Raw genomic sequence first — 144,179 nt, 5'->3', positions numbered from 1 at the left:
GGTACTACTAAATAGGTTCATTCTGGGGGGAGGGGGGGGGTGGGTTGCACTACAAGGTGAACGCCATGCTGGGATTTGTGTAGCGCACGTATCCACTTTGCTAGCTAGGTGCTCAAGGCGCTCCAATATTACCCCGGCTAAGCTAGTCTACCGATTCCGGTGCGCACAGCTTTTTGAGGAATTACTTCCTGCCGGTACCCATTTACCTCACCTGGGTTGAGTGCAGCACACTGTGGTAAATTTCTTGCTGAAGGAAAACACACCATGGCTTGGAATCGAACGCACGTCCTTCAGATTGAAAGACGAGAGTCTTTACCACTAGACCACGACGCCCCCATATAAGAGCACATGCATGAAAACTCGCTTTCACGACCTAACCATGGAACTAACGAAGTGGGTATCCAAATTATCCAAATTCTCCAAAGGCCGACTTTCAATAAATTTAATCGTGTAAAGATAGGCGTGGGGTAGGACATGGGGCATTTCTCCCTATGCAGTTAGAACAGTTGCCCCCCCCCCTTCTGTCGAAAAAATGAAGATATATCCGCCTTGCCCCAAACATTTCTTTTTCCTTACACTTGCCCCCCCCCCTCCTACACACACACACACACACACCCTCACACGTACACACACATTAAAAATCCTGGTGCCGCCACTTTATATTTCGCCTTTGAATATTCAAGGCATTGAGGGTGGGAAAACATTATAAAATTCTTGCCAAGGATACTCTGAGATATCTATGCTTATTTAGGGTCCATTTTAAAGTCTATGTACGAGTAGGGCTATGTGCCCAACTTGGCACCCCCATCCTCTCTCTCCCCTCCGATTCATGCCTTTAATTCAAATTGTGCTGTTGTATTCATCACTACACTGACATTGTGATCGCAGACGGTGGTACAGTGGTATAGAGCGCACGCCTCACGAACGGAAGGTCGTTGGTTCGATCCCTAGCTGGCCTATAGTCACACCGGAGACTTTGAAAATGAGACCTTCTGTCTTCTAATATGCCTATTTATATGCTATGTGCATGTACTGCGCTTGATACTTGGTTATCATAATATTCCCCCGCCATTTCGGCGCTAAAGCTTCAAGGAATGAATCCTACTGGACCGGCCGGTACCCATGCATTCATCTCCCCTGGGTCGAGTGCAGCACAATGTGGGTGAATTTCTTGCTGAAGGAAAACACGCCATGGCTGGGATACGAACCTATACGTCCCTCTAACCGAGAGATGAAAGTCGTAACCACTACATTAAAAAAAATGAAGTGCTAATTTAGTAGGCCTTCTTAATGTCCTTGTATATATAGTGACTGCACTTTGAGTGCGGATTTTCTAGTTCAAATTTGAATGACTAAATCAGCACTCAAAGTGCAGTCACTATAATACAAGGACATTAGGTGCTGCAGCTAAATTAGCACTTCATTTTTTAGAGTGTAGAGCACGACATCCCCACTTTAAACATACGATTATCATTATGAGATAATGTAGGTCACTCCGATATGGCATTTTAAGCACTTATAAGGGCTATTAAAGAGGGTGGATAGTTTTGGTAATTCCTCGAAATCGGCCTGTCACCATTCTAATTAATTAATAATTCAATTATAATGTCAAGGAGTAAATCGCCGGAAATTTAAATCCTTGTCCACCTTAAAGGAAGGACATCCAGGTGTGAAGTTGATTGTTATGAAACCAGACAATGGATCAAGGAAAGCAAGCAATTAATGATAGAGGCAGAGGGGGGGGGGGGTCGTTGCACAGAATATTGATTCGTTTTGTTTTGACTAGCACATTTTTAGACAAGAAAAAGATCACAGGAAGGGGACCTATCTTTATAAGATGTAAAATTATTCTCAATTTTAAGAGAAAATTACACTTTATAGAACTCATGGTGGCCTGAATAAGGGAGAGCTTCTCGCATGCTATTAACTACCCCCACCTTCCCCATTCCCACCACATCTAGTTCAGTGAACACCACCCCCCGGGAATTAAACCTTTTTTTGTCAAAATGACGTCTCATACACATGACCATACTCTATTTATTCTGATACACTGTCGAATTTTAAGGAGGCCAATGTACTCGCTATATACAATGTGTATACAATGTGTATTTCGAGAAGCATTGGAATTATTTTTAAGTTAAAATTTATTTTGCCTCTTAAAACTTTATTCCTATTGTACAATTCCTTAGTACTCCCGTATATTACTTATTGTAACGTTGTTTGGGCTAATTGTGGCTCAACAAAGCTGACTTCTATTTTCAAATTACAAAAGAGAGTTATTCGCATTTATACAGGATCGCATTACTTGGCTCTCACTGATCCATTATTTTTCAAACAGAAAACACTAAAGTTGCCGACTTGTATACTCTTCAAGTAGCTATCATTATGTTTAAGTATATTAATAACCTACTCCCTTCATCTTTTGATGACATGTTTAAGTTCAATAGTTCTGTCCATACCTTCCCAACTCGTACATCTGGAAACTTTCATCTCACAAACACCAGACTGTTAATTACCTCTAAATCAATTCGACATCATGGTCCAGATATTTGGAATAATCTTGCAGAAAATATTAAATCTTGTTCCACTTTATACTCTTTAAAATCAACTGTTGAAAGAAAAATCATTCGATCTTATTCATCCCAACCTTCAAATTAATCCTCATTTACCACTATAAATTAAATAAAAAATATAAATTCTACAGCTATCTTCTGCACCCGCACCTGCACCTGCATTGCACCCACTTGTTCAGTAATTACCAATCATAGTCACGAACCCTTTTTATGAGGCCGCCATCAATTACAATCTTAACCGCTCACGATGGCGGTCTCCTGCGTTCATTAAATTTTGTTAATGTTCCTTTTTTATTATCAAAATGTGAAGTATATGCCCACACCATTTTTTCCCTTCAAATTATGTATTATGTTTATATTGTATGAATTATGAATTATTTTGTATATTACAAACAATGTAAATATTTGTGATAATGTATTGTGAACGCAGAAATAAAAATAAAACAAACAAACAAATATATACCTCCATCATGTCCATGGTCAACCGATTATGTCGACGAGAACCAAGATTTTGACAGAGTGATTACACCCCCCCCCCCCCCCCTCCAAAAACAATCCAATTTGGGCTTACGCACAAAAAAAATATATATTAAAAAATGAAGGGGTCAGATATGACGAATCGAGTAAAAATTATTTACAAATCCGAGCTTACGAAGTGAGCGAGCTAAAAATTTGGCCTTTATTGTACAAAAATATATTTGGATAGACTTTGACATAATATTCTGAAAGCATTTCATCCCTTTTTCTTTACTTTCCTTTCTTTTTTTCTCAGTCGTGAAACTTTTAGGGGCCATGACCCCGACCCCCCCCCCCTCCATCTTTACATCGATCAGTGCTTGTGCATTAGTCTTATCACCTTCGTATTGATTTAATTGATTCTATAGGTTTGTACAAGTACGTGAACTATGTCGGTTTCAGCAACGGAGACTTCCATGTGTTTCAAGGAGGGCGACCCTCAGCAGACTTTATCAAGGTCAGCACAGAAGGTCTCGGAGGACCTGAGCTACGAGTTTGTTACCCAGGTATGGAGATCTTCCCCCTCCCCAACCTCCTCATCCCCCCCCCCCCTCATCCCCCTCTATACCTCTCAGAGTCACTACCAGCCCCCCCCCCCCCCCCCCAAAAAAAAAAAATAAAAAAAAAAAAAAAAAATAACGGAAAAGAAATAAACGAAGACAAATGAATAGATTAGATAAATAGATAAATACATAGATAGATAGATAGATAGATAGATGGATAGAGAGAGAGATAGATAGATAGAAAGAAAAATAGATGGATAGCTAGATAGAAAGAAAGATAGACAGATAGATAGATAGATATATAGATAGATAGATAGATAGATAGATAGATAGATAGATAGATAGATAGATAGATAGATAGATAGATAGATAGATAGATAGATAGATAGATAGAAAGAAAGATAGCTAGCTAGATAGATGGATGGATGAAAGATATCTAGCTAGATAGATGTATGGATGAATGGAGATAGATAGATAGATAGATAGGTATAGATAGATAGATAGATAAATAGATTAATAAATAAGATAAATAAATCAGTAAGTATACAGCATCGATATCTTGGCGGAGAGGTATATTACAAAGTCATTATCATAATTTGATTTGTTGATATTCAAAAGTAATGATTGTGTACGGTTTTATTTGTTCATAAAAGGTGTTGTACTTAGTTTATGACTACTGATAACTTATCAGCACGTTCACATTTAATGATTACAGGTGGTTACGCGGAATTAGCGACTTCGGCTGGACAGCCAATGTGTACGACCCGTGCTAAAGATGAACAAAACTCTTACTATCTTCTCGTCACTTTTAAGGTTGGTTTTCTTTGTCAGTTTTCATGGGGGATCCAGTATTGGCCTATAGGGGGCAGGAAAACTAGCCCCTTTCCCCGGTCGGCGGGCTAGTCTGCTATGCAGACTCTGAATGGCTCGTGAAATGGGATCTACAGCTGGTTTGCGAAGCAAACCAGCCTGAAAGGGCGAGCGTAGCGAGCCATTTCAGAGTCTGCATAGCAGTCTAGCCCGCCGACCGGGGAAAGGGGCTAGTTTTCCTGCCCCCTATAGGCCAATACTGGATCCCCCATGAAAACTGACAGATCTGCAGCTAGTAGTAGACCTAGTCTGCTATGCAGACTCCTTGAATCAGCTATGATACACACACTGCAGATTGTGGGTCTACAGTTGTAGACTATCGGCGGGCTGCTCGAATAACTCAAAACCGGGTTAAGGGGAGTTAGGGATTGACATCATATAGCTGAATTATAAACACTTTAATTCAGCTTTATTTTTGCAAAGTTGAGTAGGTATTTCATGAATGAATAATTTAGCGCGAAGCGTTCACTGAAAAATGTTATCAGTTAGAGATCTGTTATTGCAATTAAGCATGATAATGATACATAACAAAAAATGCGTGCGCGAAGCGCAAAACTTACGTGAAGTGTACTGACCATTCACCACTGGATTTTTAAAAGACTGTATTTGTAGAAATTAGTGAACACATTACGTAGCTGTAACTTGATAATTTGGATTTAAAATTTGTATATCTTAGGTACGTCTTTGTAATCATGATCAGGATGTTTGTATTACCCAGCTTTACCAAAGAAGCGAAGCAATCTTGAGCATTATGTATTTTTTGTGTGATTGACTTGAATTTGAAAACGAGACACATTAAAGTGATTGGTTAACATTGGTTTGACTTTAAAAAAATCTGAGCTAGAAGGTCACACTTGTCACCTGTGTCTGTGATATGTTACAAAAATGAAGCCCAGAAAAAATTGCGTTCGAAAATAATTATTTAGTGCTTCAAAAATTGAAATATAAAGTGATCGAAAACACCATCTTAATTTCATCCCATACACTTATGTGTACTATTTGGCGTCTATAAGACGCCTATTTACAAAATCGGGGTTTGCCTTGTAGTTTTAGCTTTTCATTCTCAATAATGGTTGTTTTCAGGGTTTATTAGTTCTAATACATGCACTTGTACACATGTTTCATCTTGGTTTGAGAATTATTTAAATCGGCTGCTCACAAAGTTAAACAATACTTTTAAGCGCTGTGAAGGCCCTGATCATCCCTTAATCATCCTGAATATAATGTGTCTCATTAAACAGGCAAGATAATTGATACTTATTGTTTATTCACGTTTCTGTTTTGTTAAGTCTATAAGTTACCTTCATTTTTTCTGATAGGATTCTGACATCGACGAGGCAAGTTACAGTGCTTTTGAGGCGAACTGGAAGTCAAAGACCGGAGCGGATATCATCCGTGACGCATTCCCTGCCGGCATCGTTGGCGGCGACGTCGGCTTCTACAAGAGACTTCGACCCGGACACACTCCGTTGAACTATGTTCTCCGCTATGAAATACTTCCGGGGGCGTCCCGGGAGTCCGTTCTCCAGTTCCTGCCCACCCTTCGGGAGAAACTAACTGCGGGAGGGATCCCGTTCAGCAACGTTGGTGCCTACAGTATCTGTTACATCTGCGACCCAGTCAAAGCCTGAAATAGAATGAACCCCTCACGTTCAGACTGTTTTAACCAGCCTCTAAGTTGATTCAACTATTAACCTATTGGTCAATACCAAATGTTGGTTAAAAAGAAATTCCATGCAAAGTGAATGGGGATAATTTAACCAACAATAATTGGTCGGTTCAACCAACTTTGGGCATTGGTTAACCAAATTTCTGAAAGATCTTGGCCTTTATCTTCAACAATCACTATATGAATTTTAGATTGTTGGTACTTATTTGATTTTGCATAATCATCTTGTAAAAAAACATTTGATATTTCAATACTTTCTGAAATGTTTTTGTTGGTGTAATAATCATTGTAGCACTTTGTTCCCAGATGAGTCAAGCGCCAAGAGGGGTGGGGCATGGTCACGGTCAACCCAGATGATTTTTTAAGTATTCAATTGATAATGATAATGATGATAATAGGCATTTATATAGCGCCATCTATCTAGAAATATTCTATTCCGAGGCGCGTTGTTATTATTATTACCCCGGCTTTAGCTCGAGCTGCCTTTCAGCGCTCATGCATTCAAGGAATCAATCCTGCCGGGTACCCATTCACCTCACCTGGGTCGAGTGCAGCACAATGTGGATAAATTTCTTGCTGAAGGAAATTACGCCATGGCTGGGATTCGAACCCACGACCCTCTGTTTTAAAGTCAGAAGACTTATCCACTGGGCCACAACGCTCCACAATTTCAGAAAAAATATTTTAAAAAGAGGAAAGAAAAGGGGAAATTATTTTTTAAAAATAGCATGGATATAAGAAACCATAGCTTAGTGGATCTAGTAATATTTCATGACACAGGCAACTTTATGTCGTCATGCCCCCTCCTCCCCCGGCACCCCCCCCCCCCCCCCCCAATGGAGTCGCTATTATGTTTGTGCGCATTCCTATCTGCGCATATTTTCCTCTATGCGCGTTGACGTCACAATTAAGTAATCGGCTACAGGTACTGTACTAGGTATCAGCTGATTTTTGTTTCCATTCATGGGCATTCTTAAGGCAAATACTGTGTTATTTTTACGAAGCTATCAGCTGAAAATAATCTATGGACCAAATTTGTAAACGCCTCTTCCTCTTCAGAATAGTATACCCTGCTGTGCTGCGAAGTATGACGAACACGACCTCGAGATTGATAAAATGGGATAGTGGCGTAAAATTCTCCTTTTTGTATAGATTCAAGCCTTTCGACGAGTTTTATGTGTTTTTAAAAGCACATTTGCTCCGATAAGTGCTAATAGTTTGAAAATAGGCACATGAACCCCCAATGTTTAATGCTCACATCTCTTTCGTATAACTTTCGCTACAACTAAGCAAAATTTGGTGAAAATGACATGGGTTTGAATAGAGTGCAGCATTTACTTCTTAAATTTGTTAAATATAAATTTCGAAAAAAAAATATAGATAGGCCTATGTATTTGTCGTCTACATTCCTTATTTTCAAAATTGATGGTTCTGCTATTCTTTAAAGAGCAAACGAATAGCAATATGAGTGGATTCTTTATCTTCATTTAGAATCCACTCACATGTAATTCTGAACTATAATGGAAAATTTGATGAAATTTAGATGGATTTTGAGTGAGGTATAGATCAACGTTGTGATCTCGTGGGGTGTAGAAATGCAAAATTATTTTTAATACGTATTTCTCGAGACTTTTCAAATGGGTGAAATTCAACGCTCGATAGCAAAAAATCAAGCACATGAACCCATGTTAATTTGTGCATATTTTGAATATTTAAGTGCAAAAGTTTGTGAAAATGAAATGGATTTCGTTTTAAATGTGAAATGTCCTTTAGTAATGCAATAAATAGTCATGTACTTTGTTTAAAAAAAAATGAGTAACCTGGACTCCTTGGCTCCGTAACACAAAGATAGCGATCGATCGCTAAATGAATTGACCAATCAACATTAACGTTACACGCGCATTTGGTTTAAAATACTGACCAGGGACCAATCAGTGCGGTTGTTTCATATTTGCAATCCATCACAAACCTTTGTGTTACGGAGCCCTGGACTTATTTTTAATGTACTTCCCTTTGAATTGATACTGAATAAAGGTGATAATGATATTACAAAGATGGCATAACTTGTATTTTGTTCACTTTTAAATCACTTTCCTAATGTATCATAAATCTGAGCGATGAATATACGGACATGTTTTCGCGTAAAAGATTCAGGTCAGCAACACTTTTTTATGATCTCATGATTATTCATGTAGGCTTAAAACAATAAATCATAGACATTATTCATATTTTGACAGAAATACATATTCTACTGTAAAGATATATTCCTTTTGAAAATGCAATAAACCCCCCCCAAAAAAAAAAAAAAAAAAAAAAAAAAAAACACCCCCCACCAAAAAAAAAAACTTAAGTATCATACGATCTGAGCGGTATTTCATTGATTTATATCACTTCATAATGATATAACAAATGCAAAATCTTTGAACTCTTTTAAGACTAAATTCAAATTATCTCTATTAAAACCTTATGATATACTCCCAAATTAATTTTAATTCATCATTTCTGTCAAGTCATCATCATTATTATGTCAAGTCATCATCATTATTACTTTAAACTAAAATTAAAACATAAAATTATTATCCTTTTTTTATTAAAAAAATCTGACACAAGTCCTTCTCAGATGTGCTCATTATTGTGTCTATCCTCTCCTCTATTTTCTCCTCTCCAGTCCGCTTATCCGCCTTCCTACCGGTTATTTGTTTAAAGGACAAGTCCACTCCAACAAAAACTTGATTTGAATAAAAAGAGAAAAATTCAACAAGCATAACACTGAAAATTTCATCAAAATCGGATGTAAAATAAGAAAGTTATGACATTTTAAAGTTTTGCTTCATTTCACAAAACAGTTATATGCACATCTCAGTCAGTATGCAAATGAGGGAACTGATGACATCACTCACTCACTATTTCTTTTGTATTTTATTGTATGAAATATGAAATATTTTGATTTTCTCGTCATTGTCATGTGAAATGACGTTTCATTCCTCCCTGAACACGTGGAATTCCATTATTTGAACATTTTGTGCTTCAGGCAAGGAGGTCCTAATCATCAAATTCGTAAAAATTGAAATATTATATAATTCAAACAATAAAAAACAAAAGAAATAGTGAGTGAGTGACATCATCGACTTTCTCATTTGGATGTAACTGGCTCGTTCTTATAACTGTTTGTTAAAAATAAGCGAAACTTTGAAATGTCATAACTTTCTTATTTTACCTCCGATTTTGATGAAATTTTCAGCATTGTGCTTGTCTGATTTTTCTCTATTGATTCAAATCAACATTTTTCTGAGGTGGACTTGACCTTTAACGGCATCAATCACATTTTTCGTGCATTATATTCTTTCCAGGTTATTTTATATATTTTTTCTCCTCTTATACACATCATTGAATCCAGTTTGCTTGAGTCCACGACGGCATGTGTTCTATCTACGTACAGCAGCACCCATCCATCTTCTCAGGGCATTCTCCCCCTTTTCCCTTTTTTTTTTCTTCTCAAGTTTTTCTGGGGGGGGGGGTGGGAAGGGTAGATATTTTTAGGACGGGTTGTTTTGTCCTTCACCAAACTGTATATTTTTTATTACTTTGTATTTATTTTGTGAGTATTTCCCTCTCATTTATTCATTCTTTTTTCATTTGATTATCTGTATTTATACTTTGTTATTTTGTTATTTGTTGTGTTATCTATTTCTTGAGGGGCCCACATTGTACAAGCATTGCTTTTTAGTGGGTCCCTCCATTTCCATCTAAATTTAATTTCTATTGAAAAATAGTATATATATTTAAAACCTACAATGTGTTGCCCAAATCGTCTAAGTGTTTTTTTTTTCACTACATATGTATAATTAATTTTGTTTGCAACGGATACAAATATTTATGTTTTATATATGGTATACAATTTGTTTTTGTTTGATGGAAGTGAAATAAATGAATTTGAATTTGAATTTGAATTTATATTTAAAATGAATAAAATAGATTCTGTTAAAAAAAAGCACACACTAAGATTCTGGTCAACATAGCGGCAATTTGGAATAGCTATAGGCCTATAATTATTAAGTGCCCCATCTGGTAAGATCTATACAGATTTGTGTGCAGTGGATCGTTTTTAGAAGAAAAAAAATTGGAGGTGCTTTTTCCACCTCTCATTCTGTCGCAAAATATATAGAATTTCTAAGGATATGAGTAAACATTGGAATGACTCATAATGTCAAGACAAATAGAATACGTAGATATTTTTGTAGGAGCACGTACGCAGGCCTTCATATTGACTCAAATTTGAATAGATTCCTAATCGAAGGTGCACTTTAAAGAACTTGTTTTGGTGGCTCAAGATATGCGGTCTACGCCACTGGATGAACAAGCATCTCTATAAAACATGGATTGCCCGCTAATTTGAATAAAAGTATATTAAATAGATTTTCGGTGACTATACAACTCACAGAAAACGAGTGCTTTGTTTGCCATTTGCTTTATCTTAAAAAGTGGTAAAACTGCTAAAATCAAATTATTCATGTTTGCATGTATGACGTCAGAGTGTGCACTTCACTGAGCGATTCTGTTTCTAAGGTCTCCCACCCAATCACTTCCTCCTCTATTACAAAATTTCCTCTCTTTTTTATTTTAGTAGATGAGGTATGAAATATTTTCATTTTATACTACTTATCACGTAAAGCAATTCTTCCCTAAATTGACATGTAAAATTTCCATTGCTGTAACCTATTGTGATTCGATGAAGAGCTTTTTCATAGTAAAATCTGCAAAAAATGGAAAATGATATAAGTAAGATTCATACAATGAATACTCAAGAAATGGTGCATGACAGCATCGACTCGCTCAATTGCATATTTCTGTGTTGTATTATGAAAAATAAGCAGTTTCAAAATGTCACAACTTTCCTATTTAATATCGGATTCGAATAACCTACTGTTAAAGGGAACTTCCCCTTCATTCATACACATGTATACACCACTCTTGGCAGCGCATGGCCCTATCTATCTACCATTATGTATATAAACACAGAATAATGACACCATTCCATTTTTTTTTTCTTTTTACAAAGAGTCATATCTTTATTTCAATCTACAATTTTCTATGTCCCTTCATGCATGTATACGTGTGTTATACAATAGTCCTGTAGTTCTTACTATATTATTTACAACCTTTCAAATGAAGGTTAAACAGATGCAAACATAATATCATGATTACATTAATTACACAATGCATAACATTAATTTCTTTTGTCCTGTGTAAACATTATCATTCACTTTCTATCTCCTTGCATTTAACATACATCGAGTGGAAATAGGTAATCCATGTACCCGAAACTATCAAATACATGAAATAAACAAGAATATGAATAAACAAATAAAACAAAATCATAGAATAATTGCATTGATTAACAATACAAGATATTACTAAAATATCATATTACAAACATATTTCAGACTGCCTAATAATTAAGAGCCATTTGAAAGGATTTTGCAATGGGCCCGTGACAACTAGACTCAATTTGTCAAATATAGTAATCCCCACCTCATGTATAAGAAACTATATCCCATTTGGGCCAAGAGATGGACTTTGGTCATTCTTAAATTCATATACTATACTCAAGTAAATGTTTGAATAGATGCCGTGAACATACATCCAGTATGAATTCCATGGAAATACTTCAACAGCTAGTAGGCATGACGATTGAGTTGGACAGGAAGAGGGAAAAACTGATAGAGAATTACAGTTAAAGACAATATGTTACATTAGTATTACATGTTGACAGGAGGTCCACAAAACCTTAAGTGTAAATTCCAAATGTAGGAACGATCTCAATATGAGGTCGAACAAAATCCAGTAAAATGACCAGACAAGTGTTAGTGTGTATAAATATATAAATCATGTGGCAAAAGATTCTGGGAGGAAATGTGGTAATTGCTGAGAAAAGAGCAAAATAAGAAAAGCATTCCTGCCAGGACTGGGACTTTTTTCCAAGCAATACTATTGTTACATGTTCCCATATGTGCTTATCTGTGTTGGTGATCTTCTAAAGGCGGTGCTGCACCATCCCGAGTTTGCTCAATCTCAAGATTTTAGCCCGATCGGCCCTCTTCGCGATTAATCTCGAGATTCAAGAAACCCCGTCTCCACCATCGCAAGAAGAGCGATTCCTGCTTGAGCGAGGCATCGACGCATTATGGTCTGACGACGTGAATAAATAATCCCGAGTGCGTCTGCACCTACGAATTAGCGCGATAATTCCTAAAATAGCGCGCTATTTTGCAAATAATCCCAAGTTGACTTGGGATTGCAATCTCGAGATTAATCCTACGAACTATTGCGAAAATTGCGTCTCCATTGCAAATAATATCGAGATGGTTCAAATCGGGATAATTTGTCGGATCAGAAATAGCGCGCTAATTTGAAAACTCGGGATGGTGCAGACGGCCCTTAAGTGATCAATTTTCAGTTGTCAGATTTTATTATTTCATTACGTTTAGCTTGTTCAAACTTACAAGATAGAGATCTACAATGATATGGTAAAAATTCACCTTGAAGTACAATAAGAAGTTGCTGTTTGCTGCAACTAACAGAGCTTAGCTATCATGTTTTGACAACTACATTTCAAAGACCTAGTAATCATGCTTCTTCAAAATTCCTTTATATCTTTTACCAACAACAACTACAACAACAAATGGGGGAAACAGAAGAGCAAAAATCTATACACATCCAAATGTCCCTGAGTAATTATAGACTTCTTAGACGCAATAGACATACATACACACACCCCAAATAAAATTCCAAAAATCAAACTGAACTGTATCGGGAATTTCAGGTCAAACAGAGAACAATATACAGAGGTTAAAAAGGATAAATAAATAGGCGATACGAACATGTAACATACAATACAAAATCATTTAAGAGTGGTCGTACACTCCTTCATCAAACTTCGATAAAGTGATATTAATACAATTGAAGAATCTATTATCATTAAATAAAAGACAATACAACACGAGACAATTCAGCAAAAGGAGAAAGTACATTTGAAATCATACACTGCACAGACAAGTAATGTGAAAGTTGTATTAAGCGAGTTTGTATCATTTCACTAAATATGTGGTTGAAATGGGTAAATAAAGATATAGAAATACTAAATATTAATATTAATTAAGTCTGTGAAGACAAGTCCAGGGATAGGCAAATTACTTTAAAATATCTATTGAATTATCTTCCACTGGGTACCCATTCACCTCTCCTGGGGGCTGTTTCATAAAGCCGTTCGTAAGTTAAGAGCGACTTTAAGAACGACTGGTGATCCTTTCTTGCGCGCAAAACCATCGCTAATGAATACACCATTTGCCAGCAGTCGTTCTTAAAGTCGCTCTTAACTTACGAACAGCTTTATGAAACACCCACCTGGGTCAAGTACATCACAATGTGGATAAATTTCTTGCTGAAGGAAATTACGCCATGGCTGGGAGTCAAACCCACGATCCTCTGTTTCAAAGTCCGGAGACTAATCCACTGGGCCAAAACTCTCCATGAAATGAATATAAAAAAACGCTACAAAATTACTTTTATTTTGTAGTGAATCTATTTTTTCTCAAAAAAAGGACAAAAATGCCAATTAAGCAAGTTTTATTTGACATAGGATTATTTTGTCTTCTAATTTCCTAATCTCAGTCTGTTCAGGTATTTCGAAATTCAGTTTCTTTTCAGAATCTCTGACACTAAGAACAAGAATTATGGTTAAGAATGTGTACCTTCCTCTAAAAATTTTTTTACTCCCAACTCTCGCATTTTTTGTGGGGGCATCTTCAATCTGAGGGATGTGGGTTCGATTCCCAGCCATGGCGTGTTTTCCATCAGCAATCAATTTATCGAAACTGTGCTCCACTCAACCCAGGTTAGGTAAATGGGTACCCGGTAGGAAGAAATACCTTGTATTCTTCAGCGCCTTTATAGCAGCGCTTTCTATCCTCAGGCAAAAAGGGATAATTAATCCAGCTGTTATTGCTCCAATTATTATTATTTTTCAAGGAATCGGAATCAAAAGATATGAGGCAAGTCATAAAATGTTGTTTTGAAAGGGGTAGGGAAAAAGAACATCTTTCTCTTTCAATACCTGGCCCCATATTACAAAGCTTAATGATTGATGTCACGACTTACTTTTACAACTAATTGCCCATAATCACTTACACAATCTAGAGGGATATTGGTACTAAAAGCAATTGTATGTCTTTGTACTATAGGGTTCTGGTCCTATTTAGATCAATTTTTTCAGCACAAATAAAAATAAGATATCAATAAAAAACCTCCCCTACAAAAAACCCAAAACAAAACAAAGATATATCCCTACAAACACACATAGCTTAGCTGTAGACAAGTAAATGAAGGAAGGGGGGATAGAAAGTAACACAAAAGTAACAAAATTAAATTAATTCCACATAAAGCTAAGGCAAGATTTATAAGTCTGCTATCTCCATTTAAAAAAAATCTGAATTATGTACAAATTAATACATGACTAACCCACGTATATCAGACAATACTAAATCATATAAAACTAATGTAGAGTGTTTGAGCTGATGTTTATGTTTACTTTTTGAATATCAGCTCCAATAATGGATGTTGACAAACATTAGTGCCTATATGTCATTAATTTTTCTTCTTAATTGGTATATATTCATCTCTTCTAAAACCCTTGGAACAAGTAAGCTTTTGTCGAAATAGACAAATCAAAGAATAAGATCAATGACATTAAGAGAACACTTTGAAAATGAGAAGAACGTTATAAACGTTTGAATATATAAAAAAAACGTTAATGCTATGGAGATCCTCTTATTGGCAATGTGCCCAAGATATGTGATGTCACACATGAACAACTCTCCCCGTGGGACAATGAAATTATGACCCAAAACATCTGTTTTTGCTAATTTTAGTGATAGCAAAAGCTATATTCATTTGTCGTTCCACCTTTCATAATGTTCAGGTTAATCAAAGAGAAGGTAGAAATTCCCATGAGATAATCAAAATTGTAATCTTTTCTTTGTAAGCCAAAAACAATTAAACATAGCATTTCCTGATTGCAAAATAATTTTCTTGTCATGACAAAAATGTAATCTGTTTTTCGTATTTCTACATATTTTCAATTTCAGAGATAATTCTATTGTCACTAAGAAAGCTCCCTATATGAAAATAATGGAACACTCCAGATGTGCTTCATCAATCTTAAAATTGAGTTTGGAGATCAATTTTAAGGCCTCAAAATGAATTTCAGTGCCTTATAGAACATTTTGTGACATTAAAATAGTCTAATTTCCCACGCAGATAAAATTATAAGAATCGTTATGAATCTTAAACTGATTTGTTGTTCAAATTAATTTTTGTTACCCATTTTAAGATTGATGACAAACTCCAGCTACTGCTACCATGCTATGACTACTAATTTGATTCTTGGCACATTCCACTTTCAAGATGGGGAGGGACAGCATATCCAAGCAAGACCAACCACCAACAAAAATTTCATAAAATAAAAGCAAAATATACAGAACGATAATTCATATCAGAAATATATAAAATCATATCATATACATAAGGTCACATAAAGATGAAGACAAAATGTAAGTAGGTTAAGATATTGGAGAAATACAGGGAAGGAGTTTTAACCTACAAAATGCAGCCCTCTTTCGTTAGAGGCATGATGACCCAGCAAAGGAAATGTAACATAGTATTATCTATAATTTCAGCCATTCAAGTCTCCTCCCTGAAAAGTTTGTTGACCTATCTCTGCTATGTATGTAACATCAAAACATGTGTCAGCTGCTTTTCTGATTTTTCTTTTTAACAGACTACATACAAAATGAACAAATTCACTTAAAATCATGAGGGGGACAGGGGGCATGTCTGAATATTAACATATCATGTTATCATGGCCGCTAGTTTGTACCAAAACATTCATCGACGCAAGGGCAATTTTTCAGAAAAACATCCTTTTTTTTAATGTTGCAAAAATGATGCATGGGCAACTATTCTTTTCAAAATCTAAATGCACCTCTGACATTTGTATAAATGGTTATCATGGCCATGAAGACATTACGTGGCAAACTTCATTGCTTTGTTGTCACATAATCATGTTTGAATATTAATCTATTCCAAATGGATGACAGAACCATGGACCCTGTACCATCAGGGCCCCATCTTACAAAGAGTTGCGATTGATCCGATCGATCGCAACTATGGACGGCCAGCAATGTCGACATCTATTATGCACGTTTGTTCAAAATATTTTCTAGCTATGATGTATATTCAGGCATTCATTGTTGTTTTGAAAATTCACCGTGCTTCTCTTTGTTTACAAAGGACATTGTGCACATTTCCTGTAGAAAAAATTATGACACCGATGGATTTCCATAGAGTTACGATTGATTGGATCAATCGTAACTCTTGGTAAGACGGGGCCCAGGAGAGATACAATATTTACAATCAATTGGAATTGTTTGTAAATGGTTTGCCCATAGACTTAGCCTTACAATCAATTGTATTATTTTCTGTAACAGAGCCCTGTACTCTATGTGAATGTAATCTATCCTTTCTTGGACAAGAAGAATCGGGGTATTACACTCTGATGATTGCTAAAAGTTATGTTCCATATTTTCAGGCTTAAAATGGGTAGACGTGCATGACAGACGCAACTTGATTGTAATTTTCAAAGATTAGGAAATTGAGGACACTTTCAATAACTTTCCAGGAAAGTGTAAGGGACACTAAACAGCAATTTGGCATCTCTGTTTTAACTCAAAATTGTACAAACATCGTGGTTGAGAGGTTCAGCACAAATATGTTAGTTAGCTCCAAGCATCCACTTCCACCCAGTCCAGGTCCTTATCCGTATTGACCTGGTCCCCATGACCAGATCTACAAAGATCTGTTCCGAACGTGGCAGTTCCAAGTCTCCAACTCCTTGAGGACCCATACTACCCACAGGACTAAGTGTGAAGGACCTGGTCTAAATGCAGCCTCTCTGATGTCTAAAACCTTTAGAGGCACCTTCATGGTCTGCAAGACCCGGTCCAAATGACCTGGTCCTTATTGTAGCCCCTCAAGTGTTTCAAGGTCTTTAAGGCACCCGAAGAAACCTCAAGACTCGGTCTACTAACAGGACTTGGTCTAAACCCAGTCCCCTGTGGTGTTTTGAACTCCTTGAGGAACTCACAGGGCCCTAGTTCAGTTCTTCTGGTCTCCTCAAATTCTTTTGGTAAAGATGGAGACGATGATGTCTTCTTTATAGCAAAGGCACTTGTAGCACTTGCTCAGTGGCACATTTAACAATGCAATCTTTCACAGTCGTAACTCAACTCAAACAGTGTCCAGTTCTTACACACCGACACAATTACAGGAAACCGTGGTTGTGCAGCACAGCCCTTTGGCGAAATGTTTTGTCATATAAAAATGTTCAATCATTTGTGAGTTTGGCGCCCTAAGCCAGCTGCACGTTCAGCCATCGCTATAATGTCTTGAGGTAGCCTTGTTGCTGTGACCCGTACTGACTGTTTCCGATGTTTCCCTCTAGCTGAGAGAGTCCGCCAGGGTTGATGCCGCGCCCGGTGATGATTCCTAGGTCGTTCAGCTGTCCTGGTACACCTACAAAATAGAAAAGACGACAGAGATCGATTGCAAATCAAGAATGGTGTTTGATGGAGCTTGTCTTCAATAAGAAATGCTAGAGATCTATGACACACAGCAGCAGCAAAGCTACCTCACTATGACCAATGTGCTCTTGGCCAATCAAATGGCAGGATTTCAGTAGCTTGTAACTTGGTATTGATAATGAACTTTATGAAACATTGCCCAGGATCCTCAAGATAAACCACCATTCTGTACTACTATTATAGAGATTAGTGATGTAATCAATTTCATGAAGGTATTGAAGTAATTTTGAGTATTTATGAGCAAGGGGTCATGATTTTGTGACAAGATTAAATAACACATAGTTTTCGCATGTTCAGATTTTAACTCATTGATCTTGAGCATCTACCATGGGCCGTCAAAGCTAACTTTGGGATCAATGTCATACACTGTGACAACATTATTCAGTAAGCAATTAAAAATCAGAGTTTCCTATCTTTTTATCACTTTTCAATGAGAATACATGTATTTGGTGACATTAATTTAATATTCTTGTAAATAAAATATATCATTTATCTGGATGTATCATTATCAGGGGATGACAATTCATCATTCTGTTCTACTCTGAGAGAGAAGGGGAAGGAGTAATAGAAAGAGACTGAGAGAGAGAAAAGGAGATATGGGGTAGAAGACAGAGAAGGGGAGGGAGCGTTGGATAGATATATAGGGGAGAGGAAGAGAGAAGTGAGAGAGAAATATACAATACCTTGCATGGTTCCTGACGCAGCTTTTAAGATGTTCGTTATACTCTGAGGGGTCGACGACCGTCTTGCTAGCATCATGTCGGACTGCAAACAAAGAAAGATAATAATAATTTATTTTTTTCTGAGGGTATCCACTTAAGCTGATCTACCAGCGGGCCCTACAAACCAAATGTTAATACCGCTCCTGTGCCTTTCAATCTAGGATCCTTGATGATATAACAATTCACCTTGTTTTCATAGACTTTGTTTTGACCTTAATGCTAACTGCGAAGAGTTGAGCTAGGCTAAAACTACCATGGCAACAGGGCTCATCAGCCAATCAGAATCAAGATTGCCATGGTAGTTGCCATAATGGCAAAGTTACAACAGTTGTAACTCTTATGAAACGGGTCCCTGGTCAGTGATTTTTCACTGATAAATTTTCTCGTGGCTAGTCAGATGCAAACACTTCAGTAACTCATACCTGGAGTCAGTGAAAATCACTCAATATTTGTTCCATGTTTATGTTGTTGCAAGATGCGCAGAAGCTTTTATTACGACTACCATTATCATTAACCATACTACCTACCCTGAAAGAATGTGTTGTATTCGGCCTGGAGTCGTTGTAAGGAAACGGCTGTAGGTTCTTGTTCAGTCTCTGTCCCCTATCGTCGATGACGGCACTTGATATCCGATGCCTTGAGAAGTCTCGTTTTCCTGACGATGTCTATGGAGAGTTAAACAAAACAAAAATAACTCAATTTAATTTGATCCAATTCAAATTCAGTTTATTGCAAATAAAACTATTACATTGCTGCAATCTAAAGACTAATAACATACAATACGATTTACATTTGGAAATTGTACATACATTTGAAATTATGAAAAGCCTGACACAATCAAAATATCACTTATAATGTTGCCAATTTAATGACCAAGACCTCAAGGAATTTCACTGCTCAGAGATGTCTGCTACATGTATGATTCATCTAACAATGTTGCCAACATAGAGATGTATACTAATTACGCTAGAGTGCGGAGTCGCCATAGGCGCGCGTACTTAACGTCTGTGATTGCACGGAGCGTGGTCGGTCATTGCTCGATAGGTCTCGATTTGCTTAAGTACCCGGATGTATACATAGCTCGTACGTGTAACGCTGTGAAAAAGGGTGCTGTCTCCAGCTTTTATCTTGCATCTAAATAAACTATTAGTGTGATTACATGGGGATCAGTTATTGATTTGTCTTTTTACCTGAATTCTCGGGATGAAATTCTCAAATAATTTGCATCTACAAATACCTGTCCCCCCTGTCCATAGGCCTATTATAATAATAGACAACATATTGATAACACATAAATAAATAGATAAATAAATAAAATAAAACATTGATAGTAAATTTTGACATTTAATTCAAAAGACAGTTAATCAGCCCATCTTCTATGGATTTCCCTACCTTTGGCTTTAACTGTCATCGTCCGTTGGTAATTCCTTCATCCACATGATTGTTCTCATCGACCAATTTATGTCGGATATCTGATTTTGTAATTTCAATTCACTTCACTTCAATTCATTTAAAAAAATTTCATTTCCATTCAAACATAATACAAAGTTACATAAATTTTACAGATGCACATTCTTATCTCGGAAAAAAAAAGAAAACAGTAGGCCTATAAAATTGAGCATACATGGCCTACTATTATGTAACTTGCCTTAATTTGTATGAAATATATTCTAGAAGTAGTTTTTTTTTAATGTACAATAATTTGTATAAGTTAGTGTTTTTATCTTATACTAACTATATATGAGCTATTTTAGTTTTAGTAGCAAGTAGTATTTCAGGGCATCTCATTATTTTTTCTTGGTGAGCCTCCCGTTACACCATCAAGTGGTGAAACTATATTGGGTCTTCAGTGGTTTTATTAATTTTTTTTTCTCATAGGAATATGATAAAAATCTGCAAGCCTATACGGCACCGAAAATGAGATATTGATTTAAAAAATATCTAGAATGACTTTTCATTGTTCCAAAATTGTTGCTTTTCATACCCTTCTCTTTGAGTTAGAATCGGTTTATTTTATTCGCTTTTTAGGGGGTGGGGTGAAGTGACATACGCATCCAAGCAAATTCACAATCAAAATAAAAGTATTCAAGTACAGGGGGCGCGACCGGACCCCTCCCTGAAGTGAAAATGAACAGAACATAATCAAATTTGATTGTGATTTTATGCATCCCCCCGACCACCACTTTCAAAATCATTCCGCGGCCCCGTAATAAACTGACATAATAATTTTGTTCATCCATGGAAATCGTATCATTAAAAAAAATGAGAAAATCAAATTCAGTATATACTTTTAATATGACCCAAAAAAGGGGGAAAAAAGAATCTGTAAAACACATGTTTATATCTGTTTATACACAGAGCCGAGAGATTAAGTTAGTATTCAAGCAACACAGTCACATTCATTTGATTAACACAATTTCAAGACAGGTATTATATTTGAGGTTAAATTAGGATGATCACTCAACAGCCGACAATTTGTAATATCTTATTCCAAGGATTCGTCAGTTTTACAATAGGCCTATAATTATTGTTTAATATGTTTGGTTTTCGTACTCACAATTTTACAAAAGTTTTTATGATAAGTTTAAGTGTGCATGTATCTCTTTCAGGATATTGTTATCAATTGGTTTTATACACTCAGATGCAGTAATAATGTACTTCGTAGTATAATAAAAAAAATTATTATATCCCCCTCCGCTCTGTTTATTCTCCTCTCCCCTTCTTCTTCCTCCTCTTCTTATTATTCGATCCTTGATTGTTCACATAATATTGGTTCAATATAGGATCACAAACACAATATCTCAACCGGTTTGTCGATCAGCATGGTATTTCAGCCGGGGTGAATCAAGTCTAGATTTTTCAGAAAATCAAAGTGAAAATCTTTTATGTTGCATTAAACACGCATCGTAATTTGTTTATCATGTTTACAAGGCAATACTGTAAACACAATTACCCTCAATATTAGGCCTCCTGTATACATTGCAAAATATTTTATTGTACGACTGCATGCATGCGCGCATTCGATATGCAAATTTTGCTGTCAACAAACTTTTCTACATTGATTTGCAAGTAAGAAAGTATATGATCGGATGGTTGCCAACATTGGAAATATAAATCATAAACTTATAGATTCATCAATTAACTGGACCAATGTGTAAATCATTTTCAAATATTATCAATAAAAAGTCATAGTATGACTCACGAGTTATTGTGATGACGATTACATCGACAATTAAATCCATGGGGGAAAAGGAGTTATGCCCATATGATTTCTATGTGTAGATCTATACATGTATATATGGAAAATAAATTATAACAATTATTCTAAAAAATGAAGAAATAAATTATCAGCATCATGGTTATTATGAAACTACTTGAAAATAATGCAATTGTGTTTTCTATCAATACATTGCGTTTCAGATCAGGCGCGATTCCAGGATTTTCCATAAGGGGGAGCCGGGGGGGGATAATTCAAAGGGGGGGGTACACTAATGTGTTTTAACGGCATTTAACATTACAAATTTTAACTGTGCCTCTCAAAATTGGGGTGGGGGGGGGGTGGGGTCACGAGCCGGCTCTGCCCCCCCTCCCACTTAGATCCGCCAGTGTCTCATATGCATTAGACACTGTGATATGGCCTGTATAGGCCAAGTTTACTTTCTTGACTAAATTTCTGAGGTCAACTTGAACATAAATTTGTTAATCAGGACTCCCTAGAACAATATGCCCAGGCCTACATGTTATTTTTAATATTCATCCCTTCCAAATCTTTAGAAAATAACAGTCATATTAGTGTATCGAAATTTTATGACCAAAGCAAAAACAATTGGGGATGTATCATTGGCCTGTATATTATGCGCTATATTGATATTCCCATATATATATATGGGCATTTTTGTTCTCAGTTTCGTTAGATTTTTTGTTAAAGGAGAATGAAACCCTTGAAACCAGCTGAATCCACATCAAAGAGAAAAATCAAAGAAACATATTGTTGAAAATTTGAGGAAGATTGAATGAATAATAAGAAAATTATGAGCATTTGAATATTGAGATCACTAATGCCATGTAGATCCTCCCGTTGGCAATGCGACCAAGATCTGTGATGTCACACACGTACAACTCCCTCATTACTTTAGTACTTATTTCACTTATATTCTCACTTTTATAGAGTCTATCACAAGGTGAGGTGTTCTCTTTATGAGAGGACAAGTACAGAGGTTCCACAACATTATATCATTGATGAATCATTTTGTCATATGATTAGAATGAGCAAAAAGAGATGTTTTGGGGTATATTTTCAGTGTCCAAAAGGGGAGAGTTGTTCATCTGTGACATCATAGATCTTGGTCGCATTGCCAAAAGGAGGATCTCCATAGCATTAGTGATCTCGACATTCAAATGCTCATAACTCTTCTATTGCTAGTCCTATTTTACTCAAACTTTTGTTGATCTTATTCTTTGATTTTTCTGCTTTCACAAAAGCTAACTTGCTCCAAGAGTTTCATTCTCCTTTAATTTAAACTGTAATTTTGTACATTCAATACTATTTAACTTTTCCATTTGCTTTCGCGCTCTACGTCATCATTTTGTTCAGTTTCTGTGCTATCACAGTACATGCCCCATATAGGTACTGTATGCGCATGGCAGGCTGCGAAGACCTATCGAGTAATGGCGGCCGGTCTCCGCGTAATCACAGCGATTTGACGAAGTACGCCCTCTAGCGTTATTAGTATACATCTCTATGGTTGCCAATCTGAAGCTCATACTATTAAACAAAGTCAATGACTTTTGAGTTTGCGAAATGCTATTATCTTAGTCGACTGTTACAATCAAGATTACCAATAGCAATGTTGCCAATTTAATTACCACTGAATTTGAGAAATTAAATTGCGTCTTGGCAAATGGGTTAAGATTCCAATGTTGTCAATTTGAAGTTCATACTCACAGGGGGTCTTTGGTTTTCTCTATAGAGACCATTCTCTTGAACCGACTCGATGGGAGGAAGCATGGTATTCCGACTCCATTGATGAGGGGGTGACGCAGCCATGGGGTGGGGTGGGGAATTCAGCCTGTCGTTAGCAGTCATCCTAGAAAGAAAAGAACGTCGGTATTCCAATTCTCAGTAGTCTAATTACTTTTCCCAAGATAAAATATCTGTGATATAATGACTAGTAAGTATCTGTAGACATTTGGTTAACCTGTTGATTATGCAATTCTCTTAACTTCCATAGACTCTCTTCAGAGACAACTCAGTTCGAGAAGGTAACAGGTTAATTCAAAGTCATGCAGCTGTCTTGGGTTTTCAAGGAGAGGAGTTGATGATATTGATATCAGACTCTAAGAAAAGCAACGGAAACACATCCTTTGCCTGATTCTAGAAATGACAGGGTTCCCAGCTTTTCAAGAAAACAAAATTCCCTGATTTTTCCCTTATTTTTCCCTGATGAAGTTTAAAAATTCCCTGATAATTATTTCATTCCATTCCCAATTTCCCATGTTTTCTAAGTTATTACAGTGAATTACATGTATTTTCAGTGTAAAAACAATAATGTCAAACTAATTAGTACCACCATAACCAGTCATTCAATGGATGTTATTTTGATACGCAACAAAAATGTAACAAAGTCTGACTGACTACCGTGCTTTCGACTTTTGGGCCGATCAAAATTCCCTGATTTCTCCCTCATTTGAGGCATTTTTCCCTGATTTGAGGGTTTTTTTTAAATCAAATTCCCTGATTTTTCCCTGACTGGAAAAAAGTTCAATAATTTTCCCTGATTTCCCTGATGGGCTGGGAACCCTGTAAATCAGACCTCAAATTGACCCTACTTTGCTTGAAATGACAGGTTTTGACCAGAACTCCCAACACGTCTGGTATACAATGCTTTACATTTCGCACTCCTTTGAGAAAACAAACTTTGGAAAATTATTGGTCATGAGCCAACGGGGAATAAACTCAAAATGCAAGAACATCACGCTCACATTCTCTTTCCCGTGATCAGGGCGTCCATGCCCTGAACGTTCGGTGTCTTGACCCTCTCGATGGGTCGCAGACGGCTCCTTCCGCCTCTCGCCGACGATAGCCGATGACCGTGGACGTCGGACATCCTGGTACTGTTGGGCCTGTTGTTGATACCCTTGATGGCAAGGCTACTGCTGTTGGGTCGTGTCAGGGTCGCCGGAAGTGCAGGGGATTCCTCACTGGAAGAAGAAAAATTATATTAGCACTCGGAAACAGATGGATAGGGTACAACTGTGAATATTGTAATTACCTTGGAAATGGTTGTACAATTGGCTGGGATTGTTCATGAATGATACTTACTAAACTCTGCAATTCTAAATACCTGTTCCACTCAAACCACATTGGTTTTCATGGTTTTCATCACTAGAGTCATAAGACCTCACATCTAAAATTATGGGAAAAACAACTTATCTGCCTAAAAACAAAATAATCAATTTATTTCCTGTCTAAACCTCAGCCTGAAAAGCAAAGCCTCTACAACATTATGGAAGAGCATTTACATTGGATACAGAACCATCACTGCTCTGCTTCTTCTCCTTTTAAAAAAACTGTATTGAACATTATCTTCTTGTGATTTATTTTTTCTCCCTATTGTGTAAATTGATTCATTGGTTTAAGGAAAGAATAGTTCAGTTTTCCTTCAATTGATGTGTTATTGAATGGTAGAAAACAGCAGGATTCCCACAGAATTTCGAAAACAGAATTCCATGACTTTTCCATGGCCAAGTTGCTGCTTTCCATGACTTCCCGTGACGTCCCGGGAGTTAGGTAGAATTTGGGATGTCACAAAACTGGGAAAAATGGAAATCATGAACACCAATTATAATAGCAGAGTACGATCACAAAGTATGAGTTGCGAGACACGATAAACTGGAAAGCTGCCATAGCCAAGAGGTAAATGCAATTCCATGACTTTTCACAAATTTTCCAACTTCCCTGACTTTTCCATGACCACAAATTTTTCCAGGATTTTCCTTGACTGTGGGAACCCTGAAACAGGAGATTTAACCATGGAATACATTTGAATACAAGTTTAAGGACTTACATCATAGCAGAGGGTACCCTCTCCTTCTCCCCTTGTCGAGTATGGAGTGCCTTTGACGAGATGGTCATCACGCCGGTCAATGAGTTGGACTTGGGTGCCTGCCAGTTGAAGGGAGCAGACGGTCCCACGCGGAACTACAGAGGTCAAATACAAAACAAAATACAACGAGTGAGGTCAATGAACTTCATTTCTTTTTAAATATGAAACTTACAGCTGCATAATTATGTTACTTTGCCAAATATGAATAACATATGAAATATGGAAACTGTCAATTCCACAGCCCATTACTGAAATATACCAAGGGGAGCATTTCATAAATGTTCTTGTCTTTGATTTTTACCAACAGATGTTATAAGCTACTGGAAATCCTTGTATCTGATTGGCCGAGAATAAATTAGTCAGTCCAAAAAAAATCACTGTCAAAACTCTTCATGAAATGCTCTCTTGATGGAGAGGAGAACTTCCAGATATTGTATGCAAGGCAAGATATATCATTTGACCTTGAAAATAATATCTATATATCAGATGTATGTTAAATTCATACAAGTGTAAAAAAAAAAACTTACAGAACCCATAAGGGCAAGCTTGCCAAGTGGGTCCATGAGCCTCCAGCAGTTACCCCCAAAGGACTATGGGATAGGACATCCATAGGATACTTACAGAGCCAGCTTGCTTGGGTCCATGAGTCTCCCAGTCATTACCCCTAAAGGACTAGGACTATGGGATAGGACACACAGGGGATACTTACAGAGCCAGCTTGCCAAGTAGGTCCATGAGTTTCTCAGTCGTAACTCTTTATAGAATATGACTAAGAGATAGGACTTAGGATACCTACAGAACCAATAGGGGCTAGCTTGCCAGGTGGGTCCAAGAGTCTCCCAGCCGCTACCCCTACAGGACTGGAACTAAGAGATAGAACTAACTAGGATACTTACAGAACCCATAGGGGCTAGCTTGCCAGGTGGGTCCATGAGTCTTCCAGCAGTTACTCCTAAAGGACTGGGACTAAGAGATAGAACTTAAGAAGGATACTTACAGAACCCATAGGGGCTAGCTTGCCGGGTGGGTCCAAGAGTCTCCCAGCCGCTACCCCTAAAGGACTGGGACTAAGAGATAGAACTTAAGAAGGATACTTACAGAACCCATAGGGGCTAGCTTGCTGGGTGGGTCCAAGAGTCTCCCAGCCATTATCCCTAAAGGACTGGGACCAGGGGTGTGAGTGGTCACAAATAAAAAGATCTGAAAAAAGCTGAAGATTGTTGAAAAAGTCTGAAATAGAAAGAGCTCCCATACTTTTTGTACAGAGGAAGGCCAAAAATGAGCTGAAATTAAGCTGAAAATCAAAACAAAAAAAAATCTGAAATCAGATAAAAATCTGAACTCTCACACCCCTGACTAGGACTAAGAGATAGAACTTAAGAAGGATACTTACAGAACCCATAGGGGCTAGCTTGCCGGGTGGGTCCAAGAGTCTCCCAGCCGCTACCCCTAAAAAACTGGGACTAAGAGATAGAACTTAAGAAGGATACTTACAGAACCCATAGGGGCTAGCTTGCCAGGTGGGTCCATGAGTCTTCCAGCAGTTACCCCTAAAGGACTGGGACTTAGAGATAGAACTTAAGAAGGATACTTACAGAACCCATAGGGGCTAGCTTGCCAGGTGGGTCCATGAGTCTTCCAACAGTTACTCCTAAAGGACTGGGACTAAGAGATAGAACTTAAGAAGGATACTTACAGAACCCATAGGGGCTAGCTTGCCAGGTGGGTCCATGAGTCTCCCAGCAGTTACTCCTAAAGGACTGGGACTAAGAGGTAGGACGTAGGTAGGAGCCATGATAGGCGTCATGTTGGTGTCCGGATGATCCGGCTCCACAGCTGGTCGACTAACAAGGTTCTTCTCTTTATCTGGAAAGGAAACAATGAAATATTGACTTGACTAACTCCTACAAAGCCAGCAGCTTTCGCCTGTTCAATATATGATTGTACAGATATTGAATAAACATGAAATACTTTCACTTCTTTAAAAGAACCTTTTGAACAGATATATTGTATACATGATTTATTTTTTAATCATTATCTTTTTGAATAATAGCAAATATTCCGAGTTTATTCATTTTCATGCGCACAATTATTTGAGATGGAAATGAGATTCTCTAGCGACCTTCATGACCTTCGCACATATACTGCGGAACAGAGAAATTTGAATTTCATTATTTCACTGGCTTATATTTTGACAAGAAATGGCTGATATTTAATAATTGACATTTGACAACTTATGATTATTGAGATTTAAATAATCATTATATGTTACATAGTTATCAAACTTTATTAAGCAATACCTAATCTTTAATATTTGAAGACTGGGGCAGGGAAATAAATTGGATATTTTAGAGGATATCCCCCCCCCCCCACCCACATCGATTTGGGTGATTGCTGAATTCGTGGAGCTAGTTATTTCATTTCGAAGACAAGCAATTACGCTGTAAAATCCAATCTCATTATTCTACAGTAGGCAGGAGATATTGCTTTTCTTAAATATTCCTGGACATCGTTTGTGGCAGATCTTGGGGCCACTTTATGAAAGATTATCGCCACAAATATTCCAGTTTACATATTTTTCTTACGGGCGATTCGGGCTGTCATGAGGGGGAAATCGCCCGTCGCCCTCATGTATGTCCAATGCTGGCTTCATTAGAGAAGTCTGCCTGGAAATGCTTAAAGGGGAAGTTCACCCTGACAAAAAGTTTATTGTAAAAATAGCAGAAAAAATAATTAAAAAATATTGCCGAAGGTTTGAGAAAAATTCATCAAATAATCAAAAAGTTATTAGAATTTCAATTATTTGATTTGTGACGTCATGTGCGAGCAGCATTCCTACATAGCGAATGGTAAAAAATCAATGAAATGTCATTTTCTCAGAAAATTGAAAATGATTTTCACTGTACCTTTTGTATATCAATAGACAAATCATTTCACACCCGATCATGAATAGAAAAAAAATGAAGTCATCAGGAACCATACAAAATTTGAAATTCATGCATTTTATGTTACATAACACATGGGGCAGCTGCTCGTTTATGACGTCACAAATCCAAAACTTTGAACTCTAATAACTTTCTTACTCTTTAACGGATTTTCATCAAACCTTCACCAATATTTTTTACTATTTTTTCTGCTATTTTTACAACAAAGTTTTCTTCAGGGTGAACTTCCCCTTTAAGAGCACAGGCACTATCTCCATTACATAGTTTGTTTGCTTGGTGGTTTTTTTTTTGGAGGGTCCAATCTAGGATATCTAAGGCCCTGTCTTACAAAGAGTTACGATGATGGAATCAATCTCAACTGTATGGAAATCTATCCTTACCATAATTTTTTCTACATGAAATTAGCTCAATCTCCTTAGTAAACAAAGAGAATCACACTGAATCTTCAAGAGGATGATGAATGTATGAATGTAGATCATATCTAGAAAACATTTTGAACAAATTTGCATTTTACTTTAGATGATGACGTTGCTGGCCATCCACAGTTGTGATTGATCGGATCAATCGCAACTCTTTGTAGGAAGGGACCCTGATCTTTACACTCCTCACCTTCTTGGTGTCTCTTGATGAGCGACCTCATCCAGGTGACGACTTCAGCCCATAGGACATCGAAGGTTTGACTGAGCACCGTATTCTGGACACACGCGTTGGGCGTGAGCGGGGGGAAGCCTTCTCGCCTCGTGACCGTGTGGTACACTTTCCTCTCGTGGTCATCTCTGCAAGGGAGAACGATCGCAACAAAATTTACAATTCGATTGAAAATTCTGAAAATTCATGGTTATTATTTTTTATATTATTATTTCTTCATGGAACTGACAATCTAGACCACCTAAACTTACTAAAGTCTCACGTACTCCCCCCCCCCCCCCACATGTGCATTATAATACTGATTTTATGGGAGGATTCTGCAAATATTAGTATATTTGGTGAGATAAATGGTGCCATACAAATGCTATGATCATAATCATCCTCAACTTCAATCATCTTCAATCTTCTTTGGAATCTTCAAGGGCAACCTGAAAACATACCTGTATAAGAGTGCTTTTTGATATACATTGACTTATTGTTCAGACATGTATTATATGTAAATAGTTTTTTTTTGTCCTGCTCTGAAGCGCTTTGAGCATCTAATCAAGATGGAAAGTGCGCTATACAAATCTCATGTATTATTATTATTATTATTATTAACTACAGCTATTTTTTAGCAATCTTCTAAATAATACAATGTACCTTGTAAACTTGACTATCAAAATCGTCATACAATATTTCTTACAATAGATGGTACCATATTGTGCTTTAAAATGAAGCTTACACCTACTGACAACAGACAGTGCCATATACATGTACATGTACAACTGTACTAATATAAGCCCGACACTCTCTTAACACTGTATGGCGTCATATGCCAAACTATGAAAATCTTCAGCAACATTTATAGGTAATGTCATACTATACTTCAAATGAAGCTAACAGTCAACAGACAATAGTTAGTATCATATACTGTACTTAAAAATGAAATCTAACATCTTTATACCCATTGTTTTTTTTTCTTCTCTCCTTTCTCATTTTATCTTAAAGGAGAATGAAACCCTTGAAACCAGCTGAATCCATATCAAAGAGAAAAATCAAAGAAACATATGGTTGAAAGTTTGAGGAAGATTGAATGAATAATAAGAAAGTTATGAGCATTTGAATATTGAGATCACTAATGCCATGTAGTTCCTCCCATTGGCAATGCGACCAAGATCTGTGATGTCACACACGTACAACTCCCTCATTACTTTAGTACTTATTTCACTTATATTCTCACTTTTATAGAGTCTATCACAAGGTGAGGTGTTCTCTTTATGAGAGGACAAGTACAGAGGTTTCACAACATTATATCATTGATGAATCGTTTGTCATATGATTAGAATGACCAAAAAGAGATGTTTTGGGGTATATTTTCATTGTCCAAAAGGGGAGAGTTGTTCATCTGTGACATCATAGATCTTGGTCGCATTGCCAATGGGAGGATCTCCATAGCATTAGTGATCTCGATATTCAAATGCTCATAACTCTTCTATTGCTAGTCCTATTTTACTCAAACTTTTGTTGATCTTATTCTTTGATTTTTCTGCTTTCACTAAAGCTAACTTGCTCCAAAAGTTTCATTCTCCTTTAATATTATTCATCTTGCCTTCTTTGAAAGTTTTAGACTGGTATTAAATGCTTGTTACTTTCAGATATCTTTTAAGCAAGAAATAAAGGAACCACACTTGGGTGAATTCAAGAGTGAGATTTAAAAAAAAAAGGGAGAGTAACATGTTTCATAGGATAGCGATGTAGATGCTTGTTATTTGATCAACCATCTCATCTCAAGACCATGACCGGTCATTATACTTTACTAATAACTCATCACTGGTCATTATAATTTGCCAATAACCACTCCTCACTGGGCGATAGGTCAAATAAATAACTGGTCATGTGTGTGCAGCAACCAAACATATCATTAGGATCCCCTTTGTCATCTTAATTTTCAATTCAATTTATTTCATTTTTATTTTCAGATAATAAACATAACAACAAACATACATGTATACATACATGATATACAAAGCTGAATAAACGTCATATTAATAGATACTTCAGTTACAAATAATATTCAAAAGTGATCGGGAAATAAATAAGTTGTAGTTTCAAACACATTTTGATAATCACATGTAAATAATTGAAAAATTACAGGTCATAGTTTACATATGAAAGTGAAAATGAGGGACTGCTTAAAAAGCAAAGTTTGTATTGGTAAACCACTCTGGAAATAAATTGTGATTTTAACCATAGGCATTTAAAAGTAAGGTAGGGTAAAAATGATCAACAAAGAGGGAGAGAGAGAGAGAGAGAGAGAGAGAACAAAAATAAAAAAGGTCAAGATAAAAACAGTAACATCACAAATTAAAAATAAAGGAAGAAAGAGGTAAAACTAAGGGAAGCAAGTATCTTATATAACTATCAATGAAAGCTCAACTTACGCTTGCCTTGCATTATCATACGCAAAGAATTCTTCCACCGTTCCGTCCGATTCAATGATCTCTTCTTCTAACGTGTTCACACTATCCACCACTGTCATCTCAGGGTAGGAGGGCGTGTCCACACTCGGGATAGGGTATATGTGATGACCTGATAACGTCAGGCTGAACGTGTAGAGGTCGAAGAGAGAAATGAAAGATAATATTTGCTTCAATTAATCATCAAAATGAAATGATGCCTTTAATAATGATGTAACCTTACATAATTTGAATGAATTCTTTCAACGGATCTAATTTGGATCAGAGTATACAGTACTTTTCGTCTATTATGATTTCAATTCTCTATGGAACATGCCTTGAAGATAAAACTGCAAAGTAATGAGCTGTTCTAATTAATCCGTTTAATGACTCTATTTGGATAACGGTACGTCTGGCTTTTGCAGAGTGTCATTGCACTGAAACCTTTTCTTGCTATCTTGATACAGTACTGAGGTATTAAATCTCTTGTAACACTAAATATTTGTCTGTATGAAGTTAATTCAATAAAAAAAAAACATTTTAAATAGCATAAGTCTACTCGTCAATTTTTTTTTTCTTAATTCAACCAAGGCTTTATTTTTATTAATCATTCTTTTTATTTCATCTCTTTATTCTATTCATTTATTTCATTTATTTATTTATTTTTATTTATATTTTTTTTGGGGGGGGATTTTTAAACATGATTTTAAGAGTTTCATTTCAATACACCAACAAATCTACTTGTCAAGTGTGAATATTAAAATGTAGATACATAGAAAACTAACTAGCATTGATACATCATAAAATTTCCATACATTTATCACTTTAATATTACCAGACTAATCAAATACATGTTATTTTTTTAGCTGCTCATATTTTTCAACTGTTAATATGTGAAAATTGAAGTTCATGGTAAATACGGAATGCCGGTCACATTTCGAACAATTAAGACGATAATTCAACTGGCCTTGTTTTATTTTGATCACTCTTTTACATTAATACGTCACCTTCAACTACCCACATATGAAAGAATTTACTACAATGAATTACCAGGCCAGTCAAAACTGATGCATCAATGATGAGATACTGATTGTATATTTGAAAATCAATTTCATTTCAATTTCATCTGTTCCCAGGCGTTGACCTTTCAAAGGTGCTTAGTGTTTCAATCAAGTCAAACAAGAAGTTTCTCTGCTCGTGGTATGGACAATGTCATTCGGCAGTTTTTATTAACTTCTTTTGTAAAAAAAAATAAATTGGGGTTTAGTTAGTACATATTATTTTTTTTTTTTTTGGGGGGGGGGCAAATTTAAATTGAAAAATAAAAATTGGCATGGTCATGTTTTGACAAGCCTCCATCATGATATATACAAGATTCCCTTACCCATGTCTATTTTGAGTTGATCTACCAGGTACTTCGTGGTCAGCGATGTCGAGTAAGACACCGGTGGTCATCGACGAGGGCTCATCTTGAGGAAAGAGCTGAAAGCCTTCATCACTTGGCACTATGAGTTGACTTCCGAGGATTCTGCGGGAACGGAGAAAATGAATTTTGTTTCTTTGCTTGAATTCAAATCAGATCTGTTGTGGCAATCTTTATATCAGTTTATCATTTTTTTGGCGCTACATGAACCTGCGTCTGAGAGGCAAAAAGCCTCTGAATCATAACCCATGATATCTGATTGGGGAGGGTGCTGGCCGATCGCCACAAAGAAATAGTGATCAAAGAAGGAAAATCCTAGCACTTGATAGAAGCAGTGTTGACTATTAAAATAAAAATACTGGTCATGTGTTGGTACTCTTGCCTCAATGTATACCACTCAGGCAGAACCCTGAAAATTTTCTGATCTGGGTTGAATTCCTGATCAGAAAATACCTGGCAGTTTTTGCTATCGAGTAGGTATGAATACGAGCTAGGGATTGTTCCATACCTTAGATGCGGAAAGCGAGCCTTCCAGACTTTACACTCGTTATGGAGCTGGGAGCTCGACGAAGAGTTCTTCTGCCCCTCGTACAGCATGCTGTCAATTTCATCGAACATACGCTGCACCCGCTTGGCCGAGAGCTTGTCAAACTCCTGTAAAAATAAACAATGAAACGTTAGTTTTCATCATTAGGCACAGAACGATATATTCATTAAAATCGACAACATACATGTAGAGCTTACATTAATCCAAGGTCATTGATGGGCATGGGCCACTTCCATTGTCAAGTAAATACCATGCGTGAACCAAAAAACATGTGAAAAGGATCTCTTTTTCAAGATAGGGCACGTTACGTACGTAACGTAATAAGGGTGTCAAACACACTAAAATAATGAAAAAGGGTATATGTGTCGCTAGGAAACTACGTGTTTACTGTCCAATTTGCGAGGGTAAAAAAAGACTAAAATACTTTATAAAGGATGTACTTTTTCGCCAACAATACGTTTGGGGTATGAGTTTAGCAAGGTGTGTGCCATGGTACTAAACCCAATGAAAGTAATTGTAAAGCCGACGTCTGTGATCACGTCCGTGACATAACAATTAAGATATCATTGTACTGGTTTAGGGGTCAATTCAGGGAACTTGTCAAGGTTACCGTTTTGTGTCCAATACTTGTTAAGGGGTGCATTTTCAGAACAGGGAAAATACTTGTTTAGGGTGCTTTTCAAAACCCCATGGTCAAGCATGGTATCCACTCATCGATGGAAATGGCCACTACAGTTAAGAAAATAAATTATCAGTACATGTATATCAATTCAAATCAACTAAAAAACTAGATGAGTATGCATTAGAGATATATATCTGCTACACTGCACTCTTAATATATAAAATCATCACATCATTTTTTGTACAAAGGCAAGAAGTGCATGTTCAATATAGCACCGATACTACTGAGAAATGAGATGAACACACAATGACAAAAGAAAGGCTCATTAAATATATGCATGGATGTACTGCAGCATCAAATTTGGCAGACAAATATGATGAAGCATTACTCATTATCATACTGTAACAATTTTGTGTGGAAATATTATTTTCATGCAATATGCATACATGCATGTAGAAATCTGTTTGAGCCTACATGAATACAGTGCGAAGATGATTTAAATGAGAAGTGCTGCTTTTACTTCCACTAAGAATGATACTATGCATTATTTGGTTTATTTCCAATTCGTCCAATTGCCAACTCGTCTACTTTCATTTGGTCTACCATCAGTCCGTCCAATCACCACATGGTCTACTTTCATTTAGTCTAATGCCATTCCGTCTAATAACCAGTTGGTCCAATAGCCATTTAGTCCACATACCATTTGGTCTAATTAAACTTAAGTGTTCATTGTGCAAAATGAATGAAAAGAAAATGGGTATTAGACCAACTGGTTATTAGACGAAATGGTAATAGACGAACTGGTGATTAGACAAAGTGATGAAAGTGATGATTAGACCAAATGGTTATTGGACCAAATGGTTGTTAGACGAAATGTTGATGGACGGAATGGCATTAGACTAAATGAAGGTAGACCATGTGGTGAGTGGATGAGTTGGCAATGGACGAATTGGCAATATACCCATTATTTGTGGTTGAAAATTGAAAATTAATGATATCTTTCTCATTTTCATTTTAAAGGTGGTATATGACTGCCAAATCAAATCATTCCTTTCTTTACTTATATCAGGTTTTGGTATCGCATTTAAATCTATCTCAATTCAAGATGGGGCCAAAAGCGCTCCAACATTTCTGCTACATGTAGTTGGTGCTTATAAGATACGTACATCGTCACCCCACGAAAAGAGACTGCTCCTCTCCGTCGAGTTGCCCGTGGTCCAGCCATTGTTGATGGACATGACGAGCACGTTCTGTTGCTCCTCCTCCGTCGACGCGGACTCGCCACCGATGGAGGAGGTCAGGTAGGAGTCCAGGGCGCGGCTAACGCTCTGGATGAACGGGAAGGGAAGGACCTCCTCCGGTCTCTCGGGAAGCGGGATGGACGTGTGGCTGTCATTGCGAGATGAGATCCCCCTCCTGTTAAATGGAAGCAAGAAGAAAAGGACATTTTTTATTGCTTTATAGTCAATTGCATAATGGTCTTAGTACAATACTATGGTCATAACGATTCAGTTAAAAAGGGTTTAAAACCACTTTTCTGCTTTGAAGGACATTCTCCTTCTATAACACACTTTAAAGCAATACTGAAAAAAGCAAAATATACATCGGTAAATTTGTAAAAATATTTTAGAACAACATTGATTGAATAACAACGATGATAATGGTACTCAGCATCAGAAGTCATTGACATCATAACATCACTCAAAACAAAATAACCATTATAGAAAATAAAGGAAGATTTAAAAAAAGAAGTGAATTCACTTGATTCATAAACAAATCCACTGTCCCTTTTATGAAAACTATAGGGACACAATTACACTGAAATAAATATTCATTTTTCTGCTTTTCATAAGTTCTTTTCAAACAAATAAAAAATGAAGTAAAAATAAAGGAGCCATGACGATATCAGCCCCACCCCCAAAAAATAAATAAATAAATAAAAATAAAACACGGAAACAGAGAACCACAAAAAATACCCACTATATTTTACATGAACTAGATTACTGGTATTCTTGTCTTTGTGGAGGACAAATATATATTGGAAATATTCTAGCCCATATTTTTCTTGTTAAACTCATATCACTCCACATCCTATTCAATCAATATATCCTTGTGTATCTTTAATGAAAGGGGTTACAATAAAATGGCAATGGGAAGAGGTGGGACAGGAATTCAATCATTTAATAATGTAATACTTTAATGTGGCCTTTTCCTCTAATGTTGTTCAGACTTTCAGAATACAGAATACTTAATCCATGTTGGGTATATGATCAAAATACAGAAATAAATGTAGTGTGAATTGCCCAGATGAATTGATCTGCAAGAAAGGGATCTGTGGGTGAGAGCATGTGTATGAGGCTGTTCTCACTCAGTTCCTTAAACTAGTTTAGTGGAAACTAGTTTAACGCTAAGTGAGAACGGTCGAAGCGCTCTTGGAAGCGCTCTTCCAAACCAGTTTGGAAGACCACCTCGCGATGTAGTTTTCAAGATCGCTTCGCATCGGAAAAGTGGTTTTAGCGTAAGTGAGGACACAACCGTTCTTCGGGAAGCGATCTTCGCACATTTTGAGCGCGCTACTCCACACGACAGGTGTAGAATGCCTATGCTGCGGTTTCGAATTTCGCGCGAAACGTGTCACCCCACTGAGAGCGTTTCCATAGCAACAAGAGCGCTTTACGTGAAGTGATTTTGAAAACCACTTTCGTGTGATCAAGTGAGAACGCTAGCAAAGCGATCTTCCAAACTGGCTTTCTGAACCGGTTCCCAGTAAACTAGTTTTAGGAACGTAGTGAGAACAGCCTCTATGATACTCCATGAACTGTTTGGATAACACCAGTATAACTCTTCGGTTGCTGCGCAGTTTAGTTCTTCACTTTGTGTCGCTGTTAAAGGATAAAATGAAAAAGCAACCTGAACTCATTTTCCTTTGTTTGCCAACCTTACGCGGGCCATTCCTGTAAATTACATCTGACAAAAGAACAGAAAAAGTCTTGTAATTCTAGACTTGAAATGTACAAACGATGCCGTTTTGGTTTCCATGGAAATATAAAACATTGCATAGTGGCAGTAGACTCCAATTAATTAGTATCCCCTGAATCAGAATTATATTGCATCCACATTCTCTCTCTCTCTCTATCTGTCTCTCTCTCTCTTGGGGTAATGACTTCATATCATACAAATTATAAAAGGAAGGATGAATAGCTTTTCGCTTTCCGCAACCATGAATGGTCACATTTGATGAGATAAAAATGGATTATATTAAATTAATACAAACGAACATTATCTTGTAAAGCACTACTTTAGAAGGACAGCGTGGGCAATTTGGCATTTCATTCAAAATAACTCTTTCAAACTTCTTAACTATTTACTGTAACACAAACTCAAATTAACAGATATTGCTGTATCCACTAATTTGTTTGTTAGCGTTTTGTTTCATTAACGAATCAAAGTAATTAATACAAAAAGGTACTTCCCCTTTTTCAGCTATGCAGCACACGAATGGGCCAATAGAATATGTACATGTAGGCCTACACTTATTATTCATTGTTATATTTAGCTACATATCGTTGAACCACAGATTTCAACCATTATTTCGGTTTGCCATATTTTCAAGCATTGTTTTGCTTACAATGGCAATCCATCTTCTGCTACTGATTTTATGCTAAATGATATACGCCTGATTTATTGTCAATATATATTTGTCATATTTATGTTATATTATATTGTTATGTAGAAGAAAAATAAATCAAATCAAATCAAAAAATTATCTTGATGTATCATATTTTTTTATATCAGCCAATATAGATGAAATTAGCATGCAGAATTATAACACTAAATCATTAAGTGATTACCCAACGATCATCAATCCACAGGTCTTTCCTCTCTGGCCCATCTTTTTCTTGGAGTAGGCACTGAGCTTAAACCGGGTGCCTCCTTCGGCGTAAAGATCAAGCCACAGCATGGTGGCTTGATCCCTCGTTATTCTGGGCCCCTTAGGGACCCCAACCAACTGTCTCGACTGGCTCATCTATTGCCTGACATAGCACAATGCTCCATATTGCTTCATTGCTTTTAGTATGTGATGAGCGACTGTTCATTTTGAGGTAATATTAAGGCAAGTGTTATTAAGGCAAATTGCACTTGAGTTTGATGCACGGCAATCATCATTCATTACATTGCACCGATTTTAGATGACATCCGATTAAAGCTCCATCGATGCAACCCGTGGCACGACTACCAGGGAATAATCCTTCATGTCGATATGCAAGGCCTCGCATCTAATAGTAAGCAAATACAGAAATATTACATCCCAGGAGAAGTGAACAGGTATCAATAATTATCTACTACAGCAAAGAATACACTTGATTCCTGCTTCTAATACAGTCAGTTATCCAGGTTTTCAATCTGGTTTAGTCCCGGACTACAGGGGTAGCCGGATCCACCTCGCGCTCACAGGGTTCACCCTCACCCGCTAGGAAAAACTTGAAAAAGACAGCCTGATTACTTTCCTGCTTCCAAAGATATCAAACCCTGAAAAAGCCAGCTTGCTTTTTTGAATTACTGATACTTGCGCAAGGTGTGCCGATCGAAATGGGCCGATTCCAATTACAGGCCCACCAACGCAAATACGCCTTTTCGCCCGTCGCTGAATGAATGGAAAGTAAAAACCCGATCAAACCGTCGACAACTGCTGCCTCCCCCACCCGACAAATTTGACAGAGTAATTAAAGCGATCTGAGTGAACAACATCTGGAAAAATAACAGACAAAAATATCATGTATTGATTAGCTGGGATGGAGGTAGGGACCGATCCATACAAGTTGGCGTATTGACGCAAGGAAAATCGTGTTTCCCCCGACGTTGCCAATGACAATGGAATTGAAAATTAATCCTGGGTTTGCTGGCTGCGTGGCTTCGGTGGAAAGCTAATGACCTTGCTCGTTACCCAAGACACAGGAGGCGTGAAATAAGCCGGAGAAAATTAATTCTTTGTTCATATTGGGGAAATAGCTGCTCCATGTTGTGTTTGAGAAACTCTTCAGAGAATGAAAATGTTCTGTGATTATTATATGAGGATCATCGTCGTTATTGACGTTGAAGCAAGATAGTGAGAATTGAAAAAAATAATTAAAAAGCAAACATTCCTTTTACAAAAACAAAAAAAATTATCCCCTTTCTCTTCCCCCCCCCCCCCCCCCCTTACCCCCTCTCACTCTTTTTCTCTGTGTCTGTACCAAAAAAGAGACAAATAATTTTGAAAATGACCAAGAAAATGTAAAAACTAAAATATGGAAAGAAAATACATGACCTGTATACTAAATCACTGACACCATGGACCTACTACTCTCCATGCTGACATGTATCATTATTAACAGAGGAGTGGAAATGTACAGTAAATTGGTGTCAACGTTTGCTTTTTTTAAAATTTCAGATTAGATTTCTCGTCTGTTAATGATTTCCAATGGAGGTTATTAATAGAGCGGAAATATCAATAGGCTGTCTGCAATTTGAGCATTATGGTAGATTCATATTTCTCTTTTATACATTATCATAAGAATTGGTTTGAATATCTTGGTCAATAGTACAGTAGAAAGCTGAGATACCAGCGGATAAATTCATTTTCAGTACTGGTTTTACATTTATCATGAATTTCTCCTCTTTGATATCTCATGAATGCGACTCATTCATCTTGAAGAAATTTGATTCCTCGGATCTTTGCACTCTCTCTCTCTCTCTCTTTCTCTTCTTTTTTTTTCTTCTCACCTTGCCCACACATATGATTCCTTGCTACTATTTCCTCTTCAACATACCTGTAGTTGCAATTTACATCGTTCTCATGAAATCTAAGTTGAATTTCTCTGACCTAGCAATTCCTTTTTATGTATTTTTTTGTGCTTCATCAATACCAATTACAGTGTCCCTGTATTCATTGCATCAAAATATGATGATAGAAGTGAGTAAAAAAAAAATCATAATTCTAAATTATGGGGCCTTGGAAAATTTTCTTCAACAACATCAAAGGGCTACATTATTCCTCCGCACGAGCAGAAATTAGAAAACTTGCAAATGAAAAAAAAAAATCTATGCAACTATAAACCTCTTGTAAATCAACAGAGAACTATAAAGTCAACACAAGCCTGGCTTGATAAATCATTCTAATTAGGGAATCCATAAAATTAGGTTTAATAGAGTAAGCAGACCAAGGGGATTATTGTGCAAACACCGGACAAAGCAAACGGTCAATTTGGTATAAATTTGCTAATTGATCCAAGTGAAAAGTACTCAAGTCCCACAGCCAATTAAATTGAAAAACCCATTAGAGTTTATGGAATATACAGAGTTAACTCTTTAAAATTGAATTATTACATTAAATGTATTTATATGATGGGATGAATGAGCAAAATGTAAAAGCTCATTTAAAAATGTATTTTCTATTTCCTTGTAAATTACATCCTCATACAGTATGATTCATCATATTATTGAACAGCATAGTTGGGAAAATCAATCAACATTATATTCTATATTTTAATCTAGTTTTCATTACGAATTTTGCTAATAATGTACTTATGGCCGCAAAATGGCTTTTCAAAGATTTTGAAATTTGAATATAAAGTACAATGTATATTTTGGTTTGCCCACCCCCCCCCCCCCCCTTGCTATAAAAGCCTGGCAATAAAATTATTTCAGAATATAATTTTCAAAAAATTTGAAAAAATTAAAAAAAAAAAAAAAAAAAAAAATGACAATTACTGGTAGGCCCTTTAATCTTCCAAAATCGTGTTTTTCTGTATTAATGCTGATGTATTTTCATCATTAGTGCAGGCATGAGAACAATTAAATGTATCAGAACCAAAAATTCAACATCTTTTCCATACAATATGTTGGCATGCACAAGATAAGGGGTTAATGGTAAAGGGGTATAATTATTAAAATTAATTTAAAGTAGTACATGCAGGGCCTACATACATTATTTAAGACTTTGGGCAAAATTATAACTTGTTCGTGTTATACTGTAGGCTACAATGGAAATGTGGAGAAACGAGATTCTATAACCATAGGCATATGGAGCAAGCTACTTCTAACTTTCAAACTAATAGAGAACATAGACACCGTTCTCACCACGTTCCTAAAAATAGTTTAGTGGAAACTAGTTTAACGCGTAGTGAAAACAGTCGAAGCAGTCTTGGAAGCGACCTTCCAAACCAGTTCGGAAAACCACCTCGCAATGTAGTTTTCAAGATCGCTTCGCCTCGGTAAACTGGTTTTAGCACAAGTGAGGACACAACCGTTCTTCGTGAAGCGATCTTCGCACATTTTGAGCGCGCTACTCCACACGACAGGTGTAGAATGCCTACGCTGCGGTTTGGAATTTCGCGCGAAACGTGTCATCCCATTAAGAGTGTTACCATAGCAACAAGATCGCTTTAAATGAAGTGATTTTGAAAACCATTTTCATGTGATCAAGCGAAACGCTAGCAAAGCGATCTTCCAAACTGGTTTCCTGAATCGGTTTCCAGTAAACTAGTTTTAGAAAGCGTAATGAGAACGGCCTCATACATGTAGTGCTCACTGCTCAGCACATACATGACATTCATCCAAACACGCTGCAAATAGTATCATGTATCAAAAGATATTTCCCCAGAGGCTTTTGGTAAGAATGGCAACGAGTGATAGATATTAACCTGGTATATACATGTAGGTTGGCATTTTGAAACCAGTGTACATGTATAAAATATGAAGGTTTTGGAGGATATTTGACTATAACTTTATTGTTCTAAAAAGTTTAATCTATTGAAGTGTATCATCATCATAACATGCACTTGTAATTTCAAAGAATGGACAGAGAAATTGGAAATGGAGGGTACCTTTTAGTCACAGATGTGCATTTTGTAGAAAAACACATCACTGATAAAGCTCAGTTTTAAGCTCCACATTTGTTCTCACTAATGAAAATAAAATAAACACCTCTATCCATAAAGCGAAATCAAGTTCATAATAAGACATGAAGGCATAACTGTATGTGCATGTGAAGGTACATGTTGAACAGCTACAATTGTATGTTAAAATATAACTGCTTTCTGTTTTTATTTTGTATCCTATATTTGTTCATTAATCGATAATACATCAACTCATTCACTCAGTCATTCCTACATTCTCCCTTTTATACATCCATCAATCACTCAATATCATAATTTTCTCAATCATTGCTTTAAAAACCACAACAAAGCTTTATTCCTAGAGAAATCCTTCCAAAGTTTAACATTACTAGTATAATCAACCGAATATAATTGTGAGAAAGTTATATCATAAATTTTTCCATTACAAAGTGGCCCTGGTTCAACAGATCTACATTATTATGAAAGATCATTCTGTTTTTGAAGCTTTTCTATACAACCCCTCTTTTAAAATACATATGATATATAAGCAATCAAGAATTTTATCCTCTTCTTGATGCCCTTTAAAGCAATATCATATCAATGTCGATCTCCTGAAGAACATTGCTAGCAGATCAACAGAAGATGCTGCCATTCCATATGGATAAACATGAACCATGCGATTCCTTACACTTGCATCAACTTCATCAATGACGAATCATGTGCACAGCTATCAAAACAATCAGCTTTCTTCGAGCCCTTCAGCTGCTTCCAGCTATACTGAGCTAAAACTTTCTAACAAGAAAACAGCGTTACGTCCTAATACTATATATAGCAAGAATCCACCGAGGCATGTTAAGAATCCTCCAGATGAACATTCTACCAATGAAAACATGGTTGCGAAAGCGATGCTACCCAATGCATCAGCAATGTGATTACATGCTATACCGGGCGACTCTCAAGCAAGGCATCACAACACAAATACACCCTGCATGAGTAGTGATATTACTCCTCTGATCATAATCCTTGATTGCCTGGATGATATATTATAAGGATGCCCTCCCAATATCTGAAACTGGCTTCAAGTTCAAAGACAAGCCACAGCCCTGGCCTTAGGCCTCGCTACAAACAGATCAGCTCTCAGATGCTACATACATCTGGTTAACCTCAAGCAAGCAGTTCCATCCATCAATACATCTTTCACAATTACAATGTAGCGATATTTTACTCCACTGATTTCCGATCAGGTGTACTGAAAGCAAACTGGTTGAATGAGCCGTGTCGAGCACCTATCGCTCTTCACAATCTGGCAGGCATCCTTCTACTGACTGGTATCACATCACACAGCCCATCCTCTTTGCCCATCTACAACTCGGAGTGATGCTCGGTCACATTGGGGGGATGAAAGGAAAGAGAACCTCCTCCTCGGCTTTGCTCCATGTACATGTACACACAGAAAGGTACTGGTAGGATATACACTTACAGTGTACCCTCTGGAAAGAGTATACGCTAGGATCAGGTGGACAGTTTATTTGCCAATTCCATCGATAGTCTTGCGATTCATACTGGATTCTGTTATAACTCACATATCGGGTGAATGCATGCAGCACTTATCATCAAACAAACATACACTGTACACACTGTAATTTAGGTATGGTACAGTATGTAAGCTGCTGGGACTGCACACAGTGTGCACATTTTTTCCACATAGTTATGAGGATGTGAGCAGCATAAAATTTGCATTAAAATTATAACAATATTTGCAGCAGCAAAATTTGCAGTAAGATTTTAATCATCCTACGGCCACAAACATGAAAATACCCAAATAAATTGACCAAGTTAATAATTTTGCTTTTGTCGTAATGTAAATCACTCCATCAAATTTTCATAGGTGTGCCTATTTGAATGGAACAAATATGCCTCAAATTTAATTTCATAAACTGACAGATTTTTTTGTTTGAATTTTTTCCCACATCTTTTACTTCTCAAAGTTCAGATCACAGAGGTGCATTATTACAGTATATGTAGGCCTTCAAACAATTGTAATATGTCAAAATGAAGGAATATTAGCAGGAGCAGCAGAAGTAGAAGCAGCAGTAGGAGAAACATAACAGGTTTGTTTTACTTTCTGTGGAAGTAGCAGCAGCAGTAAATTTGTTGATATTTTGCAATGCAACTAATACCTTGGTCACATTTGTTCTACGGTGGCCGTACGGCGAGTCGAAAACAGCCGTTTTGACATTTTTGTACCAGCTATATATAGGTGGTTTGAATAAAAATGATTAAAACGGCTGTTTTCGACTCGCCGTACGGCCGCCGTAGAGCAAATGTGACCAAGGTATTAGACTAAAAAACAAGACTAGATGTATTAGACCCTCAACCCCTAGAGAGCCTTGACCTTATGAGGGCAAAGGGTCTCTAACCCTTGGACAGTTGATCATTACCCTCCTAATAAAATCCTTGAGGGTCACTATAATCAGACACTTTTAGGCCCAATCATAACAAAGCTACACCCAGAAATGTTGATAGCGCTGTAAACAGAGAACTGACAGTCAGTCAGATCTTTTGGATTGTAAGGTCAAACATTGGTACAAGATGTACATGATGGCCTGTATTCTGAAGTCGGTTTAACTTAACTGGGGTTTAAAGTTTAACTGGGGTTTAAGTATGGATAGCCAATTGTTACATAAATCACTAACAGTAGAGATATCAATTTTTAGCTTATTTGGCTCTCAAAGCATTCATAATTGTCTTGGAATTATAAATAGATGATTGTCTTCACCATCGATGAATCAGGAAAGAGCACAGTAAACATAACGAAACATACAACTTAATAACAATTTTGACACTTTTGGCTTCCCATAATTTTGGCACAGAGTCAGACCATGGTCTAAGTTAAACCTGACTTCAGAATACGGGCCGATAAGTTGTTGTGACATGAAAAAAATTATAGTTACCAGAGTGAATGTAACTACTAGAAGTGGTAGGGTGGTTAAACAACCAGTGTGTTTTACAATGTAAGTGTGCTAAACACAACAATATATTAGTTTATAGTGGGTTTTGTTTTTGTTGTTGTTGTATTAGCCTTCTGCAACATAAACTTTTATAATGCAAACATTTGTATTCATCATTGTGAATATGTTCACTTTCATACACATATTCATTTTGTTAATATGTTCCTTCTTATACACATTCAATATTGTAAATATGTTCACTTTTATATGCATATTCATCATTGTAAATATGTTCATTTTTATACGCAAATTCATTATTGTAAATATGTTCTTTTTTTTAAGACTCTCATACTCCTGATTGGGGATCAATAGAGTTTCATAAAATCTTATCTTATCTTATATTAGGCATAGTAAGCGCAATATCATTAGGCTAACGTTTCTGTGCGACCGGTACTGGTCTTTTCTGATTGGAAATCATACCCAGATCAGAAAATATATGAATACATGTATGCCTCTCAGGTATTTTGCAAGAGTGACAAAAAAACAAAATACTTGTAATATCTCGAAAGAAATAAAAACGGGAAGCTAGCGAATCACAACAGATCACAGCAATGTTCTTAATGAGCAATGCTGCATGGGGAACCATAATTTTGCAATCAAGGTCATCATAATCAAAGAAAGATCAACAAAATTTGACAACAGAGATGTAGGTCTATTCGCTATTCTTCGCTGCACTGCATCATTCAAAATTATATTGGTTATAGGCCTCCATCGTTAGTGTGGCTGATGACCTTCCGAATGCACTTTCTTTTCTTCTTAGAATTGGCAACATGTCCATGTATGTTGAAAAATTTCTGAATTCAAAGAATTGTTGTGCATGTGGACAATTACCAACACTCAATTCATCATCTTCAATAGTCTGCAGACACAGACCCTGATTGGAACTTTGATCAACAAGTGTGCCTCCACGCAAAGACTAGCACATACAAAACTTGCTGTTCCAATACAGCGGGAGAGCCTTCAGTACACAAGGCATGAGTAGGCTGCACATTCAGACCCTTATCTCGAGTGAAGGGTTTGCCCAGCAGACTACATCTTCGACTGCATTGATGACTGAGCCGAGTCAGCAGATGTTATCAATTGTCTAATAACATACCTTTGCCCATGTCTATATGGGGCACGTTGCACGTTGCATGAAAGTTACTATTATACTGTAACTTTGCCTTCCAATGGTACATGTAACTTCCAGGGAATCCTTGATTTTGATTGGCTGCTGAGAATCATTACCATGGTAGTTATATTAAATAGCACAGTTTCTACAATAGTAACTTTTATGCAACGGAGCACTGGTCTCATCAAGTAGGTCAAGTGGAAACTCCTTGGTTTCATCCAATATGGTCCAATTCCATTTTATGATTAACCGGTTAAGCCAATAACCAAATTGCCCTGAGCTCATTCATAACTTTAATAACCAATCAACCAAATGAGTCGAACTTAGTAAACCAAGTGATGATTTGGCCATGTGATCATCTAAAGAACATGACAATTAGACACCATTCTCATTATACTTTCTAAAAGTAAATACATGTACTGGAATTTGGTTCAGGAAACCAGTTGGAAGATCGCTTTGCAAGCGTTCCCATTTGATCACCCGAAAGTGGTTTTCAAAACCACTCCATGTGAAGCGGTCTTGTTGCTGTGGGAACACTCTCAGTGGGATGACATGTTTCACACGAAATTTGAAACCGCAGCGTAGGCATTCCACATACAGCGTGTGGAGTAGCGTGCTCGAAATGTGGGAAGATCGCTTCCTGAAGAACGGTTGTGTCCTCACTTACGCTAAAACCAGTTAAACGAGGCAAAGCGATCTTCAAAACTACATTGCGATGTGGTTTTCTGAACCAGTTTGGAAGATTGCTTCCGAGACCGCTTTGACCGTTCTCACTACACGTAAAAACTAGTTTCCAGTATAGTTTTAAAATGGTAGTGAGAACGGTATCTTAGCCCAAATGAGTATTACTATAAAATAGACCAAGTCATGATTGAACTAAGAGTGATGCATTAAACTGATAGTGATAGTACAGGTAAGAGCATTGAGTGATAGTACTTGCTTAATAACATCGAGATAATACATCGCTAGTATAAAGGCGAAAATTGAATAAAAGATACTTTCCGGAGCTACTTTTTTAGTTCAACAGCCAAAATTTGTAGCATTGTATTTCCTATGGGAATTACAGGGGCTAATTTTGTCTATTTCTAGGACTCTTGGGGGAATTTTGGGGCAAATTAGCCCCGAGCCCCCATGCAATTTTTTTTATATTCCAGTATTGTGCAAAGTCGAATGACAGATGTAAGCTCACATCGTACGTGACCGCCGAACCCACATTAGTTCATATCCCCGGACTGGATGTGGTCAGGCGACTTAACTCTCACAATTCACAAACCATTTGAAAGTCTGTCTGACATATCTATCATTTTGGAAATATCAATTCTATCAAGGTCATTGAATATTTGTGCGAGGTGGAACTGACAGGAGACCTATTCACAATAGGATAAGGATACCTGTAGTGACACTTTTTTGTAGTTGTTTTATAATTCTGCTCATATTGTTGTTATTGTTAACCATAATTTTTATCTTCATTGTTGTTTTCAAGATTGATTCATTGAATATTATGTATGCTAAAAAAACAGAAGCAATGATAATATTCACTTATAAAAACATGAGCTCCAGCAAGAGTTTGAGACCTAATAATTGTGTGCAAAAAACTTACAAATATATTTCTACATATACATACATATTTCATACACTGTGACTCTAGGCCTGTATCATATATTCAAATGTCTATAGATACTACTTCTTTCCTTTGTATTTGTTTGTTCAATTTACAATCAAGCTTTTCAGTACATTTGGTACAATGGCTTATTTTTACTGGTGAGAAAAGGGCAATGGCTCGGGTGATGGACATCCTCATGAATATTCTAATTAGGCATTCAGAGCAATACAACTTGGGCCAGACAAAAGGATGGATTTTAATCATAACACAAGTACAAGGCCATTGATTGTGATCCGTGAATAGACGGTCATCTATCAATATTACATCAGATCCATCAGTCAACAACCCTGGAACTGGCGAAAACAAACGATAATATAAACGTTGAAGTATTTCTAATGTATATTGATAATTGTGAATATTATTTTTGGTTTTCTTGCTTGTTTGTTTGTTTGATGGTGGGCTGGTTGATTTCGTGGCAAAATCTTGGTGTTGTCAGAAGATAACCCTAGAAATGACAATAAAACAAATAATACTAACAGCATTGGAGTATATCCAGATTGCACGAAATTTTATACTTCTTTCATTTTGTTTTTTTGAATGTTGCTTTATTGGTGAAAAGTTGGGTGTTCACAGCAGATAACATGGCTGAAACATTAAATTCATATACAGTAACCTGCAATTGCATATACTGTAGGCCTACTGTATTGGGGTTCCCGTTTTTTCGACACAAACTCAGTGTTGTTCCAGAACTAAAAATTGAAAGAAGATCTGCCCTTTTTTCCATCAACAAATGGACATTCTTCTAATAACACTTAGATCATAAAATAGAGACGATAAATATAATTGACTGATTCCATTATTCAACACAACTGTAAATATCTTATTTTTAAACTTGTCCATACATTAAAATCTGAAATGTTAAAAAGAGTATAGAAAAGTTTGACAAGTGACAAATTTTTTCCAAATATTATTTAACCTTGCATAAAGCTGAATCCAACAATGTAATATGCTTTTCACACTGCACTTTTTCCCCTTAACCCCGGGAAATTGGTGGGGCTAAGGGGGGGTCTTAGCCACACCAATTTCCCGAGGTTAAGCTTAGCCCACTTCGTTTTCACACTACGTTTTAGCAAAGTGGGCTAGCACGGTAAATAGTACGGTACTATCTGGCCCTGCAAAAAAGCAGGGTTAGCCGGCTTATTGTGGTGCTAGCACCACAATTGCGGTGCTCAGAGAATGCAGTGTGAAAACGAACAGGGCTAAGGAAAGTGGGGCTAAGCATTTAGCCAATCACGGAAGTCGAATTGCACGTTAATCACGCTCTGTATGGTAAAATCATCAATATTCATGAGCTGAGGGATAGTCCGGGGTTAACGCATTATCCCCGGCTGAGCAGATAGTATGGGGTTAAGAAAGACAGTGTGAATCGAAAAAAAGATAGTATGGGGTTAAGGATAGTCCGGGGTTAAGGATAGTATGGGGTTAAGGAAATGCAGTGTGAAAAGCATATTAGTGTTGGATCAATTTTCAAACCACAAAAGTGGTACACCCCTCCAACCTTTCAATTGCTCAGTCATTTCAATTTTCTGCTAGATCGCATTAAATATCAAAACAAATTTTGTGGCTCAGCAGTATAATCATGAATAAACAAATTAACATGTACGTGAACACTATGAATATTTGCACGATATTCAAATTTAAAGGGATGCTCCAGGCTGAAGATATTTATATCTCGATAAATAGAGTAGAATTCACAGAGCAAAATGCTGAAATTTGATCAAAATCGGATAACAAATGACAAAGTTATTGAATTTTAAAGATTTGCCTTATTCCAGTGAAACGGTTCTAGGTATGTCTTTATGAATATTCATAAGGTGGGCTGATGATGTCATATCCCCACTTATCCTTTTGTATTTCATTATATGAAAATAGGTTTATTAAAAAAATGTTCTACCAAGAACTATTAAAAACAATTGGATTGACAACTGGTTAAGTGCATTAGTTTATTGCTGCAACTTATTTCATCATAATGGAGACACATCATTTACACATTTATGAAAAAAGAAACAATAAAGATTTCATATAACAACATAAGAAAAAGGAAAGTGGGGATGTGACATCATCAGCCCATCTAATATGAATATTAATGATACCTGCCGAGAACTCTTTCACCGGAATAATGCAAATCTTTAAAATGCAATAACTTCGTTATTTGTTATCCGATTTTGATGAAATTTTTAGCATTTTGCTCTGTGAATTTTATTATATAAATTTAAATATAAATATCTTCAGCCTGGTGTATCCCTTTAATCATTCAGAAAAAAAATAATTACATTACCATAGCAACCAAAGCGTATATGTATTCTAATCACAATTATCTGTTCTACTTGTCCGGGCTGCAGTTTGCTCACATTTCATCTATTATCATCAATTCATCTCACTCGCCATAGAACAAAGAGAATGAAAGGCCATGTTATTTTCCCTAGCAACCCCGAAGAGGGCATGAGTGCGTAAATGTAGTTTCATGCAATAATGGAAACTACAAAATGTGATTACTAAATTGGCAACCCCAATGTTGAGTTTGGGGTTGTTATGGCAGCATTCATCATATAAAGAGAGAGAGAGAGCCCAATACCTCATTCCAATTAATGCAGTAGAGTAATCGTTATAATATAATTTATGATACTAAAGAATATACATGTATCACATTCATTATGTTCAACCATCAATAAAGCCGTCTGTGCCATGCTGTTCAGGGGATGTAGAAAAATGAGAAACAAATGAAGCATGTTTGCCCCTCAAGGACAAAACTGATTTGCTTTTTTTGTTTTTAAAGGTATTTTTGTTCTTTCAATTGCTTTTTGGAGATGTTGAAATCCCATCTAATTTTCAGCTTTTACAAATTATAAAATGCATTGTTTTTCAAAACCAGACAAGTATAATTAAAGACAATATGCCTCCTCATATCAACACAATCTTACTTGCATGTTCGCGCTATTTTGAAGTTTCATAATAAAATATATCCTGAATTCAATACTTGATTTCCATTTTCATATTAAAGGAAAAGTATTGAAAATACCATTTATATGATACTTGGAAAAAATACTACATGTACATGCAGTTCCATTCAGAGAAACTTAAGTCCTACTTCTAACTTAATAAAAAATAATAATTTTGAGCTATTATATATTTCAAAAAGATTTTACAAAGTATTTTCAACTATTCAAAAGCAGACAAAATTTTGCAACAAATAACTGTATAAATGATATATGGTAACGAAGATTCTTGGTATTCTCAATTTTTTAACACACCCAGAAATTGGTTAAAATATGATCTGACAAACTGTTGGTTACAAAAAAAAAATCCCAATTCACTCGCATTCAATTTATTGTGACAAACAGTTGGTCTTTTCATATGGTTAAAGAATTTGAGAGTGCATACTTGTTTATAAGTTTCTATTAAAAACGGCAACATACATTCATGTTTTGTTATTTTTACCATAAAGTATGACTGAAGGAATCTAGGAAACGATAAATTGAGAAACCTGACAAAAAGGGAGAGCAAAAGAGAGAGAGAGAGCATGCCTTTTTATAATTAATCCTGTTTAAAATGAAGAAACACGTTTCATCAAAATTACTAAAAATTATTACCTCAATGTACATTTATACACAGTAAAAACATTGTTCAAATTTTTCTTTTACAATGCTTTTTACTATATGAATCTTACAGTAGCTATTTCAGTTTTAACAACCATGCTTAATTTTATTGAGAATTACATATCAAAAATTACACTTTGTTGTTTATGATGTACACTGTTTGAACGACTACGATAAGGTTCATTCTGTATAGTAAATTCATGTATTACGTTTATGCGAATTTCATTGAGTGCCTTGAGCACCCTTAATAGGATGGATATGTTTTGCGAATTACAAATGTCTTTATTGTTATCATTATAATCATTAACAGAAAAACAGCGTTGCATAAAAAAAATTAACAGCGTTTTTACTGTGTTCAGCAATTTTGGCCTTCTAGACTCCTATAGATGTCACTTGACTTTCCACAGCAACTCAACTACCTCTCTTAAAAAAAAATGATTACAAGTAATAATATTGGGATATTCAAGAGCGGCATCATTACCCGAACAACTCTTTAGTGCTATCAAGGCATAAAAAAAGGTATCTCGCACAAGGAAAGTATCTAAGCGATTAGATCAATTACTTCTGCGTGACCAACGTGCGAATTCCCACCAACGGTTGCCACGGATTTTAATTGAACGTTCACGCTGAAAGGCTCTCCCTAGTCTCCCCATCTCGAAGAGTTGTTTTGATTTGTTGTTGCCAGGCAACCAGTGAGCAAGCTAAGAGTGCCGGTTATACCATTAGTGATGATGAAACAAATTCACCGAAGCTCAGCCTCACTTCATATATACATAATAGGTCCATGATATCATCAAGGATATTAGAGTGACAAAAACCTACATTGTACAATCTAGTTTCCATGCTTGTGCCATCAGTAATACAGAAATACAAGTGACAACATAAATAATGATAACAATGTACATTGGTAACGTACATGTTTATAAAAGCAATGGGGATGGTGACGAAGATGATGACAACGATGATGATGATGATGATGACAACGATGATGATGATGATGACAAAATGCAGTACGTTGATGATTATGATCACGCTAATGATGTGAATGATGAATATAATATGGTAACATTGATTGTTACAATGATGATGTTAATGATGATGATGACGTTGATGATGGTGATGGTGATGATGATATGGTGACAATGACGCTCAGTGACAATCAGGGTTGTGAGTGGTCACAAATAAAAAGATCTGAAAAAAGCTGAAGAGTGTTGAAAAAGTATGAAATAGAAAGAGCTGCCTTACTTTTTGTACAGAGGAAAGCCAAAAATAAGCTGAAATTAAGCTGAAAATCAAAACAACAAAAAATCTGAACTCTCACACCCCTGGATAATGATGAATATATGATATGGTTATTATGGTGATTGTGATAATAATGGGGACGATAATGACGAAATATCGATAAACATCATACAATAACGTGCAATTCATCTGAAAAAAGGTTGAAGTATTATGCCAGGTCAGATGAATTGACACGCCAGAGAGAGAAAAAAATGACCTTGCCAATTTCGCCACATAATTTAAAGAATCAAGAACTCATATTTTGCACTGTACAAGTATACATGTACGATATCACACGATGATAATATCAATATATTGTGCCCTGGTGATTCAAATTGCATCTTCCCAATGGATTAATTTTTCCAAGGTTATACAAGCATATCAATTATGTATCATTATTTTTCTTAACTATATTTCGATAATCATACTCAAGGTTCTGTCAGTAAAAGGTTAACTGCCAGGCTCTTAAAGAGTGGAGTGATTCCAGTTGATTTTAACTCTGGAATCCTCTGATCATAGCAATGATCTATATTACAATTACATACAATGTACAGTATTTGTGTATCTTGAAAGACGTCGCATGCAGGGGTACTCCGGGCTGAAAATATTTATATCTAAATAAATAGAGTAAAATTCACAGAGCAAAATGCTGAAAATTTCATCAAAATCGGGTAACAAATAACAAAGTTATTTTCAAGTTTAGCAATATTTTGTGAAAAAAATTATATGCACGTCATCATGAATATTCATTAGGTGGGCTGATGATGTCACATCCCCACTTTCCTTTTTCTTATGTTATTACATGAAATCATAATTGTTTAATTTGTTCATACGTGTGTGAATAATGTGTCTCCTTTATAATGAAATAAGTTGCAGCAATGAATATCTAATGCACTAAATCAGTTGTCAATTCAATTTTTTAAGTTCTTGGTAGAAAAAATGTGAATAAACTTAATTTCATATAATAAAATACAAAAGAACAAGTGGGGATATGACATCATCTATTTGCTCATTGAATATTCATGATGACATGCCTGGAACTGTTTCACCGGAATAATGCAAATCTTTAAAATGCCATAACTTTATTATTCCTTGTCCGATTTTGATCAATTTTTTTGGTCTGATTTTCCTGTTTAAATCATGTTATTTTCAACCTGGAGCATCCCTCTAAACCAAAAAAAGAATCACTGATAAAAATCAAGTAAAATAAGTAACCCACATATATTGCATGATCAGATATTAGACGTAATTTACAGATTTTCATTAGTAAAGTTGACAGTTGAATTATTGATCGTCATGAGAAATTCATGAACCTCCAGAGAACTGTCAGTCTTCCCAAACAAGGGCCTATTGATTATTGGCCAACAGATGGCGGCATACAGAAATTACAATACAGAAACTTGTAGTGACTAGTGAGTGTTCAGTCACAATTTGCATTTAAGCTTGGGGAGTATTTCACTAATTCATCAGTGAAAAAAAATGCTCTACTAAACCAATCAGATGCAAGCATTTAGGTAGCTTATTACAGTTGTCAGTGAAAAAATATTTCATGAAATACTTCTTTTGTTCACTTCCTACATGTACATGTAGTTAAACCATTTGATGGGAATTATTGTGAAGTGTATTGCCATTTTTCGAACTGGCAATATATTCCTTTCACTTTAGAAGCACTCTTTTTCACAAATTCTGCTTCTTTGAGATCTATATCAACCTATTGTTGTATTTCTTCCTTTTTTCAAGATTCAAATTATTGTAAAATATTGTTTGTTTGATTACTCTGAATAAAATTGAACTTGAATGTGAAATATCAGTATCTTTTGGTCATCACTATATGTTAGTTTAAAGTTAATGTACATACATGTACATGTATATCTAAAACGAAAATGAACTAATTTCTTCGAAATGAGCTTTGAAAATCTGCACTAAAACAGTGATATTAATCTCTCCATTTCAGTGTACATCTAATAAAGTGATTACATGTATTTCCTTTCAATATATTTAGTTAGCACCCAAAATAGCATACTGACGTACATGTACATGTAATCACAATGGTGTAATGTAAAGAAATATTGTGCTCTTTCTTTGTATTTAAAAATATTCAAAAGGCCTTCTTTCAATCAAAGTGGACCAAAACACAAAATGTACAATAACAAGTAGACATACATGTATTGTCATAAACTACAAAGGAAATAATGAATAAAAAACACACAACCAAAGCAGAACCATGATACCAGTCGGTCACACAAACATGCTACAAAGAAGTTCTCGCAAATTCAGCGTTTAGAAAACTGATATGTATCAATAAATGTCACCACTGATCTTCCCTCCAAAGAAGTGCCAATTAGGAAGACCTATATCTTAGTGCGGTAGAGCAGCAAATGGAGCTGGCAAACGAAACCTTAGAATTAAACTTTGAAGCCATACTAAGTCATGTAGAAGGATGATATAGAAAGAAAACACATTCACAAGGCAGTGTAGGTATGTACATAATGTACTGTACCTGTATACTATCAATTCATTTTTTTGTGTCGGGGGAGGGGGGCCTCAGCCCCTCCCCCACTTTTTTCCAAAACCATGAACAAAAACGTAAAAATTACCATATGATTGTGATTTTTTGCATGGTCAGCCCCCCCCCCCCCCCACTTTGAAAACCGTTCCACTGCCCCTGTATGTTACAAATTTTACAAATTGATACTGCCACTTGGCAGTGAAACTTTTCTTTTTAATGGTGAAAAACTTTAACAACATTGGATAAAAACCCTTCAGATTTTTCTGATGTTGTATTTCTAATTTTAGATATTATCAATTTGAAAAAAAAATATTGATATCATTTCAAAGTGCAATATAACATGTACATTTTTATATTCATCATATTAACTTGGTAGAGTTTGTCCATCTTCTGGATGTTCAAAGGTTAATAATGGGCACCCCCCCCCCTCCCTTTTCAGTGATACTTTTGTGTGTGTCTTCATTTTCAGATGATAGTGTAGGGGAAATTGCATCCTTTTTTTAGAGTGAGAACTTGTTTTGTGAATTGAATTTTATTATAATTATAATTTATCTATACAGTAGACAAAGGAGCCCTGGAAATCCCCATTCATTGTACAGTACATTGCAGATTTAGGCAGTAAGTTGAGGAAAGTAGCCCCTGCCCCCCCCAAAAAAAAATTGTTGCCAGGTTTTTATGTGTACATGAATATTAAAATTTATGTACGTGTACTCTACAAAGATGGTAATGACCTTTGACATACATGTACATGTACATGTATATATATACATGTTTGTCTACATGTAAATTATCATTTGAACAGAAGATGGCGACTATTCATCCGTATGAAATGGGTCCAAATCCCCTCAGGTGGTCACATTAAGCATTTAAAACGTAAGCTCAAACAATGTCCCTGCTCAAACATTCAATCCATTCAGACTCATTTTGACAGTTGGATGTTAGGGAGAGCGCTGGGATCACGTAATACATCACCCCAGATTAGAAGCCCCCCAATTCATCCGCGGATAATGCCCTCATCAAATTCTCCCTTTGGGGTGAGACTCCACAGTCTGGTGACGAAATACAAATGAGCTCCCTCCGAAAGATTCATCTTTATTCCTTTCTTTGTATTTTGCATCCGTTACAAGTGACGTGCAGAGCTTTTATACCATCTGCAATTTACAGTTTTATGGCAATAAATAAAAATTGCTCCCCACAAAGCATGCATTATGAAAAAATACATATATTGCGCAAAACAGTACTATTCCTTTTTCACAACATTGAACTTTATCCATACCACATACAATCATTAATAAACCTTCATGTAAACCAGTATACACAAAACTACTCCTTATAAAAAGAGCTCTAACTGCAATCTTCTTGATGTATTCTTAATGTGTAAAAAAAAATGAATACAAACAGACAGAAATTTATCACAAAATTACATACATGATTAAATACACCCAAACATGTACACTAAATGTATGTAGGGACAGTGACCGGTAAACCAAAACAGAAATCTGTGTTTTGTACTTTTCATGTGAAAATTCATCCACTTTATCTTTGCAAACTGTAATTCATGCTTTTGCTGTGTACAGTACATTTTCTACAACAACATGGAATTTCCTACAACAAATTGGAATTTCCTTTGTTTTTGTTGTTTTTAAAACTACACTGGATGCCAAAGACAAAATAGTCATCTAAAATCTCAAACTCAACTTTGCCATTTCAACAAAATAATAAAAAAGTATAAAGAGATCATGCACTGTACTTGGAGATTCTGTGAGGCCATTTTTATTGAGTTATAAATGCCAACTAAAGAAACAAATCTCGTGTATCATGTACAGGCCATGAAAACCTAACAAATGGGTACTATTTATAAACTGTGCATCATTCAAGATTCAGCTCACCTTTAAAAGTAAAAGACAAATGTACCTGCAACTTGAAAAGAAATTATGTTGGCATTGCACACTCGTGCACGAACATTTCTCTAAAGACATCCATCTAAATATATCCATAACATAGTCTGCAGGCACAGACCCTGATTGGAACTTTGATCAACAAGTGTGCCTCTATACAAAGACTAGCACATACAAAACTTGCTGTTCCAATACAAGGAGAGAGCCTTCAGTACACAAGGCATGAGTAGGCTGCACAATCAGACCCTAACTCAAGTGAAGGGTTTGCCCAGCAGACTATCCATAACATGGCAAGAGTGTCACAATTAAAGTGCAGTGAGATGAAAAGTATGAATATGAGTTATGTTTTTGTCTTTTACAATCTACCTTACTCCTATACAGAGCGGATGATACGCATTGGTTCACACTACCATTATGTGATTTCTTGCTTCATCAATTTCTTACCAAGGAAAAAAAGTTGCACAGATTTCATCAGCTTTCATGGTTCGTGCCACTCACTTGGTTTCCTGGGAAATATTATAAAACTACCATACATTAATTTATTACATGCTAGGAAATTTCCGAGGAAGTACTAAACGCTACAATAAAGTGCATGTTATAGAACATGATTTCAGAAACTACCATCATGCCCCCGGGGGGGCCACTTACATTGACGAGTGGATACCATGCGCGACCAAAAAAACACGTAAAAAGGATGTCCTTTTCACGATAGGGCACGTTACGTACGTAACGTGATAAGGGTGTCAAAAACACAAAAATAATGAAAAAAGGGTGTCTATTTCGGTAGGAAAATTACGTGTTTAGGGTCGAATTTGCGGGAATGATAAAACAAAATTAAAATGTTTTATAAAGGATGTCCATTTTGCCCCAACACTTCGTGTTTAGAGTCCGATTTGCGCGAGGTGTAGAAGGTGGGGTCGTACTAAACCAAATAAGGTAAAACCGACGACCGAAGGACCCGTAACAATAAAACATTCCTGTACTTGTTTAGGGGTTCATTTCAGGGAATATTTGCCAAGAGTATCGTTTTGTTTCCAATACTTGTTAAGGGTAGGGTTTCACACGCCAATACTTGTTAAGGGGTGCATTTTCAGAATATGGAAATAACGTGTTTAGGGTGCTTTTCGAGACCCCATGGTCGCGCATGGTATCCACTCGTGAATGGAAGTGCCCCCCCCCCCCCCCCCCCGGGATCATGCCATTCATTTGGTTCCCATGGAAATTGAAAAAAATAGGTGCAGCAACAGCAAGACCTGCTTGAAGTGAAAGGGCAATTCCCCCCCCCCCCCCAATGGCCGAAAATACTTCATAAAAAGTCTGAAAGAAGTTATAAAAAGGCACCATGAAGTGGGTTTAATCCTATTTGGATTGGGGTTGAGCTAAACAAAGTAGTCACCTTTCTTAAGTTAAAGGTTTGGTTAAAAAACTCATCTTGATATTCATTGAGTGTCTATTGATAGGGGATATGGTGGGGGCTTTGGGAGGGGGGTCTTGCATTTTCTTTCAGCCATGACAAGACTAAAGTATAGTGTCCTTTTCAATATTTCGAATATGTCTTCCTAAGACTTTACTTCATTGACAACATTCCTCATGGGATTTTCTAATGTATCCTCTTAGCTTGATAAAAAAAAGTTCACCAAACCCTAATATGAGCTTCTTACATGTTGTAAAAAAAAGGCACCTTGAAGTGCTTCATGGAATCGTGGTTCCTACAAGAAAGGAGTCATGGACACCTTTCTCATTAAAAACCTAAAAACCAGTTTACTGGAAACCGGTTCAGGAATCCATTTTGGAAGATCGCTTTGCTAGCATTCCCACTTGATCACCTGAAAGTGGTTTTCAAAACCATTTTACGGAAAGCGATCTTGTTGATATGGGTTAGCTCTCAGTTTCGCCCGAAATTCAAAACCGCAGCGTAGGCATTCTCCACATAACAAGTGCGAAGATCGCTTCCTGAAGAACGGTTGTGTCCTCACTTACGCTAACGCTTAAAACCAGCGATCTTGAAAACTACATCGCCAGGTAGTTTTCTGAACCGGTTTGGAAGATTTCTTCCAAGACTGCTTCAACCGTTCTCATTACATGTTAAACTAGTTTCCAGTAAACTAGTTTTAGGACGGTAATGAGAACGGGGTGATGAATCCACAATAGAATTATTAAATGTACATTGCTCTGCTACATGTAAGCCTACATGTAGTGTGGAGAAAGATAGATCAATCAGGAAAAATAAAGAAAGAAAGAAAGAAAGAAAGAAAGAAAGAAAGAAAGAAAGAAAGAAAGAAAGAAAGAAAGAAAGAAAGAAAGAAAGAAAGAAAGAAAGAAAGAAAGAAAGAAAGAAAGAAAGAAAGAAAGAAAGAAAGAAAGAAAGAAAGAAAGAAAGAAAGAAAGAAAGAAAGAAAGAAAGAAAGAAAGAAAGAAAGAAAGACAGACAGACAGACAGACAGACAGACAGACAGACAGACAGACAGACAGACAGACAGACAGAAAGAAAGAAAGAAAGAAAGGATGGACGGATATGAAAAGAAAAAAAAAGAATGATTTAAAAGAAGTATGAAGGAATTATAACAAACAGCCTATCCAACCAGAATCGGCATCAAATGAAGAGAATAAAACGATTCCTTAACAACACTGTACAGTACACTGGATATAGGCCTATAATATTGTCTGTGAATTATTCGTCATAACTTATGAAAAGCATATCAATTAATCTTGTCTCTTGCTTTACAATGCATATCATTTTCCACAAAATGAAAATATATCTGATATCTTTCAAATCTAAATCATCTATTTTTCTTATATACATGTATTTCCATAAACACAGGTATTCAAAAGTTACATCTTTCAAACTTCTGAGGCAACATACACCGGTCTATCGACCCCCTCAGGGGAAAATGCCTCATAATTGGCATGCATATAGCAAGTATAAAATACTAGAGATCTCTATCCTACTCTGGGCTATCCATGAAAATCAATAATCACTTTAGCTTCTCAACAGAATTCAATTACGGCCATTATCAATAAACAATATTCATAATACAGTAGACCCCAGAGAGTTCCCAGACTGGATTAATGTCCCGTTATGTGCTCTCTCTATAAGTGGGGAGATAATTAGCCATTTTCCCCTTTTATTAATCTGGACCTTCCAGGAGTCCCTAACAACATAACAATAGATACATATTGAGCACCCAGGCCACCTCACTCAGCTCATTTTGAATAGAATCTTCACAGGCTTTAACATGAGAAATGCATGAAAGAAGGCCCCTTTGTGATTAGAGACTGAATTGGTTTTCTTTTGGTGACCTTAAATAGGCAACAAAACCTGAAGCTTGTATCAATGTATGTGAAAGATTCTTATTTTATTGGCAAAAATTCAATGAAATTTGTATCTTGTTTTAAAGCAACAACACTTTTAAGGGCTGCTAAAATCTGGAGGCCATACAGGTGTAGTATAGTAAATCAATTCCGCAAAAATTAATAAATTTTCATATTATTTTGTACACTGAAATTATATTATAAAAAAAAAGGATAGCTAATCAACTTGACAATTAGCCAGGCACATTTTTTTTTTCGGGAGCTACTTTTCACAACTTACCTCCTAAATCTGCTTTATCATTGAGATGAATGTGGATTTCCAGGGCTCGTGTGAGCATTTGGGGGGGGGGGGCTAAATTGCCTCCAGCCCCTGTTTAAACTTTTTTCTGCAATAGGCCAATTTCAGATTTGGAAAGGTTTATGATTTCACATACATGTTCATTACAAACATTACGAACTTGACACGTTTTTGAAGTCATCTGCTTTCTGAATTAATTAGGTGATTGCAATACAAATTTATTTTACTTTTATTCATGGCTTGCAAACATCCAGACATTGAACTCAAGCAAACTAAAGCAAGCCTTCTGTACATGCACATTTGTATGTGGGAATTTATAATATGCATTTCATCATTTCAATGGATATAGGCTATTGCTGTATATGGGAAAACTTTAATAAAAACAAAGACATGACAAATTTCAATGTAGTATATTGATATTGATTTTTTTTGGGGGGTTGCAATTTTGATTTTCAACTTACAAACAGGAAATCAATGATGTTGTGTATATAAGAGGTAAATCATCTTCTATCTCATATTCAATCACATCTCTTGCACAAGAATATCAATATTCAAAGATTAATATCAATACTCCAAGATCAATATCAAGTTTTAAGATCAAAATCAATACAGAAATTGTGGGAACAATTGTATGTATCCTGCATTCTAGATCATTTGGGGATAAAAATGTATCAACGTTTCTTTGTATCCAAAATTGAGATCTTTAATGATTTTGATGTTCCTACTCTCATTAGGCTGTGCTAATGTATAAATCACTTCAATTAAACAAATAATAACATACTTGTACACATGTACATGTAATCTATAGATTTGTAAAGTAAATGATACAAAATAATCATTATTACAATATACAGTGCAGGGAATAATTTTCCTTGTATCGCATTGCATATTGCACCACATTTTTGAAAGACTGCTATGCATAAGGTCTTTGGTATAGCCGTATAGCATATTTTAACACAGGACTGTTATGTAATAATTGAGAGTTTTTCTCTTGTGACCAAAAATGCTATTTGTAAAGCAAAATTATTCCCTGCAGTGTAAAATCTGTATCAAGTTGTAAAAAGGGAAGTTCATGTGATTCGTTGGTTTCATCAAAAGCTGGAATTTCTGGAAAATAAGTAAAAATATCAGTGAAGTTTTGATGAAAAGCAATACAAGAAGAGAGGTACACATATACATGTATGTATGAAGTTTTGATGACATCATCCAATCCTTCATTATTATGTTTCTGTTATATCTTTATTACATAAATTTTTTTATTAAAACCAACATTATGTCAGGGTGAACTATCCTTATTCCTATTTTAATAGATTTCCATTTTTTTAAATACAATAAAAGGTGGGAACATAGTCGACATCCTATTCTAACAAACTATTTCTCTTTTTATAGTTGAATGCAGTGATAACACACATGGGGTTGAATAAACAGATATAATGCAAAGATCTTCATATACTTAAGGGTGTCAGCAAACAGAGAAACTTAGTAACAAGGTATACTGTCCTTTGTGTACACACAATAAGTGCTATCTACTAAAGACAACACGGATAGTCATCTTGGAGACCACTATCTTTCAACAAGAATGATAGGGTATCTCAGAAAAAAAATTATAGCAAACTTGCCCAGAATTTCTTTCTTTGATAGTCAAGATATTGGGGACACGTTCATACATGTATGTCTTTCAACAAAAAGGATAAGGTATGATCTAAGAAAATAATGTATCAAAATGTCTGATGGTCAATATATGAATCTTGGAGACATACATGTATTGTCATATTCAGCAAGAAAAGACAGGGTATCTACACATAATTACAAGAAATACAATCTTACAAACGTGTCCAAATGATAGTCATCTTGGGCACACCTAACTTTCAACAAGGATAGGGTATCTAAAAAAAATGATAGCAGACATATCCAAGTCTTTGATGGTCAACATTTATCTAATATCATTTAAAAAATCCTTTGCCATAAATTTTGCAAACTTCAAATTAAAAAAAAAAGTTGCAAGTCTCTATAATTGGTACAATTACACTTCTTAAATATCCCTTATTTACATGTATGCAAAGCTAATTACAAAAAAAATAAAATGAACAAATATGGAAGAGAAAATAAAATCAACATCATAGACAAGTAGACCCTACATTACATACAGTGTATTATGTCAAAATATGTGAGGAAATCATAACATAAACTGATTCCAATAAAATGTAAGGTGTTTTGCATCTATGTATAGATTTAATAGCTTTCCTCCTTTTTACACCTGTACGGGTGACCTGATTTACAGACTTAAAAATAAAATAGCACAAACACTTGTAAATCCAGTCTTTGGTTTTCCAGAATTGATTGGGAAAACTACTACGCAAACCCTCACTATGGTGTTTAATAGCTTGACAAACATCTCGCAGGACGGTACGAAATTTAACAAGCCTATATTTCTATTTAGGCCTACCGAAGGTGTCACTACCCATTCAGGGCTAATAACACAGATTACAAAGGGAGAAGTCGGAAAATCATTACAGTGGTCAATCGTTCAGACCCCGGGCCCTATTCAACGCTCATCTTAACGTTCCTCTTGCAGAGACACCCCACAAAGAGGTACAGAGGAGGCGCGAGATCGATAAACCTGATTAAAAATGCATGAGACTTTTCAGATAGTGTGAATGAGTCGTAAAGCAAAGAACTCTCGTGGTGGTAGCATGTTGTCCAGTTTTGCCAATGTGCTGTTGGTAGGAATGTGAGAGGGTATGTTTATTGGAGATGACATGAATGTATTGTTAGGGTGACATGTGCGGAATTCAGGCAAGTGTGAATGATCTAAAAACAAAGATACATGTAGTTATTGAGTACTAGTATGAACAGCCCGTGGCAAAATAAAATTATCTTTACAATCATACAGCGTAGGACTTCCTTCTGATGTACAGTAAATATCAATTTCAAAAGAATACATTGATCATAATCATGAATGTTACCAAGGATTTAACTTAATGTTCGAACCAAAAAGGGGGGTCACACTGGACAGTGCAAATGTACTCTACATTGTGTACTCAATTTCCAAACAACTTTGAAGAGTTTATTGATTTCAACATAAATATTATCTCCAAAAGATTTTAGGTTGGTAAGTTTATTGTACAGTACATACAATGTACATGTACAAACAGGTCAAACAACATCTTCTTCCCCCCCCCCCCCTAAAAAGGCTTCTGAACATGTTTTCTGGGATTTACAACATTATTATGAACATATATGTAGCTTCCAAGCCTGTACTGTACAGTATGCAAGCCTACATCTTTTAAAATGTCCTTTGTATGTTGACTTTTTCATTTAATTCATTGTTGGGTTTCTTTGATTTTTTTCTCTACTCAATAACTTGTAACTAGTGTGGGCAGGATTGGACTTTTAACACATTTGATTTCTCTAGAACTGTATGATAGTCTATTTCAGCAGTGCAGGCCTACATACACATGTAAAAACTCCACACCACGGAAGATGATTTGGGGTTTTTACTTCCTTTCATAAGATTTTGAAGTCCAGTGCCCCGTGTTTCAAAGAGTTACGACTGATCCAATCAATCACTCACAACTATGGAAAGCCAGCAACGTCAACATCTAAATAACACATTCATCATTTTCTTCAAAATTCATAGGGTGCTTCTCTTTGTTTTCGAAGGACATCATGCAAATTCCCTCGATAAAACATTATGACATTGTTGGATTCCCATATAATTTAAGATGATCATATCACTCGTAATTCTTTGTAAGACGAGGCCCAGAAAGACTTGAAATAGAATAGGACATTCATGATTGTATACATTGTCCTCACAAAGGTGGTTTAGATTAATAGAATCATGTTTACAACACAAACCATGCCACAGCTCCAGTAATAATGGTTGCCATGGGAGCATGTAAACTTTACTTAAACTCTCCAGGATCTTATATCCACTACTCCCTGATTGATAGTCTGTGTGGTCAGACCCATGCAAGGTCAATGGCACTTTAGTTCTATAACACTTTACATGTACATGTAAGCCAAAGGGCTCCCAACGACCCTAACTAATAGAAATTATTTGAAAATAGGCAAAAATAAGACCTTGTATATTGTTAGAATTACATGTACATGTGCATGTCAATAGTGTACCAGTCATCCTTCGTAATCACACAGACAACTAAATAGAGTTGTGCACCGCAGGGTGGGGGGGGGCACTCACATATATTGGTGGTATGGGGACGTGCCACTTTGATGACCCCCTTTTTCAGACCTAATTTTCAGATCTCTATACACTCCGAATGACAAAAGTTCCAATCAGAAGCCGCCCCGCTCGCAAGACCCCCGTTACGAAACATCCCAGTACCCTAGACCTGCCAAAATTTCCAGCGCGGGCACCGCATGCAAAAACTACACGCTTGGCTTCACAACTCCCTCCGCTAGCAGCTTTATGCACCGCTGGCGCCCACATTTACATGCACAGCGCTAGCGTGCACCATAATTACTGTTCCGTAGACCCTGTTTTTCACATCGCCCAGTATATATTTAGTTCTCAAGACCCGTATTTTACTCTTGTGTTCAGTTCCTTAGACCCCCATTTCAGGGTTTTGTTAGGCACACCCCCATCAAAATATAATTTGAGTGCCCCCCCCCCCCCTGGGTTGTGCATTTGAGTTCCATGAAATAGGAGAAGGCCAACTAGATTATCTGTAGGCCCTACATGTATGTTGAACCATGCAACATGCGATTTTCTCTAAGTTACATTTCATGATTATGGAACCCCATAATTTTGTTTTTTTAAGGTATAATACTGTTTCTCATTTCTCGAGTCATCCAAAAAAGGAAAGGGATCAACGATTTGAGGAAATCACCCAAATCACAAAAATCAAACATTTTGATGTCAAAGCTTGTTCTCGAGCAAAACAAGTCTGGTTTGAAAGACTACGATGGGAGAAAATTGAGCCCACCCATGCACCCTTGGACAATAATAGGAGTTGAACTTCAAACATATCTGGATTCAAATTGCCTCAAGGTAAACTACGTAAGTTGTACAAAGCCAAAGAATAAACTCTTGTGCACACCTCTTAGAAGAATGTTTGCATGAGAAATGTACATAACAACAAAAACATCACTGTGACAGCTTGAAAGGAGGAAGGAGAGGAAGAAAAACAAGCAGGGGGGTACATGAAAGTACAGTAAAAGGGAATGTGACAAACATAGTCAAGCATAAAAAAGAAAGTTACAGAAATAGATGAAATATTCAATGAAATACATGAACGAATTAAAAGGTGAATATTTTTGTGAAAAGTGAGTCACATTTTCATCCTTGCGTTGTTTGAGTTTATGCATTGCTTGAGTGTTGTTGTTTGCATGTTTCTAAATCAATATTAAATTGGATGGTCACTTCTACGTACAGGGACCAACAGGAAAGAGTCTGTTTCTGACCCCGCTCAATCTAGAATGTAAACAAGCTTGCAAAAAGTGCATCATTGTTTATCATAAAATACCATTTAATACCTGTACATGTATATTCATTACTTAAAAAGTGAATGCAATATACATGTACAGGTAATTGTCAAATTTCAGTATGTTGTGATAAAACAAGGAATTTCTTGATTGTTTTCTTGTCTTTAATAGCTTTTAATAGCTTTATACCCAAGCAGAAGCTCACATACAAGTACATTTACAGGTCAGAGCGAGCAATTCATTGTCAAAAAGGTTTACAACTTGACAATAGAGAGCCCTGACCACAAACCTCTAGATGGGAAGAAGGTTTTCCCTGGAAAAACAAGCCAGCCAAATAATTAGACAATGGCAAAGCTATGCTATCAATACTTCTTCCCTAACTTCCCATTCTTCAGAAAAGACACTGAATTTTCCTCTTGAGGACACAAATCAATAAAGGTCCTACTGTCCTTAACCCCTTTACAAGAAATGGACAAAAACTTGACTGGCTTAAACTGTTTGATTGTCTGTTCGAAGTGGGCCAATACACTCTTGAGGAAGGTGTTGTTTTTGTACTTCAAGTGGCAACCCCTAGGCCGAGTTCTATAGCAACGATTACAACTGTTGTTATGCGCACGCCCTGGGAGGGATGATACAGGTGGATAACATCCTGCAAACTGAAGGATTAAGAAACATTTCTCTTTTTTTTCCTACTTGATACTAAAGGTTCATAAACTTACAGCAAACCAAAATGCCATCCCTCCATGTTGTCAGAGCTTTTTTGAGAGGGGATTAGACAAAAACATTATTTATTCAAATATCCCTAATATTTTTGTCACAAAAATCAAAACAAATTTAATTGATAAAAATAAAAAGGTATTTATTACTCATTGAATGCCTAAGGAATCTGTTGTATTTAAAAAAATCAATGATTTTTTTTTAAATATCATATAAAATCACTGATTAATGTTCTAAAAAAAATAACAAACAGCTTCATTGTTTTGAGAAGGTAGAATAATGTGAGTCGTTTTTTCCTGACTTCATCATCGATCTTGTTTTGAAAACTTCCCATTCGACATTGTACATACCCTGTACATGTATTTCCAATAGAAATTAAAGGGCAAAAACTTTATAACAACCTTTCCTTGAGCTCTCTGCTGAATACAATTTGTAATAAAGACTCTAGAAGAACTTATTTCAATTCACCCAAACCAACGTCAAATACAGTCAAAAGTTTCAATTACTTTATCCTTGGTGAAAAATGCATTATATTGATGACAGGACTCTATCTTCACAACCTTCACTGAGTCAATTACGATATCACCAATAGACGGTGCGTTTCTCTCTATAAGAAAATCAATATTATGTGGTACCTGTGGTCAGAGGTGATTGCGGTCTATATTGGCGCTTTTTTATTCTGGGATTATACAGAATATACATGTACATGTGTACATGTACCATGCACAGGGGATTGTGATTGCAGGAACCTACCGATCAAATACAAAGTACATGTACTGTATATTAGTACAAGATGATTTGGCAGAAGATTTAAACTGGAAATCCATTATAAGAAAAACTCATTTCAGGAAAAGAATAAAAGGGGGTGATTAAGACCCCCCCCAAAAAAAAAAAAATAAATAAATAAAATAAAATAAAAAGCACTGGAAATTCCCATTCGACGCAATGTTGAAGCTTGTCTAATGTTGCAGTTAGTTGTGAAAAGTAGCCCCCGAAAATGAAAATAAGTTTTTGCCTGATATTTAAAAATCCTGTACTCAAAGTTTAATTTCATTCATTTGATAGCCCAATCTATACCCCCAATGATATGTATGTTGATTTTAAAGTAACAAATCAAACAAGCATATTACTGAACATTTTATCAAAATCATATAAAATAAGAAAGTTATGAATTTTCAAAATTTCACTTATTTTTCACAAAACAGTGATATACATGTAATGTATGCAAACGAGTGAGTCAATGATGTCACTCACTCATTATTTCTTTTGTACTTTGATTTATACTGTTTACCATATAATTTTTTCACAATATATTATAATACACCCATGACTATTGACAATTTCCAGAGAGGAATTAAACTTTGTTTCATGAGAAAATTAAAAAAATTAATATTTCATTGAATAAAATACAAAAGAAATGGTGAGTGGGTGATACCATCAGTTCCCTCATTTGAATGACTACATACACCCACATTGTGCAACTTTTTTGTGATCAAATAAAACAAACTTTAAAATATCATGTACAGTACATGTACCTTCTTATTTCTCATCTGTTTTTTTTTTTTAAAGAAATTTTCCATGAAAATCATGTCTGTCCTTACATGTATTTTCTCTTTTCATTTGTACAGTTACATGTATTTTTCTTGGGGCAGACTTTCCCTTTATTAGGGTTTGAATTTATATATCAAGTAAAAATTTGAACAATTGGTGCATTACATGTAGATCCCAAATCAGCGTAATGCATTTTGGAGCTTGTAAAGCACTCATATAAATGAACGACCAAGACCTTCATTTCCAATCAAGCACCACCTGTACAAGGTGTCTCAAAACTCTCAATAACTGTTCAATGCAGGCATCCAATATTAAAAAAAAGGATGTACAAGACTACAAGAACTGTAAAATATTGTTTCCTTATGAAATCTGTGCCACAATCACCTTCAAAGAAAAGGATCGTCAACAAATTCTGTGCCCTTTCCCTCCAAAATCATCATCACCTTCAAGAAAGGGGATCACCTACAATTCTATGCCCATGCCAACCAGATCATCGTCACTCCTTTGAAAAAAAAAAGATAACTGGACCTGTATCCGGCTATCATAAACGAATGACGCAGATAGGAAGTGATGTGAGAGGAAGAGTGTTGGAGAGCATCCATAATACCATTATTCAAGACAGGTGCAGTGTCATGATATCAAAAGTCAACTTTTACTAGGTTCCATTCTTTCAGTTTTTAATGAAAAGTGCATATTTAATATTGCTCTGACGTGCACCATCCAACTCCATTCTGTTTTGAATAAATTGGGGAAATATCAGAGGTTTGGAGCCACTGTCTTGAACACATTGTTTGGTGGATACATAAATAATCAATGATGATGAATGTTCATCATAATCACCATCACTACCATCATTCAACATAGCAACATCATCATCATCACCATCACCACCATCATTTCATGTAGCAACATCATCATCAATTTAGGTGTATCATCATTCCAACCAGATCTCCAAGATCATTGATAACATGTATGAAGTAAAACTAAAAAAATGGTGAATAACTCATCAATATCAGAAGAAAAAAATTAATGAAATGCATAATTTCCTAAAAATTTCCTAAAATTTGGAGGAATTGTATCGAGTTGAAATCAAAACCTGCTGATTAGTTTGAAGCTGCACATGCCCTATTTTTTTAGGTGAGCAGACCTAGATACAATCCCAAGAATATTACTTCCGTATATTAGAATGTGATCATTAATGTGAGTGTACAACAATGTACAATTTAGTAACCCCACTAAATTTAATGAACGCCTTCAATCTAGAAACCTATTAAAAGGCACAGAGGGAAGATATTATTGAGAATGGGGTTGTACACTGTAAATCTAGGCTATATTAAAGGGGAAGTAAATACCTTTCATAATAAATGCAGAAAAAATTAAGAAAAATATTGGTGAACGTTTGATGAAAATCTGTCAAAGGATTTTTATAACACAGTTACATACTAAATTAAAAGGACAAGTCCACCCCCAAAAAAAGTTGATTTGAATAAAAGGAAAAAATCCAACAAGCATACACTGAAAATTTGATCAAAATCGGATGTAAAATAAGAAAGTTATGACATTTAAGTTTCGCTTAATTTCACAAAACATTTATATGCACATGGGGGGGTGTTTCACAAATAAATAAGTATGACTTACATGTACATGTAAGTTGCACTTAAATGCCGACGCGTACATGATATGCAACGCGCAATCTTATTGATCAATACGCAGTACATGTAGAGCGCTTCCTCTTTGCATGATCTGACCAATGCAGCCATGCCTTTTAAACTGCGCACAACGAGACATTTAAGTGCTAGGATCGAAAGCTTAGGCCCCTATTGACTTTCTAAATAAATGTCTCTCACTTCGACTTTGACCAAAAACATAACTTGCATGCAATTCTCGCTACCCCAAATAGCGATTTCGCCGAGATCCGGGAAAAATCCCTGTAACGCGCATTGCATTATGGGATAGCTTTTCGGTATTACAACTTCCTGTTCGGAAGTCCAATGCACTGTTTTGCCATTCAGATCAACAGTGCCGTCATCCACAACAACACAACGTCGCTTTCGCTCGGAAAGTTCGTGATCACAACCCTTTCTTTCACGATACAGTTTAACAGCGTTTTCTGCTAAAGTCACTAATTCTGCCCGACGCTTTCCATATCCCTCTGTCAGTTAAGATTTTTTAAGTTCCGAAACTGATTTTTTTATCCATTTCGTGGTCGACGAAAAATTGAACGGAATGAATGCTGTAGTGTATATATTTAGCGTCTAGTCGAATACGATCGTGATGTCAGGCCGGTCACTATTAAAATGCAAAATTTTAAGATATTCATTTTTTGTTTTATTTTTTATAACCAAATAAAAACATGAATAATAATAATTTTCACGTGAAATATATTTTCTATTTTAATTTATAATTCAAATGGAATCAAAACTGACCAAATTAAATAAAAAGTATAATAATCTGTACATATTACGCTGATTGGCATCGATTTCAGCGTGGTGGAAAACTCAGTATCGCGAACATGCATGACTCTGAACCGGAAGTGGTGATGGCGACCCGACGGAGTGAAAATTATCTCGTCTCGCGCATTATGAGATTTTTGTTCCTATTTGGGGTAGCGAGAATTCACTTTTTTTTTTTAACTCAATTTTTACGCAATCACAAAGGCACACATACCAACTGCATACAATTACATGTACCGTAGTTGAACTTCTCTTAAAAGTGTAGGAGTGAAAGCTGACACACCAAGAACAATAGGCTTGATACTAACTTACTTTATACAGACAGTTGCCATTTGTTCTCTGTGGACAGATATATGGTGGTGTGACCTTAATTCGCGTGTTACCTAATTTTGCGCACGGTTGAATATCTCAATTTCTAATTAATATCTTGAAAAACTGATATCACCAACAGAAAGAGCGACTTCGAATTACTTAGTATGGTAATTTCTTGAAGGTAAGGTCTCTATTTGTGAAAATATTGGCAAAACATTGGCAAATTTTGTCACCTTTTGCGTCCGCTCCGAGAAAATTCGATCTTCTCGACAAGCATCAAGAAATCGCCAGTTTGCAAGCGGAGGTCTCCAAATAAGTAAGTAAAATGTGGTACCAACCGAATTCATGGCATTTTAACCTCCATCTGATATAATTATCTTACCTTTGTCTGCTTGATTTCTTTTCTAAATCCTTGCAAAACAATCGTGCGTAAATTAAGGTCACACTTTTTATGACACTTTTTCAGCTGAGCGCGCACTAGTCGATCGCCATGGGATTTTGAGATCGTGATACCAGCGAAACCCTTGACCTACTTTATAATTCCGTCAAGCGAATTGGACTTTGGGATCTTGCCTTCCGTTTGGTATTAATGGTTTTGATTAATTTTGTGTGAGCTGTGCCTGTGAGAAATTGATTGAAAACTTCATGATAATTTTTAAATGTGCGCAAATTATGGTCACCCCATCATACAATGTAGACCTACTGTATATTTATATTGACAAACAGTCCCAACATTTTTTTTACGGGGAAAAAAACATTGAAAATGCATGATCTACAACATGTCACTAGAATAGATCTAGGACTAGGAATCTACTCACACTTCCATCTTTTCCACCGGCATGGAGACATTTCTGTTCCTTCCTTTCTTCCCAATCCTAGGCCCAGCCGCCATTCTGGGGTCTCGTGATGGGCCAGGGCCTGGCGGCTGATGATGGCTATTTTGCGAATGAATTCTCAACATGAAATTATAAAAGTTTATGAACGTCAAGAATTCCAAAGTAAATCATGAAACAAATCCAAAGGTGAATAAAATGAGCAGGATATCTACATTGTTTATATTGTCCAACTGTCCACATATCCAACATGATCATTCTGAAACTACATAGTTGCAAATGCTTTATTAAAAGCTGTCACTGAATTTTCTTTCGACTTTACCCTCCACGGCCACGGCCGCGCGGCTGGTCCAGCGGAGACTGTAGTCAATGACGCCCGAAGCCCTGGGGAGTCAACACTTGGTTTCTCGATGACTCTCAATAAGCGTACCCAGCTTCCATGGCGACAGCTGGCAAAAGTAGGCCACAAAATCAACTAAGAGCACATAATCTGTTCGATATATTATTGTCTCACATACATCAGATTCTGATTAATTAGATCGTATCCCTGAAACAAACCGAACCAACTCAGGTCTGTTTAAATTCGACTTCGAAGTAAATGACACCAGTTTTCAGCACACACATTCGTCGCAGTCGAACCGTTCACAACAAAAATGGCCGAGACCCTAGGATCGTTCCCACAATGCATCTAGAGCGGCACTGGTTGACTAGGCGACAGGCGCAACGGGTGTACGAGAGGGGGGCGAAATACGAGAAAAGGCGGCTGGATTCAGGAAATTACACCTGTCGCTATTAGATTTTCCCGTTCAAAGTCAAAGATGTCGTGTGAATCCGTGATGAAAATTTTGCTGGTCGACGGAAGGTTTCATGTTTGCAATCAATCATGTAGTCAAGATAAACCCTTCCAATATAAAATGGCACCTGTCAGGATTTCCATCATTTTAGTTCATGTAAGGTCGCTTTTTAGCCCGAAGTTTCATGGCAAGGTATTAAAGAGTTTTCATCATTATTTGAAGAAAAAAAAATAAGATAAAAGCATTTGATCTTTTAGCATGCTGAATTGCTGATGATTAAAGGCCAAGTCCACCTCAGAGAAATGTTGATTTGAATCAATATAGAAAATCAGACAAGCATAATGCTGAAAATTTCATCAAAATCGGATGTGAAATAAGAAAGTTATGACATTTCAAAAGTTTCGCTTATTTTTCACAAAAAAGTTATATGCACAATTTAGTCACATGCAAATGGGAGAATCGATGATGTCCCTCGCTCACTATTTGTTTTGTTTTTTATTGTTTGAATTATACATCAATTTTTACAGATTTGACAATAAAGACCAACTTGACTGAACCATAAAATGTTGGAACAACGGTAATTACCACATGTTCAGGGCGAAATAAAACTTTCTGTCACAGGACAATGAGGAGAAAATTAGAATATTTCATATTCATATAATAAAATACAAAATAAATAGTGAGTGATGTCACCATTACCCTCATTTGCATACCGACTGGGACGTGCATATAACTATTTTGTGAAATTAAGCGAAAATTTAATCTTACTTACATCGCTTTACATCCAAGTTTGATGACTTTTTTAGTGTTTTGCTTGTTGGATTTTTCTCTTTTTATTCAAATCCACTTTTGTTGGGGTAGACTTGTCCTTTAAAGTTTAAACATGCATGCGACAAATTGTTTTGGTGTTTTTTTTATGGAGGTTACTAATAATATTAAGCCACCTTCTCCGATGATGGACAAATTTCATCAAAGTTGAATAGTAAACAAGCCTCTCTCTAAAAAAAAATTAACGGTTGAGAGCCTAGGAATTCAAATCCAAATGCTATATAGTATTGCCTTATATATTTTGCATGCTGATTTTTTTTATCTTAGATTTAGAAATTACGTGATGCTTTTAAAACAATTCCAGTAAAAACTGTCCGCTATTGGAATTGCTGTACCTTGTTGTATTTTAGTATTATCATTTTAATTTCCAGTAAAATAATAATAATATACAGACTTTTGTATTGTGCATCGTGTGAGAGATATTTTCAAAAAATATATGGTAATGATAGGTAAAAAAAAGGTGTAAAAGGTTGGAGTCAAGAAAGGGAAACTATTATACAAGTAAATATTCATATCGGGCGTAAATATTCATATCTGAATGGTACGCGCCTTATAAACCCAAGATAACAAAAACAACAACAACAAGTGCACCGCCGGGATATTTTGGATAATTTTGAAAGGGGGAAGGGCGGCCGAAATATGACGTCATACTTTTGTTTCGATTGAATCATAGGGGTAGTATAGAGTCACAAGGCTCAAAACTTTCTTTTTTATACCATTCTTTCTTCAAGTTCTCCCTTTTTTCTCCCTTTTGGTTTTTGTATACTTTTCCCCATTTTTTCACCACTCGAAAAATAAGGTAATATTTTCAAGGGTTCTATAAGAAACATTGGGAGTAACAGTAAACATTCTAAAAAGTTAGCTCAATAAAAATATTGCAGATTTGCACCACTGTTTTCATAAAACTTTGTTTAATGATAAAACAATAAATATGAAAACATTCCTTCTTAATAAGTTGTTTTCATATTTCATTTCATTTCATTTCATTTATTGGTTTTTGCAACATTTTTCATAACAAAATTCTGGACAAGAAAATACATATCTGAAACTTGACATCAAGATAATGAACAATAGTTTTGTATATAAATCCTCAAACATATCTTACATAAATGAAAATCATTAAGTGGTATTTTCTGTTACACAATAAATAGGATGGTTGCAAGGGTCGTCACAAAAGCAAAGCTTGAAAACGTAACAACCCTGGAATATAGCCAAAATAATTAATATCTATTGTCATTAAACGTGCAGGTGCATGAGGGACTGGGGGAGGGAGATGCTTGGTCCTTAGCATGGAATTTTAGAAAATAACACGTTTTGTTGTTTGATTTTAATTTATACATGTTCTAGATATTCAATTAATCAAGGTCACTTGGTCGTTTTTTTTTTTATAGCCAAAATGATTGAATTTGAGATTTTATCGATAAAGGAAATTCAAATCTACGCAAAAATAATTAACATAAAAGAATTACGATCTATTACGAATATTTTGAAAATAAATCAGAAATAATTGAACATTAAATCACCTGCGGAAGACGGATTGTCATGGTACGAAAATGATAATGCTTCAGAACATGACAAACCAAATCATATATTGAATAATAAAATCGTCTTCAATGAGCAGAATTGATGACGAAGAATGATCAAACTATCAACTTTAAAAAATCAAAGAAAAACAGTTGCAATGGTATCAATAATCATGATGTGAAAAAAGGGCGACGAAGACGATGATGATCATGATGATGGTGATGATGACGATGGTGATGTTGATGATGATGATGATAATGATGACGGTGGTGACGATGGTTATGATGATGATGATGATGATGAACTTTCTGTCTAGCATAGGAAAGCTCTTACATGAAACGATGGAATGATGACGGTGGTGACGATGGTTATGATGATGATGATGCTGCTGATGATGACGATGAGGATGATGATGACGATGATGAAGATGATGCTGCATGCTGATGATGGTGAGAATGATGACGATGACGATGGTGATGATGATGATGATGAGGAGGATGATGAGGATGATGATGGTGATGTCGACGAGCATGTGATGAAAATGCATATGAGCATGATCAACAGTGCATTATGCTGGTGTATATTGAAATAGTGGCTAATGATTGATGTCTATATAGAATAGTAGTGGAAAGTAAAATTATAGACAATTATAGACAAATAAAAATAATGGGAAAGGTATTGACACAGAAAATTTGCCTAGCCTATATCGTAACTAATTCAAAATGTGAAAAAGTTCATTACTTTTACCCGATTCTAATGATTTTTAAGTTATTTATTTATTTTAGTGGAGCGTTGTGGCCCAGTAGATAAGTCTTCTGACTATGAAACAGAGGGTCGTGGGTTCGAATCCCAGCCATGGCGTAATTTCCTTCAGCAATAAAATGTATCCACATTGTGCAGCAGCTGCACTCGACCCAGCTATAGGTGAGGTGAATGGGTACCCGGCAGGATTAATTCCTTGAATGCATGAGCGCTGAAAGGCAGCTCGAGCTAAAGCCGGTGTAATAATAACAACCAGTGTAGTAAAATAACACGAAATCGTCATTACGGTGTAGCGTTAATTTTGGTGAAAGTTACGTAATCTTCGCACACCGAATTCGCATAGCGGCAGCATGGTCGAGTGATTTTTGTAGCCTGTTATTAGTCGTTTCGCGCGTATTTGACACAGAAGCTTGCACCGTGCGATGATGCACACAGCACCGGCGCTCTTGACCGAAGAGCCGACCCAACATGCCCAATGAACTTACACACAAACTAATACCTCAGGTATATTTCCTTGCATGCCCACACCAGTTAGTAGCTCCATGCACACACCAAACCCCATCTCCCAGGTATACACATGATACATGTAATGATAAGCATGATAAGAGAGAATTGAGGAAAATTGTTCTCTGACCATCGTGATCATAGTGAATGTAGGCCTAAAACATGCACGCTAACTGACTACGCGAACAACCAGCCAGTACCAGTTAAAATAGTCACCGTTTCCCCCTTTTTTGCACTCAACAGTCATTATAAAGCCAAAGGAAAAATAAGGGATATTATGATTCATGTGATATTGGACAATTCATGTAAGTTTTATAATTTCATCATGTTTAACTGTTTTGTAATAAGTGATGATGTGATGATCCTGATAATTCCTTCACTGTGTCAGTGAACTGCATCAAGGTCTCATCATTTTTATATAGTTTTACTGGTTTTTATTGTACATGTCAATCTTAAATGCTCCCGTTGCTATCACCTCTGAATATTAATACCCCGGGGGGCCACTTACATTGACGAGTGGATACCATGCGCGACCAAAAAAACACGTAAAAAGGATGTCTTTTTCACGATAGGGCACGTTACGTACGTAACGTGATAAGGGTGTCAAAAACACAAAAATAATGAAAAAAGGGTGTCTATTTCGCTAGGGCAATTACGTGTTTAGGGTCGAATTTGCGGGGATGATAAAACAAAATTAAAATGTTTTATAAAGGATGTCTTTTTTGCCCCAACACTTCGTGTTTAGAGTCCAATTTGCGCGAGGTGTAGAAGGTGGGGTTGTACTAAACCAAATAAGGTAAAGCCGACGACCGAAGGACCCGTAACAATAAAACATTCCTGTACTTGTTTAGGGGTTCATTTCAGGGAATATTTGCCAAGAGTATCGTTTTGTTTCCAATACTTGTTAAGGGTAGGGTTTCACACGCCAATACTTGTTAAGAGGTGCATTTTCAGAATATGGAAAATACTTGTTTAGGGTGCTTTTCGAGACCCCATGGTCGCGCATGGTATCCACTCGTGAATGGAAGTGGCCCCCCCGGGATTAATACTAACGCATTTAAATAAAAACCTTCAATATCACTGTAGTAGTACGACGTTGTGTGCATACCAGTACACTACATGTGGAATGAAAGTTCACATATCGGATACAAAAGTTTACGTGAATGACGGCTGTCATAAACGCCTACCAGTCGTTTTATTCAGCTTGGCCAAACTGATGTACATGTTCTTTTGCTAATTTATAACAAAATGGCACGGTAAAAATCTAATCGGCATGGATAGATCGGATGCTAATAAAGTTGAAAAACTAAGTATCGTAGTTTGCGGAAATCCTTTTGTTTTGGGACAAATCGCCGGGAAGGGAAAGCGGGGGGAAGAGCTCGTGGAATCGTTCGCTCTCGCTTGTTTCTCATAGGTTTGCGTGCAAATCTCTGTGAACCGTTGGCAATGTGCAGCGCTCTCGCTGTTATCGATTCACTGTGGTGACCTCATTTTATTACATGTTTGCGTAATGACGATTTCGCGTGATTTTACTACACTGACAACGCGCCTCGGAATAGAATATTTATAGATAGACGGCGCTTTATAAATGCCTATTATTATTAGTAGTATAGTAGTATTCTTTTATCTTTATTAATTGCTACCGCGTCACTGCGATTTATATCAATTTTAAGAAGGACTGTTGGTCGTCTTGCAAATCTACTACCAGTTTCGTAACTGACTTGATGCAATACATTACACATCTTTATTTAAGGTAGCAATTGATATCGGGCCCCTCGGAGAGGACTTGGAGCGTTTGGTCATGCGGTCGTCCTGATTTATCTGTGCATGATTAGCAGTTGTCCCCGAAACACAGAACGGAGATGGGCAACATTAATTGTTTCGTCGTAGATGTCGCTCGTGCTTCTCCATTAAAAAAGACATTGATGAAGTAATTTAGCTCTGTTTACAAACATAATTCATACATGTATTTTTAAAAACAAACTGTCAGAATTACATTTCGACTTACGTCCATGTGATCAATAACTGGTCCCGATTGGTCCAATAAGATTCCAATGTGTTGATTATAATTGGTCCAAATTGAATAATTGGGACCAATGGTTTCAGTCGGGACAAGTTATTTTGTTTTTAATTGATGATCATTGTTATAACGGGTTAATCTTATTTTCTATTTAGTGTTGAGGATTCGGTAGTTATTGAGAAAACAAATGGGAATTTTCTTTTATATTTTACAATTTTCACCCTATATGATATGACACAGGGGCCACGGAACGGTTTTGAAAGTGCAGGGGCTGAGCCGAAAGAGGGGGGGGGGGGGCTGACCATGCAAAAAGAAAATCATATAATCAGATGGTCATTTTTACGTTTTTGTACACGGTTTTGGAAAAAAGTGTGGGGGCTAAACCCCCCGCAGCCCCCCCCCCCCCATTTCCGTTGCCCCTGTGACGTTGTAGGCCTATTTCATATTTCAAATAGGCGGCCTAACAACAGAAAACTTGATTGACTTATTTTCTAGTTCAATATTATTGATCATGCTATAAAATTCAAATTGGATCCCCAAAGTCATTGAATTAAATCACATATCAAATATGTAATATCGTCGCCCTCCTCCCCCCGTCTATTTGACATTGACAACGCTCCTGCAGGTATACTTATTGTTTCATTAAACTCCCAATTGATTATCAACTGCAAAAAAATTGACATTCCCTGTGGCATCAATTTGATTTTCGTCCCGTGTTTCCAAAAGTTAAAACGCACCGGGCTGACAAATTCTGTTTCTAATTTAAAAAAAAGACAAGATTATGAAACTGAAGTACCGATTTCCTACATGTATTTGAATATATTCTTGTCTTCTAAATTTCTTGTCAATTGGAAGATTTTTTGGACTTTTTGATGAGAGGAGAATCAAGTCAATCCTCGGTATGAGGAGGAGGCGCGATAGCTCAGTCGGTAGAGCGGGGGTTTCGGATGCCGGTGACCCGGGTTCGATTCCCAAGTGGTGCGCTAGTGCCCTTTGGTAAGGCATTTATCCTCAAATTACCAGGTCCCTCGGAAAGGACTTTAAGCCGTTGGTCCCCTGGTTGCTTGCTCACAGTCATTCGTGCTTTCTTAGCAGTCAGGTAGAAAACCTCCGTTATGACCACCAGGCCGATATTGCTGAGAGTCTTTCTCGAAGTCTGGTCTGGCGCCCTCTGTAGTTTCTCATGGTGTACTTTTCGCCGGCTATCTGCCACGTTGAGGTGTTCCGGAAGGAGCCGCCAGCAGCTTTCATCATTGATTTTAAAATCACTTTTCACTTCACATATAATACTTTCACAATATTGATGTAAATGAGAGTGTAGAATATTAGTGTGAAAGTCATCTTGCCAAATCTCATTCTGCAAAACAGTCATACAAGGTGAGAAAAATATTTTGTTTTTGCTCGAAATTTCTTGTTGACCGAAGAAATGGGTTATGCTGATGTGTACTTTCCGAACGGCTTTCCCACAGTTGTCAATGGGGAACGACAGGCTGCGCTGAGCGAGTACCGGTACCGGTACCGGTACGAGTCGCGTCAAATTCGAGAATCGCCATTTCGTTTGTCTTTCCATCAACAGCTGTTGAGACGAGTGTTGTTCTTTTGTCTTGTTTCGAATAGAATTTTTGAATAGCGTAGATCTTACTGTTTAATTCTAGAAATGAATAAGCAAATATTTGTTTTTGAGATTTTGTTTGTGCATGTTTTTTAAATTTTGGTTAGAAACTTAGAAATAGAAATTAGAATTAGATTCTTGAACATGATTGTGAATGTCAATAATCGTGATAAAAACTGATAATAATCACGATAATGCCTGGGCTTACCTTTATTATGTAGAATCCAATGTCATGAATCGATTACATATCTATGTGATATAATATCACACTACATGAAATCTCTCATCCGCCTACATCAGTCAGAACGTCCCGGGCTTCGCTCGAGTACGGACATTACTCTACAGTCTACTCCATATTCCACGGACAAATACTAAAGCAGGTGACAATGCTTTTCAGACATGTGCCCCAAGACTCTGGAATGACCTTCGAAGATATATCCGACTTTCTCCTTCTTTGGTCTTTTGGAAGTATTTAAGAAACATCTCAAGACTGCTTTTTAATCAATTATTAACATGTATTCTTCTAGTTATTATAATTTTCTATTGTGTAAAGCGCTGTGAAACGTAGACAGGAATAACCGTCGTTTCTGGGGATTTATTCAACAATTTCTGACATTTTACTGTAATCCCCATTTACCGACGGTAGGGTGTACGTGTGGGCTCGCATGTGTTCTCATTCCCTCCCTTTTGTCAATTCACAGTCCAAAGTTTGATGTAATTTTACACATCGAATTTACAATCTAAGGATGTATAAACAACAAACTTTTAAAACTTGATATTCCAATATTTAAATACTTTAAACGATATAGATGAAAAAGGCATGAAAATTATACTTTACCGATGTTTAATTGGGTTGAACCGATAAAAATGGTCAAAATGGCAGCCAAACTATAAAATATTTACAAACGAACGGATAGGGCGTCAACAATCACGAATGTGATATCGATATTGCTTTCGATATTATACGATCTGCTCCATATGCGAACGAAACCGAAGATAAACGATACTAGTTATACTAGTACTAGTACTAGTTATAATCGCGATATATCGATTCGAGACATTAAGTTAATAACGATAATGACGTCATTCAAGATGGCAACTTGCAAGAAAAACCGTCAGGTCAGGTGAAAATGTCTTAGATGACAGATTTCTCAATCATCCAGAGGATTTTTTTCAATAACTCCGGCCCAAGGTATGCAATTACTTAAGTTATTTATATTAAGCTTGTAACCGATTTTGCAATCGGCAACCGATTCCATTCGATTTCACCACAATCGGCAATCACTTGCCGATCTTCGATCATGCCCCTTGAAGGAAAAAATCGAAAATAAAAAATCGGCGTAGATCTGGTTACAGTGCGTGATCGCTCAGAACATATTTCAAGATTGTTTTTGAGGTGCTAGCTATTTACAGGTCGCATTATTCAGGGAGAAAGTCGCGGTATTATCTATGGCAATGTTTAAGGGGATAGATATCTTCTCTTCCAACTCATGGTGATAGCGGATGCCGCCGTGAACTTTGAAAGGTCGTATTACCGACGGAGCTCACTGCGTTACTCTCTTACATCGTTTATGATTATATACATTTTATTTTCAACCTCGTGGTGATAGCGGATGCCGCCGTGAACTTTGAAAGGTCGTATTACCGACGGAGCTCACTGCGCTACTCTCTTACCCCCTTTATAATGATATAAATCTTCTCTTCAACCTCGTGGTGATAGCGGACCCCGCCATTAACTTTTAAAGACTGTACTATTGACGGAGCTTATTGCGTTGCTCTCTTACATCGTTTATGATGATATTCATTTTATTTTCAACCTCGTGGTGATAGCGGAAGCCGCCGTGAACTTTGAAAGGTCGTATTACCGACGGAGCTCACTGCGCTACTCTCTTACATCGTTTATAATGATATAAATCTTCTCTTCAACCTCGTGGTGATAGCGGACCCCGCCAGAAACTTTTAAAGACTGTACTATTGACGGAGCTTATTGCGTTACTCTCTTACATCGTTTATGATGATATACATTTTATTTTCAACCTCGTGGTGATAGCGGAAGCCGCCGTGAACTTTGAAAGGTCGTATTACCGACGGAGCTCACTGCGCTACTCTCTTACATCGTTTATAATGATATAAATCTTCTCTTCAACCTCGTGGTGATAGCGGACCCCGCCATTAACTTTTAAAGACTGTACTATTGACGGAGCTTATTGCGTTGCTCTCTTACATCGTTTATGATGATATTCATTTTATTTTCAACCTCGTGGTGATAGCGGAAGCCGCCGTGAACTTTGAAAGGTCGTATTACCGACGGAGCTCACTGCGCTACTCTCTTACATCGTTTATAATGATATAAATCTTCTCTTCAACCTCGTGGTGATAGCGGACCCCGCCAGAAACTTTTAAAGACTGTACTATTGACGGAGCTTATTGCGTTACTCTCTTACATCGTTTATGATGATATACATTTTATTTTCAACCTCGTGGTGATAGCGGATGCCGCCGTGAACTTTGAAAGGTCGTACTATTGACGGAGCTCATTGCGTTACTCTCTTACATCGTTTATGATGATTTACATTTTATTTTCAACCTCGTGGTGATAGCGGACCCCGCCGTGAACTTTTAAAGATCGTGCTACTGACGGAGCTTATTGCGTTACTCTCTTACATCGTTTATGATGATATACATTTTATTTTCAATCTCATGGTGATAGCGGATGCCGCCGTGAACTTTGAAAGGTCGTATTACCGACGGAGCTCACTGCGTTACTCTCTTACATCGTTTATGATGATATACATTTTATTTTCAACCTCGTGGTGATAGCGGATGCCGCCGTGAACTTTGAAAGGTCGTATTACCGACGGAGCTCACTGTGCTACTCTCTTACCTCCCTTATAATGATATAAATCTTCTCTTCAACCTCGTGGTGATAGTGGACCCCGCCGTGAACTTCAAATTGATTTGAAAACGCTAGCTACCCAAAACATTTTAATAACATATTTCAAATCATCGTGCGTGCTTGCGTCGTCTACTTCATTTTAATTGCACTTGCGACTTTAAGATGATGCGTCGTAAGACTAAGAGATCATTCCAATAATTCTAAATTGCTAGCACCTAAAAATACTTCTAAAAGATGTCCCGCCGATCGTTCATTAACCTGTGATCTATGAGAAATATTTTCATTTTATTTTCCTTTGCGCCTTTGCTCGGAAGATGCGTCTTTCGTTTATCTTTCTAATAAAAATCACTCGGTTTATTTTAAAGCAATAACACCTCAAAACCCCTGGCTTTAAAACATGTTCCAAACGATCGCGCATGTTGGCGACTTCCATTCCAATGCATTCGTCTTTGTGACTTTGTCAGGAAGATGCGCGCGACCGCGAACAACATTTTGATGTATTCCTTTGTTTTTAAACATCGCCGATTCGATTTTCGATTCGATTTCGATTTTAGAAGCTTAACTGCCGATCCGATTTTCGATCTCATTTTTGATCCGATTTACAACATTAATTTATATTTCCCTGATAATGGAAACCATGAAACTTTCAATTTTGCTTGAAAAACAGTTTTAAATCGCGATCTATAATACGCTAGTTCACTATACGTTGGCTGTAGGTACGGGGCCCCATCCCCTTCAGTCTATGTATGGTGAGTGGAGCCAACGTAGTTCAGCGGAACAACCAAAATACAGAGACTGAAGCTTTTGGTCTATGTGAAACGATGATATATTGTAAGAGCGCTATATAAATGAACATATTATTATTATTATTATTAATATCTTGTGTGTGTGATGCCTCGTTCTTACACTAAAAGTATCCATAATATATTCTCATAATCGATTAGATCGTGTACCGTAAGGGCACTAGTATTCAACCCGTTTTGAGAGTTTCCTCAAATATATAGAAATATAGAATAAACCTGAATTTCAGACCTGTCTTATTTCCAAGAGCAAATGCTGGTTATTCTTTTTGCGTTATTTTTTTCTTCAACCCGTCGACTGTGTGCGCGGGCGATTGAATTATACGGCGATGGTTTTTGGCACTAGTATTCAACCTAGCGATGAAAGATGGCCCTATCTCTCAATCTGCCCTTGTCCCATCCGATTAAAGGGGAATCCAACCCAAATAAAAACTTGTTTTTATAAGGAAAAGAAAAATCAGACAAGTTGATAGGTGAAAGTTTGAACAATATTGGACAAACAACAAGAAAGTTATGAATTTTTAAAAGTTTTAAATATTGGTAATCACTATACCCATGGAGACTTCAAATTGGCCGCATATGGGATGTCATAGTGATGTAAGGCAAGGACTACTCTTCCATGTACTCCAATACATATTATGGCTTAAATATCATTTTCCCCAAAAGTTTTATTTCAAATTATATTTTTCTTTCATGAGGACATAAAACAATATACTACCTGGTTTATGTTTACATGTAGATTACTGCCCCAGGGGAATGGGTACTTAGGAGAAAACCACAAATCCTTGATAATAAAGTACATGGCCTATGGGAAAGTTGTCCTTGCCCCTTGTCATAATTTACTTACCAAGTTGCCAATTTGAAATCTACATAGTATTAGTGATCTCAATTTTAAAGCAGCTATAACTTTCTTATTGCTTGTCCGATTTCTTTCAAACTTTCACCATTCTGTTTAATTTATTTTTCTCCTTCCCAACACAACATTTATGGCCAAGGCTGGATTCCCCTTTAAGGACTAGACCATTTGAGATGAGAGTATGAGACCAAACAGGGAATTAATCAAAGCCAGATACTTACTAGATCTAGATCTAATTTAGCAATCTAAACCATTTTGAGATTCGCTATCTATCGTCACTAGGTTGAATACTAGTGCAATTCAGTGCAAAAGCCTCATCGCCGCATAATTCGATCCTCCGCGCATACAGTCGACAGATTGATAAAGAAAATACCGACAACAGATTGCCCTGGAAATAACAAAGGTATGAAATTAAGATAAATTCCCTATTTCTATTTGGGGGAATTTGTCCAAATCTTTGAATTATGCCGGGTTGAATACTAGTAGTGCCCATACGGTACTCCAATTTATCCAAATAACGTTGAACTTTCAAGTTAGTCTTGACTTGAGCACTGAAGTTCGTCTTATCGCAGTCTTGAGTGGGCCTAATGCCAATTCACCAGGAGGCGTTTAGAATCTTAACTAGTTAATCCCTGGCACTTGTTTATCAATCGTAATTCATTCGGAAAAACATTCCCCTCCAGGAGTCCAGCATGCAGTGGCGTAGCTACGGGGGGGGGGGGGGGCCTGGGGGGGGGCACGTGCCCCCCCCTGAGATTTGGTGTGCCCCCCCAGGTGCCCCCCTGAAAAAAATTGGCAGAGCAAAAAAAAAGGGAGAAAGAAGAATTGGGGAGGCGCGATAGCTCAGTCGGTAGAGCGGGGATTTCGGATTCGGATGACCCGGGTTCGATTCCCAAGTGGTGCGCTAGTGCCCTTTGGTAAGGCATTTATCCTCATTACCAGGTCCCTCGGAGAGGACATTAAGCCGTTGGTCCCCTGGTTGCTTGCTCACATGCATTCGTGCTTTCTTAGCAGTCAGGTAAAACAACCTCGGTATAACAAGAAAAAAGGAAAAGAAGAAAGACAGAAGAAAAAAAAAGAAGAGGAAAATAAGAGGAGGAAGACGAGTGAATGAAATAATGTGAAGGGAAGACTTGCAAAAAAACCCAAATCTTTCATGTTACTATATAAAACTTTTGCTTGCGCTTCTCGCCAGAATTGCCTGTTCGATGAGGTTCATATCTTGCTCAATAGGCTGATATGGAGCAAGTTTTGAAGTCAATATACAAAATATATTTTAGCTCGGACATCGAGCTTTCATCAATTTTTCATTAAAAAATTTAAGTGCTCTAGCTGTAAAATGTCCCTTTTATAGTCTACCTATCAGCATTTTTAAGCTCACGCTGCGTGGTCAAATTGTTTGATTTGCCAAGTTCCTATTGTCGACGTGTATTCCATAATGTTCCATTAAACAAATGTATTCAGACTGCCAAGATTCTAGGTCGAAATCTAAAACATGCGCGATAGCCTGCATGTTCTTTATATTAAATGTACTTAAATTATCCAGTTTCACATCAGAATATCAATAATTGTCTGCTCACGCTTCACGATCGCATTATTAATGATACCCAATTAACAATATCCTATTTATGATTTACAAAATATAAATAGTGTCCCGCTTTTAGGTCTAAAATCTCATTTTTTTCCTCTCGCGCTTCGCGCTCGCATCAATTGTTTAGTTACATAGCTATCCCATTTATTAATATAAAAGTGCTTAGAATGACCATTTTTTAGGTCGGAATGTCAAAAAAATTTGCTCGCGCTTCGCACTCGCATTATTGAAATATATACCCTCTTCGTGGGTAACTCTAAGCAGTCCTTAACAGGTCCCTTTTCGATAATGCTAGAACAGTTAATAAAAATTTCTGCTCACGCTTTGCGTTCGCAGTAACCATCTAGTTACATACGAATCTTGTTCAGGATCACACATAACATTGCCCAGAATATTAAATTTTCAGGACAAAATACATGAAAGTAACCCAAAAAAAAAAATCGCTCGCGCTTCGCGCTCGCACTTTTTATAAGGCTTATGAGACTATATCAAGTTACGTTGTTTTATAAGAATAAAACTAAGAAGTGACTGATCGGGGGAAATTTAGGTGAAGATAATTTCGGGCCCCGTCCCCTATTGGCGAAAGTCGGATCCGCCCTAATTGTGACACATACACACACAACGGAAAAAATGGTGCCCCCCCCCTGAAAGAGCAAGGACCCCCCCAGTGCCCCCCCAGGAAAAAATCCTAGCTACGCCACTGCCAGCATGAGCAGATGGTTCTCAAGACTCAATTAAACTTGTATGATTATGAGACTATTTTGATTGTTTGACAAAATTGGACAAATTCGAAATCTGACTTTTCTTCGTGAAAAGCAAAATGATTTTTTTTTTTATGATGTGCAAAATATGCTGATGTTCACCAAGCCATCTTCAGTAGAGGCACACGGCCAATATGGGAGACTCCCATGTGGGAGATTATCTCCAATATCAGAGACTTTATTTAGTAAAGAATTTGGGTATCCAATTTGGAAATTTCCAGTTTGGAAGACCAATGTCCTTTGTTTACATTTGCTGCAAATAAAGATGGCAGCTAATAAAAATGTGATAAGCAGATTCCTCATGAAAAATTACCCCAATTCATTGTCTACTTTTGTTTTGATAAGGATTTTTGTTGTTATTCACATACAAAACAAATGGGTTTCTGACCTTAGTGAGACAAAATTTTGGATGGAAACAATTATGCTTTTGTTGGTGTTGTTTCTTATGGGAGATTGTCTCCCATATTGGAGAGAGCCTCTCATATTGGCCGTGCGCCTCTTCTGATCTTGGCTTTTGTAATGGATAGCTGTTGCGCAATGTCATTGTGCTGAACACTGCATGGTTATCAGACACACTTACTTTACATGAAAAAAACCAAAAAACAAGTAGGTGGCGCAACCAGGCATCAGCAAATTTTTCTTGCAGTTCCTATAAAGAAAACCTCTTGGTTTCAATCTAATAGTACATTTCAAGCCGTGCAATCAACCAGGCAATGCCAATGAGCAGCAACACTTGGACAAGTGGCAATTTATCCCTAAAATGTCAATACAGAGTTTCGGTTGGTGTGATCAGACATGGGGGGGAAAAACCTTTTCGTAAATTTTAATAATGATTATAGTTACATTTATATCTATAGCGCTTATTACATTGTAATTATTATGACCCCAGTCATCGGATCCTAGCATGGCTACACAATATATGCACTTTCTCCACTCCCTAGGGAGAATTCCAGCAAGAGTTCCAAGACTCCAATGCTACATGTAGGCATAGTACATAAGCTTTCTCATCCCACCGGGTCCCCATTAAACACCTGGGTGGAGTGTGGCAAATTGTGGACTGACGCCTTGCCAAAGGACGCTAGGTTGTAGAAGATATTCAAATATACGACCCTCATGATTGCAAGGCGAGAGCCCGAACCGCTACACCACGATGCACCACATTTATTTCCTCTTCAAACATGTCCTTATTATACCTTCATCATTTCTACTACAACAGTCTGATGAACTGTGTTAACTCTTTCTTTACTACAGGTTTAAGCCATGAAGGTGAAGGACATCGGCCGAACTGCCAACATGGCATGGAGCCCCGCGGGGCAGTACCCCATCTACATTGCTACTGGAACGGCAGCTCAGCAGTTGGATGCGACATTCAGTACCTCCGCCGCCCTGGAGATCTTCTCCTTGGACCTGGACAAGAAAGGGCTGGAGATGGAGAGAGCAGCCACTCTCAGCTCCGAACACAGGTAGGCTTTTGGTGTAGTCACAAACCATTTCATAGTGTGGACAAAATTAGGGAGATACTGTATGTCATTGCGTGGACCACTCTGATGCATCAGTATTTGAATCTTTGCACCTTTATTGTGAGGATGGAAAGTTGTGTTGGATGGATTGGTTTTCTTTTACTAAGTTCTTATTTAGTTTTGGAAGGCTCTGACCAGTGTACCAACCACCATGCTTTTACCCATATATACGATATAAGTAACTTCTGTGATTTTTATGAACTATTTTCCTGAACCAAATCTTTCTAACGATACTGTCAACACATTATTTGTCCCATGGATGTCATTTCCAAATGGACCATTGTTGTGTATTTTTATGTTTTTAAATGATTTCAGACAGTTGTCAGTTTATTTAAACTTTGCAGAGAAATGTTTTTGGAGCAATTCAGAAGAAGTACTGTGTGCTGATGATCAGTCTACATTCTTACCAACATCTCAGTGTTCCATTCCATTTACATAAAGTCAATTAAAAATTTATCATTAGTAAATCTGATTCAGTAAAACGCAAAATCATCACAAACTTTTCGTGCTTTGATACTGTTTACCTCTTTAAATGCTAGCAGTGGATAATGGCCTTGCGATAATTATTCTAACTTTTTCTTCGACTTGCAATTCTAGGTTTCATAAGTTGGTGTGGGGCAACTATGGAATGAACAAGGGCGACTTTGCCAATGGAACTGTCATTGGCGGAACAGATAACGGGGGCATCTATGTTTACGATGCGGCAAAATTATTGTCTGGTAGCGAAGCTCTGATTCATAAAATGGACAAAGTAAGTAGCATTGGGTCTTTCGAATTGCCGGTTGGAGGGGGGGAATCTTGAGGTAGATTTGGAATGCTGTGTAAAAAAAAAATACTAAAGATTTTTATTAGTTTTGTTGGATTACCTTTGATGGATCTGGGAGAAATCCCAAGAGACTTGATATGATTCATTTCATTTGTAAACAAAATAAAATCCTCTTATCGAAATAAAGTGAGATTAAATCATTACATTCCCAAATTATATTTAAATAGGGGTTAAGAGACTGTCAGTGAGGTTTTTTTTTCAACTTGAGTATCTTGCTTGACGCATAGCTGAACCATAGTAGGCACAAACCCTTTGTTTTATGTGAATTACAAGTATAATGAACTGAATGTTTAGACGAGAAGAGATGTATTGGTAACGTGTTATAATAATAATATAATAATATAGGATATTTATATTGCGCACATATCCACCTTGTTAGGTGCTCAAGGCGCTCCTATATTACCCGGCTAAACTAGGCGTTCATAGCGCACACAGCTTTATAATTCTACAAGCCCGGAAAATGACTTGCCGAGTCAAAATTTGCCAGATTTTTCCCAAGACTTATTGATTAAAATGTAAATCTAAGTCTATGCCTGCAGAGTATTAAAATTAACTCTGCTTCCTGACAAAACTTGGCTCAGAGATCATTTCCAGAAACTTGCAATTCATTGCCGTTCCCAAAATCAAATGTTATTCCCAAATTCAATAGTAGGTTTTGCAAGTATGCAATTATTGTAATGTACAAAGAGTATATTAACATGTTTTGCATTCAGTTCATCAGTTGCATATTCATTTTACAATCATTTGCAACAGTCAAATTTAACCAAGTTCCTTGTGACACCGCTATAGAATAGATGGTGACATGTATTACAAAGTATTGTAACATCATTTATCCACATTGTGCTGCACTCCACCCAGGTGAGGTGAATGGGTACCCGGTGGGGAGAAATTCTTCGAATGCTTGAGCACCGAGGTTGCCAAGCTAAAGCCGGGGTGATAATAATAGCAGGGCCCACTGGGAGAACAGTTATGGATCTGAAGTGGCTTTCCTGGGTATATATACCGTTAATATAATATTATTATCATCATATGATTTACCTTATGCCTTGCAGCACACAGGAGCAGTGAGGGCCCTGGACGTAAACCCATTCCAGTCAAACCTATTATCATCCGGAGCAAGCGACTCAGAAATATTTATTTGGGATCTCAACAATGCTGGAACGCCCATGACACCTGGGGCAAAATCGCAGGTAAGCATCCCCTTCCTTATTTAAAATCTAAACACAGCCATGAAACCTATTGATAGATCAATCATTTTTGCTAATTCAATTAAATTGTTCCTACAAATGATGATTGTTGCAATGTCTGTTTATGAATATTTGCGAATAGTTGTTATAAATGCAGTGAAATCGAGAACATACCCGTATTTGTCCTGATTTGTATGTTTCAGGGTTAGCACATGTATGTTTAACCATATGGTATGACGAGAGGGAGCTTAGGGGGGGGGGGGGGATTTGGACAAACAGTAGGATGTATTTACCTCCAGCACTATGTATTCCATTTGTTCAACTTGCCCTTCAACATGATATTGAATAGAAGTAATACATCACTTATTACACTTTGTTTGAACTATTACTCATTAATCCAGGAAGAAATTTGTATTATACGCATGTACAGTTATAAATACGATACTTTGGGGTGTTAGAGAGAGAAGCATTGGTGAAAATAATTAACATGCTCCAAAATATCTCTCTGAATTAATCCAGGCATACACTCCCAGTAGGTCCCTTCGTTCTGTAAATCAAAATTTTTTAACAGTCAAAAAAGCAAAAACTAAATTTGTTGGTGATAGGACCTTTTCAAGCTCTGCCCCACGTCTTTGGAATACTCTTCCAGCTTCCCTTCATTGTATACCAAATATCACATCATTTAGATCAAATTCAAAGACATATCTCATGAAGAAAGTATATTCAACATAGCCCCATTTAAAGTGTCTTTTTGATTTTGATAATTTCTTATTCTCTTGTTTGTGTATTTCTTGTGTTCTACATTGTAAAGCACTTTGATATGGATTTCATGAAAAGCGCTATATAAGACTTAGTTATTATTATTATCATTTAGTTCTAACAAAACATTGAAAGGGGGAAGGCTGAGGGAACTGATTTTGATAGCTTTATGTTAATTTTTTAACTAACCCAGGCAACCTTAAATAATTCTTTGTGATGTCAGAAAAGATGCAATGGATCAAAACTTCTGACGTCAGAATAGCCATTGAAACTGTCATGTTTGGCTGACCTTCATGAACCTTGTCCTAGTCTGTACTGGAAATGACTACCTTGTGTCTGCCAGAACACCATATTGTTTTGTTTGCCAAATTTGTGCTCTGTAGAATGATAATATGAGAATTTGATTACCTGTCGCAGGCATAATGTACTTGACATAAAATAAATGACCGCAGTCTGTACTGTCTCTTGCCATAGAATGATTGTCCTCAAATTAATTGTATAAATTTATAATTGTGTGATTTGCAAGGTATCGTAACTACATGTTCCATCGCACTGCAAGAGCTCTCAATCATTTTACATATCGCCCGAGAAGATAAAATGTAATATTTGATAAATGTTCTAATAAGGAAGATTGTCTGAAATTTACACCTCATGGGAATTCTGTTCTACATATTTCATGAAATAATGCTATTAGATATAGTTGCATCATTTAATGCAGAAATGAAAATCGATCACTCTTCAGTTTCAAATGACAAAAATCCAGGGTTTGCTTCAGATTTGTGTGATGTAGGAGGGGTTGGTTGAATTTATCACAAAGTCAACCAAATCCCCCCCCCCCCCAAAAAAAAATATATGTAAGGAAAGTGAGTAGCCTTATAAAATCCAGACCTCAAACCATAATATGATCATTGCCCTAGTATGCCCGTCAAAAAGAGGTACCCCGTTTCAGAGCTGCCAACCAGTACGTTTTTGGCGTATTAAGTACGTTTTTGCAACCAAAATACGACAGTACGTTTTTTCTTTTAAAAATATGATTGTGTATAAAAAAATATGGTGATTGGATCAATGTAATTTCAGGTAACTTATTTTTTTTTTCAATCATTTTGTTAAAACCAGGGTGAGATATACACATGTTTCAATTATGTTTTTTTTCATCTGCAAGAGCAGTGCGCATTGTAGCTTGCATGCAGCTTGAGCGCCGCGATGAGCGTGCGCGCCACGCATTTTATTATGAAATACATTTTTTGGGGGGAAAATACTTTTTTTTTCAAATCTCAGAATAGAAATTTTCATTCCCAGAGGTTGGCAGGTCTGCCGTTTCCCAGGAAGTTGGTACCTAAGAATTATCCATCCTTTTTCTTTTCCAGCCTGCCGATGAAATCAGCTGTGTAGCATGGAATCGTCAGGTCCAGCATATCTTGGCGTCCACCTGCCCCGGTGGCCGATGTGTAGTGTGGGATCTGAGGAAAAACGAACCTATCATTAAAGTTACCGATCATAGCTCAAGAGTGAGTATATTTCAGGATGTTTCATGTAAAATACACAGCAAAATAAACATGGTGGAGTGCTTGTGACTATCACTTTGTAATCAGAGGGTCGTGTGTTAAGTCTCACCATGGACTATTGTCCTCTGGCCGGGCGTCAATCCTCACCTAACCACTCTCTACCTAGGAGTTAGGATGCAAAAGCTAATATAGTATGCTGAGCAATTAAACCCTCTGGCCCGAATTCACAAAAGAAGTTTAAACCATGGTCGAGGTTTAAACCCCCTCTAAGGTTTAAATTTAGACCACGGTCTCGATTTTGCTATTCACAAAAGAAGTTTAAACCACCGGGGGGTTTAACTACGTCATAATTTGGTTTTAATTTAGACTGCTCATAGGGGTGGTTTAATTCCTAAACGCGCGTGCGCAAAATCGACTTGTCCATCTTGGCGCCGAAATTTTGAAGACAAATTTGCAGACGATTCAGTCCAAATCCGCCGTATCGTGTGTGATAGTGGCCAAGTTCAAGCACAAATCGTAAGTATATCGTTATATTTCCGATGCCTATTTTCATTCAATTTCGTATTAACATTATATGCATACCTCGTATTTATTTTAAATCAATAAATTGTCATTCGAAAAGACCATGACATTGTTGTTTTTTACGTTATCGCAGCAGTGTTTTAATGCTAGTCCCATTTGTTCACTTTTGTGTTGGAAGTTATACACGAGTTTCGCCCGATCCTTCAATCATCGCGATCTCGCCTCGCACAAGGGTGGACATTGATTAGATCTCAATGTAACGTGGACAAAGCGAATTTCAAACGAATTAAATAAAGAAACCTTGGAATATGATGATTTGCATTCCATGCCATGGCATTATTTTAGCCTATGATATGAATGATATGAATATCCTGAATATGATTATGACTTATGAGTATGACTATCTTATGTTATGAGGCTGTACTGAAGCGAGCTATAATCTATATCAACTGAGTCTGACTGAGTGAGACTGAGAGAGCCTTACTCACACACACGTATTGCGAGGTTAGTAACCTCGCACCATGCCCATGAACCGCGTTTGGCAGTGGATTTCTAACTAGTGGGTCGCGCGTGCTGGGATCTCACTTCTGGTGTGCACAACACGACTAAGTTACTAATGGTTGATTTTTCTGTGCGCGGCGGCATGTAATGAACCCTTAAGTTAGTTTGGGCTTTGCCTTTTTGGGTGAGTCTGACTGAGCTCTTCTAACGTTAAGCCTTAGTTAAGTTTATAGCCTAGCCCTAGGCTAACGTAACTGAGTGGTCCTCCTGCCCCTGGCCCGAACTGTCCTAACAAATTACTTACTAACTTAGGCTAAATAATAATAAAATCTAGTTAGTATACAATAATCGTGTGCGTAGCCGTAGCATAGAGGACGGGCGAAATTGAAACTTTTGACCCACCCCCCCTCCCTCCCCCCTGAGATCCTGTCATCCGTCCACAATTAAAAAAGAAAAAAAGCTTCTTCGACTTCGTCATTTCAAGTCCGATTTCAGTTCTGTTTGCTATATCATAGCACTAGGTGGGGGATTCTAAACTTCTACACAAATTTTTTTACTCATTAAATATGTTAATTTATGCACATTTTGCAAAATGAAAGTATGGGAAAAAAGGAGGAAGAACGAATTAAACAATGAAGGAAAGAAAAATGTTTCTTTCATTCTTTGAAAGAAACTGAAAGAAAGAAAAAATCAGGAGGGGAGGAAAGAAATTAAAGGGAAAAGAATTGGAAGGGTAAAATAAAATAAAGAATGAAAAAGGATGGATGAATTAAAGCGAGGGAGGAAAGAATGAAGAGATAAGAAAATGAAAGAAAAACAATAATGGAAGGAGAGAAAGAACAAAAAGAAAAAGGGGAGAAAGGTGGAGAAGAAAGCAAAGAAAAGTTTGAGGAAAGAAAGAAGGAAGGAAATAAAAACAAGGAACTTTAAAAAAGAAGGAAAGTAAGAGAAAGAAGGAAAGACAAATGAACATAAATAGGAAAGATTGGAAATGAAGTTAGATTGAGAAAAAAGGCAAGCAGGAAGGATAGAAAAGAAAGAAAAATGAAAAAAAAGAGGAAAAAGTTCAAACTTAAAGCAAAAAAAAAATCCAATCATTTTAACGAAAAATCTTCTCCGATCCAACATGCCTAGCTATATTAATAGCCTGCCACACACAGGCAGGAGGCCAGTTCGTTATCAATGTATTGGGTAGCAAGAAAATCACCGTAGAACTTGCAAGTTAACAGTTATCAATTTTAATGTTACGTCTGCTTTGTCATCTGTTGGTTATTTGATGAATATTCTTCACATTTCTATGTATTAATTATACTTTTTTCAATATTCTGAAATACGGGACAAATAGGCGTCCCGGGAAGGGTATGTCGGGACGGGACGTCTGGTCACCCGGGGGGGGGGGGGGGGTTATGTCACTGTGATCATAACCTATTATTATGGGGATTGGGATCTTAATACATTTTACATTTTTCCTTGACAATGATTAATGTTAGCTGTCTTGTTTTTTTTATTTTTTTTGCCCGGGGGGGCCACTTACATTGACGAGTGGATACCATGCGCGACCAAAAAAACACGTAAAAAGGATGTCCTTTTCACGATAGGGCACGTTACGTACGTAACGTGATAAGGGTGTCAAAAACACAAAAATAATGAAAAAAGGGTATCTATTTCGCTATAGGACAATTACGTGTTTAGGGTCGAATTTGCGGGGATGATAAAACAAAATTAAAATGTTTTATAAAGGATGTCCTTTTTGCCCCAACACTTCGTGTTTAGAGTCCAATTTTCGCGAGATGTAGAAGATGGGGTCGTACTAAACCAAAATAGGTAAAGCCGACGACCGAAAGACCCGTAACAATAAAACATTCCTGTACTTGTTTAGGGGTTCATTTCAGGGAATATTTGCCAAGAGTATCGTTTTGTTTCCAATACTTGTTAAGGGTAGGGTTTCACACGCCAATACTTGTTAAGGGGTGCATTTTCAGAATATGGAAATTACGTGTTTAGGGTGCTTTTCGAGACCCCATGGTCGCGCATGGTATCCACTCGTGAATGGAACTGGCCCCCCCGGGTTTTTTGCATGAATGATGAGATGCTTTATATAAATTGTTTTTATTTGTGCCTATCGTCTTGCATGAATTAATACAGTATCAATTTTCTATTGTGTCACAGATTTGCAAACATCGTAAATATGGCCTATCTTCATCACGTTCGTCGTATCCGAAGATTGAGAGAGGTATGAATATACAAGTCAAAAGAGGTTTTATTTCATTGGTCAAATTAGATTTGTGTTCTGTACCAAGGGCCTTTTCACATGTGAATCTTGATTCATTGTAATGATTGCTATTGTAATTGTTATTAGCGTTCATGATTCTAATCATGTTCTAGTTTGGTTTCACACGTGCTAAATATTCGTCATTAGCCTTGTTTTTCACTGGAATAATTCAAATTACGATTTTTTAACCATGTGAAGGGCAGTTAGTGTTAACAATCCTGATCCTATCAAACCATTGCATCCCTTGGTTGCAATGAAAAGATGTGGAGACAATTATTATTTTTTTATAAATGAACATTAAATAAAGGTCAAGTCCACCCCAGAAAAATGTTGATTTGAATAAATGGAGAAAAATCAAATTAGCATAATGCTTAAAATTCATCAAAATTGGATGTAAAATAAGATTAAGTAAGCTACAGTATGTCCTTTTAAAGTTTCGCTTATTTTTCACAAATAGTGATATGCACAACTCAGTGACATGAGACAGTCGAGATGTCCCTCACTCACTATTTTGTTTTTGTCTCACCTGCAAGTAATTTTCTTTAAGACTCCCGATACCCTGAGTGATCTATTCTGGTCCAAGTTTGGAATTCATTGGCAAACTAGATCTATGAACTCATATATTTACATTATTTGAACAAATTTAAAGATATTGCTAAAACATGCAACTGTCCCCTATATGTACACAGAATCCAGAAGGGAGGCCACAAAGAGGTCCCCGGGACCTGAAGGACCCTTTTGAATTGTACGATGAAGAAGCATTCCGGATACGATATCGTTTTTCCAAGGAGAGCGTCATCTACATCATCGACATGCTTGAAGCAGACTTGACGAGGAACACGGAGAGGAACAATCCTCTACCAGTCAGTCTACAGGTTTTGACAGTTCTACGATTTTATGCCGTTGGTGAGTAATTGATGTACCCTTAATATTAATAGCACCAAAAAATGTATCTTTTCTGAGCAAATAAAGATTGCTTTGCTATGTATATTTTAAATGCTAATAAATCTTCCATTGATTTGAAATTGACAGAAAGTGCATTCTGACCAGATGTGAAATCATGAGGCTTTACAGAGGCTTACACTTATCTTGTAATTATATTTAATTAAGGTAAATATGTGAAGTTTGGTCGTAATGACATGGGCTTCACTTTAAGTGATGAATGTCCTTAATTGAATTTCGATCCCTCAATCTATTCTTTTGTGCTATTTAGTTCTCAGATTTTAAATAACTTTTAAATAGGGCTATTCAATTGCTCAAACTGTGATTAAGCTTAAAGTCAATATAAGGATTAGTATTATTATTATTGCTGTTGACATTAACTATTTCTAGAGTAGTTTCATTTAGTTTGTTTTATAAATGTCGATTTGATCTCATTTTTCTTTCTAACATAGGATCTTTCCAGAGGATGCATGGTGATGAGGCAACAGTATCACAGTCATCTGTCAGTAGAGTGATCAAAGATGTGTCTGAAGCTATTGCAAGGAGGAAGAGGCAATTCATGACCTTTCCTGCAACGAGAGAAGAAGTTGAAACGACCCAGCAGCAATTTTACGACTACTGCAGATTTCCAGGGGTCATTGGTGCAATTGATGGGACTCATGTCTACATCCAGAGTCCTGGTGGCGAACAAGCCATGTACTTCTTGAACAGGAAGAACAGATATTCGGTCAATGTTCAGGTAAGTAAATTTGTAATTTTTAATTCCCATCCGAAATTGGGAAAATCAAATTAATTTTCAACCAAATAGTTATGGAATTATGTGAATATGAATAATGTGATATTATTTTGGCCAGCTGTGCACGATTACTTTTTTTGAAGCTCCGAAAATCTGGACTGCTCCACTGTCCAACACGTGAATGAGCTAAATATTGTGGTGGTGGGAGGGGGACGAGGATGCAGAGCTACCTGAAGTGCTTAAAATATGAAGCCTTCAATAATGGCTAAGAAGGGTTCTAAATTAACAGAAGATATAAAAATGCCAACATACTACAAAATTTAAGTGAATACATCAAAAATAAAATGAATATAAAAAAAGAACACCATCCGATCTTCCATAATAGGGATATCGAATGCTAGATTACACAAAATCCAAGGAAATTAATACGCATTTAAATTTCAAATACAGTCAAGTTTTTGTATTCCCTTTGTTATAAAATTATTAAACCTCAATTCCAGGTTAATAGTAGATCGAACTTTTATTTTATTTTTTTTTTGTACTGGCTCCCACGCGCCACTCCGCAAGGCTCTGGGCGCCACAAGTGGCGTGCGTGCCACCATTTGAGAATCCCTGATTTAGGCCATATACATGCATCAACACAAGACTGCAATTCTTATATAGATAATTATAAATGTCATCTATCCATACCCTTCATTTGCATATTGCAACTAGGATATACAAAAATGGAATTTATTAAACTATTAACTTCTTGCATTATCAATTATTATGAAAGGGTAATTTAAATGTTTGTTCTATGTTAAGATTTTACATATCAATTAATGAATATAAGTGCAAGGAGACTGAATATAATTTGCCAAGGGTCATTCAAATTCATATGTTGGGAGATTGCTGCACTAACTGCAGGCAGTTGAGTCAAATAACACATTTGGAAGAATGTTGCAATAATCAGGAAAGTAAGTGCAGTTAAATTACCTGCCAAGCTTGAAATGCAATGTACATGTAAATGTGTGATTCATGTATGTCTACTTTTTCAAATTTAATAGGTAGTTTGTGATCTTGCTGGGAAAATAACAAGTATTGTGGCAAGGTGGCCTGGCAGCACCCATGATTCCCGGATTTTCAATGAGAGCTCACTGAAGGAACAGCTGGAGGCAAGGGCAGATGGTGCTGAGTGGCTTCTTGGAGATAGTGGGTATGTACATTGGTCATTAAGTGTATCCCTTTCTTAAAGGAACCTACACCAAAATATCTAGTTAAATTGTTATAATGACTATTGAAGGATAATCTGAATTAATTAAACTTTATTATTGAGATGTCACATGCACCCAAAATGTGGCACCCCCAATTTATTATTCTTGTAATTCAAATTCAATAATTACATTTTATTTTTTCTTAATGAAAACAAAAGAGGGATCCATTATTTCACAAAATAAAAGAACCCACTTCATCAGCATAGATTTCTTTGATGGAAGGGGAGGGGGGTGAGATATTAATATGGTTTACTTAGAAAGTACAATAATTTTATCATTAATTCATTAGTATAAAGTAGAATTAATTTGTCCATTTTGGATTGAATTTATAAAGTTTCAACTTCAGATTTGGTTCTCTTATTACTTTCTTTTTGTGCAAACGGCTGTGGCAAGAATAAGAAGTGGATCATAATTTTTCAAATTTCTACTGTATTGCTTTGAAATAAATCGCTTAGGAAATTATTAATTAGTGTGTCCAATTCCCTACATAAATTTAATAGTAAGAGACTTACATGTATTTTTTTCCATTTCCATTTCAGGTACCCATGTCTTCCCTATCTCATGACCCCTCTCCTGAATCCTCAGGGACGGCCACAGGTACGCTATAATGCTGCCCACAAAAGAGGGCGTTGTATTATTGAGCGGACCTTTGGTCGTTTGAAGAGGAGGTTCCCTTGCCTCAATTATCTCCGCGTGAAGGTGGACACTACATTTGCAATCATAGTGTCTTGCTCGGTCCTGTGGAATATCTCTCTTGACCGGCGCGAGCCAGATATTCCAGGACCTGAGCCTGAGGAAATGCCTCCACTTGTCCACCTTCCTCCTGGCCTCCACGACGTTGTCGTAGGAAGGCTCAGGAGAGAGCAGATAATTGAGGATCACTTTAATCGTTAAGGCATGTCTGTGTATGTATATACATATAGAAGGTAATTTTTGTCTCACCTGCGTAGCACAGCGGGACTAAAAGCGCTGCTTTTCTGACAACGGCGGCGTCAACAATGAAATCTTAACCGAGGTTAATTTTTGGTAATGTCATAACTATGAAAGTTTTTGGATGTAGTTCATGAAACAGACATGAGAGGAATCAAAGATCACTTATTGTTATGCACAAGTCTTAGGTCATATGATCAAGGTAAAAAAAGGGTCATTTTGGGTCAATGATCATGTTTTCTTTTGTGAGTATATTTAATAGTTTTCTAAGTCATCACTGCTGCTATATTGATTCGCGTAATGCAGGCGAGACTGCCAGAGGCGTTCGACTTATCATGGGAAGGGCAGTGAATTTGATCCGAACGAAAATGTTTGAAATCTGAAACTTAACTATCCTGAATTCTATAGTGCAAATTTCAGGCTTTTTCCTTATTAAATATTGCTTAATTTGGTACATTAAAACACTCCCACATTTGTGCAAATTCTTTTTTTTTTTTTTTGTCATCAGAATTAACACAAAGAAAATATCACAGACATGCCTTACATTAAAGTAAAGTAGCCACTCGGGACTATCTGCTCTGCCTCCAACCGTTCATTCAGTAGCTGCAGAGGATATTTGGAAATCATGAAGCTGCCAAGGTACTTGTTATTTTTCCAGCAAGCAAGGTTTTCATGCAGCTACATTTACATCTGAATTACATTCCGAAAGTTTGGGCCTTTGTTTGAGGGGGGAGGGTGCCTCCATCATGAAAAGTTATTACCAGAAGCATTAATATATTTAAAAGGTTATATGCCCATCCCCTTTTCCTTGATAACTAATAATCTATGTTTATGGGTGAGAAATTTAACTGCTTGGATTACAGAATATCAGGATGCAAGCAGGGAAAAGAATACACAAGGGCTACGGATGAATATGCCCCTTAATTAACTGCAAAAAAAGCACTGTTAAACTAAACAAGAAAAGCCCCCGAAAAATATCATAGGGTCCATTGTTAACTGTACATGTAATACAAAAGTTAACATTCTGGCTTGTCCCCAAAGTAGCCCTGCAAAAATATTGATTTTTTCCCCCTCTGCATGATGGGTAATTTGTATATTTATTATATAATGGCTAGTTCACAAGACAAGGAATAAAAAAAGTGAAAGCTGGAAAAGAATATATAATACATAATCAGAATAATGAATATATTTTGATTAATATGGAGGGCATTCTAGTTTTGACATTTTCCTATTTGGAATGTAATTCAGAATGCAAATACAGTTGTATGCTACACTGGGAAACAAACATCCTACACAAAGAGCGGTATCCTGTTGTTCTTGTCAAGAAGTTATTTGGCTATTCCTACCATGATTCTGTATGTACACATACCTCATCAATGCACCTTGTATGCCTGGTTAGCTGCAGTACTTGTAAAATTGTCTGTTGACCTGTATTAATTTCTTCTTTCAATGTTTGAAACGTCAGGATTGTTTCATCCTCCTTGCATTAGTTTTCTACCGTTTTTGATTACTCTTATAGCTGTGATATTGATGCCTCATCATAGTGTCAATCGTAGAGCTGTCATTACCTGTAGTATATTTTTTGTGTGTTCCTCTCAAAAATATCTTCAAGCATGTTGATGATGTAATTTACTGTCACTTCTTCATCGTACAATTCAAAGTAATAATAATTGTGGAAGCCATCAGTTCTTGCATTTTTCTCCTGTGATATGGAACTTTTAGTCTAGTCTTTGGAGTTAGGAAATATAAAATTATTGAACGTTCATGTGCAGAAGGTACATAGACACAATGGCAAAGAAATAAATTGAGAGCAACAAGATCATTAACAGTGTCTGAATTCCACTTTATTGACGTTTATCTTCTGCATAATAGATATTTCTTCAACTTTATTGACATTGGTGGTCTAATAAATATATTTATATATATATATATGTACTCATAAAAATATATGTCTTTTTACAAGAGATGGCATGGGTGATTGGAACATGCTCTCTGATAAAGAATTTTTGTTAATGAAAATTATGATGAAAGAACTTGTATCTAAAATACTTGAACTTTCTAAAAGACAAGATAAGGAGCATTAAAAGATACTGTTACAGTTACTGCCATTCGTGTCAAAGGGCAGAACTACCTCTTACAGGTTGAGATCTGAAGTAATTAAATGTACCAACATCAAAGTGAAATAAGAAGGATATATGGAATTTGTAATTAATGCCAATGTAAGGGACAAGTCCACCTAGTAAACTAAATGTTCTGAAGAAATATGAAGAAACATAAACGAATGAAAACACTTCAAAGTTCATCAAAATCAGAGATGAAATAAGGCAGTAAGGAGGATTTAATCCTCACAGGAAGAAAGAGCTGCCTTGAGCTTAGCTTCTTCTGTTTTCTTCTTGACTTTGAGGATTTCCATGTTAAATTCATGCTCGATTCTCATGTATTCAAGGCGTATTTGGTGTTCTTCTTCCGCCAATTCAACAAGTCTTTCTTCACTTGAGCGGGTTGACGTTTTGGGCCCGGTGTTGTGGTGGGAATTACTTGTACATCCCCTCTTTAATCCGCGAGACTGCGGCTTTGGAGTTCTTTCTTCATGACTAGGAGAGAACATCAAAATGCATATTAAGAAATGTACCTCTTGTTTACTAAAAGAAAAACATCATCTTTGGCTGTAAAAGGAATGAAATGTATGTATATATGTATACATGTATATACATGAAATGTATATATGAACTTGAATGAATTTTATTTGACTTAATATTTCAGAATCATATGTTGAACTGGAAGAATATTGTTAAAGTCTACTGTATTATACATACTAATTTATATGCAATATGTACATGAAATTGGTGTATTGAAAATGATGACCCTGCTGAAAAAAGTTAATTCTATGACAGTAATATGTTTGTTCATTTCTTTATCAGAGCAACAGTTTGAGAAATCTTAGTGTTAGTGATTTAAAATACCTTGAAAGGGGGCCTTGCGTGATTTGCGTCACACCATTTCCGATCTGACTTCCTTGAGAAGTTGAGCCTGATGAAGGTGTCCTATTAATTTCAATTTTTTTAAATGAAAAGATTTCATTATAGAGTAATTTTACTCTAAAAATAAAAGCTGTCGCACACCATTCTATCAAAATAATAATGTAGGTATCATTTATTTATGCAAATATTTCCTGATTTAAAAAAATTATGTATGTGCATCAAAATTATTGAAATTGATGATCCAACTATTCAGTTGGAGAAGTTTGCATGTTTTTTTTACTTTTAAATCTTCATACATAAAGATAAATATTGAGAATTCATAAATAGGCGTACCTTGAAATTGGGATATTGATGATTGTAGAAACACTTGGGTCTAGGGTTGAATCATGAGATTCTGCTTCTGATGGTGAAATTGCTCTATTTGGGGAGAAAGAAAATGTCAATGAAATGTAATGTTTTCTTTAATAGTCACATGAAAATTTATTTATGCATGAATGTATTTATTTCAAATTAAAGGAATAATTCATCTCAGAAATTGAATTTACTTGCAAGGATTGCCAACAATCTGTTGCAATTAGAAAATAAATGAATTCATATTAATATAATGTTATCAATGTGCACATGTATTTCAGTTTCCCATTGAATAAACATGAAATGAATGCTTCAATACCTTTGTTCAAGGAATATTCTTGTTGAAGATGTTTTGTTAGATGGTGTTGATGTTGTGCCGAGTATAAAGAGAAAAAATTCTGAACATCAGCTGAGAGAAAAATTCTGAATGAAAATTGTAGATTGCCAAATTTTCTTCACAATATTTATAATTGTACTTTGAAGTTTGACCTTATACCTGACATGAAACTGACTTTGGTAAGAATAAATATTTCATTTTCTTTGATTTCCCAGTTCCCACCTTCCCTATTAATCGTTCAATATAAATGAAATGCATTTGGAAAAGTGATAAATTTAGAGATTATAAAAAATGATACAACAAGAAATTGGGTTCACTTGTTATTAGTACTTATTATTTTATGTTTATGTATATATGAATTATATTATTCTTTCATTTGCAAGTGTGTACAGTGTTGTGTGAGAGTGTGTATGTGTTATATTTATTTCAATAATTTTTCAATTCTTTTTAGGAGTGGTGTACAAAAATAGTACTGGTATTGACAAATACACCTCTTCTTGGTGAGTTCCCTTTTTTTCATGTGCCCTTCAAAGATTTTAAAGAAAAATATAAAGATAAAATTACCTGGTGTGCTCCACAGTGTCAGAATCCAACTGAGGTCTTTGGAATTGATCCTCGATACTATTTATGGGGGAAAAAGAAAGATATACGTTAGTATCCATTGCATTATTATTTTTTTATGATATTTCCCATCAAAAGTCATATACATGTAGCTACATTGCCACAGGGCCGATCCGCTTTAATTTAAAATGTATAAAAATAAATTGATGCTGCCCTTGATAAAAACTTGTACATTTAAAAATATTTATTTCATTTCATTCATGCTTTTAATAACCTTTATTAATATACTTTTTTCATTTGAGATGGGGGGTGGCCTTTTAATTTTTTTAGGATTGTCAAAGCATAAAAATATTAGTAGATAATCTCCAAAATCAAATATTGGACCACTGATAATTGGTATCTAACGTTTTTTTATGCGTGAATATGAGAATTTAAATGACTATCTCTTGCAAAAAAAATCCACTTAAATCGCAATCATGGCCATATGCAGCGGGGACAGTCACCCCCTCCCTTTTGAAAACGGGGTAAAGTTTTACTAAGAATTTTGACAAAATTCAATAAAAATTTGCACAAAATCCTTGCTTTCGAAAATGCAAAAGCTTGCTCGATACGCTCCCTTGCATACAAGTAGTTTTTTACGAAAAATTGTATGTAACAGTGTCTTGTCACCGGGATTAATTTCTGCGTATATTTGTGATCGCATTGAATGCAATTAACCAATGGAACACCTACACATTTCAAAATTGTATCAATATTTATATATATCTAAAATATTAATTAAATACATCCAGGCCTGTAGCCCTATGCAATTTTTTTTTTTTTCGAGCTGGGACAAAATCCTTCTTTGTAATATTTTTGGGGTCCTTCCGCAAAATTTCAGGGGGTTCAATTTCACCCACAGGACATACCCCATTTTCCTTTGAAAATTAAACATTTCAAAATCCCCCAAAGACCACCCCCCCTCGCAATTTTTTTTTATACTCGAGCTGGGAAAAAATCCTTCTTTGTAATATTTTGTTGGGTCCTTCCGCAAAATTCAGGGGGTTCAATTTCCTCACAGGACGTACCCCATTTCCTTTGAAAACTAAATATTTCAAAGTCCACCCCCCTCGCCAATTTTTTTTATGTTCGAGCTGGGAAAAAAATCCTTTCAAATATTTTTTGGGGTCCTTCCATTTCAGGGGTTCAATTTCACCCACAGGATGTACCCTATTTTCCTTTGAAAATTAAACATTTCAAAATCCCCCCCCCCAAAAGTCTACATAAGCTACTGGGAATAAATTCAAATAATTGATCTCTTTTTTTCCTTCCATGGAATAAAATTCATGAAGCTGTTTTAGGGGGAATTAAAAAGAGTGAGCATTTAAACACTTATAATAAATTCGTTTTAAAAGTACACACTTGAATCATAATCAGCTAAGGATATGAAATCACTTTTACTCGGTCACCGTTTACCAACGTTGATCCCCCCCCCCCCCAGGAAATTATTGATGATTCATATTACCTTTCATCACTTCAGCCTCTCAACAATGGGTAATGTTCAGACGTTCCTCCTGATTTATTTTCAGTAATGCCATGGAGTTGAATTGACGTTAATAACTTTCATTAAGACTTAGGTAGTGTTTTTTCCTTTTTGGTTATTTTTACTCTCTCTCTCGTTCTCTCTCTTAATTTTGATGGACATTATAATAGGCTTTCGTGATAAGTTCATATCTACTTTTGATTTTCTCATTTTACTTCAAGTTTATAACAAACATGACGCTCTGATCCGAACACAACGTTTGGATTCTGCGCAATGGATATGTATGCAAATTAATTGTTGAACTTGGATTTAAAACTTTGCCTTGGCTTTGGCCGACTGGCTGCTAATTTACTTTAAATAATGTAGGCTTCATATTTTACAAGAGCGACATTCTACACTGCCAATGTAAGTAGTTAATTGAGAATATTCTTCATACTAGCAACTAAAATGAAATTCTATGATATTGTAAGGAAATTTGCCAATTGATTAGATTACCGAACCCGGGACTAAAAACCCTCATTTGGCGGTGATCGTCTACGTTCGACAAGCTGAGTCGGTGGCATCCCCAAGTTCCGGGCGGCCAGCTCGTTCGCTAGCGTTGGTGTTAAAATTCATAACATGGATTGCAATGGATGGGACTGAACTCGGACGAGTGAGGATGAGCAGACGATCGTGATTTGCCCAAAGTTTGAAGTTTAATTTTACCCAATCTTGTCGTTTGAAAATTACAAATAGCATTTCATATTTATAAAATATTCATTTTGTTTGAGCTGATTATACATGTATTCCTAGAAAATGTTGATTTTAACCATAAAATGGACTTACTCAGTGGCACGACCTGTTGCCATGGAACTGAGCGATCCAAATGCCAAGTATTCGGCTGCGATTTCGTTGTCATCGTCAAATGGATTTCTGAATTGCTGAAAATCCATTGGGCATAGCTCCTTCACAATCATGCTGAAGTGACTGGGCTCAGGTGGAGGTGGACCTCCGCCAGTCTTTCTTGATTCCTTACTGAAATTGGAATGTTCTTTCTTGGCATTGAGCCTCATTCTTTTCCACTGGTCCTTAATTTGATTTGTGCTCCATTTATTTCCATATTTGGAGTGGAATTTATTGGCCAAATCATCCCATGCTGCTGTTTTTTTCAAATTACTATTATAATCAGTCTTCCTACATAGAAGAACTTCCCTTCGCTCTGTGATTAGTTGGAGGAGGAGGTTTCTTTCAGCTGTCTGCCAGTTTCCCTTTGCTCTCTCCCTTCCAGCTCCAACACACCTAAAGTTAGCCTCCTCCATTTTGGATGTAGCAGACAGCATCTGACCTACTGAGCATGCTCAGTAGGAAAAAACCCATGGTTTAAACCATGGTCTAAATTTAAACCATGGTTTAAACCACAGTCTAAATTTAGACCACAGTTTAAATTTAGACTGTGGTTTAAACCATGGTTTAAAAAAACCATCGTTTGTGAATCAGAGAGGGGGTTTAAACCCCCCCTGGGTTTAAACCATGGTTTCAAAAAACCAGGAGGGGGTTTAAACCCAGGGGGGGTTTAAACTTCTTTTGTGAATACGGGCCTCTGAGTTCTCCACAGGGCGTGGAGAAAGTTCACACATTGTGTGAGAGGAAGCCAGGATCTGATGCCTGGGGTTTGATATACATGTATAGTATCTGTAAAGTGCTTGCAGATGTTGATCTGATTTATTAGGCGCTGTATAACAGAGGAATATTACTAGCATTATTCACATAGTATTGCAATGCTGTCTTAGATAGTACAATGCATAGTTTCTTCTTTAATATACATGTACCTCAAATTTGGTGCACACATTCATTTGAAGCTCACCCTTCCATAGAGACTTGCAATTACGGTTAATCCCATGGAAACCTTGAATTTGATAACCATTGCCAATGAACATGTTGATGTTTACCATTAACCACAAGAAAGGATCACAGTTGTTCTTAAAGTCGCTCTTAACTTACAAACAGCTTTATGAAACACGCATCAGGTGTTTGTTGTATTTGAGCAAAGGCTTAAAGGAATAGTCTACCCCTCTGTTCAGGGGTGTAGGGGTTCAGTTTTTTATAATCCGATTTCAGCTTATTCTAACTTTCCTGTGCATTAGAGCTCTTTCAATTTCTGGTTAAAAATAAAAAATAAAGCTTTATTCAGCTATTTCATTTTTATCACTCACGCCCCTCTGGCCCCGTTGCATAAATGTTACCATAATGGTAACTACCATCGTAACGATGATCAACAGCCAATCAGAAACAAGGATTCCAGACAAGTTACCATTGGATGGCAATGTTACCATAATGGTAACTTTTACGCAACAGGGCCCCGGAAGTTATTTTGATGTACATGTAACTTGATTTTGATTTGTGTTTCTGAACAACACCATAGATACGATGTAAAGCAGTGGCCTGGCACCCCGATGTTGCTACACAGATGATGCTAGCGTCTGAAGACGATCACTCACCGGTCATCCAGATGTGGGATCTCCGCTTTGCTACCTCTCCCCTCAAAGTTCTAGAAAACCATCAGAGGTAAGGAAGATAAAAATAAGAAAAATACGGGTGACTCTACCTAAGTCATATCTCTGGGAACCATAGAAATCTTTTTGATGGAGGTGAAATTTCACTTAGAATATTACACATGATTTGCATATTCTGGTCTGAATAATGCTTTGAGTTGGGCTACTGTTCAACTTTTGGAAGGTTGACTTATGCAGAATTTACTGGAACTGTTGGATGTTTTCTTCACTTATAGAAGTTTTCTGAACCTTTAGATTTACTTTTCAGTTGAGGGACCTGCAGAAAACCTTTAGATGTCAGAAAATGTATGAACTTTTCTGGAAACATTTTGTGTTTGTTTGGTTCAAGTATTGTGTTGATGTTGGTGCTAGGAGCAAAAAAAAATTAACCAGGATGGAACTCTAAATAGAAATCGAGTACAGAAAAAATGCTAATTATGTTTCTGGAAGATCAGCACAAAATTATATCAACCTTAACACCAGGTTAAAATCTTTTGAAAATAACTTCAGAGTGGATAGACAGCTTTCCAGCAATCGAATGGTTGAGTTATATCCAGTCTTTTCTGTAGTCATTTTTGTCTCGCCTGCATAGCAGAGCGAGACTATAGGCGCCGCTTTTCCGACGGCGACGGCGGCGGCGTCAACATCAAATCTTAACCTAAGGTTAAGTTTTTGAAATGACATCATAACTTAGAAAGTATATGGACCTAGTTCATGAAACTTGGACAGAAGGTTAATCAAGTATTACTGAACATCCTGCCTGAGTTTCAGGTCACATGACCAAGGTCAAAGGTCATTTAGGGTCAATGAACTTTGACCATGTTGGGAGAATTATTTTCAAAATCTTAACCGAAGGTTAAGTTTTTGAAATGACATCATAACTTAGAAAGTATATGGACCTAGTTCATGAAACTTGGGCATAAGGTTAATCAAGTATTAGTGAACATCCTGCTCGAGTTTCAGGTCACGAGACCAAGGTCAAAGGTCATTTAGGGTCAATGAACTTTGGTCAAGTTGGGGGTATTTTTTGAATTACTATCATAACTTTGAAAATTTATGGATCTAGTTCATGAAACTTGGACATAAGGTTAATCAAGTATTAGTGAACATCCTGCCTGAGTTTCAGGTCACATGACCAAGGTCAAAGGTCATTTAGGGTCAATGAACTTTGGCCAAGTTGGGGGTATTTGTTGAATTACCATCATAACTTTGAAAATTTATGGATCTAGTTCATGAAACTTGGACATTAGGTTAATCAAGTACCACTGAATATCCTGTGCGAGTTTCAGGTCACATGACCATGGTCAATGGTCATTTAAGGTCAATGAACTTTGGCTGTGTTAGGGGTATTTGTTGAATTACCATCCTAACTCTGAAAGTTTATGGATCTAGTTCATAAAACTTGGGATATAAGAGTAATCAAGTATCACTGAACATCCCCTGTGAGTTTCAGGTCACAAAACCAAGGTCAAAGGTCAGTTCAGGTCAATAGACTTAGGCCATGTTGGGGTAATTGTTGAATTGCCATCATAACTTTGAAAGTTAATAGATAGAGTGAATGAAATGTGGACATGGGTGTAGTTGACAAGTCTTAAATCACCGTTCAAATGTCATTTATGGTCAATGAACGTGGTATTATGTCATTATATGAATGGTGTTTTTGTGAATGATTATTTTATAGTAGTTTTCAAAGTTAGCACTGCTGCTATATTAAATCGCGTAATGCAGGCGAGACTGCCAGAGGCGTTCCACTTGTTAGAAAAATATATCCATAGCACCTTGGAAATGACAATTCATCCCATCTGGTCATGTATCCATTCCTATCCATATCTTATAAGTTCTATCACATCTGTCTTTAATTCACAGGGGTATCTTATCGATTGCCTGGTGTCCTCAGGACCCTGACCTTCTCCTCAGCTGCGGCAAGGACAACCGCATCATCTGCTGGAATCCCAACAGCGCCGTCGCCGGTGGAGAGGTCGTCTACGAGCTCCCGACGTCCGCTCAGTGGAGCTTCGATGTCCACTGGTGTCCAAGGAACCCTGGCTTGATCTCGGCATCGTCCTTCGATGGCCATATCAGCGTGTATTCGTTACTTGGAGGAGGTGGCGTTGATAACTCGGTGCAGCAACAGCAAGCTAATCAGGTAGGGACAAATGATGATAAATAGTTTTTAAAAAATCACATGGGGGCTCGGAGCTGTTCGCCACCAAAAATGCTTTAAAAAACCTGGAAATTAAAAAAAAGAGTCCCAGAAGATCCTCATTCATTGCAATGTTAAATCTTATCCTATATAGTAGAGTTAGGCAGTAGGTTGAGATAAGTAGCCCCTGAAAATTAAAAAAAGAAGAAGATCATTTGCTTAAATAAGTGTGATATGTCATGTCTGAAAGTCACTCTGTAGAGTGCTCAAGGCACAATGAAAGAAAGAAGATGGAAATATGTACAGCAAGAAATAAAAGAGGTGACTCAAGACAAAAGTAGTAAGCATACAGGGTTGTGTTTCATGAAAGGACTTGTCAGACAGTTGTCTGACAAGTTCTGTTTTATCTTATCATTACCATAGGAACCGTGTTTATCAGCAAATTATCATTACGGAAGATTTCTGATCTGACAATTTGTCAGATGAAAAGTGTTGTTGAAACGCTCTCCAGATGGGTCTCGTATTCTTATTGTTAACAAATAGATGAATATATATAGCGCCATATTCTCTTATTTTTTCAAGGAAAATTGACACCATTCTGGTGCTTATCCATTAACAGGTGTGTTCCATCAATAAGCGTTTTGTCCATATATATAATTTTGATTAGTGAAGAAATGGAATTGAAATACAACGATATCTTTCCAATTGTGTTGATTTTCATATAACAAACGAGTCTTGTCATTTTCATGAGTCTAAATCTTGATTTTTTTTCTTCTGCTCTTTACAGATTGCTTCATCGTTCCCAGGTTCAGACCCGTTCAATCGACCAACCCCTCAGCAACAGACTCCAAAGGAACCCGTCATGCTCAAGAAGCCGCCCAAGTGGCTCCGGACACCAGTAGGGGCATCCTTTGCAGTAAGTCTTGCTTTTCTCTAATTCCTTACTGATAGTACAGTGAAACCTGTCTATAGTGACCATCCAAGGGAAACACAAAATGTGACCTTTATAGAGTATAGACATGTGGCTGCTATAGACAGGTTCTTATACACACAATCTACCTCCATGGGAATTGGTTTTAGTGTTCACTATAGGCAGGTGGCCACTATAGACAGGTGGTCACTAATCAGGTTTGACTGTATGTAGTTATGAGAAGGTCAGAGGTCAAAAAGGTCATTTTGTATCATGAAATTTATTTTTCTTGCGATAACTGAAGTACCATTTGAGGTGTCATCACCAGCCTTGGTTTCTGTGTGCATATTAGAGAGATGATGACGCAAGTAGATTCTGCGGTCATGAGGTCAAAGGTCACAATTTTCATATACCTGAAAATATCTAATAAGCATGAAAATAGAAGAACCATTTGAGGGATCAATTTGAAACTTGGTTCATGTATGCAAGTACAAATGTGAGCGAATCTGATTAGATTTGTTTCATCGAAAGGTCAAAGACCATAGAGGTCAAAGACCATAGAGGTCAAAGACCATAGAGGTCATTATTTAAAATAATAGAAGTTAGGTACACATTCTTGGTCTGACAATGGCGGAGGCATCAATTATGACTATATGCAGTTGAGAATCAGTCTAAATTTTATATATATATTTCCTTAATAGTTTCTCCCTGTTTCTTTGCGTTAGTTGGCTGGTATGCAAGGTGCAAACATGTAAGTAGCTAATTCATCACTGGTATTCTCTTATACTTCATTTGACGGACTGTTGAATTTGTGTTTCACTCCTCTGCTTGTAATCTGCTTGTAATTCCAGTTTGGTGGCAAGCTGATCTCGTTCGAGAGTCCCAAGCAGCCACCCAACCAGCAGCAACAGGCGGTACCTCAGGCAAGGCCGGTTCACATCAGTCAGGTCATCACCGAGACGGATCTCATCAACAGGTCAAACACACTGGAGGAAGCCCTCTCCAAGGGGACCTTCGTGGAATTCTGCAACAGCAAGATCAAGCAATCCCAGAACGAGCTGGACACCCAGATCTGGAGGTTTCTGAAGGTAAGAACTGATGGAAACCTTTCTACCTATACCGGGTGAGAAGAAAACACTTGACACCTCACAAATCCCCAATTCTATAAAAAAAAAATGTCATGAAAGCATAATCATTACGTATGGCTGGAAAGAGTATTTTCTCCCAAATAATTTCATACCATATTTACGTTGTATGTCTTCACGCTTGGATAATCAGGAGGTATTCTTTACTGTGATGTAAATTTTGATTTGCGCCAAAGTAAGGCATGACTACAATGAATGAACCCCAGATGCCAGTGATGTCATAATCCTACTAGAGTTAGTAAACATCTTTGCCAATCCCTTTTCAATGAAATTAGCTTGAGAATTGATACTAACAAGAGTAAATTAAACAATTATAATGTAAATTACTGAAAAGGTGTTATGAAGTGCATTTCAATGCAACCCTTGTAGGATTCATTCAATGCAGTCGTGCTTTAATTTAATCACTACGATTAATACCTCCTGATCATCAAAGCGTTAACACTTACCACATAAATGTGGTATCAAATTTTTTGGGAGAACATACTCTTTCAGGTAATATATAAGAATTATAGTTCATGACATATTTTTTCCTTAAATTGGAGATTTGTGAGGTGTCAAGTTTTTTTGACTCGCACGGTAGATAGCTTGGTATTAGTCAAATCTTTTGGGACCAAAAATATCTGTTTGACTTGCATCTAAACTTCTTGGATATTGTCTGTGGCAGATCATGGGGCGACTTTAGAAAAGATGGTCGCCCCAAACGATTCAATTTGGGTATTTTTAGGGGTGATTTGGGCTGTCGTGAAGGCAAAATCTCCTGTCGCCCTCTTGTAGTTCCTATGCTGATGTATGTACTATAAAATAATTCTGTGGATTGCTTATACAGTGTACCTGCAATTCTGCAAACAGGTGTACGGTCATTTGATTGGATGCAGTTTTGAGATCATTACCAATATTTACCAAAACTGGCTATTTGGGCAGGAATTATGCCATCCATGATGTGCTCCGACTGTGTTGCCATCTTTGACTGACTAAGGGTGTGTTCAATGTCAATTTTCAAATTTAAACAGCAACATGAATCATGATTGAAAACTCAATTAGAAAACACCGAACACAAACACGATCAGTGGTGCACTGTTCAGTGTTGAAAATATAAAGCCGTTTACATGTTGATCGTCTTTAAATTTCCCGCTTTCATTAGCGCAGTTTGACCCATCACAAGAAAAGTCACTTCTGGCACCTGTTTGTGTAGGATTCCACTGCGAGAGACAATTTAAAGACGATTAAAAACTCACTTGTGTTCAATTTCGCATTCGCGAGGCTCAAGGTTGTAAAATTTGAGCTGATCGCGTTTACAAACTTATCGTTTTTTACGTTTAAAATTTCCCCCGAATCATGATTTGAAAGACGTTTACTTTTACGACCGGCAATAGAGGACATTGAACGCACCCTTTGTTTCTCATTATATCCACGTTTTGTAATCATGTTTTCAATCATGATTCATGTTTCCGTTTAAATTTGGAAACTGACTTTGAACACACCCATAGTATCGGATATGTCTCCCTATTCACAGGTAAACTTTGAAAAGGAACCACGCAGTCATTTTGTGAGTTTGTTGGGTCACGATTCTCACGAGCTGGCGAGGAAAGCTGCCGTCGCTACTGGAGCGTCCATGGGCCTCACCAATGGCAGTTTAGAAGGTAATAAGCTGATTTAATCAGTGATATGAAGACTCATCACAATAATAAGAAACGAAACACTCTTTAATTTTATGACGTTGAACTTCTATAAGTAGACAATCTTGGATACATGACACTTTCGGCGATTTCATGACATTTTGGGTCCTTGGATGGTAGGGTTGATGATACAACTGTCTCCCATGGGCTGCTGCATGAAATGCCCATGTCCCCCCCTAGGATTGCCGGCAATTGTACATGATGTATTTCCTCTCGAGATATTGTTAGAATTATGATTCTGATAATGTTTCATACAATAAAACCTGCCACAAACTGCAATAATTTTAAGAAAGTTTATGAACCCAGACATTTATCCCCGTTACCGTTATCCATGTTGCAAAGCCGGAAGTAATTTGTGAACAGCTTAAAACACCCACCTGGTCACGATTAGAAAAAATATGAGATCATGATATGATATATGATATACAGCGATTAATATTTCACAGTCAACCATGATTTAATGGATGCCTTTGTTCTTAGATACTTGCTATAACCTTAAAAAATTTGTCGGTTAAGAGTTTGCTTGGTGTGTACCACAACAGTATCGCTCCATCTTTTATTTCAGGTTTTTTGCCTTGCCAGCACAACTCTGAAAGCAATACAGACAGAAGCATCACTATTAGATCATTCAATTTTGTTTTAATTCAGCTATTTATATTATAAGCATGGTCTTCATATTTAAAATACTTGCTTTTTATCAGTTTATGTCTCCATCAGCGATTGCATTACCTTAAGCTACGTTTTTATCTTGAGCTCATATTTCATTGATTTTTAGAAGCTTTTAAAATAAGATATATCAAAAGCATTATTTTAGCCTTTTATGATCTCACATGCATGTTATCTCTTTCATTGTGTGCAAATTTTATTGATTATTTTACATTTTGGCTTTTGAGGTACATTCTTTAGGTTATCTTCCATTTTTGTTGTTTACGAATTGCTCATTTTGCTATTAAGATTCAGGCTCAATCAAAACAACACTTCACGTCAGTGAAAACATAAGCGGTTCTTCTTCAACCCAAAGGCATTTGACACCTTGTAAGTTCTAAGGTCACATGATTAAAAGTCTGTAATGTGCCATCCTGTTCAATGCTGCATGCATGCCTTAGGCTCCATTCTCAGATCTTTCTATATCATGTAGCGAATGCGTCACTAAAAACAAATAGGGCATCGCAAGAAACTTACATATGCAATTCCAAATCAAGGTTAAGTCCCAAATGAAGCGTGAATCCTTTGATAAAAGTAAATTTGTAGTTGATCTGTGTTCAACAGACATTCAAATTTCTTGCAACTCTCATTATGCATGATATTGGGACTTACACTTGATTTGCAATTTTAATGTAAGTTCCCTGCAAGTCATGCAACTTCTACTAGTGCAAACAAGGCTCTGCTTGATTTGATAGATGCCATGAAGTTCTCCAGCTCAGCAAAGATATTTTCTTCATACCAGTCTTCAAGTGCTCACTCTATCATGCGTAGACATGTGTTTGTCTCTAGCTTGCTTATGTAGTTAGTCTGATTTCTAGTTAATGTCATGTGAAAAAAGATAGGATTGATTCAAGCAAAGATATCAGTTTGTCGTGTCGGTGCAGGAACGCCCTTAGCACCACACTTCCGCACACCTCATCGGTGTAGAAGTGCCCTTACGCACTGCCCTAATGCGCGCAACTAAGGGCATTTCCGCTCGCATGCAATGTGCGTAAGTGGTGCTAAGGGCGTTCCTGCACCGACACGACAAGTTTCTGCTCTAAAAGAAAAAAAATTCTCTATTAAATATTTCAAGAAGGATCATATTTATTTTAGAATTCCAGTTTGATTTCATCCTTCTTGTTTTTGATGATATTCCAATTTCCATAGATTAAACACAGATGTGCTCAACACAAGTGGTGCTGTTGTCCTGGGTTTGAGTACAGATGGAATGAAAATTTGGACCAACGTTTCAAGTTCTATGGGATGCTACATTGTAGATTCCATTTTCCATATTAAAAGCACCTGTACATGACAGAAACGTTGACTAAAATATTTTTGTGTACCATACTTAGATTTTACGCAGAAATGCTCTACATATTTTGTGAGTTGACCCTGGGTTAAGTCTGGACTGAAAGATAATTTTTACCCACTTTTTTTAACCCACTTTTTAAAAGTTCTAAGGAATGCTAGATTTCATCCATCTTATTCAAAATTCATGACAAAGAAAATATACCGAAGTATTCATTGACATTCATTTTATAGTCATAGTTCTTGTTCTAGTAGGCATGCCCTAACAGAGTATGTGATATGATATAGTATTGACTGGCCTTCATCTATAGAAATGTTATGTAACATGCAGGAGCATATTGGAAAAATTAGAATATACCGCATGAGGATAGGCCTAATATGATGCGAATCAAATGAGGACAATTAATGAAAGTCATAATTGATTTATCAGGAATAAGCTTAAGTAGTGAACAACATTTTTTTTTAAAGCAGGTTTGTAATTACCTGCATGTATTAGACTTGCTAATTATGTGCATCTATTGTTTTTATAGTAATGCTGAATATCTATTTCTTCCTTCTAGCATATCTTGTTTTGAGGATCAAACTGTATTTTTCTGGCAAACTTTTATTGTACAGAACTTAAAACAAGAAATGTCTTTCAAATCTTTGATAGCATTGTTTATAGTCTGTTATTCCTTGATCCATGGTAAACTACTTTGAATTCTGGAGTGATTCGTTGACATATTTTCCCAACCTCTCCAGTGCTTTTGTTTGTTTTTTCCAATTAAATGGACTTATAGCTGTATTATTTTTTTATTGGAGATAATTTGATTGTATTTTGTGAAAAAAAATTAGGTAACGGAAACCAGTTTAGTATGATTACACTATATCCCTTCTATGAATATACATGTTATTCTATAACTATTCATTAGTGTTAGAAAGAAACGATAGGTCAGTTGATGCTCATGCTTTAAAAATTATTCATCACTATATTTTCTGAGGCACAATCAATATTTCACTGAGCTTGCACAGTTCTGCCTTGGAAATAGTAAATACCTAAACTATTGAGAGCTCCCGCCGAGTTGCGGGCACAGCGAATAATAGGTGGTTCCTATTGGGATGTAGTAGTTCAGACAGTGATCAGATTCCATGGAGTACAATGGCTGAACAAATTTGGTCCAGGATGGGAATGCAGACGAACTATGACAAGGATACCAAAATTTATCATTCAAACTTAAAGAAGGGATGTAAAACGTATATACCAGGCATTTATTGTTAAAGTATAGGTGAGAATTATTCATCCTCTGTTGGACTGGCAATATTACTTTTTTTTTTTGGGGGGGGGGGGCTATTAAAAATTAGCTCTTTCCAGTCCAATCTTGGCTGAATAATTAGTAATGTTTTTTCAAAGCCTGTTTTATTTGTATATTACTGGCAATTTAGTCAGAACTGAAATGCCCCCTTTCCCCTTTACCGCTCCTGCCAAGGAGGTGCGATAGCTCAGTCGGTAGAGCGGGGTTTTGGATTCCTTTGGTGAGGCATTAATCCTCATTACCAGGTCCCTCGGAGGGGACCTTAAGCTGTTGGTCCTCTGGTTGCTTGCTTACAAGCATTAATTCTTTCTTAGCAATTGCGTAAAAAATCACAATTACCAATATTTCATAGGGACAGTCCCCACTTCTGGTAAAAGAGAGAGGGAGTGCCACTATTTTCACTGTGTCCTTGTTTTTGTGAAAAACTCTGTAAAAGCATAGTAAACTCTGCAATGTCCATATTTTCAGCATCTTTATTCCTGTATGTACCACTTTCATGGGTGCCTGTGCTGGCAGGTATTTTTTCTTAAGCCCCCATCACACTTATTCTGAATCAAGCAGAATTGGCCGGAATGAAAGGACTATTGTTCGACCACCAGTTGGTCATTTAAATCTACTTCGAACACCGTTCAAAAATACCCCTTGAATGTTTTGAACATGACCAAAACCTATTTCGAATGCACTCAGAATGCAGTTAGAATATTTAGAATGCACCTAGAATGTCCAAGAATGTAGCACGAATTATCAATCTGACTCCATTGCGGTTCATTTTGACTAGTGTATGATGATTCACCTGGTCAATTTACTGAATTTCAACTCCAATTTGGTGAATTCATAAGTTCCTCCCAAAAATTTCTAGAATTTTTGAATATTTTTTTTGTTCCAGCTTCTGCTTGATTCCTGCTGATTCCGAAAAAGTGTGATGGGGGCTTTGAGTGTATAGAAAGTTATTTCCTGTACAAGAATTCTGTCACTCAGTTTTATTTTAAAAACATACTTTGTCCCTTATAATTTTTCAGGGGACGGTGTTGATGCAGAGGAGCTTGCCGAGAGGATGCAGAGATTATCAGGAGGAAGCCTGGAGCAGGAGGCTAAGCTTGGTAGTGGGTCAAAGGTCAGTCCAACAGCAACTATGCTGTTAGATTTGTTATTTTATATTCCCTCTTTCATTTCTTGTGATTGTTCATAATTTTGAAGCATTATGTTTCTTGTCTTGCCCATTAGAGGTGAAGGCGAGACTAATGGGGCATTTGCAAGAAACTTGCATTCAGTGAAAAAAAAATTGTAACTTTCCAAATCAGGGGGGTGTTTCACAAAGATTTAAGTATGACTTAAAGTCGCACTTAAATGCCTAGTTGCGTGTGCTATAAAAGGCATGACCGCATTGGTCAGGTAATGCCAAGAGGACACTTACTACGGTGTATTGATCAATAAGATTGTGTGTTGCACATCATGTATGTGTTGGCATTTAAGTGCAACTCTAAGTCATACTTAAATCTTTGTGAAACACCCTCAGGAGTTATTCGGCACTGCAAGAAAGTTGGAGCTGCAAGTGAATGGGAATCAATGATAAATTTGCATGTAATAAAAGGACTTGTGCTTGATTTTGGAAGTTGCACTTTCTTTGGAATTGAAATCAAGATTCTTGCAATGCCCCATAAAGGATCCCTATGGCAAAGTTCAGTATATAATCTTTAATTGTAGTTTTCTTATTTGCAATCACTGTTTAAACAACAACCAAAAAAACAAACAAACGATAAAACTTTACCCAGAGAGGGTACTAAATATCCTAAAATGTAAAAAAAAATCAAATTTCTGATTCAATTGCTAACTAGGAAAAGATGTTATGGACACCAGACTTCTTTGTGAGATTGGATTTTTCGATAACCCTCCAATATAGTTGAGCATTTATTAAAACTTGAGACGAGCTTCAATCACCGTTTATGTGTTTATTTTTCCAACCAGACACCAAATGACATGTATGGGGATGGCGACGGCGCAGCAGCCTTCGATGCCATCGTAGCAGCAGGTCCAGTAGAGGTAGAGAATAGAGGGAAAGAAGATGTCGGAAGGTCAGCATCACCGTTCACGATATCGCAAGAAGATGGTGAGTAGGCCTATATCCGGGTAGCCTTTCACCAACGGTTTTCCAGTGGTTATCAGTTGCAAATGTTAATCTGCTAAAATACTTGCATCTGATTGGTCTAGAGCAGATTTAATTATAGAAGATGCGTCATGAAGCAATCCTTAGGGCCTTTATGAAACTTGTCTTGAATGGAATTGTACAACATAATGCTTAACGATGACAGCACTGACCTTAGTGCGATGAAAACAAAGTATAAGAAACACAATAAAATAATGTCAGAAACAGCACGGAAAATTTCAGAAAGAATCGTAAAGTTCCAGATAATGAAATGGGTAAACTCGATTATCACGACGTTCAGCACAAATTATGAATGCGATGTTTGTGTATTATGCATTGTAGGCATGCCAAAACGCTGTGCTTCTGTACGGGTCGCCAGTGCATTGTTTTCGTCGTCGGTCAATTGCTAGGGCTCGAGATTAAAAATGCCCAGATGTTCGCCCCAGCCTGTAAGCTAAAAGGCAATTTGATTAGTAGGCAGTGAATTTATCATAATATTCTAGCATTTGAAATGTTTTTTTTTAATCACTCGAGACCTTCTTCATCTTACCTCTGACAATCGTTCCTTTTCACTTCCCTCTTGTGCTGCCAGACACCAATGGTCTTGTCAGTCAAGCCGTCATCACAGGCAAATTTGAGATCGCCGTTGAGCTGTGTATCCATGACAACCGCATGGCTGATGCAATCCTCCTTGCCATCGCAGGGGGTCCGGAACTCTTAGCGAAGACGCAGCGAAAATATTTTCAGAAGACCAAGAGCAATATTTCCAGGGTGAGTACATGGAAGTTATGTCGTGAGAGGCAGTATTGTTGCTGGGCTGTTGAAACATTCTTACAAAAGATAAGAAAATGCTGTATATCAAGAATATGGCAATACTGACAACCTCATGTTGTTTGAAAAGTGCTTCCTGGAGCTGCCAAGTAGTACGGATTTTCCGTATTTAGTACTGAAAAATGAGAAGAATACTGATGGTTTCATACAAAATACAGATTTTCTAAAGTTTCAGTTTTATGTGTTGTCCTATGGTATTTCTTTGCAAATACTTATTTCCTCACCAAAATACTGATTTTCAGCTTTAAAAATACTGGAATGTTCTTGTCAGGTTGGCAGCTCTGGTTTCCTTATTCCTGTAGAGAAGTCTTTCCAGGCTGAAGAAGGTTGCTACTTATGTTCATAAGTCTAGCTTATTCTTAGCTGTTAAATTTGTAAATTTTGAAATGCCCCAGGGCCCGTTTCATAAAGCTGTTCGTAAGTCACGAATGGTTTTACGCACGACTGGTGATCCTTTTTTTTGTGTTACATGATTTATCCTTATAAAACTGATTTAGCGCCTAAGAACAGGTTCCATTCGTAACTTTACGAAGAACTTTATGAAACACCCCCAGATTCTATATGTCTCTAGACAGATAAGCAGTTAGTTCATGAGTATCTGTAGTGTGGAGTAGTCACATTTGCTGCATATTTATGATAAAGTTTAGTTCTAGTTGTGAATTTGAATAATGGAGGAAAGTGTTTGTGAAAGACCGTCTTTTAATGCACCTGGAATTAGTTTATAATAATAAAATAATAATGTAGGATTTATATAGCGCACGTATCCACCTTGTTAGGTTCTCAAGGAGCTCCTACATTACCTTGGCTAAGCTAGTCTACCGATTCCGGTGCTCACAGCTTTTTGAGGAATTACTTCCTACTTTATGATGTAAATTCTTATTGTTCGGTTCGAAGAGTCAGTTGTCTAAAATAACTGTTACATCTATTAACATTGCAGGTCATAATATTGCCGTATCTCAAGCTTGTCGTAATCTTGGCGTGTTCCTCGATTCAAGCATGACTATGTCTTCTCATATTCAACATGTTTGCAAATCTGTCCGTTACCAGTTACGTAACCTTGGTTTCATATAAATACCTGACCCGTAGTGCCACAGAGAAGATTGTACATGCTTTAATATCATCTAGACTTGATTTTGGCAATGCCCTACTGTTCAACCTTCCCAAATCTCAATTAACATGTTTACAGAAACTTCAGAATGCTGCTGCTCGTATAATATCATTGAGTACCAAATCTAGCCACATCACCCCTGTACTTAAAGATCTGCACTGGTTGCAAATTAGTGATCGTGTAATATTCAAAATTCTTTTGCTTGTTTATCACTGTGTTCACGGCACCGCTCCACAGAACAATATCACTCTCATTAATAGATATACCCCTTCTCGATCTTTACGGTCCCAAAACTCAGGATTTCTGTTTGTTCCCAAATGTACATCAAAATGGGGGGATAGGGCTTTCATACATGCGGGTCCTTCACTCTGGAACTCTCTTCCTCTTGTTATCCGTGACACCAAGTCTGTAGAATTATTTAAAAAAAAACTGAAAACATACTTGTACAATGCTGCATACACATGATTAACCAATATTATTTTTCACCTCTATATATGCTATTTTTTCTCACTCTTTTCACTTTTTCACCTGTGCGCCTTGAGCATTATATTTTTAATGGATTTGGCGCCTTATTAATTGCATCTATTATTATTATTATTATTATTAAATTAGTTATGGAAAACTAAACAAGTGTGATATCAAGGCTGCTAGTGCTCAGTTGAGCATTGTCTTTTCGTCGAACCCCTTCTTATTTACACCATTATAGAAACAAGTCTGGTGGGTGTTTCATACAGCCGTTCGTTAGTTATGAATGACTTTGCATGTGACTGAGCACCTAAGAACAGGGCCCCGTCTTACTAATGGGGCGTTGCAAGAAACTTGCGATCGATTGCAAGTCAATGATAGGTCAAAAAATCAATTGAAAGTCCCGCATTTCATTGCAAATTGCATTGACTTAAAATTGATCTATCACTTGTAAACTTGCATCTAAAATTTGCAATTGATTGCAAATATTTTCCTGCAACACCTCAATAGAGTTACAATTGATCCAATCAATCGTAAGTGTATGAAATCCATCCGTGTCATTTTCTACAGGAAATTTGCAAGATGTCCTTTGTTAACAAAGGCGAACACACCAAATTGTCTAGAAAACAATGAATGTATAAATATACATCATATCTAGAATTTTTTTTTGAACAAACAGGCATTTTAGATGTGGCCGTTGCTGGCTTTCGATAGTTGAGGTTGATCAGATCAATCGTATGAAACGCCCACCAGGGCCCCGTAACACGAAGGTCAGCGATTAATCGCTAATTTGAAAGAACAATTCTGATTGGTTCCTAGTCAGTCTACTGAGCGTAACGCGCATGCAAGGATAATCGTGATAGGCCAATTCATTTAGCGATTAATTGCTAACCTTTGTGTTACGGGGCCCTGGCTTATTATACTTAATGTTGAAGATTTTCCTTATAATCAACTGTCATTCTCATGTAACTTCTCCTTCACTCCTTCACAGTTAATATCGTCAATCGTCACGAAAGATGTCCGTGATCTGGTACAGAATACAGAGCTGGAGAACTGGAAAGAAGCCCTCACCGCTCTGCTGACGTACAGCCAACCTAAAGAATTCTCAACGTTATGTGGTAAGCGTCTCACTCTCATGAATCTACATTTTGTTCATTTATCTAAATTTTATATTTCGGGGAAAATTTTCTACCTCCAACTATGTTGCTAATGTAAAGAGTACAGACGTGATGGCATCACAATATTTTTTAAATTTGAATTTCAGCATTTTTTTATACCATACCTCTATGGGGCATGATAAAAAAAACCCACAACCCAAATTTGGTGGTTCGGTCCATGGGGGCCCATAGATATGACCTCATAATACATTGATTTCAATGGGGCTAATTATGTATTCATGAGGTCATATCTTGGGCGCCCATGAACCAATTCCCACCAAATTTGGGTTGTGGAGGTATATCATCAAGCTCAACCAAAATATGGTTTCAAAAAAGGTAAAATACAAAAAAAAAATTGATGACATCTTACTTCGGTACTCTAATCTCTGGATCCTGACTGAGCATGTACGCATGCACCACCACCAATCATATCATGAGGATCCACTTTTTCATTTTATAATACGTACTATTGCATTGTGTCCATGCAGATATCCTTAGTTACAGTCAGAGTGTAATGGTGAATTAGCTGCTCAAGCCTGTTCATGCTTCATCTTAAAGTGTACATCTGGTTAATAATATTGACTATTGCATTTTCTCCTAACACTAACAGATATACTTTGTCAGAGGTTTGAGACTGGGTGTAATGGTAAATTAGGAGCTCAGGCCCGTTTATGCTACATCTGAAATGGTGCACCTGGTTTATAATATCTACTATTGCATTATCTCCATACAGATATCCTTGGTCACATAACCAATGAACAGATTTGAAAGTTTACTGTCTGGTTGATAATATATGCTATTGCCTTGTCTTCATACAGATATACTTGGTCAGAGGTTAGAGACTGAGGGTAATGGTAAATTAGCAGCTCAGGCCTGTTTATGCTACATCTGTTCCGGTAACGTAGACAAGCTGGTCTCGTGCTGGGCTCAAGTCAATCATGCCGCTACGTCCCCCATGTCACTACAGGTAAGAAACAAAATTCATCCTCTTTGCTACTCCAACAACAAGTTAATTTGAATGGACTAAGAAAAGGAAATCAGCATTGCACTGAACATCTCATGAAAATCGGATATAAACTCCAAAGTTGCAACATTTTTGCTTATTTTTCACAAAAATAGAAGATGCGCATGATACTGCTCTATGTTTATTGCAGGGAAAAAATTACACGGGGGCTCGGAGCGAAATTGTCCCCGAAATGCCCTACAGAGCCCTGGAAAACTAAAAAAAGAGCCCGTAAAATTCACATAGGGTCCAATGTAAACTTTAATACAATGTGGCAAATTTGGTCTGGTGAGCTTAAAAGTAGCCCTGGGAAAAAAAGAATTAATTTTTTCCCTGGTTTATTGTTTGCAACATCAAATTTATCAATTTTTTTCTTCCATTATTGTAGAACTCTAGCCTGATTCTCCATAGAACATGCTACATCATCGTTCTTCAGTTTATTGTGAATAAATTAAGAGCTTTGTAATCACAAAAGCTAGGAAAGTTGGAATGTTTGATAATACACAATACTATTTGCTTGGCCATTGGTATTCGTTTGACCTTTGACATTTGTTTGACCTTTGACTTTTACAGGACCTTGTTGAGAAGGTTGTGACCCTTCGGAAGGCCATTGAGCTGAAGGTCGGCTACGCCCCAGAGATCTCATCACCCATCTTAGCCAACAGATTGACAGAATACGCTCATCTATTAGCATCGCAAGGCAACCTGAACACTGCCATGAACTACCTAGGACAATCACATGAGGTTTGTTGATCAATTCTTTCCTTCATTTATGTTATGAATAGTCTGTATACGACTCACTCTATATTATTTACCGGTGTGTTGGCTCAGTTGGTAGAGCGTCCATCTCACAACAGGGAGGTTGGGAGTTCAAACCCCGGCCGCGTCAAACCAAAAGACATATAGAATATGGGAGTTTCTGCTACCCTGTTTGGTGTTCAACAATTACAGGGACAGAGCCCCGTCGATCTGGTGCCTGCTTCAAATCTTGCAAATCTTTTGAGACCTAATTCCAAATTCTCTTAAGCACTTTGGAATATATACTATATTACCTTTTTTAAGATAAATTCTAAATATCTCTATCTCTCTCTCTCTCTCTGTAGGCTAAGATTTTAGAATTGAAGGACAGGTTACACAAAGCACAGAGCGGAGACAGCAGAACCCAATCGCCATGGAAACAAGTCAACGTTCCTTCACAGCCAGCCCAACAGCCTCAGAATCTTGTAAGTAATATGATTACTCAAAATTTTCTTTTGCTTGCACCCCTTTAGCCCTAATTAAACTGGGCTATTTCAGACCAGAATATACTGGGGGGGGGGTCAATTTGACCCCCTCCCTTCAGACCTCGGCTGCTAATCATGTGTTCGCCGCAAAAATTTGCACAAACGTAGAGCAGGATATAAACTACAAGACTGTATAGAAAAAATAATAATAGGTTGATTCACTTCAATGTTTAGTGTGCATCTTGGTCAAAGGGAAGCAATGCAATCTGGGCCCCGTCTTAACAAAGAGTTGCGTTTGATTCAATCAACCACAACTATGGAAAGCCAGCAACGTCAACATCTAAAATGCATGCTTGGTCAAAATATTTTCTTGATATGATGTATACTCATGCATTCATTGTTATCTTGACAATTCAGTGTGCTCCTCTTTGTTTGCAAAGGACAGTGCACTAATTTCCTGTAGGAGAAATTATGACAATGGTGGATTTCCATATAGTTGAGGTAAATCGGATCGATTGCAACTCTTTGTAAGATAGGGCCCAGTTCTCTAGAGAATGAGTGTATCTCTGTAAAGGTCACAAAATTGGGTTTTTTAGTTCAGTTGGAAGACAGTGAGAGTTGCATGTGTCTCATGTTTGACCCTGTTTCTAATGAAACCAGGGCTCTGTACAACAAAGGTTTCTAATCAATCGCTAAATACCAGTGACCATTCAAGATCATTATTGCATGCGTACTCTGTTTAAAATACTGACCGGGAACCAATCAGTGCGGTTCTTTCATATTTGCAATTCATAGCAAACCTTTGTGTTAAGGAGCCCAGCTATCCCCAGTACAAAGCCTACAGTACAGTAGTGATTAATTAATTAATGAATAGGTTCAAAGGGGAAGTTCACCCTGACAAAAAAGTTTATTGTAAAAATAGAAGGAAAAATAATAAAAAAATACTGGTGAAGGTTTGAGGAAAATCCATCAAAGATTAAGAAAGTTGTTAAAATGTTAGTTTTTTTATTTGTGAAGTCATAGACAAGCTGCTTTACGTAATATAAAAAGCCTTAATTTTTTATTGTTCAAGATGACTATTTTTTTTTTCAGGGGTACTGAAAGTGCAGTAAAATTCATTTTTACTTTTTTGAGAAAATGACATTTTCATTGATTTTTAAAAATTAAATTAAATTCACAATACATGGAAAGATACTCGTATATGACATCACAAATCAAACAACCAAACTTCTAATAACTTTTTAAATCTATGATGGATTTTTCTCAAACCTTCACCAATATTTTTTCTACTATATTTACATTAAACTTTTTGTCAGGGTGAACTTCCCTTTAATGGGTTACATGTGGATGTCAGTATCAACTTATTGATGGGAAATTCTTTTTCCCACCCAAGTACCACATAGTGGGGAACTTCCATAAGTTTATTCCCAGTTCTGGCCATGTGCTATTTAGTATCGGTATCGAATAGATCGTTATCGACCTTCTCATTTTCTTTTGACATCTGCATACCTTTCAATCTGGCTAAGACCAGGGGCCCATTTCATAAAGAGTTACAATTGTTGTAACTTCGCCATTACGGCAAATACCATGGTTACCTTGATTTCTTTTTGGCTTGTAAAATCACTATTGATATGTCGAAATAGCATGTGAAGAATTTTGTCATTCATATGTTTAGTAGTCTGGCTGTAAGTAGGGCAGAGTCCTAAAATACTTCCAAAGATATTAAAAAAAACCAAAAAAATGTGACACATGCACTTTCTTTAAATGAGTTGCCTTGGCGGGCTCGCTGTCTCATCCAACTTTCTCCAGGGGGTGAATTCCTTCCAAACAACAACAGTGTCGAGCAGTTCCTTCTACAATTCACAGGTTACCTCTAGACTTCAAGGAAACACCTACCAACCCCAGGGACAACCACAGCATCCACAACAGCCACAGCCGAATGTCAACCAGGCAACGTATGCTTCCACTCAGGCAACAGCTGCAACATCAGCCACCACCACCACCACTTCGCAGTCGAATATGAGAATGAAGGCAGGTGGTCCTAGGCAGTATCCGTCGTACCCTCAGACGGGCATGCAGCAGTATTACTCAAGAGAGGCTCCAGGTATGAACAACCCCGGTGAGGTTGGTCAACAGCCAGGGTTCCAGACGCAAGGGTTTGGCCAAACACAACCTTACACCAACCCTCAGACTAGCACGGCGCCAGCACCCCAACCTGGTGGCTTCTACAATCCAATGGACTACGGTACGCAGAATCCGGCGGTCTCCCAGCCCGTGGCCACACCAGGTCTCGGTGGATACCAACAGCCTCAACCAACAGTATCCTCTGCCCCTAGCCAGTATGCACCTGTTCCTACATCGAGTCATTCCACGCTGGAAAGCAATGACCCAAAGAAGGCGTGGAACGATCCTCCACTCCTTAAACCTAAAGCAGTAAGTCATTTCCTCACTTGTAATCCCAACTGGAATGGACAAATTCAGAGTCTGAGATGGCACATGAAATGCATTTGGCTCTTAATTTGAATAAAAAGTGTTCAATGATATTGTGTGGTTTTCTCATAGCATTGGTTCACAGTTAACCCTGGGCTAAGTTAGACCACACTGTTATGGAATGCCACTTGCCAACTCATCAGATGCAAATTATTTCAATCATGCTCACCCCCCCCCCCCCGATTAACATTTCCGCAATAAATGTGTAATATGAGAGTTTCTCATCGCATTGTTTCATGCCTATAATCTTTGGAATCTCACACTTTTTTTACGCCATTTTGTGATGCCCGGTTACAGAGTTCCAAAATTAGGCAACATTCTCTAAATGCACATCAGACCCCAAAATTGTTCAAAAACATGATTTGAGTAACATATTCAGTGCTGATTTTGTTTCTAGCCATACCTTGCCCCGCAGAGGAAATTCAACCAGGCTACAAACAACCCATGGTCTATCAACAACCAGAGCAACTTCAACAATGCACTTAATCCTAACCCTATTTCTGTGTTTCCTCCCCACCAGCAACCCACTGCCTACGTACCCCCGCAGCCCATTACCGCCCCTATCATGGGCGTCCCCGCAGAGGAACCTCAACCTGGCTACCAACAACCGACTGGCTATCAACAACAACAACCACCTCAACAATACAATCAACAACAGAACCAGCAGGTACAACAAGAAGTGAGTGGTTACCATGGTATACTAACACATGCGTGGGGGCGTCGTGGTCTAGTGGTTACGACTCTCGTCTTTCAATCAGAGGGACGTGAGTTAAAATTCCAGCCATGGCATGTTTTCCTTCAGCAAGAAATTCACCCACATTATGCTGAATGGGTACCCGGTAGGATTTAATCATTGAATGCTTTAAGGCCTATATGGTGGCTTAGCTACAGCCGGGGTAATAATATAATACCAAGTATCATGCACAGTAGAGTATTTGCAATTATAGTAGCTCCGCTATATAAATGGACCATATTATTATTATTATTAAATGCGAGCTTGACCTAACAACTAATAGCCATTATACATGGATATTCCAATAGCAGTTCGTCGTGTCGTTGCAGGAACGCCCTTCGCACCACACTTCCGCGCACCTCATCGATGCAGAAATGCCCTTGCGCAATGCCCTTATGCGAACTACTAAGGGCGTTTCTGCGTGCATCCAATGCACATAAGTGGTGCGAAGGGCGTTCCTGTACCGACACGATGAGTCGGTCCCGTTTCTTATTTTTATCTGCACACTTGGTGATATGGCAATTATTGCGAAATTTGGTCTAGTTGTATATTATACTAGTGGTATTAGATCAAATGGTTAATTAAAAGAAGTGGGTTTAGCCAAACTGGAATTTGACAAATGTTTCCATTCTCCAATTATGTCCCTTGTAAACTTTGCTGCTTTTACTAATCACTTTGCATGTGGTTTTAACTTGCATTCTGAATAGATGTTTTCTGTATTGAGAAGCAACTAATTTTCAAGTTCTTTATTTAACAATGTATTACTAATATCAATATTATATTAATGCTGTATTTACCCTTGTCTGATAGTGCTATTCTCGATATCACTCATGCTATTTTAACCCTAAATAGACTGGGCTATTTCGACGCCTAAGAAGACTGGGGGGGGGGGGCTGATTCAGCCCCCCCTTATGATCTCGGCCGTCGATTGCGCGATCGCGACGAAAATTGGCACGCGCATTACCCATGGCATTATCTACAAAACTATAATATCAAATTCTGCAAAAAATCTCATTGCTCAGTATGCTAATTTATGCGTAAAATTATAAGTTAGCTCTAATTAATAAAATAATGCCCCTAAAATGCTAATTTTCGTTTCACATACTCTAAATAGGCATCTGATCAAATTTATTTTTGTTTAATTTCAACATCACATTTATTTTTCTTATTTATTCTATTGTTCTCTAAATTTCTTATGTATTTCTCTGTTTTTCGACTTTTTGTTTTTTATTGTTTTTTCAATGGAAATTGTCGGGGACTTTATTTTGACCATAAACAAGATAAATTACTTGATTTTAAGCAGTAGAAGTAAAAATAATGATACATTTTATGAATTTTGGCTAAAACAATATTTGCATTGGATTTGTAAAAAAATTCACGTTTTTGAGTAATTTTGGGTCTGCATGCACTTACGAAATGTTGCGTAATTTCGAAACCGCGTATCCGGGGGTCACAATTTTGGTCTCAAAAGTTGCGTGAGACTTGAAAGTAAAAAGTCATTGAGCGACGCGGTCAAAAAATTTAGAGCAGCGGATTTATCGCGAAAAATGTCGAGGGGGGGTTGAATCAGCCCCCCTCCCAGTCTTCTAGGGTTAAAAAGCAGACTCAATTAAAAAAATTAACTTCAGTTTGCTTTTTTTTTAAATATATATATTTATATCCATTTGTACTTCATTTGCAAACTAACACAGTTCTTTGCTTAATTTCAAATTTGTATGCATTTAATTAATAGCATGTTCCTTTCCAATCTTAAACCCTTACAATTCTTATTTCCATTTACAGCCCCAGTACCTATATTCGCCTTATGGAATGGTATTTTTATTAAATTCTTTTCTTCCAGTCATGATTCATTCTCAATCAGCTTTTAATTTTGCTGCATACACTAAAAAGAAAAGTAAAATGCAGAAAACCAGCAAAATAAATCACTATGATGGCAGTTGATCTTGATCTAAATTATTGCTCATGGCCCGAGTTTTGCTTTAATTACAGACACAGTGTACATAGAATTATTTGTACACTGTACATTGAAGACACTGTAAAATGAGTGGATGAACTATGCTGGTAGTCAAACAATTGTAACCTGGCTTTCATAAAATCTAATGAATTATAAATCACATGAAAGTATAGCCTTCGTTTTTTACCAAGTTGGAAATTGTGATCAGTCATGCGTGAATGATTGCAAATTCATTGAGTGTGATAATGCATATTTTCATACCTTTAGGTGACCATTGAAGCGTAAATCGCGATGCTTCAATGATCATGACTTATTTCTTATTTTTTTCTGAGAGATGAGATGATATGCTTTCATTTCATATAATTCTCTTCATCTGTTTTGTTGTCTCACCTGCATATCAGAGTGAGACTATAGGCGCCGCTTTTCCGACGGCGACGGCGGCGGCGGCGTCAACACCAAATCTTAACCTGAGGTTAAGTTTTTGAAATGACAGCATAACTTAGAAAGTATATGGACCTAGTTCATGAAACTTGGCCATAAGGTTAATCAAGTATTACTGAACATCCTGCCTGAGTTTCATGTCACATGACCAAGGTCAAAGGTCATTTAGGGTCAATGAACTTAGACCATGTTGGGGGAATCAACATCAAAATCTTAACCTAAGGTTCAGTTTTTGAAATGTCATCATAAATTAGAAAATATATGGACCTAGTTCATGAAACTTATACATAAGGTTAATCAAGTATCACTGAACATCATGTGCGAGTTTCAGGTCACATGATCAAGGTCAAAGGTCATGTAAGGTCAAAGAACTTTGGCCACGTTGGGGGTATTTGTTGAATTGCCATCATATCTCTATAAGTGTATTGGTCTAATTCATAAAACGTGGAAATACGAGTAACCAAGTATCACTGAACATCTTGTGCGAGTTATAGTAGTTTTCAAAATCAGCACTGCTGCTATATTGAATCGCGTGATGCAGGTGAGACGGCCAGAGGCATTCCACTTGTTTATTTTGATATGAAATAAATATGAAAAAATTATCTAATTAAACTTCTGTATAAAAGTCAAAGAGGCAACAGCAGTCAGATATCAATTCATTAAAAATAGTTTGCAAAATGCGTAATACCGACTGAAATATAAGGAATCGTATATCAAATGAAAGCATATCATCTCTTCTCTCAGAAAAATAGGACATAAATCGTGATGCACGCTATGCTTCAATAATAACAGCAAGGTCTCAAAATTGTATTGCATATTATGATTCCTAATCATTCATGCATGACCGATCGCAATTGGCAACTAGGTGCAAAACAAAGGCTGTACTTCCCTCTTTCCTTTGTTATATAATAATTCATTTTATTTTTAAATGATTATGATAGCAAAAATAGGAAATTTTTGGCTCTAACATAGTTCATCTTCTCATTTTGCATTGTTAAATGTAGTGTACAAATAGTTCTTGGAGACACTATACGTATGAAGCTTTCACCTGAATTTCAGTCACATCAAATATCACAAATGGCTCTCTTTTTTTTCATAGGTCGTATGTACATGTATATGTAGTATAAAACTTGAAAAAATTGGCCTAAACTTTCATTATTAAAACTGGATGCAAAACTATTTCTATAATCCTTGTCATCAAATGCTTTTTCAAAGTATAAACTAACAATGAAACATGAATTGGTCTTGTCTCATTATTACATGATAATAATGAGAGTAATAATAATGCTATGCATTGTTGCATAGATCAGAGTTGCTGTATGATTCATACACAGTATCCTGCTTTGCATATTCTTTTTAATTTAATGCTATCTAAAAACATCTAAGATATCAGTCCATTCCTAATTCACATAATTAGAATTGCTTACCCTGCTAAAACAATTTACTTTGGCAATCTTAAAGGACAAGTCCATCCCAACAAAAAATTTATTTGAAGAAAAATCCAACAAGCATAACACTGAAAATTTAATCTAATTGGATGTAAAATAAGAAATTTCAGGGTTATTCTAGTTTGATTTTCTCTCATTTATTCAAATACACCATTTGCATTGGTGGACTTGACCTTTAACATTGAATCTTAACACAATATGATATTCATGTATGCTCCATTTGATATTTTATCTTCCATGTTTTATCCCGTCACTACTAACAGCAATATGTCCAGCAAGAGCTTCATGCCCCCCAAGATGTGAGTTTATAATGCATGCTAACATTACACTTGATAAAGGGGCAGGTTTCACAAGATTATCCTAAGCCTAACTCTAGCCTAACTTTATGTTATGGTGGTTTTGTGAAATTTGCCAAAGCTTGACAAATTCAATTCCATACTACCATTACATGACAGGGGATATTCAAATTCTTAGGATATGATTTATTTTTATGGCTAATTTGATCACATACGTAACAAGTTTTCAAATTGGCAACAAGACCTTTACTGATGCATATTTAATGCGTCAAGTCGTAATGACAATATACATCATAGACACTTGTCAGAAAGTTGGCATTTGTGAACTTTGAACACTAAGGCCCGTATTCCGAAGTCGGGTTTAACTTAGACCATGGTCGAACTCTGTGCTAAAATGATGGGAAGCCAAACGTTTCAAAATTTTCTTTACAGTGAACGCTTCTCATGTTTACTGTGCTCTTTACTAATTCTTTAATGGTGAAGACAACTGTCATACTTATCCTTCCCAGGCATTTAATAATGTTTTGGGAGTCAAATGAGCTGATACATTGAACCTCTACTGTTATAGATTTATGTAACAACTGGCTTTCCATAGTAATTAAACCACAACTTAAAATCAGAGTTTGAATTAAACCCAACTTCAGAATACGGGCCTTAGAGTCTGGACTTAGAGACTTCTTTCTAACTTCATACTAAGATTTGGACTCAATTTCAATTACTCGACAAAAGAAATCATAAACATTCATCACGAAATGGTTAAAGTCTTTTTCATTCATGCACTTAACATGCTGCAAATTATGTGATTAAAAAAAATTGTAATTCAAGCTGTTCCCATTGGAACTGGGACTTGGGCTCGATGGTCCAGGACTTGTTACACAGATTCCAGGACTTGAAATCATACCTTTGGACTGTGGTACCTTTCGATGTACAGACCCGACCTTGACCTCTGATTCCGACGATGAGGACTTGAGAACAGTTCTATTAAAAAAAAAAATCTCTTTTTAAACTGGTCTCTAATAGCTCTCTTATACACTCTTTACATTCAGTTTACTGACTCTCCCAAACCATATGTGGTAGTGGATTGTAATACCGAACACTTTTCATAAATTCAATCATGTCCAAACAATATTCTCATAAAATTCATCAATCTTTCACCATAAGAACACAAATACCTACAAAATGTAATTATGTAAACTTTTTGCAAAGACCAGTTTCTTTTTTATGATATCAGCTTCCAAACGCACCCCTCTCGCATGTGAAATATTTTGGTCATTTGAAAATGGTATCGCATTACCGAACGTGTGTTTTCTGAGGGAAAAGTTGAGAAAACAAAGGCGCTGATGAGCTACTTTTATAAGGTTTTATTATTTTGATAATATAAAGACTTTGGAAATATTTTTGGACCATTTTTCATCATCTTTCTTATGGAAGAATGTTGTGAAGTTTTAAGCGTACTGAAATGATTTTCTGATGTGTTAATACGCGCGTTCGGTAATACAAGGCCGGTTGGTAATACAATCACTCACTATATACTACACATACCTTCACCCTCGGACTATTCATTTTGCTTTGCACTCTTGCTTGCTATTATTATTCCATGGCTCCTTTTTGCAAAGAGTTGCAATATAGATTTAAATAAAATTGTGATTGATCTAAAATTGGGTATAAAAGAGATGGGAATTGAGATCATTCGCAATATTTGCTTAATTTGAACCCATTGCAACTCTTTGTAAGATGGGGTCCAGTACTATCTACCAGGCTAGGCAAGTTTCTATTACCTAGCACCACAATTTTGGGGTTGAAAGGGCTAAGGAGTTACTTAGTTCTACTAGGATTAATTCCAACCTGGGGGCCGTTTCATAAAGCTGTTCGTAAGTTAAGAGCGACTTTAAGAACGACTAGTGAACCTTTCTTATGCACTGAACCATCGCCAATGAACATTTTGGTGTATACCATTTAACACAAGAAAGGATCACCAGTCGTTCTTAAAGTCGCTCTTAACTTACGAACAGCTTTATGAAACACCCACCTGAGTCTTAATAATAATGGTATGGGAATGAGCAAAATTTGGCAGCGAGAAAAGCCTGTGTAAGTTACCATGCTTGACTGATCAGCATGTTGCCAATTTAATGGTATTTAAAGATTATATACAGGCCTGCCAACTACTCCTTTTTAAAAGGAGTTACTCTTTTATTTTGGGAAACGTTTGATATACATTATATCATATAGGGAAAGAAAACTCCCTTTTTGTCCATATATTATGTACAGTCATCTATGGGAAAAATGCTGTGACTCCTATTTTGTTAATGAATCACTCCTATTTTGTATTTTTACAGGTTGGTAGGTCTGTATATACTCATTGTGCAATCATAGCATCGATCACCATTTATTTTTAAGGAAAGAAAAGCTTGCTGTATGTGCAGCAAATTTAGCTCTTTGTGTTTCTACATTGAAAAGCGGCATGGCATTTCCTGGCTGTACTCTAATAAAAAAAAAAGTAAATGATAACCAAAGTGTTTTTTTGTCATGAAAGAAAATCAGAGCTTGAACCATTAACAATATTGAACTTGAATTGACTTACATATTTTTGCTTTTAAAAACATCGTGAAACTATGTTAAGAATGAATTCATGAACATACATGGTCACATTGACAATATAACCCGTATTGTTATTTTTTTCCCAGAATGCACCTGTCAAGACAGCCCAGTCAGCACCAGAGAAACCCAAGTCCCCGCTACCGGCCGAACACCAATTCCTCTGTGATACGTTCAATGCTCTTGCACAAAGATGCGGGGCTTCCCCTTCCGTTAATGCTGTAAGTTTCTATAAATATCTCTTGCATTGGTATAGATCACCAGCATGGATATTCTGTGTAGCATGAGCATGAGGGTATTGTGATGAGGAGGGGGGGGGGGGGGGCAGATAGCCTCATTCTTTTTCTCAATTTAAGAACAATAATAAAGACTTCCATGACCCATACATCTCTTTTGAATACTCTTCTTCTTCACATTTTTTATCTGTTTCCCCTTCTCTTTTTGCCTTTTTAACCCCCTTTTTTTCATTATTTAAAAATCAAAGGCGTGGGGATAGCGCCCCAGCCCCCCTCCTGTACAATCGCTCCTGATAATATAGATAAATGTTTTCATCGTTATTGTATTTTTCAATTTGCAGCAAATGAAGCGGAAACTAGAGGATGTTCACAGAAAGTTGGAAGTTTTATATGACAAGCTGAGGGAAGGAACGGTAAGTTACATCTCTCTTGTCTCTTGTCTTGTTAAAGGGGAAGTTCACCCTGACAAATAGTTTGTTGTAACAAAAAAAGGCAGAAAAAATAATTTAAAAATATTGGTGAAGGTTTGAGGAAAATCCATCAGGGATTAAGAAAGTTATTATAATTTTTAGTGTTTGATTTGTGTCATATACGAGCAGCTGCCCCATATGTTATGTAATATAAAATGCATAAATTTCAATTTTTCAATGATTTATGATGACTTTTTTTTTCTTTTAAGGGATGGGTTGAAATGGTATGTCTATTGATATACTGAAGGTACAATAAAACCATGTTCAATTTTCTTAGAAAATGACATTTCATTGATTTTTTTACCATACGATAAGTAGGGAAAATGCTCGCATATGACGTCACAAATCAAATAATTAAAACTGTAATATCTTTTTTATTCTTTGATGGATTTTCCTCAAACCTGCACCAATATTTTAAATTATTTTTTCTGCTACGTTTATAATAAACTTTGTGTCTGGGTGAACTCGAAATATGGAAGCCAGTGAAAACAAAAAATTGTAAGGTATAGCCCTATATCTTTCATTTTCTTAATTGCTCTATTCCAGGCCTTCCAGTCTGTAGGGTCCATGTAAATAAAATCAGGCATTTTGACATTTTTGCATAGTATTCCTCAATTGTTTATTTGATTAATTCTATTTTACAATTATGTTGTTCCAATTCTACAGCTCTCAGCGATGATCCTCCAAGGTCTCCACGAGATCGCCCACGACATCGGGACGTACAACTACCAACACGGCCTGGGAGTCCACACGCGACTGGTTACCAGCGGGAACTTCTCCGAAATCAGTGCCTTCATGCCCGGCCTCAAGGTCCTCATGCAGCTGGCCACGCAGCTTAGAGTATGAAGCACCGCGCGCTCCGTTCAGACGTGATGCGGAAAATGGCAGCAGAGAATCCGGGGGGTGTTTTACAAAGAGTTGGTTTGACCTGTAAGAGTCATGCTTAAATGCCAACACGCACATGTTTTTTAACGTGTGCTGTAATCTGAATGATGGGTACGTGGTAGTGAGCTTCCCATACACATGGTCTAGGCATCCATCGTCTTACATAGAGTTACGATTGATCCGATCAACCTCAAGTATGTGGAAATCCATCAATGTCATTATTCAGTCTCCAGGAAATCTGCACAATGTCCTTTGTAAACAAAGATAAGCACACTGAATTTTCAAGAAAACTATGAATTTATGAATGGACATTATATCTAAAACATATGTTGAACAAACATGCTTTTTAGATGATGATGTTGCTGGCTTTCCATAGTTGTGGTTGATTGGATCAATCGTAATTCTCTGTAAGACGGGGCCCTAACCTATGAGGTGATGCATTATGTACCGCACGCAACTGAAATTTTAAGTTACACTTGAATCTTTGTGAAACGCCCTCCTGATGAGGTAGACATGTCACACTTGTGTTTTTCATAACCTATCTCACTCGGAAACTGATTTCACAGAGTCCTAAGAACTATCAAAGTTACCTTGTTATATCAAGGGCCTCTGATGTAAAACAGATGCGATCAATATTGATGATCGATTGTAACGTGTACATGGTTGTTGCCATTGACTTACAGTTGGGATTGATTTTTGCATTTGATTGTATTGTTTATGTAACAGGGCCCCGGTTAATAAAGAAAAAGCAACAATAGTTAAATGTAGAGAGCCGAATATAGCGAGCAGAGTATTTGATGCAGTTGAACCTAATTTGATAAGGTCAGTAAGCCAGCAGGACCATCACATCACCTTGTTATATAACGATCATTATGTTATGTCAGAAGCGGAATATCTTGTTATATTACATAGGTTATGTAGATTCGAATCAGTGATAGGTCAATACGTCATCACGTGACCATAGCTGCGAGGATCGCATTTGTTATATTCTAGGTTTTGACGTCACCTCAGGGAATATACTGCGTTGTATTGTCAATTGCGGCGTTATATTCACTAAGGTGACGTCACTCGCTGCATACAAGTTGCGTAACAAGGCAGTTTATTTGATGTACGTGCTAATGTTAACGCGTCGATTGCATGAAGAACGCGCTTGATGTATTTAAAAAAAAAAAAATCTATTATGACGTAGATGGATCAGAGCTGTAGCAAGAATTTCGGGTTTTGAACCAGATGATGAATGCAATTTCTGATGGCGAATCCACATAGACTATATGATATAACAGATATTGCCTGGTCTATCGTTTTAATAAATAACATTTCATCTCCCCTCCGAAGCTATATTTTTCCCTCGGGATAATATTTTCCCTCAGCGCTGCGCGCTTCGGGCAAAACATAATCCCTTGGGAAAAATATAACTCTGTCGGGGAGAGGAAATGTTATATTCAAACTCTAGGTAGGCAATATCTGTATAATATCTGATAATGGAAACACAATGCCTTGTTATATTGGGTAACAGAAGCAACATGTCTTTTTACATCGGGTACTGGAAGCGGAATATCTTTTTACATCTCCTAATGGAAGTGGAATTTCTTGTCATATGGAGTTATGGAAGTGGAATATCTTGTTAAATTAAGTAATGGAAACAGAATATCTTGTTATTTTGGTTTATAGAATCAGAATGTCAAAAGCTTGGAAGAGCAGTGAATGCACATTCGACACAGGTTTGAAGATGTCGTTTTACCATTGTGTATGAACAAGCCCATTGAGTGCTTACCTGACACAGTGATATGAGCTGTTGATAAGGTACACTGTGTTCATGTTAGGTACTTAAAACGTAATGCCAGTCACATCGCCGAAACTGACTCCAGACCGACCAAGCTATTAATTCTTTTCCATTGACTTACATCGTGACTTGTATAAATCAATTGATTACATAACCCTTGATGTACTCTATCTTTCATGCTAGAATTCGGTTTTACAAACGTATCATTAACAGTAGCTCTGTTATCAGTTTTATCTTGAAATTACGAGTGTGACCTTGTTCAGCAACTAGTATTAATGACAGAGTTATCATCGATTGTAGGCATTACGTCGCAGAGACTTGGAAAGTGTAGCATGCTTTGGCTTCAAGATCTTGGTACAAGAACGGCAAATCCTTTGAACATCTACATCTGACCCCCTATATCTTGGCCTTTCCGGAAAGTTGTTATCTCAATTTTCTAATTATGAAAATATGCAGTTCTCTGAAGTGGTAATGACTTGAGCAGCAAAAACATGAAGTTATTTTATGGAACTGCCGAAGGTAAAACTCAAACAGTTACATTGTTTGCATGCCTATTGTTTGGACATGTGCGAGAGTTAATTAAGAGAAAACTTTATGTTGACGGAGCAATATGATAGTTGATAGCAAAGGGTTATTTTAACATCAATATTTGAGTGGTGGGAAACGCTATTTAATGGTAGATTTATGTGTTTTATCATACCTATGTTACCTTATTTTTCATTAAAAGACTTCTTTTTAAACTAAGGGAAATTGTTAAAGTAATCATTAAACAATGTAGAATTATTAACAAATCGTAGGAATCCATGTTCTTGCATGTTTTTTCTGTACTTTGCCGAAGAGAGTACAAAATATTAAAAATCAATGAAAAGGAGCATGTATCAAGCTATTTTTCCTAATTATTTGTGAATGGATATTCCATTTTTGACATTGTCATATGCCAGTGTCAATCTTTTTTCTACTTAAACTTTAAAGGGACATCTTCGGGCATCAATCTGCTCTCCGGTGGAGATGATATGGTTGTTACTGTTATGAACATTTTTCTATCCTTTCGCAACAAAAAATTTGAAATTTATAAAATTCTTTCAAAACCATCTGAAACATATTGCCACTAACCCCTTTGCAACATGTTTCATCTTTATAATATTCCTTTTAATTGCATTTTTCTTGTTCGGTTTCTTTGCCCCCCCCCCCCCCCTCTTGTGTTTGAAAGGCAAATTGGTTAATGTCTACTACATTCCTGTTCAGTGCTCCACTGATTTTATCGTGCAAAAATGGGATGGCAAAACTGAACTTAGGCTATCACTGCATTCTGTCTCGTTTGTGTATGTCTTATTTATTCCATAATCCCTTACAAAATTATGATATTGTTTTGCTTCTTAAATGATCAATGTTTTAGCCATTTTATTTTATTCTTTTACTGTAGAACATCCTCACATACATTTATCTGGGAGTAGGTTTTAAACTGACAATATGCTTTGTGACATTGTTTGATTAGTCTCTCAACAAAACTATTTTAATTTAAGTGAAATGATAAAGTTAGGATGGTACATACCAAAGAGCAGCAATTACTATTAAAATCAATTACGTAATTGATGTTATCTCTTGAGACAACAGAACTGTGTTCGACTTCTGTGAGATTTGACTTACAAGAGGCAAATTAACATATCTTTGCATGATCTGAGAAATTATGTCCACTTGGCGAGTATTCGTCTTATGAAATGTCACTTCTGCAGGCTCTTCTGTAGATTGATATCATCTATTCCGAGAAGAAAGGGAGGTTTAGAAATGTCAGCTAATCAAATACATGTATGTTTGACAACTTGAAGTTTCCCAATGTAAAATCACATTTTTGTGTTGTTATGGCTGCAGTAGCTCTCTTGAATACTGTCTGCTTGTGAACTGAGTGAAAATGTATTAAATTTGCTATATTTATTTTGTTACAAAATATCAATCGGATGATTATTATTTAACTTTCTAAACTAATCCATATATTTCTTTAGAATTTTAAGAGGTTTTGTTCTTTTTTTCATTGGGAAATATATTCTGTTGGATGTCTCTTATGATTTTTCCACTAATTGATGTTTTTATGTATGTTACTTTAATTATGAAATAAGGATTTTTTTTCGTTAATTAAACCTCTCTACTTGCCATTGTATTTGAAGTATCTGCACGAATGCCATATTAAGTGGAAAGAAATTATTATGAGAATTGATATCATTTTTTAATTCCTGCCTGTTGGAATCCTTACTAAATTATATTGCATGCATGCAGTTATGAATTGCCAACATTTTAAGTTGATTGCAAAAGAGAAATAACACAGAGTCTGTAATTCACTTGTAAGATTAAAAAAAAAAAAAATTTGTGAGGGGGGGGATCATTTTCATTATCTTTATATTGACTCGCATAGTGGTAGTTTAAGTTTTTATTTTTTATGAATTAAAAACCATAAATTAATTTCATGTTTATCCCATCAGGCCTGATACGTATCGATCAAATTAGTTTGTTGGGTAGCATTGATTGTTGTAGTGTTGACAAAGGAAATTGAGGCCGGGTACAGTGTGAAATTGCAGCACAGTGAGGTCCTTCGGACCATTAATCAGACGTATCAAAGTTAAAATGGTAAAATTCCAGAACCTGGGGTCTGTTTCATAAAGACTATAACTATGGCAACTTCCATGGAACCCTTAATTGTGATTGGCTGCTGAGCCCTGTTACCATGGTAGTTGTAATTCTACATGAATTGAGCTCCTGGTTCCTTATGCTCAATTGATATTTTTTGTTTCAAACTATTTAAACAAAATTGATGGTGCAACAAAACTTTAACACTGTATTTCCATAGTATAGAATAATGATTATAGACAATAGAAATACTGTTGTGTTACAGTGATACAGGATTTATCCCCCCCCCCCTTGGGCGAAGATGATTTTAATGTTTCCATATTGAACACCATCCTCTCCAAGTCTAAGATAATGTTGTGAAATTGCAAATTTTATTGTAGTTTGAATCTCTCATCGCTGTGCATTCCATATGTAGTTTATTTATACCAGGGCCCCGTCTTACAAAGAGTTGCAATTGATCCGATCATCAATCGCAACTATGGAAAGCCAGTAATGACAACATTTAAATTACATGTTTGTTCAAAATATTTTCTAGAAATGAGTCGTATATTCATACATTCACTGTTTTCTTGACAATTCAGTATGCTTCTCTTTGTTTTCAACATTGAGCAAATTTCCAAAAGAGAAAATTATGACATTGATGGATTTCCATAGACTTGAGATTGATCGGATCAATTGTAACTCTTTGTAAGACGGGGCCCTGGAGTCCAATTTCATAATTTCTGTTATCAATGGCAATTCATAAACTGTCATTAAAAACAACGGTATTTTGGCCTTCCGATAGATTGAAAGCATAGCATCTGGCATTGATAGCACACTTTGTGAAAAGGGTTAATGAAGAATCAACTGGATTCTTGTGAAAGTTAGTGCTAATTTTGTTTAATCTGCAATTATATTTCCTCTCTGAATAAAAGGTTTTGACATGTACCATACATTGCAATTTTTCTCAACTTTTGTCACGGCTATTAAAATGCCCTATTCGCAAAGGATTTGGGATACATCTGTGATGTTACAAATCTTCGCAAGAAAAAAAATTGAATTTTGTAAATATTGTGTATTATAAGAAATATCTAGCTATGTGTTCTTAAATATTGTATGTGTCAGAGTATGAAAAAATTGTATCGAAATTCTCTTTTTAAAGATAACCGGCTTTTCAAGGTGCGACTGAATGTAGTATTATGACAATATTACATAACGGTTATGACCATTGTGTGTTTGGTTTAGCTATTGTGACAATGTTATCCTCGTTATGCATTGCAACAATATAGCGAGTTATTTGAATTTGTAGAATGTGGTACATGTATATCTTCTAATGAGAGAATGGATGTAGTAGAGGAAATGACTAGTATTTGAATCCAGTTAACTTTTCTATCAATGAAATGACATAGATGATAATGAATAAATGCTAATTGTATGGAACATGTAAATTAAGCAGTGTATATTGTTCTGTGTGTGAGTAAATAATTGAATGTTCATGTATATAAATTGAGGGAAAGTTTGTACGACAACCAGGTAGATTTGTACATTTCAGTTCCATTTCATTCCGTTTTACCCCAAGAGGCCAAACTCATGAGATATCCCTTATTGATATTTTCATGTTAAGCTGTCAGTCAAAATTTGTCTAAAATCCATAAAAGAGGAAGTTTTCTTGATAATCATGAGTTGATTCTAATAAAAACATTAAAATAATGAAATCTTCTTGGGACTTCGTGAAAATAAAAACAAATTATTGATTACCACATCAAAATAAAAAATACATTGTACAGTGGAACAATTTTTCTTTGAAATCTTGGATAGGTACCAGTAGATCATAAAAAGTAGTTGACTAGTTGGAAATGATCCTCCCAAATGTTGGTGACGAAGTGAACATAATAGATCAGCCCATGGTTGGCCTTGCTTAAAATTTCCCTCCAACAATAACAGGGGCCCGTTTCATAAAGGACTTGTAACTTTGCCATTATGGTAACTACTATGGTAACCTTGATTCTGATTGGCTGCTGAGCCCTGTTACCATGGTAGTTGCCAGAATGGCAAAGTTACAACAGTTGCAAGTCCTTTATGAAATGGGGCCTCTGGTCTATCCAGGCGGCGACTTCAACTCTGCATTTTTTTAAGTACTATGATACTGTCCCAGTTTCACCCTGTATCTTTTCATATATATCTTACATAGCGCCCTCAGGGGTTTTGCAATACAGATTGATGAGACTGCGTTATGTTATCTTCCTCACATCCTTGCTATGTAACATGAATTTAATTAAACACCCAACCCCCTTTAACTACTTTATTCACTTTTAAGTAATGTTGAATGAGCTGCTTCATTGTTACAGTCACACCAACGAAACCTACTCCAAACCAACCGATAGTATGTCATTGGAAATAATATAATAGATGTGATCGGTCTGGAGTTGGATTCGTCGGTAGAATTTTTTGGAATGATATTCAATAGATAAGATGGATTGCAGAAGAAGTTACATAACACGAAGGAGGCGGAATACCTCTTCGTCTCTTCGAAATGATACTGTCAAATCATTTTGTCATTTACAAGCAACATTCAGTCTTCTCGGACAGGTGATGTTTCAGCTTGGATCCAGTGACATCATAATTTACTCCAGGGGGCGGCGCCGCAGCTAGGGACTTCAAAAGGGGGGGGGGGGGGCAGCCGCCCAGAGAGTTTTTTAAGATATCAAAATTATGACGAAAAGTAGAGGGGAAGAAGAAGAAGAATATAAAAAATGATTGAATGATTTATTGTTATAATAAAATCTAAATTTCAGACCCTCCTTTCTCGAAGTTTATTTCACGAATTATT

The 144,179-nt window shown here is 36.7% G+C and overlaps 4 protein-coding genes across 11 annotated transcripts in view; 3 read left to right on the top strand and 1 right to left on the bottom strand.

Annotated features, from left to right (window-relative positions):
• The window catches only part of LOC129281272 (uncharacterized), a 10,786-nt gene extending 2,602 nt beyond the window's left edge, over positions 1–8,184 (top strand). Inside the window, exons 2-4 of the mRNA XM_054917212.2 lie at positions 3,458–3,595; positions 4,308–4,405; positions 5,782–8,184. Coding sequence (XP_054773187.2) covers positions 3,458–3,595; positions 4,308–4,405; positions 5,782–6,093 — 548 coding nt within the window. The 3' untranslated portion in view covers positions 6,094–8,184. The remainder of the gene's footprint in view (positions 1–3,457; positions 3,596–4,307; positions 4,406–5,781) is intronic.
• Positions 8,185–16,769: 8,585 nt separating this feature from the next.
• LOC129281620 (protein FAM149B1-like) lies at positions 16,770–43,534 on the bottom strand. Of its 2 annotated transcripts, XM_064113018.1 has the most exons (14): positions 43,381–43,534; positions 38,130–38,555; positions 35,445–35,694; positions 33,618–33,763; positions 33,071–33,214; positions 31,672–31,833; positions 29,210–29,376; positions 27,352–27,521; positions 25,617–25,750; positions 24,532–24,750; positions 23,495–23,636; positions 19,077–19,214; positions 18,511–18,592; positions 16,770–17,759 (listed from the first exon to the last, which is right to left on the bottom strand). In XM_064113018.1, exons 2-14 carry the CDS (start codon positions 38,303–38,305, stop codon positions 17,623–17,625), a joined length of 2,067 nt encoding a protein of 688 aa, XP_063969088.1. In that variant the 5' UTR covers positions 38,306–38,555; positions 43,381–43,534; the 3' UTR covers positions 16,770–17,622. The 2 variants fall into 2 exon arrangements, with proteins under 2 accessions (XP_063969088.1, XP_063969087.1); XM_064113017.1 differs by lacking the exon at positions 43,381–43,534 and having other exon boundaries at positions 31,678–31,833; positions 38,130–38,380.
• A 36,212-nt stretch (positions 43,535–79,746) lies between these two features.
• LOC129281354 (protein transport protein Sec31A-like) lies at positions 79,747–140,906 on the top strand. 7 transcript variants are annotated; one of them, XM_064113522.1, is made up of 23 exons: positions 79,753–79,954; positions 88,345–88,556; positions 89,211–89,364; positions 90,492–90,629; positions 92,753–92,893; positions 108,200–108,342; positions 110,196–110,475; positions 111,260–111,388; positions 112,234–112,470; positions 114,041–114,167; positions 118,510–118,604; positions 119,456–119,597; positions 120,226–120,404; positions 123,029–123,155; positions 124,013–124,161; positions 124,771–124,941; positions 125,301–125,420; positions 127,287–127,853; positions 128,431–128,577; positions 132,750–132,785; positions 135,467–135,598; positions 135,955–136,026; positions 136,750–140,906. In XM_064113522.1, the coding sequence occupies exons 2-23, from the start codon at positions 88,354–88,356 to the stop codon at positions 136,927–136,929; spliced, it is 3,669 nt and encodes a 1,222-aa protein (XP_063969592.1). In that variant the 5' UTR covers positions 79,753–79,954; positions 88,345–88,353; the 3' UTR covers positions 136,930–140,906. The 7 variants fall into 7 exon arrangements, with proteins under 7 accessions (XP_063969595.1, XP_063969592.1, XP_063969591.1 ...); XM_064113521.1 differs by having other exon boundaries at positions 128,431–128,589; XM_064113518.1 differs by having other exon boundaries at positions 127,230–127,853; positions 128,431–128,589.
• On the top strand, positions 93,326–101,171 carry LOC129266758 (putative nuclease HARBI1). Its single transcript, XM_064113526.1, has 6 exons — positions 93,326–93,406; positions 96,083–96,146; positions 96,875–97,091; positions 97,580–97,866; positions 98,910–99,058; positions 99,656–101,171. Exons 2-6 carry the CDS (start codon positions 96,102–96,104, stop codon positions 100,008–100,010), a joined length of 1,053 nt encoding a protein of 350 aa, XP_063969596.1. The 5' UTR covers positions 93,326–93,406; positions 96,083–96,101; the 3' UTR covers positions 100,011–101,171.
• Positions 140,907–144,179: the final 3,273 nt, after the last annotated feature.

Source organism: Lytechinus pictus, chromosome 18 (genome assembly GCF_037042905.1).
Source record: "Lytechinus pictus isolate F3 Inbred chromosome 18, Lp3.0, whole genome shotgun sequence".
NCBI lineage: Eukaryota > Metazoa > Echinodermata > Echinoidea > Temnopleuroida > Toxopneustidae > Lytechinus > Lytechinus pictus.
Note: the sequence above shows the minus strand (reverse complement) of the source record. Positions and strands in the feature narration are given on the sequence as shown.

Coding starts and splice junctions, on each gene's coding strand:
- LOC129281354 (XM_064113518.1), top strand. CDS start 88,354: ATGAAGGTGAAGGACATCGGCCGAACTGCCAACATGGCATGGAGCCCC. Junction 110,476..111,259: donor AGCAACAGCAAGCTAATCAG/GTAGGGACAAAT, acceptor TGCTCTTTACAG/ATTGCTTCATCGTTCCCAGG. Junction 135,599..135,954: donor CTTCCCCTTCCGTTAATGCT/GTAAGTTTCTAT, acceptor TTCAATTTGCAG/CAAATGAAGCGGAAACTAGA.
- LOC129281620 (XM_064113018.1), bottom strand. CDS start 38,305: ATGAGCCAGTCGAGACAGTTGGTTGGGGTCCCTAAGGGGCCCAGAATA. Junction 27,522..29,209: donor CATCAAGAGACACCAAGAAG/GTGAGGAGTGTA, acceptor TTTCCTTTCCAG/ATAAAGAGAAGAACCTTGTT. Junction 25,751..27,351: donor AGCTAGCCCCTATGGGTTCT/GTAAGTATCCTT, acceptor TGACCTCTGTAG/TTCCGCGTGGGACCGTCTGC.
- LOC129266758 (XM_064113526.1), top strand. CDS start 96,102: ATGGCCTATCTTCATCACGTTCGTCGTATCCGAAGATTGAGAGAG. Junction 96,147..96,874: donor GTATCCGAAGATTGAGAGAG/GTATGAATATAC, acceptor ATATGTACACAG/AATCCAGAAGGGAGGCCACA. Junction 97,092..97,579: donor TCTACGATTTTATGCCGTTG/GTGAGTAATTGA, acceptor TTTCTAACATAG/GATCTTTCCAGAGGATGCAT.